Source organism: Adelges cooleyi, unplaced genomic scaffold (assembly GCF_023614345.1).
Source record: "Adelges cooleyi isolate 19-005CV unplaced genomic scaffold, UGA_ACOO_1.1 ACOO_flye_CR_arks_rails_tigmint_CR_PRNA_446, whole genome shotgun sequence".
In the NCBI taxonomy this organism is placed as follows: Eukaryota; Metazoa; Arthropoda; class Insecta; order Hemiptera; family Adelgidae; genus Adelges; species Adelges cooleyi.
This window is the reverse complement of record NW_026096129.1, coordinates 399,633-517,895: the sequence shown is the minus strand read 5'-3', so window position 1 is coordinate 517,895 and position 118,263 is coordinate 399,633. Positions and strand designations below refer to the sequence as shown.

The 118,263-nt window shown below is 28.2% G+C and overlaps 8 protein-coding genes, 2 long non-coding RNA genes and 1 pseudogene across 18 annotated transcripts; 4 read left to right on the top strand and 7 right to left on the bottom strand.

Moving 5' to 3' along the window:
• Positions 1-2,912: 2,912 nt before the first annotated feature.
• Positions 2,913-6,076, bottom strand: LOC126842088 (uncharacterized). The gene is made up of 9 exons (XM_050578960.1): positions 6,049-6,076; positions 5,707-5,766; positions 5,314-5,343; positions 5,044-5,073; positions 4,939-4,971; positions 4,758-4,808; positions 3,926-3,958; positions 3,620-3,709; positions 2,913-3,307 (listed from the first exon to the last, which is right to left on the bottom strand). The coding sequence occupies exons 1-9, from the start codon at positions 6,062-6,064 to the stop codon at positions 3,195-3,197; spliced, it is 456 nt and encodes a 151-aa protein (XP_050434917.1). The 5' UTR covers positions 6,065-6,076; the 3' UTR covers positions 2,913-3,194.
• A 2,295-nt stretch (positions 6,077-8,371) lies between these two features.
• Positions 8,372-81,752, bottom strand: LOC126842087 (uncharacterized). Its single transcript, XM_050578959.1, has 12 exons — positions 81,712-81,752; positions 80,930-80,996; positions 80,815-80,844; positions 80,695-80,721; positions 80,500-80,559; positions 79,909-79,938; positions 79,707-79,736; positions 10,938-10,970; positions 10,730-10,780; positions 9,418-9,450; positions 9,074-9,163; positions 8,372-8,776 (listed from the first exon to the last, which is right to left on the bottom strand). Exons 2-12 carry the CDS (start codon positions 80,988-80,990, stop codon positions 8,535-8,537), a joined length of 687 nt encoding a protein of 228 aa, XP_050434916.1. The 5' UTR covers positions 80,991-80,996; positions 81,712-81,752; the 3' UTR covers positions 8,372-8,534.
• Positions 15,674-17,325, bottom strand: LOC126842092 (uncharacterized). The gene is made up of 4 exons (XM_050578975.1): positions 17,225-17,325; positions 16,600-16,632; positions 16,262-16,351; positions 15,674-15,923 (listed from the first exon to the last, which is right to left on the bottom strand). Exons 1-4 carry the CDS (start codon positions 17,250-17,252, stop codon positions 15,679-15,681), a joined length of 396 nt encoding a protein of 131 aa, XP_050434932.1. The 5' UTR covers positions 17,253-17,325; the 3' UTR covers positions 15,674-15,678.
• LOC126842094 (uncharacterized) lies at positions 18,189-18,853 on the bottom strand. Its single transcript, XR_007686269.1, has 4 exons — positions 18,787-18,853; positions 18,670-18,699; positions 18,550-18,576; positions 18,189-18,249 (listed from the first exon to the last, which is right to left on the bottom strand). It is a non-coding gene; the product is annotated as an uncharacterized LOC126842094 (long non-coding RNA).
• Positions 24,413-30,322, bottom strand: LOC126842084 (probable peroxisomal acyl-coenzyme A oxidase 1; annotated as a pseudogene).
• LOC126842078 (probable peroxisomal acyl-coenzyme A oxidase 1) lies at positions 35,037-40,293 on the top strand. Of its 6 annotated transcripts, none has more exons than XM_050578943.1 (15): positions 35,037-35,363; positions 35,430-35,534; positions 35,662-35,822; positions 35,928-36,096; positions 36,161-36,320; positions 37,436-37,559; positions 37,857-37,976; positions 38,047-38,171; positions 38,293-38,456; positions 38,539-38,701; positions 38,928-39,118; positions 39,196-39,345; positions 39,424-39,529; positions 39,603-39,749; positions 39,823-40,293. In XM_050578943.1, the coding sequence occupies exons 3-15, from the start codon at positions 35,702-35,704 to the stop codon at positions 40,081-40,083; spliced, it is 2,001 nt and encodes a 666-aa protein (XP_050434900.1). In that variant the 5' UTR covers positions 35,037-35,363; positions 35,430-35,534; positions 35,662-35,701; the 3' UTR covers positions 40,084-40,293. The 6 variants fall into 6 exon arrangements, with proteins under 6 accessions (XP_050434900.1, XP_050434898.1, XP_050434897.1 ...); XM_050578941.1 differs by having other exon boundaries at positions 35,657-35,822; XM_050578940.1 differs by having other exon boundaries at positions 35,592-35,822.
• LOC126842080 (clavesin-1-like) lies at positions 44,054-48,172 on the top strand. Of its 2 annotated transcripts, none has more exons than XM_050578949.1 (6): positions 44,054-44,332; positions 45,302-45,479; positions 45,934-46,186; positions 46,947-47,057; positions 47,120-47,225; positions 47,951-48,172. In XM_050578949.1, exons 1-6 carry the CDS (start codon positions 44,185-44,187, stop codon positions 48,043-48,045), a joined length of 891 nt encoding a protein of 296 aa, XP_050434906.1. In that variant the 5' UTR covers positions 44,054-44,184; the 3' UTR covers positions 48,046-48,172. The 2 variants fall into 2 exon arrangements, with proteins under 2 accessions (XP_050434906.1, XP_050434905.1); XM_050578948.1 differs by having other exon boundaries at positions 44,055-44,332; positions 47,885-48,172.
• LOC126842093 (uncharacterized) lies at positions 52,679-53,601 on the top strand. The gene is made up of 3 exons (XR_007686268.1): positions 52,679-53,007; positions 53,080-53,112; positions 53,239-53,601. It is a non-coding gene; the product is annotated as an uncharacterized LOC126842093 (long non-coding RNA).
• On the top strand, positions 56,090-60,068 carry LOC126842081 (clavesin-1-like). The gene is made up of 6 exons (XM_050578950.1): positions 56,090-56,332; positions 57,293-57,470; positions 57,923-58,175; positions 58,928-59,038; positions 59,101-59,206; positions 59,869-60,068. Exons 1-6 carry the CDS (start codon positions 56,185-56,187, stop codon positions 60,027-60,029), a joined length of 957 nt encoding a protein of 318 aa, XP_050434907.1. The 5' UTR covers positions 56,090-56,184; the 3' UTR covers positions 60,030-60,068.
• LOC126842079 (probable peroxisomal acyl-coenzyme A oxidase 1) lies at positions 61,555-66,647 on the bottom strand. Of its 2 annotated transcripts, none has more exons than XM_050578946.1 (14): positions 66,209-66,647; positions 65,921-66,151; positions 65,647-65,815; positions 65,423-65,582; positions 64,181-64,304; positions 63,765-63,884; positions 63,570-63,694; positions 63,286-63,449; positions 63,040-63,202; positions 62,623-62,813; positions 62,394-62,543; positions 62,210-62,315; positions 61,991-62,137; positions 61,555-61,917 (listed from the first exon to the last, which is right to left on the bottom strand). In XM_050578946.1, the coding sequence occupies exons 2-14, from the start codon at positions 66,039-66,041 to the stop codon at positions 61,657-61,659; spliced, it is 2,001 nt and encodes a 666-aa protein (XP_050434903.1). In that variant the 5' UTR covers positions 66,042-66,151; positions 66,209-66,647; the 3' UTR covers positions 61,555-61,656. The 2 variants fall into 2 exon arrangements, with proteins under 2 accessions (XP_050434903.1, XP_050434904.1); XM_050578947.1 differs by having other exon boundaries at positions 65,921-66,086.
• Positions 81,753-86,185: 4,433 nt separating the features above from the next.
• LOC126842082 (clavesin-1-like) lies at positions 86,186-90,228 on the bottom strand. 2 transcript variants are annotated; one of them, XM_050578951.1, is made up of 6 exons: positions 89,987-90,228; positions 88,849-89,026; positions 88,179-88,431; positions 87,304-87,414; positions 87,136-87,241; positions 86,186-86,473 (listed from the first exon to the last, which is right to left on the bottom strand). In XM_050578951.1, the coding sequence occupies exons 1-6, from the start codon at positions 90,132-90,134 to the stop codon at positions 86,313-86,315; spliced, it is 957 nt and encodes a 318-aa protein (XP_050434908.1). In that variant the 5' UTR covers positions 90,135-90,228; the 3' UTR covers positions 86,186-86,312. The 2 variants fall into 2 exon arrangements, with proteins under 2 accessions (XP_050434908.1, XP_050434909.1); XM_050578952.1 differs by having other exon boundaries at positions 86,186-86,407.
• Positions 90,229-118,263: the final 28,035 nt, after the last annotated feature.

Genomic DNA, 118,263 nt, shown 5'->3' with positions numbered 1-118,263 from the left:
ATTCATTCAATTTACTTTTTTACACTTAATCCAAAAGTTAACATTTTTTTTTTCTATTTTGTGTTTTATAATTTTATTTACTTTACTACTTATAAAAACTTGATCGTAAACCACTAGAAAGTTGTCAATAAATTCTGTAATAGCTAATGCCAAAACTATGCCATCATGAAAATAATTTCAAGATTTGGATTAAGACAATAACATATTTTAGAAATATTAACATTCTCAGCAGCATTTTAGATTAAATTAATATTAAATAAAGAATTCATCATTAATAATTAATAAATAATGTATAATAATTATAGATATGTTAAGTATATGTGTGTTTAAATACTTAGAGTTTAAAAACTTTATGTCACTTTCAAAATGATAAAGTACTTTTAAATTATTTTATTGAATTACATTTTTAGCTGAATAACTAAATATATATAGTTGTCTAATATTTGATTTGAACTTGTGAATCCATCTTATTCTTCTTACTGACTTAATGGAAAACCGTTATCTGCAATAGTGTGCCACAGTAACTAAAAAAATAATAATAATAATAAATTGTTAGTGATGAATTCATAGAAATTAACTAAATTATTGCAAACTGATGATCTTATATATTTTACCTTAAAATAAAACACCTATAAATTTACTGAAAATTGAATACCACAACATTCGAAAATGTATTGATGGAATTGGTTTAGACTGATTGACTACAATAATATAGTACACCAAATTTGACGTTGGTAGTAGTGTAGTTGTAGACAACAACAAATATCAATTTAAGTTGAGATAGTCCATATTAATATTGAACATACTGAAACATATAATTTAAAAAATTAAATAAGTTTCTTAGGTACTTAAATAATTATATGGTTAAGCAACAAATATCAGTATTTACACATATTTTTTTATAATTATACAAGTATGATAATTTTTAAGTTAAACGTTAATTTTTAAGTAACGCATTTTAATAAAACATATTAAGTATGATAAACATAAGTAATCCAAAAAAACTTATTATTTAAAAACATTTTATATGTTCATGAATAATAAAAAATGATTAATTATATTTTTCTAATAAAAAAATGTACTTATACAATACACCTATATCAATAAATACATTATCTTACCTATTATTGATTCAGTAAATGATGATTGAAGATTCAATTTTTTCATAAAAAATTTTATAATTTTTCTTTGAATTCAGATACCAATATGTTAAAACACAAAACTACACATTTATAAGTTTCTCAGAACAGACATAATACTGTAAAAATAAAAGTTTTATTTAAAATATCATCAAGCATAATTCAAATTACTCTATTTATTTGAAATAACATATTATTATTATAAGTACCTTTAATTTTGATATTTGATGTGCATACATTTTATAAGTAAGGTTTTCTAGACTTGTCACTTGAGCAAAACTCCATCTCGGTATTCACATTGATTATGGATATTTAATATCAATGTTATTATTTAAAACACAATAAATGTTGACAAGTTCATAGATCTAGTAAGTTATGATACTATATTATTATAATATACTATGAAATTAAGACGTACAAATCGCATGAATAAACAAAATGTGTCAAATTAACCAAAACAAATAATTTCTAAATGCTGGAAAAATATACACAAGGTATTGATAACAAATTAAACATACCTACTATTTTACAAAATAAATGTAAAAGTGTGTAGTGGTGGTATATTTGTCAGTCGATATAGCGGTTATCATTATTATTTACTATCGGTGAATTATTTACCTAAAGTAAATAGTGTTTGGTACGGTAATAATTTTTAAACGCTACTATAGCTATTGTCAAAGTTAATTGTCAATAAATAATAACAGAGAGCAGTCAAGTTTCACCTTAATATGTTAGCGTCTCCAAGATATTTAATTTATTTTTTATACTCCCTTTAATTTTAAAACTGTGTAGCTCGTTAACTACTCAATCAATTTACCTAGTTTTTACGCCTAAAATTAAATTTAAAAAAAATAAACACGATCATCAAAAAAAAATTGGGGGTTGCCATTTAAAAATCTAAAGTTGATATGGTTTTAACGCATAAGGGATGGTGTTAAAATTTTGAAAAATACATTAAATTTGTCCCACCTAATAACTATAATAGTACAAAAAAAAAATAATTAAAAAAGTCTAATATCTTCTAAGATATTGAGTGGTCCATAGTTAACCAATCACCCGGTACAGTCCAACCCAAGCACAGTATAAATCAGCAAAGTTAGAAAGTATTAAATTGAAGTGCTGTATTTATAAATAAGCATCAAAGCGTTTATTTGAAAGTGATTTTATTCAATTTTATCATTTTTATTTATAATAATTCCTTTAGACCTGTGACCTCTTCGTCCCCTCGTTGCTTTAATTCCATTATGCCTATACTCTACTGCACTAGTCCTCTCGGATAAAATCACTTTAAAATTAACGCTTTAATGCTTGTTTGTAAATACAGCACCTCAATTTAATGCTTTCTAACTTTGCTGGATTATACTGTGCTTGGTTTAGACTGTACTGGCTTGAAAATACTAACTACCGATTTGCAACGAAACGTTTTTTCTAAAGTGATTTTATCACTGTCTTATTATATTATTTGACTTTATGATTTTATTTAAGTCAATCAGTTACATCTGAGTAGAAAAATTAGTAAGACGGGACCCAAGAAATCCAAAGATAGAAAGAAGACAACGTTAAAGCCCCTCAAAAATATAGATGGAGGTGTGCGGAATGACCTAAAACTTTATAGGAATAAATAATGACAAAGAAATTACTACTGATGGAGACGGATACAAAGGATAAGTACAATTTTATTTTTGAAAATGTTTCAGAATAGATTCTTTATAGTATGGTAAAAAGCATGAAATGTCTGTTTAGAACTACACAATATATGCAACAAATGTGAGTAAAATTGTTTATTGTGGAATACGTTAAATTATTATTTGACAATTATTAGTGCAATATTAAATAGGATATTAGTGCTTATTGAAAATATTATGTCAATACAACAATAATGGTGTTATATAATTTTAGATGAGTTATACCATTGATTTTGTTTTAAATTATACCAACTGGTCCTTTAGTCGTTGTAGTACTGTACCGTTTTCGCTAATTTGTCCCCAAACGCCATTTTTTCTGTATATTTTGTCTGTATATCCGTTCGATAGGGTACAAGTAAGATTAGTTAAGTCAATCTGAATTTTTGTTATATATGATGCTGAAAATTGTGCACTCATGTAATCCTATCAAATTACACACCCTTTTCAAAGCGATATCATCCGGTATACCCTGAACAGGTTCATCTAAAAAATAAAATAATTTTTTTTTTTAATTTCTCAAATTAGTTTATTAGTTTCTTCTTTTTTTTTTGGTGTAGGACGCCACAGTCATATTTGTTAAAATAGAGTCATAAAAATATTTTGGTATCAGTACTGAACAGTTACACTGTTTGTATTACAAGAAAGTGTGTATCATCATTTATTTGGTTATTTTTAAAATTAAAATTAGTTATAAATTGTGTTTTTTTAGTGATTTATTCCTATTAATAAACTTAATATATAAATATATGTATAATTGACTCAAAATCCAAACATCTCCATATTAAAATTATTTACCTAATATCCGAATGATTATATTCTTTAAAGCTGGTCCAGTATGATCTCTTCTATCTTGTGCAAGGGCTGTCAAATCTAAGCTTTTAAAATCTACAAAAAATATTTTTTTTAAAAAGAAAGAATAAAAAAAAAAAATATGTTGGTTAAATTAAAATTAAATTTCATGTTAAGGTTGCTAACTGTGCTATCTATATATATAGTTATAATTTGTTTTTCGTTTACATAAAACATTAAATAAATAAAATTAAGCAAATTTCAACTATCAAACAAGCAATGCTATTTACTAGCCGAAAAAATCGTATTTACCTTGGTTGTTATCAATATTAGGATATTTCATTCCTGTATCAAATCATTGTGCATTAAAAAGAAAATCAATGAAGTAGAAGATGGCCAGATTTGCAAACGGGGTAAATTTTGAATAATTCCGATGGATACTGTTTTCACTGTGATGAACTGTATGTTCATCGCGAGATAAAAATATATTAAATAGTCACCCTGTTTGAAGTATTGGTTTTTGTCATCAGCGGATACTGATTTCTGACTGTTTATGTGATAAATAAAAATAAGCTGTAGATTTGAGTATCCTACCCTATAGAATTATTATAATTTTTTTATTTGTTTTAAATACAGAAAAATAGTGTCATTTTTGCCCTGTCTTTAAAACAATCACTCTTTAAACTGAGATTAATAAGAGTGACTACTGAATTAAGGGGTATGTATACAATCTGTTGTTTGGCGTTTAAGACTAAAAAGCCAGACAAAATTTTGACTACTTTACAAGATTAAAAATACAAATTATATAAATTAAAAATAATACATTGAAGCATATAAAATAAATTGGATTATTAATTGTCATAGTCGAAGTTGATTAAAACCAAGTATTCTTAAATATTGCCTTTACAAAACTCCTTGAAACTAGACTGCATGCAATTCCTTTATGCAAAATATTATTACATAATTGGTAAATTATGTCTAATAGCAACGTACTAATAAACCTTTTATATTATAATTCGAATGATCATTAGAGGCTTAAACATAAAACATAATGTATAGCTTTATGACCTTAAGCTTTAGGTCGATGTTTTTCTTTATAACTTCAAACTAGTATAATTATAAATGTTTCAAATTTAATATTTACTTAATGTACGTCTTATTTTCCATCCCATAAAGTCCTGGTAATCAAGCAGTTCTAAAATTAAAAACAAAATATTATTGAATGTATGTACCTACATTAAATATTACATCTTTACATCTAGTATTTATATATAATGAATATACGTTAAATATAATAAATATATGATATATAAAAATGTGGTTACTGTCCATAATTGGAATGGGTCTTAAATCTGAATCTAAAACAAAAATGTTGTGTGCATAAAGAATATCAAACTTCTGTGTGGAACCAAACAAATAAAAACTATTACCCGGTATACAGATGGAAAAATCCAGTTTGTCTGAAATTAACATTACATAAATTAATGATATTGCATTTAATGTTCTTTTATATTATAAACAGAAAGATGAAGATCAAGGTTGAAAAAAACATGTGTTACATTAGTAACTTGGAAGAAATGTGCTCCACTGTTTAATCCGACAGGAATTTCTTTGGAAAATTAAATAGGAATGAAATATTGGCAATATTGGCAATATTGGCAATATTTTCATACAATTTTAATACTACTAATTACAATTACCTGGTACAGCGATCATAAAATTAAGTTTGCCTGAAATTGACATTACATAAATTAATAATATTGGATTTAATTAACTTATATAAATTATTACGTTGTATGAATTAAAAGTTAAAGGTCAAAGTAGAAAAAAAACCCATTTTAATAGACTGGGTAGAATCTTTATGAGAATACAATGGCTGAATTGAAACAGTTGTGGGAATGAGAAAAAAACATAATAATCGACACAGCCAACAATATCAGTTTTTTCCCATAAAGATTTCATTTGGATTTCTGAGAAAAATTTAATAATTACATCACTTATCGATTGCATAATGATAAAATTGAGTTGCAATTTTCAAAATATTATTCTATACTTTCTTCTTTTTTTATTATTATTATTTTAATTAAGACTACCGAAAATGTCGCAATGATTGACTTCATTAACCATTTCTTCAATTATTCGCTGCAATATATCTAAAATAAACAAAAAAGATTTGGGCTATACTAACAAATTGAATTAAGTACTTAATAGTTATATCAAATTACGCTTTAAGCTGTAGCCATTTAACTCAACACTACTTCTTTGATTAGGTTATTAGAAATCGTTACCTACTTTAAAAATTACAATGTTCTGTACACTGGTGCACTTTTTACTATTGATAAAAACTATGCTTTAAAATTTGCAAAAAACTTGACAATTAGGTACACATAAAAAAACATTTATATCTTAACATTTAAATTTTAAATACATCTCACCTGTACCAGCTTCCATGTTTGATACATCTGTAATATGTACACAATTGAAAAATATATTCGAAAACACTGAGTTTTAAAAACTTAGAAAACTGTGTTTGATAAAATAAAAATGTTACTGACTTGTAATTAGAAGCTGTTTCTTATATTCTGCTGTAAACAAAATTGAAATATTGTTCTTTGTTCCAATTTTTATGAACTACCTTAATTTAATAATTGTGAAGATATTATAAATACCTATATAATGTGCCGAATCATTTACAATATAGACAAATAAAATAAAAAACCAGATAGGTTTCATTTTTTTCTGCAAATAAAACACATAAAATGAATTCATATTCATATTATAGATATCTCTCATCCACACGCCATGAAGTACCAACAAACATTGGTTGGCTTCTTTATCCAAGCTTGTGGTCACAATATTTAATATATTTGTTATTATATAAATTCTATCACCTGCGCTTATTGTAAATGTATATATACTACAGATAGTGCAGCGCTAATAATAAAAAAATAATTCACTCCAAAATGTGGATTTTGTAAAACGCTATATTTGTATCTGTTTTGGTAAAAATAAATATTACAAACCCGTTTGCTCAAAAAGGTCGTTAAAGGGCGATGTTAAGACCCGATAAAAAAAATAACTAGACATAAAAAGTATTTATTTCTATTTTTTTTTTACACTAAAACTTTTGGCTTGTTAGCTCATGCTATTTAAGTTTTAACGTAATTAGACGTTCTTAGACGTTCTTAGACAACAATCTACTGATCGACTGAATTGGTTTTTGCAGTGTAACTATTTTTATTTATATAGACAGCTGGTTCTTTTTTTTATGATTAGGTTGAACATACATTACTTCCACGCCGTGTTTAGACTATAGGTCTTATTCTTAGAACAAGGTTCTAAAATAACCCATATCATATCTAATATTTACATTAGAGGGTTGCAGTGGAAATTAATTTTACATTTTGGCCTAACTATTTACTATGTTAATTGTCTAAATTGAAAACACTTAATGAGTAAATTAACAATTAAAAATAATTTAATTATTATATATTTACTCTTGGATAAATATCGTGTGTCCCAATTATTAAAAAAAAAAAAATGGTAGTCAATTCTTATTTTGATGAAAAATATGTAAAATAAACGTTGAAATCTCGTTGGCTTAATTTAAAAATCTTTAATTTTTTACGGTTCTATGATTATTCTATTTTATAATTTAAGCTGAAACAACATTTATTTTTATTATTTATTCTTTTATTTACAATCAATACAGACTAATTTGTATAATATGTAAGTCTGATGACAATGACAAAGTGACATCATTAATGTTAGAATAGGAAGGCCCTCAGCAGTGCCACCTGACAAGAATAGTTAAGATTTTATGCGTTAAGCAGGTCCCTGGGCTATTGTCTTTTTAATCTTCTTAGAATAAGAGTGACAGGGTATAATTTTTTAATTAGCGGATTGGAATAAGAGTGTAATTTTGAATAAAATTTGTTACAGTGTGATCTGACAAGTTCGTTGAAGATTAGTAGTTTTAAGTCTTTCTGGAGGTTTATGTTGGTAAAAAAAATCAATAGTCTATTAAACTCAGTGAGATATTGACTGGCCTGCGATAAAAAAATCACCCTGTATTATATTTACTAACTAATTTTTTGTGTTTTTTTTTTCGGTTGTACTGGTAAAGTGAACGGACGACATTTTATAATTACTAAAAAGGGCAAAAGCTATAAAAGTCAGATAAAAAAAAACTTATCCTCAAAAATATTACTCTAATAAATGTACACAACTTTTTGTCGGTTTATTGTGAAAACTTGATTATACATTTTTATAAAAACAAATAATTGAGTGAAAAAATGTATAAATCGAGTTATGCCTAATTAATGTTTCATAAAGTTGTCGAATTGATCCAACCGTTTTTGCGAATGTAATATTATAATAATGTTGAGGTTACTTATTTGTACATTTTTTTTTGCCAGATTTTCATAGCATTTGCCCTAACTCAATAATGATGAAAAACCGGCCATCCAGCTTTTCCAGTACAACCAAAATCTTAAAAATGAAATTTGTAAAAATATTAACTGATTTGATTTTAAAATAGAAAGAAGACAACGTTGAAGCCCCTCAAAAATATAGATGGTGGTGCGCGGAATGACCTAAAACTTTATAGGAATAAATAATGACATAGAAATTACTACTGATGGAGACGGATACAAAGGATAAGTACAATTTTACTTTTAAAAATGTTTCAGAATAGATTCTTTACAGTATGGTAAAAAGTATGAAGTGTCTGTTTAAAATCTACACATAAACAACAAATGTGAGTAAAACTGTTTATTGTGGAATACATTAAATTATTTGACAATTATTAGTGCAATACAAAGTATTATAAGTGCTTTATAAAAATACTATTTCAATACAACAACAATGGTATTATGTTATAATTTTAGAGGAGTTTTACCATTGCTTCCTGTTCTAATTATTATAACTGGTCCTGTAGTCGTTGTAGTACTGTCCCGTTTTCGCTAATTTGTCCCCATACGCCACGATTTATTTTGTATATTTTGTTGATTCTTCCATCCGAAATGGTACAAGTATGGTTAGTTTCGTTAGTCTCCATAGTTTTTATAAATGATGTTGGCAATTTTGCACTCATGTATATTCCTATCAAAGTACACATCCCTTTTAAAGCGGCATTATTCGGTATATTCTCAACAGGTCCATCTAAGAAATTGAAACAATTTTTTTTATTATTAATTTGCTCAAATCAGTTTATTGATTACTACTTAATTTTATCGTGCAAGACTCAAATATCTTGTTTGTTAAAATAAAATCATAAAAACAGAATGGGCACGGTGTCCGTATTGTTTAGCCATGCTGTGTGTATTACAAGAAAGTATGTATCATCACTTTATTTGGTTCATTGTTAAAAATTAAAATTAGTCGTACACTATTATTTTTTAGTGGTTTATATATATAAATGTTTCAAAGTCCATACAACTCCATATAAATATTATTTACCTAATACGCGATTGATTATATTTTTTAAAGCTGGTCGGGTAAGATTTCTTCTATCTTGTGCAAGGTTCTTCAAGTCTATCCTTCTAAAATCTACAAAAATTAATATTTTTAAGAAGAAATAATAAAACGAAAAATATTGTAGTTAAATTAAATGTCTATGTTGCTAACTGTGTATATTTATATATGAATATATATAATATAAAGTTATAATTTGTTTAGTGGTAAAAATTAAATTACAAACATAACGTTCATAATGACATAAAACATTATATAAATAAAATGAAGAAAATTTCAACTCTAAAACATTCAAGGCTATTTATGACTACCGAAAAAATCGTATTTACTTAGGTTTTTATTGATAGTAGGATATTTAATTTCTGTAACAAAAACATTAATATATCATTTTGCAGTTAATTAAATATAATTTAGAGAAAGATGGGTTAGAATTGCAAACGGGGTAAATTTGAATAAAAAAAAATAATGATATGATTTTCATTATGCCTAACTCTACTGTACTAGTCCTCTCGGATAAAATCACTTTCAAACTAACCCTTTGATGATTAGTTAAAAGTAACAGTGTTGTACAGGCAAAAAAAAAAGCCCTAATCATGGTAGAACCAATACCTTTGTTTTGCATCGAAGCTAAAAACTGACATATTTAAATGAAAATCGGCTTTCTACGTAGCACAGTCAAGTATCCAAAGAACACAAATAACTTGACAAAATATTAATTGTAGTAAAAAAATCTAATTTGGATCCACTAAAATTGATATGAAATAATCTAAAATGACACTTTTACTCATAGAAAAAAATTATACAAATCAAGAATAATACAATGAAGCTTATAAAAATCAATTGGAATATTAGTTGTCATAGTCGAAGTTGATTATAGCCGCTTTTTTCCTAAATATTGCCTTTACAAAACTCCTTAAAACCAGACCGCGTGCAATTCCTTTGTGCAAAATATTATTACATATGATAAAAATAATTTAATTAATCTTAAGTACAAAATAGTGTATTTAAATCTAAAATTTTGTTTTTGTTATAATGTAATACTAATTAATAACAATTATAAAGTGCTGTAAATTTGAGTATCCTACCCTATAGAATTTTTATAATTTTTTTATTTGTTTTAAATACAGAAAAATAGTGTCATTTTTGCCCTGTCATTAAAACAATCGCTCTTTAAACTAAGATTAATAAGAAAGACTACTTAATTAAGGGGTATGTATGAAATCTGTTTTTTGGCGCTTAAGACTAAAAAGCCAGACAACATTTTGACTACATTACAAGATTAAAAATACAAATTAAATAAATTAAAAATAATACATTGAAGCATATAAAAATCAATTGGGATATTAATTGTCATAGTCGAAGTTGATTAAAACCAAGTATTCTTAAATATTGCCTTTACAAAACTCCTTGAAACTAGGCTGCATGCAATTCCTTTATGCAAAATATTATTACATAATTGGTATTTTATGTCTAATAGCAACGTACTAATAAACCTTTTATATTATAATTCGAATGATCATTAGAGGCTTAAACATAAAACATATTGTTTTATTGTTTTATGTTTAAACCGATTTTTTTATAGTTTTTAAAACAAGTACTTCAAACTAGTATAATTATGATTGTTTGAAATGTTATATTTACTAAATGCACGTCTTATTTTCCATCCAATATAGTCCTGGTAATCAAGCAATTCTAAAATTTAAAAACAAAATAAATATTAATATACCTACCTACATATTATATGATTGCAATCAAAATGTCATATTGGTATTTGTAAATAGGAAGTATTTATATATATAAGAAATATGCGTTATATATAATAATTATATGATATATAAAATGTGTTTACTCTCCGTATCTGAGATGGATCTCAAGTCCGAGCCTAAAACAAAAATGTTGTATGCATAATGAATATCAAACGTTACTGTGTGGAAACATTTAAATGAAAATTATTACCCGGTATACAGATGGTAACATCTAAGCAGTCTGAAATTAACATTACATAAATTAATAATATTGCATTTAATTTTCTATTATTTTACAAACAGGAAAATGAAGATAAAGGTAGAAAAGAAAAACAAGTGTATTAGAAACTCTTAAGAAATGTGCACCATTGTATATTAATACGTTTAGGAATTCATTTGGAAAATTAAATAGAAATGAAATATTGGAATTATTTTCATAAAATTCTATAAAAACTATTACCCGGTACAGCAAGCATACAATTAAGTTTGCCTGAAATTTACACAAATTAATAGTATTGGATTTGGTTTAATTTTATAAATTATTACAAAAAATAAATATAAATTAGACGTTAAAGATCGAAGTAGAAGAAAAACCCATATTAATTAGACTAGATAAATATTATGAAAATACAATGGCTGAATTGAAACAGTTGTGGGAATGAGAAAAAAATATATTAATCACCCTAAGTTGACACAGCCAACAATATCAGTTTTTTTCCATAAAGATTCATTTAGATTTTGGATAATAATTTAATACTTGCATCACTTATCGATTGCATTAAGATACATTTTAGTTGCAACTTTTATAGTATTATTTTTAAATATTTTTCTCTATTTTTTTTTTTTTAATACTATTATTTTAATTGTGACTACCGAAAATGTAGTGATGTTCGACTTCATAAACCAGTTCTTCAATTACTCGTTCCAATCTGACTAGAATAAACAAAAATATATTTGGTCTATACTAAATGCATATAACTATATTTTTAAATTGGCAAATAACGTGAAAATTAGGTACACATAATAAAACATTTACGTATTGACATTTAAATGTTAAATATATCTCACTTGTACCAGCTTCCAGCATGGATTCATCTGTAATATGTACATAATTAAAAATTATCTATCAAAACAGTGAATTCTAAAATATTAAAAAACTATTTTTTATAAAACAAAAATGTTACTGACTTGTAGCTAAAACATGTTTCTTATATTTCGCTGTAAAATAAAAGTGAAATCTTTTATTTTGTTCCAATTTTTATTACATATCTTAAGTTGGTAATTGTGTAAAAAACATAAATACCGTCATAATCTGCCGACACATTTAATAAGATAAATGATATAAAAATACAGATAAGTTTCATTTTTTTCTGCAAATAATAAACTTATTAGGAATTTATATTAGTCACAGTTGCCTCAAGTGCAGAGATTAGAAGGTTTTGGTTTGGCACGAAAGCTTAATATTTTTTTAGAAAAATTAAGAAATTTTACATAAAATATATGAATTTTAAATTAGGATCAGAAAAAATAAAAAAGGGGTAAAATTTCTTGGTTAAAATAATTGTGAAAATAAAATACAATTTCCGTTTTTTCGACTTTGCTATTCATTTTTACCCCATTTTTTTTTCTAAGCATTTTTATAAAGATTCCAATTAGAAATTTACACATTTTATGTTAAATTCCATCAGCTTTTTGAAAAAAATATTAGACAATTACTTAAATTTCGGCAACAAAAATAACTTTGACGACTTTGTTACGTGAAATAAAAATCAATATTTTTAATAGAGAGCTGAATTTATTTTACAAAAGAATCTGATTTTTTATCTTTTTTTTTGACGACCGAAGATACTATAAAAAAAATTATAAAAAAGATGTGACATTACACATCAATAAATACATTTTTTTAATAGATCCACAAAAATTCCTAGACCGCTAAGCTGATTTTTTTGTATTGCAAGGTAGAAATCGAACTTGAATGATATTTCATCTGGCCAAAACAAATATAACAAAACCGTTCGTTCAAAAAAAATGTTAAAGAACAGTGTTAAGACCCGATAAAAAACTAGAAATTTAAAATACTTATTAATGTTTTTTTCACACTAAAACAATTAACTCATGCTCATGTATTTTTTTTAAGACATATTACAATTATTTTTACGCCAAAACATATGGAAATACTTACTGAAATGGTTAAGCTGGTTGAATTTCTTAGAAAATATTCTACTTGATCGTCTTTTGTAACTAAATGCGATTTATACGGACAGACTTATATTTCGACCGACAATTCAATTGTTTTTTGTAGTGTAACTTTTTCGTTTTTTTACACAGCTGGTTCATTTTTTTGTTTATTTTATGATTTATGATTTACATACATTACTTTGGCTATAGGTATTATTTTTAGCTCTAGATTTTACAATCTACCATATAATATCTAATGTTTACACAAGAGAGTAGTAGTTGAATTTTTTTTTATATTTTGGTCTTACTATTGACTACGGCAAACTTTCTAAACGAAAAAAACCCTAAAGGTAAAATACATTGTTGCACGGAATAGTATTATTATTTTTTTTTTTTGAAACTTATATTACATCCATCCCTTAACTTGTTGTTTTTGTTGAAAAACTTGTAGGGACATCGCACAACGAACACATCAAACCTAGCTTCTCGTTTTTCTTGATAAGACTTGTAGGTCAACCTTCTATAAAATGACTAATGGTGTTTTCAAGGTGTTAATAAGCTACTAGTGGTTGTCATGTTCTTTTTCCACATAAAAATGTCATATTGTGTACATTGTATTGTTTTAAAATATTTTGAATTGAGTTGGCTAAGCTACGAATACAAGGAGACTCAAAACAACTATAATAGACAAATTCATTTTCTGTTTATATATTTATCTTATTAATAGTTTTGAACTATTTGTTGACCCGTGTACCATTTGGGTGCCTGCAATTCATTTAGTTATTTAAACATGGAAAGTGGCAATCGCTACTTATAAACACCCGGGGCCTGGTAGCCCAAGTAGCCTTATGGGCCCTACAAGCCCATTCGTGAGAGAGATACGCTTCGTGTCCAGTTTAACAAAGGGCAATATCGGTCAAGATAAGTGGTGAAGATTGCAAAAAAAAAATAAAGGCTTGAGAAATTTGAGAAATGCTCCATATATGTAGAATAATAATTACTCGGAATCCGAAAATCCGAAAAGTTTAAGCCACTCAAACGTTTATTAAATATATTATCACAGTATAAAGCTGTGTGCCTAAATAAAATGTTCTGCTAGAAGGTTAGGTTAGGTTAGGTTAAAAAAGTTTTTTTTATAATAAGTTAGTGTTTTATACACAAACAAATTATTAAACATTCTGTTTTTAAAAATCTAAGTAGTTTTTGAGTAAACTAGTGTAGATCGTTGAAATAATCACCCAGCATATTGTTTTATGAACACTGAAATAATTTAGCAGTCGAAAAAACAGTTGCTAAACAATCTGTGTACACAAATGCTTAGATAGTATGGCGGCTTCGAGAATACTGTCAACTTATGATTATTTTTTAAGTTTTAATAGTAAGTGCACACAAAAAGAAAAAATTTGTAGGCGCTGATTTTCGTACATTGCTAATTTGAGAAAAGAAAATTTATTTCAAATGAGTAACGAAAATTCGTACATTATGTATTTTAAATTGGATTTAGCATAGGCTTGACGAGGATGGGTTAATAAAAGCACAAACATTTTGGAATAACATTTTTGTGTAAATTATTATAATCATTTGATGATTTATCAAACCGAATGTTTATTTTTTAATCACACAAATGTTTCTAGTGGAAAAAAATTTAGGGAATTTTCAGGATGTAGATGTTGATAGTGGTACTCTGGGAATTAATTAGATTCAGAATAATCTACTTAACGTTTTGACTCATCGATCGGAAAATAATTGTAAAAGTCCTAAAGAAATTTTAAAATCTAACAAAAATACTTATTGTACTATCATTTAAAAAAAAAACTAAGTGTTTTATACTACATTAATCGCCCGACAAGCAACTAAATTTTCATATAATTGCGGCTCAATTGAAACTAAGAAGAAATGTATATAATTTTTTATATTCATATATCACTTTTTAAGTACCTAGGATTTAAAAATAATCTTTTCCAGATGTATTTTTAAAATTTGGGTCCCTTAAACCGCTGAACCGATTTTTTCATGTAGACATTTTATAGATCGAAAATCGTACCTGAAAAGTACTTTATTAAGCCAAAAATTAAAAAAGACTCGAGCCTTTGCTTCCGAATTACTTCCAAGTTTGTACGGTATATTCCCTAGACGTAGTACTATGGCTAAACGTTGTAATAATCAATGACAATGGTCAAGCTTTTCTCTGTCTCTAAAATCTAGTTAGGGACATCCGTATTTTGTGTGCAGACACACAAATAGGAGAAAAAATAAATTATTGTAAAAACATTACTGTTTTAGCTTTTATTTTATTACACCTTGCAAAATATATAAATACAAGTACTAGTACAGATTTTTTTGCCTGTTTTAAAGATATTGTTATAGGATTTCTATTCAATTCTATTCGATGAAATCGACATCGCAAATAGTGTTTACAGACAACAAACAAAGCAGAAATTATACTGTACTAAAAATATGCAGCTCAGGTTGTCAAAAAGATATGCATACATTTATAATGAAATAGTGAATGTTGTATAAATGTTTATTATGGAAAGTACATTATTTAAAAATTATTATTAGTGCAAAATGAATAAACATATTAGTGCTTTATAAAAATATTAAATTAATAAAACATCAATGGTATTGATAATTTTAGCAGATTTATACCATTGATTCCTGTTCTAATTATACTAACTGGTCCTTAAGTAATTGTGTTACTGTACCATTTTCGTTAATTTGTCTCCAACTGCCACCATTTTTTGTGTATATTTTGTCTGAATATGCGTTCGATAGGGTACACGTATGACTAATTGCGTCAATCTGAATTTTTCTTGTATATGACGTTGGAAATTTTGTACTCATGTATAATCCAATTAAATAGCACATCATTGGTAAGTCATCATCATCCGGAATATCCTGAACAGGTTCATCTAAGAGATTATAACATTTTTATTTTATTAATTTGCTAAAACTAGCTAACCAGTTTCTTATTTTTTTTGGCGCAGGACACTACTGTCATATTTGTTAAAATAAACACGTAAAAAAAAGAATGTTCTTGGTGTTCATATTGTACAACCATTCTGTTTGTATTACAAGGGGGTATGTATCATCACTCATTTGTTTAATTTTTAAAATGAAAATTAGTTGTATACTGTTATTTTTTAGTGATTTATTCCTATTAATTACCTATATATATATATATATATATATATATATAATATAGGTAAATGATTAAAAATCCATACAACTCCATATTTATATTATTTACCTAATACACGATTGATTATATTTTTTAAAGCTGGTCCAGTAAGATTTCTTCTATCTTGTGCAAGGGCTCTCAAATCTAAGCTTCTATAATCTAGGAAAATGAATATTTTTGAAAGAAAACAATAAAAATGAAAAACATTTTAGTTAAACTAAATGTCTAGGTTGCTAACTGTGTATATCTATATATATTATCATTGAGTATATACAATATATACTCAACGATATTATATATAGTTATAATTTGTTTTTCTTTTGCGAAGTGTAAATAAAAAAAATTAGGCAAATTTCCACTCTAAAACAAACTAGGCTGTTTACGACTATCGAAAAATTCGTATTTACCTTGGTTTCTATTAATGTTAGGATATCTCATTCCTGTAACAAATACATTGATTAATCCTATTGCAGTTAATAAAACCCAATGTACGGAAAGATGGGATAGAATTGCATGACGGGTACATTTGGATAATGCCATAAAAGATAGGAGATAAGAGATTAGAGATAATAAAAGTACCAAAAAGATCCAGGGTCTTATACTTGAATATAAAGACACATATACATGTGCCTATGTATCTGCTTGTACTGTGAATACTTGTTTTTAAATGAAAATCGGTTTTCTTCATAACACAGTTAAGTATCCAAAGAACACGAATCTCTTGACAAAATTTTAATTTTACTAAAATAATCTAATTTGGATCCACTAAAATTGATTACCTAACATTAAATAACATGGTCGAAATTGATAAAAACCACTTTTTTCTTAAATATTGCCTTTACAAAACTCCTTAAAAACAGACCGCATGTAAGAGATTTCTTAATGTAAAATATTATTGTATAGATGTTAAATTATTTCTAGTAGCAACGTACTAATAATCAGTTTATATCAAATTAAGGGCCTAATTATAAAAGTATTTCTTAAGAACTTCAAAACTAGTGTAAATATAAATGTTTAAAATTTAATATTTACCTAATGCGCGTCTTATTTTCCATCCCATAAAGTCCTGGTAATCCAACAATTCTAAAATTATAAACAAATATATTTTAATGTACCTACCTACAAATTATGTTTTATGATTGAAACCAAATGTCAATAGTTTTTGTGAATAGGTGATTGTTGTCAAAGCATATATATATATATATAAATATGTTATATAAAAATGTGGTTACTGTCCATATTTGAAATGGGTCTCAAATCTGAAACTAAAACAAAAATTGTATGTGCATAAAAAATACTGTCTGGAAACATGTAAATGAAAATGATTACCCGGTATACAGATGGGATTATACAATTTGTCTGAAATTAACATTACATAAATTAAAGATATTGCATTTAATTTTCAATTATTTTATAAAGAGGAAGTTATCTCCATCTTCCTATTTAAAACATATGGTGGAAAAAAATGTGTGTATTAGCGACTCGAAAATAATATGCTTCACTGTATATTAAATACAATAGGAATCTCTTTGGAAAATTAAATAGGAATGAAATATTGGAAGTATTTTCATAAAATTCTACGAAAACTTTTACCTGGTACAGCGATCATTAAATTAAGTTTGCCTGAAATTGACGTTACATAAATTAATAGTATTGAATTCGTTTTGCTTTTATAAAATATTACATTATATAATTATAAATTAGAAGTTGAAGGTCAAAGTAGAAAAAATCATATTAAATAGACAAGGGAATCTTAATACATTAGCTGAATTGAAACAATCGTGGGAATGAGAATAAAATTTAATGAGCAGGTAAGTTTAACAGAGCTAAAACTATCAGTTTTTTTCCATAAATATTTCATTTAGATTTCGGAGGAAAATTTAATATTTGCATCACTTATCGATTGCATAAAAATACATTTTAGCTGCAATTTTTTTCAAACATTTTTTTCTACACTTATTTTTTAAAATTATTATTAATATTTTATTTATGACTACCGAAAATGTTGCAATGATTGGCCTCATTAACCATTTCTTCAATTATTCCCTCCAATCTATCTAGAATAAACAAAAAAAGATTTTGGCTATACTAAACAATTAAAATTAAATTTAATGACCATATAAATCTTCAGAATAAAATTATACCATGCTTTTAGCTACAGCCATTTACCTCAACACTACTCTTTTGATTAGGTTATTAGAAATCGTTACCTACTTTAAAAATTACAATGTTCTGTACACTGGTGCACTTTTTACTATTGATAAAAACTATACTTTAAAATTTGCAAAAAACTTGACAATTAGGTACGCATAACAAACCATTTATATATTAACAATTTAATTTTAAACATATCTCACTCGTTCCAGCTTCCATGATGGATAAATCTGTAATATGTACATAATTAAAAAATATGTATGAAAATATTGAGTTCAAAAAACTTAAAATAATATTTTCGGTAAAACAAAAATGTTACTGACTTGTAACTAAAACAAGTTTCTTGTATTCCGCTGTAAAACAAAGTGAAATATTGTTTATTTTTTCAAATTTTTATTACCTACCTTATGCTTTTAATTGTGAAAAAAATATATAAATACCTTCAAAATCTGCCGAAACGTTTACCAAGATATATGATATAAAAAAACAGATAAGTTTCATTTTTTTTTTCTGCAAATATTAAACGTAAAAAGAATTCATATTAGTCACAGTTGCCTCTTAAGTGCATAGAAGTCAAACCAAAACCTTCTGGTTTGGTGAGGCTGCAGACGCAGATCCAGAACTTATTTACTGTTGGGGGGGGGGAGGGGCATCTTAGTCAAAACACTACTTTAATCCTAATGAAAACAATTCGTAATTTTTGCATATTTTACCAATTTGAACCAATACTGTTTGGGAGTAGTTAATTTTAGTTTATACACACCCTATAAGTTGTCAACGTTTTTTTATCGGTTATATAATTCATCAATTCTTAGGTACATTAATGGTTATCAGTAGACAGCCGATTCATATACAATTGCCTGTATTTTATAGACACTACTTGTTAGTGCATATTTTGCATATTATATGCAATATGCATAAAATATGTTTTTGCATATGCAACTGCATATTGCATATTTTTTGTGAATTTATAATAAAATAATAATTTTTTAATTATTTAATTGTTGCCTATCAAATAATATTAATAATTCAATAATATATTATGCAATAAAAGATATTAAACGTCATATTTTGAAAATTTTTTTTCAATATTTATTAATTTTTTATGTTATAATTTATAAAAATGTAACAATGTTCAAAGCTTAAAATTGAATAATGAATTAAGTGGCCTTAAATTCTTGAAGAGTAAATGTACCAATATTAACGAATAACGCCAAGTCATTGTTTACATTTTGGCAATTCCCTTTGATACGAAATAGTAGACTAGCAACGATACAAGTCTGAACTTGTACCCACGAGAATACAAGTAAGAAAATTGAGAAATAAAAAAATTAAGAAAAATACAGAAACAGTATCGAGTTTATATATTATATTGTCAATAAAATAAAATAATGTTATAAGTTATGTTATAATAATTACGATTATTTCGTAGGTATTTTTATTTTACTTTAAATAAATTAAGAAAATTTCACGCAATAGCCTTTGTCTACATTTCACAATATATATTTTGAAATTCTAATTTGTATTCACGTCCATTTAAAAAAAAACATTTAATTTCTCTGCAAATAATATAATAATAATTACAGCAAAAAATTAGAACTTGTCCTTGAAATTAATTTTTCAAGGTCAACGATGTCTTCAGGATTTTTTAAAAAAAAATTTCCACATTCAGCACACAAATTAACATAGAAAACCACTCTCTAATGTTGTTTTTTTTGAAAACGACATGCTATTCATTTATAAGATCCTTATTTATTGTTTAGATCATTTATTTTCATATCCTGTAAACGTAATTATATCTCTTTTTCGAAATATGCAAACTGCATATGCAATTTGCATATTAAGTGCATAAAATATGCAAGTTCGATGTGCAGGAATATTATAATAATTGAAATACATCAAAGTGCATACATAAATATTTATTTATGAACACACGGTATTAGTAAATAATTAGTAGAAAATTAATTACAGAACAAAATCGTCTCGTCTATTTAATTTTGAAAAATTTGTCTGTTACTAAACATTAATTTGGAAGTTGTCACCCAACCGTCGTTCGTCGATTTTTTTATAGAACACAACTTCTGATGCTGTTATTGTTATATTTTGGGTGGCCGACCTCCGAGTGCTGACTGTCTTGTGATAAGGTCTATTGAGAGGGTGGGAAGAGGAGTTGTCGTTGTCCTAATATTTTTCTTTAACCAGCGATACAGTATACACTACTATTGTAAAGCTGAGTATAAATAAATACAAACAATTATGCTTAATTAATACCGGAAAAAATGTCAACGATAAAAAAAAGATTGCTGTAGCCTGTGTACGTATATACCAATAATATTATACACCATATATATAAATCAATAACAAAGCAAACTAATGGCAGATGTTATTGAAATACTTTAAAAATAAAACGAAATTTTTTTTTTGTATGTTATATTGTTAAGAATTGAAGGGTTTGTCTTGCCATGAAAATTTATCGAATTAATCGTATATTTTACTAATCGTCAGCGGCCACTCACCCCTTGCTCCCCCCCCCTTGGATCCACGCCATTGTGTAAAATATCTCACAAAAGTAAGACATCAAGCCAAATAATGAAAACATTTAAAATCTATTATAGAATTCTCTCCAAAGTGTGGATTGTGTAAAACGCAATATTTTTATCTGTTTGGTAAAAATCAATATTATAACAAAATCGTTTGCTCGAAAACGTTTTTAAAGGACGCAGTTAAGACCCAAAAATAAAACTACTTGCAAATAAAATTTACTTATTACTGTCTTTTTCACACTAAAACTATCGGCTCATTAGCTCATGCGTTTATTTAGTTTTAACGTAATTACAATTTTTAGGGTTTAATGGAAATACTTACTGAAATCGTTGAGCTGATTGAATTTCTTAGACAGTCATCGACTTGATATATTTATTTGTTGGCTGTTGAAACTAAGCTTTCTTCTTGCGACTTTTGGATGGGCTTATATTCCGACCGAACAACCAGAATCTAGTAGGTTTTTGCATTGTATGTAGTTGTTTTCGTTAATTTACACAGCTGGTTGGTTTTTTTAAAGTTTAGGTGAACAGGTAACACTACATTACTACAGACCTTTCATTCTCACACTACACATTGTGTCAATTCATATAGTGTGAACATTTATTTTTCGTGTGAGATTGTATATTTTAGAACATTGTTAGAACATGTTAAACAACAGTATTAATTTATCAAAGGAGACCGTCGCTTGGCAATCAGAATATTAATATTATATTACATACAAAATATATGAATCATAACCAAAATCGGGTTTTTTTTTATTTTATAAGGTTAGAATTTTTCAAACATTATTTTCTAGTAAAAAAATATATCTACATATTTTCAATATGAACCATGAATGGTAGTGATGGAAAAAAAATCTACGATTAACTAATCATCATAGTGTGTAAACATTATAACGTCTCAATCTTATTAAAGATCACTTGGTTTGTTTTGTGAAAATCCAATAGAAATAGTACATTTTGACATAATTCAATGAAAACTATATATTATGTTATAGGCCTATTGTAGATCTAGTTCCGGTATAATTTTCAGACCTAAATCTCTAACACTTAACTGGCTACTCACCTACCTGCCTTTAGATAATGACAAACAAGCAGTTCTTATCTATCTACATCAAACACGGTTCTGCCGGATATTAGTCTTAGCAATAACGAAAGAACATTGACAACAATATAGAAAAAAATAACGTCCACGTAGGTTGATAATAAAATATATTATTATTATATTCTTAATTAAATCATATATCTTTTATTTGAAATTGGTGTGTAAACTACGTAATGAATATTTTTTAATTAAAGGCGACAACCTGAAAAATAACATCTAAGACTGCACTAAATTATAATGAGTTTTTTGTTATTAATTATACGTATTATTTACTTATACTTATGGATAGTAATAATACATATAATATGGTTGCTTTTAACATTTATACAATAACTAAAAATTACATTTAATATTATGACTGATTTTGACATTTATATAGAAACTACTGGCAAAAGTTTCATTTTTAGACTGCACATTTTGTCAATTATATTATGGTGTGACCATTCATTTTCATGTATTCACCTGAGATTGTATATTATACAACATTGTCAAACAACTGCAGTATTAATTTATCAATGGAGACCGTCGCTTGACAATCAAAATATATTACATACAAAATAAATGAATCATAACCAAAATCGGGTTTTATTTATTAATAAGTTTCAAAACATTATTTTCTAGTAAAAAAATATATTTACATTTGTAAATATTATACACTATTTTAAAAACATCCAAAAGATATGATGTTTTGTTTGTGAGCACTGTTCGTTTCAATATGAACTATGAATGTTAGTGTTAGAAAAAACAATCTATTACTAGCAGATAATCAAAGTGTGTAAACATGACTTCACTTCACCTGGTTCCACCACTACACGCCATAAATCTATAAAAACACCGTTGTTAGTTCTAACGTTCATATTTGAGTTAATTTTTTAAAAAAATTTTCACATATTTGTGAAATAACTTAATAACATATGTTCCCATTGAAAAAAAAACCTAAGCATATTTGTTTTGTTTAAAATGGTCGTAGTTAAACATTTAAAAAAAAATTTTAAAATGTAGTAATAAATGTACCTACATCTAAAGGAAAAAAAAATTCATAAAATATTCATTTTTTTTTCCAGAAAAATACTGTCTTACACCGGTTGGATCAACCTGTATACTTGCGTTTGAAATTACATACACACATAAAGGCAAATATGGGTTATTAAAATAAATATAAGTAATACATAAGTTCAACAATGTTTTGTTAGCTATTATAATTCAAGTTACAATAGAATAGCATAAAATTAAGTTTAACAATGTAATAAATACAGTATAGTACATGTGTGAAGTTTTTTTCTAATTATATATTAGAAAATTATAGGTAAATAAAACATTTTAAAATATAAAATAGGATATAGTTTACTAAAAACTAGATACACACATAAAATCATTTAGTATGTATGTGAAATAATACAAAAATATAATCGCTTTGTATATTATGCCATTTGGTAAAAATAATAAAGATATAATTATAATTTATAAATTAATTAAGTATTAAAAAAAACAAACTCCATGAAGTATAATATATTAGTACCAAACCACTTTCAAATATCCAACATATAACAATAATATTTAACACAATTAACTACTGTTCAAATCCTTATACCTATTATGATTTACAAATTTGATTGTAAGAACGGTTTTAAATATTTATGAAATGATTCATTGACAGGTTCTTTATTCAACGGACTTTTATTGGCTTCTTCAATAAGTCGTTCGTAAACATTGCCATCATAAGCTCCCAACGGCGAACTCAAAATTTCATCTCTCATATCGAAACTATCTACCAAGCCAACTGCATTCGGCCTGAGACGTTTTAAACTGTCTTCTAATAACGTTTGTACTGAACGTACGTCACTTGGTTTTAAATTTGAAAACTAAACAATGAATAATATTTTTTCTAATATAACTGTATACAAAAAACAACGTTCAAAGAAAATTGAAAAGTACCTGCAAAAAATCGCCCAATTTCAATAAAATCCAATGCACACAAATCAGTTCTGCCAGTTGTGTTATTACCAACTTCAATTTGGAGAGAGTTGAACTTTGTGAAGAGTAGCTATAAATACATTAATCACAAAAGCTCGACAGTGTGCCTGTAAAATTAAATCATATTATTTTTTTTTTTTGCAAATAGGTAATACGTTAGGTACGTCTAAAATAACTAACGTCAGAAGCTCTTGTAAGTTGAATAGATGTCTGATTCCAAGCATCTTCACGAGGAACTCCCGACTTTACTAATGAATTGATTGATAAATAACATTTTTCTATTAATCAAAAAAACAATTACTTCTTCTACATATTTTCTAAGTCAAAATTGTTCATTAAAATATAGTGAAATTACCTTCCAGCTACTTGCGTGAAAGCGTCTGCCATACATTTCAAATCTGTTGTCCAATTTAAACGTTTGAGGTTTTTAAAATTATTTAAATACTTCACCGTCTCGGTTAATTCCACACCAGACTTGGCATCTCGAAAAGCTTTCATCAAATATGATTGATTGAGTTCATTCCAAGTTTGCTTCCGATTTCGCCAATTTTTATTCCTAAGGTAAATAATACAGAAAACATATCTTAATCCCATTGATAGATGACAAACTATTATATTTGTAATACCAGGCAGTGGCATCCATGTTTCTTTGTCACTGAGCTGAACAACAAAAGGGTGTATACCATGACATTTTCCTTGAGTATATAACTGAGCTACAACTACTGCACAGTTACAGGTATGTCCGACTAAAAATATAATATACATATTTTCTTAGTTTCTATGAGAATGTAAGGAGTTTTAGATTTTAAGTTTAACAATATTACTTTTAAATCTATACAAATATACTTAATTATAAACATAGGCGCAAATTGGGGAAAACTTTAGGGAGCTTAGCACCCATAGTTTTAAACATCCCCCCCGCAAAAAAAAATGTTTTGTGTCATAATATAGGGAGGAGAGAAGATTTTCTAATTTTTTTAAGGGTCTTCGACACCGGCCGCTTTTTTTTAGCAAAATTGCTCTCCTGATTATAAAATGATAAACTTACGTCCACCAGGCCACCATTTATACGAGGTTAATGTGGGACTGTTCAACACAAACTCTTCAGTTGATGGATCGTAAATACAGGTGGTTTCTAAACCTCGAATGAAATTTCCGTGGCCCAGTTCGGTCTATCGTACAAAATACAAATATTAACATGTTTGTTGTTTATATTTATCTTTAACTAATATAGAATCATTACAGGGGATATAATCTATGCAGAAAATACCATAATCTGTCTATAGATAATTTATCTATAATATCTATTAGATATAATGAGAGAGAGAGAGAGAGACAACCGTTTATCAAAATTTTAGCTTGACAACATCCAGCAATAGGTTTTTCAAACCAGTAATTACCGCGTTATCTTGTCCACATATAAGGGATTTTGTCTCTAAAGTTTTAAACAAGTAAACGATATTTCATAATTTTCAGTATTATGCGTACTTTAAAAAAAAAATTAATACATTTCAAGTTCTAAATGAAGGCACAGTGTGGCCGTGTAGAGTGCACCACAATTCGTTTAAAAAATGTTAAGCTACGCTGACCACACTTTATCTTTTACATAACCATCTCGCCATACATAATTGGTGTGATATAAATAGCATCAAATTCTAAATCTCTATAGCTATAACCTTTTTTAAATATTTATTTATTTCTTACGAAAATTGTATAGCTAGTCTTTTAGCTTCGATGCAAAGCGAGAAGGTATTGGTTTTACTCTGATGTGTGTTTTTTTTTTATCTGTATACACTGTAACTTTTTTAATACTGGACCAATTCCTTCGAATAGCTACTCTATAAATCGCAAATTTCATCTAGTTGGTACTTTGGGGGGGGGGGGGGGGTACAAGTTTTTTTGTTTTTCGGGGTTTTTAGCCGTAATTTTAAAACTTTTGGGTTGAAAATTTTCCATTAGTTGGAACTCATATGTATCCATAACATATTAAACGGGAAAAAAATTCGGCACTACAGTTTTTTTTTAATTGCCGGGAAACTGTGTTTTCGCAGATTTTGTATATTTTAACAAAAACACCTAAAATCTTTAAAAAAAAATTGATCAAATCATTAAAACAATTTTATGTATATCTATGCAGAATGATACTATTAGTTTTGTGCTCAAGTACCACTTTTGACTTTAAGTTTACACAAATTCAATTTTTCTTTTTTTTTACTAAAAACCCGGTGTACCAGATGTGAGAAACGAACAGACACTAAAAACTATCAGTTGGTAACGTCTATCCGTGTTGGGTTAGGTTAGGGCCCTTTGGTCGTTATCATAATATTGTGTTTATTACATGATATCACAGACGACTAAATCGTGTAGCTGATTATAGTAGACACACGATTTATTGGGAAAAAAACCTATCCGTGTACTTATTAAGACACTTAATGATTCTGATACAACAAAACCACTGTCGTTATCTCGTTTTTTTATCGCCTGCGTTATATTACCTTACCGAAGGTCAACTATGAGTATATAAGTTCCAACTACCAGCAAATTATGAAGAAGACTGTTGTTTTTTGGATTCAGATTAAGTGTTGGTTTTTATGCAGTTTACCGCCCCAAAATGTATTTTTATTACACAATTTTTTTAAAGGAAAACTATTGTTTTGCATATTGTTATACTGTTATTCATTTGAAGAGATTCTCGCTAGATTGTTTAAATTATTTTATATAAGATATATAATCTGCTTCATGCTAGTTTTAATTTTTTAGTTTATAATTTTTTAGCTCTAATTTTGTATAAAATATTTCATTATTTTATTAGTGTGTTCAAGTTAAGATATATTTTAATAGTATTTAAAAGTCATGAATGATAGTACTTTATTTTATGACTAGATCAAATCTCGTGAACATTTAACATCATGATACTGCTCCTATACTATTATTAAAATATCCATAAAAGGTTATTGTTAAATAACAGCCAACAGCCGACCGCTAGTGGCTATACACGTTAGTAATATTTAACTAATAAGTAATATATGTAGGTAAAATTTATTGTTTTCTCGATCACAGTACCAGTATACGATTTATTTTAATTTAAATGTAAGAAAATCAATTTTTCTTTAGAAAATAACAAGAAATTAATATACAGGATGAGGCAGTAAAACGGTGATTTTCTAATGTATTTAAATGGTAAAACTCGTATCACTATCCCACCCTTTATATTTTAAGGATCTATGAAAAGGATTTTTTAGTTGCTTTTTGTTTTGTACATTGTCAATCTAGTAAAATAGATAATAATAGAGCTTTGAAATAATATAATCTATGAAGTATAAATAGTTTGTGTGAGATTGCTCTAATGGAAGTATATAAAATATAAATATTAATTTTATTGAGAATAAACAATTATAATTTAAACTATGGAATACAAACGATTTAAACATGAATCGTCCACCATTCTAACTAAATTTAACAAGACATTGTATATGTGTTATTTGGTCCACTACGTTCTTGCAAAAAAAAACAGTACAGTGGGGTCGGGGCATAGTGGGGACGGAGCATAGTTGTGTCGGGGTATAGTAGGGACGGGTAGGTCACAGGTTTACAGGAATTTTTAAATCTGAAAGTGATAAAATCACTTTCGAAAAAACGCTTCGATGCAAATCGGTAGTTAGTATTTTCAAGCCAGTACAGTCCAAACCAAGCACAGTATAACCAGCAAAGTAAGAACGTTTTAAATTAAGGTTCTGTATTTACAAATGAGCATCAAGCGATAATTTGGAAGTGATTTTATCCGAGAGGACTAGTACAGTAGAGTATTGACATAATGTAATCAAAGCAATGAGGAAACGGAGAGGTCACAGGTCTACAAGAATTGTTATAAATAAAAGTGATAAAATTGAATAAAATCGCTTTCAAATAAACGCTTTGATGCTCATTTGTAAATACAGAACCTTCATTTAAAACGTTCTTACTTTGCTGGTTATACTGTGCTTGGTTTGGACTGTACTGGCTTGAAAATACTAACTACCGATTTGCATCGAAGCGTTTTTTCGAAAGTGATTTTATCAAATTCAGATTTAAAAATTCCTGTAAACCTGTGACCTCCTCGTCCCTACTATGCCCCGACCCAACTATGCTTCGTCCCCACTATGTCCCGACCCCACTGTACTGGTTTTTTTAAACTAACACCTACACTAATGTACAAATTAAAATTTCACGTTGAACTGAAACGTGTGATTGATTTTCTTTTAACAAACACGTACGATATATTTAGTAATATTTAACATTAAAAAAAACTCAATAACACATTTTCTTTTCAAGTGCAATTAATAACATCTCAAAATACTCTTAAATGCACATTAACTGCAGTTACACAATTAGTTTTACTACTAAAACTTTAAGATTACTTTAAAAAAACTAAGTTAAACGTTATTTTCTCTTTTAAAGAATTGTTTAATAACTTTCATTAACAGTATAGAAATTAAAAAATAATAATTATTAATCTTATGAAAATATATTCATTTATAACAATAAAATATGAGAAAGATATCAATAGTAGAAAAATTAACTTCGCAAAAACAATGGAAACCGCCTTGAGGCTTTTTCGTTTAATTGACAATGTGTATTTTACAATACCAAATTATTCTAACAAAAATATTGCCATACATGGTATTCGGTTGAAATTTTAAAATTAGTATTTTTATTATTTTCTACCTTTATGATTATTTTTTTATTATTGTTCTTTGAGACTGACAGTTTTAATTATGCTAAGTTTTTTAAACTATTTGGTATTGATCTGTGAATTAAACTTTTTTGTTTTTTATTGTGATTTTCAAAGAAGTGTTTTTAATTATTGTTATATTTCATACTATATCTGGAAAATATGCTATGTTTTTCTTAATAATTAATGGATTTTAAGTCTGAGTTTATATTTTGGATTAATGTTTTTAAACAATTATTTATAATGTTGACAAATGACGAAGGTTTATTTTTATATTAGTGAATTTAAATGTTTTATTTTATAATTTAATTTGTAAATAAGTATTCATACGTTTTATTAGTTTTTTTATAGTACCAATAAATATTTTTTTATCAACATTCAATAAAACTGTGATGACGAGTATTATTATTAAGACTTAAACTATTAGGATATAAAAATAAAAACGACTGTAATTCATAAATCATACTGTACAGCTGTTAAAATTTAGACCAATTAAAAGTTCTCAACTATTTAAATTTTCATAAGGTATTTAAATTAAAATTTACTTTTAACAACATATAAATAGATGATAACACCCACAGCCTCGAAAAAATTGGGATCGTGGGTAGCTTCAAGCAAGTATCTGGAAATCATATATCATAAACCCTTTTCCCTAGAAGGGATAGAATTGTTTTTTTTATTTCACTTTTTTAAGGAAAGTTTTAGAGATTTAGTTCTTAAATTTAGACCGAAGGCAGATCTAAAATGGAACTATAACATATTCAATTTTCTCAAAAATCTGTTGTCAATTTTTTTTTTATAAAGGAAAAGCCCCCACTTTGGCCGTAGTCAGTTTCTAGGTTGGTATGTGTGAGTGAATCAACAGTCAACAGGTAATGAAAATGTTTTCACTATATTGTTAATTACGATACATAGGTAACTATGACAGTACATTTTTCTAGACAGACGATCAACCCTAATCGTATCCACCCTGCACAATCCATATAATATTTCCATATTAGTTTTTATATTACCTAAGCATATGTTCCTACTATCTGACTGCTGAACATTCGACCGACCCAAACGTCTTGTTGTTCCATTGTGTCTTGTCCCATAATTGTAGAAATGAACATAAGCAAATGTACAGCAAAAGGTGAACCATCCTTTATGATAGCATTAGCAAGAAACCATATATGAGTTCTCTACAACAAACAAAATATCAAATTTAACTAATTCTAAAATTCCTATAATTTTTTAAAATATACCAATCCGTAAAGATCCGTGGACCCGCCACTGCCGTCATTTTGTTGTTGCCAGTCCGTAATTTTTTTAAACAAAACAACACTCTTCCTTACAGCGTGTTCATAACGTTCTTTGTGACTTAAATATGCCATTGGAACTTTGTCTTTAAAACGGGGATCGGGTAAAAAAAAAACGATTCTGAAAATACAACACTTAGTATAGTTATTTAATGTGTATGTGTTGGCAAGGCGGTACAACAAAAGCGCTAAAGAGGAATAGGAGAAAAAAAACATTCAATTACCAATTTTCCTTCTAGCTTCTGTACTTTGAATATCACCATCTAAAAAATTCGTAAGTTCTTCGACGTTGAAAGTACAATTTTGGCGTTCTCTTTTCAAATCCTCGTTAATTGTAATTTTCATTTTTATTAAATAAAAATACTAACGAACAATAGTGAAGTATCTATGCTAAACAATAATTGAACCATTAAGTAGGTGAGTAGTATAGTGAGTAGGTGTATCAAGGACAATAACTAAACTATTTTAATAACATTCAAACACACTTCTATACTTAATTAAAGCAAAATAATAAAAAATCCGCTGGTCTTATTTAGTAAAATAAAAACATGGTTTGGAATTTTCGTGTGAATTTTTTATTGCTGCGTAGGTTAAGTTCAATATCTGTTGACCTGTTGACCTGTTTAACCTGTTGACTGTTGATTTACTCACACATAGCAACCTAGAAACTGACTACGGCCAAAGTGTAAATTTACCCTATTTTGCGGGTTTTTCCTTAATAAAAAAAATTTGACAACAGATTTTTGAGAAAATTGTATATGTTATAGTTTCATTTTAGATCTACCTTCGGTCTAATTTTCACATCTAAACCTCTAAAACTTTGCTTGAAAAAGAGAAATAAAGAAAAAAATTCTATCCCTTCTAGAGGAAAGGGTTTATAATATTTTTGCTTGTTTGTTAATGTCTATCGATAGTACTATGTTTGAAGAATAATTCACATAAATTTGGAACATTTTCGACTATTTTTAAAAAAATTTTAGAGCATTGTAATTTTAAGTTGAAAAATTTGTAAATTTTTGGGTGTTTTCTTTGATACAAATAAAATAAAAACACATCATTGTAAAAACAATACCATCTCAGCTCCGCACCGAATCTAAAATTACAAATTTATTCGCATGCGGCATTCTTTACTTGGCCTAAGTCGCTGTCAAAAGCCAGTCGTCAGTTTCAATGTACCAGTGGCGTGAGATACCATTATTGTGAATCAATTTATTTGACGTCATAAGGTATTTATGTGTCCAAATTACTAACGTAGGTTAAGTTCACAATATCTAAGCGTTATTGTTATATGTTATAATAGTAGCTATCCTATTTATTATTCCGGCTTCATTTATTTGATTTTACATTTACACCTTAATATTATTCCTGTTTGGTTATCTCCTATAAAACAATTGTTAAGATTACTAAATGAAACAATAATATAGTTACCAATGGATTACATGTGAATTCATCAAATCAATTACAATTATTTTTTATAAATGCACTGTGCAATAATATCGTTATTTCTCGATTTTGAAATCTAAAAAATAATGAATATTCTTAAAGGGATAATACTTGAAATTGTAATCAATGTGTTGCAGTCATTAGTATTAAACATAATAATTAATAATATATAGATATTATTATAATATATATTTCCACTTTTTGTTCCGAAAAAAAGGTTAATAGTATATATTTATTTTTAACCGTACTTGGATATGAATATTTACTTTGGGAGAATCAAACAAATATCTATATATACTTTCATTGATCTATAATAAAATCAGCTAATTTTTGGATTAATAAAAATGTTTTAAACATAACTGTACTGATCGATGGCTTGCATACATATTACTAATTTGGCTACAGACATTTCCATCATATAATAGCCTAAAGCAGAATTTAATACTTCATCGTCGAACAAATCTACAAAATCAACTGTACATGTGGTCTTGTGAGTTTCAAGCGTATTTCCGTCAAACTATTGAAATCAAAGGAACGTCGCTGGCATTTAAGTTTGAATACAGCCGCGGTCGTAAATTTAAGTAGTTTAATCTATCTTTATGATTATTGTAAAAGATTTACGCTTGTCGTAGTCAAAAGTTATAGCAACTTGAACTTTTAACTTTTCCACGTATATATCAGGAGCTAGCGGTCGGCTACCCGATTAAAAATAATTGGCAATAATAATACATTTAATAATTTGAATGATTTTAACATTTATATCGAATCTACTGGCATGAACACATAAGGGACAGTCTAGGAGTTGCATCAACTGTGGAGAAAATGAGAGAGAGTGGGTTGAGATGGCTCGGTCATGTTATGAGAAGTGATGAGACAGAGGCAGTGAGAGGTGTTATGAAGATGAATATAGAGGGAAAAAGAGGAATAGGAAGACCAAATAAAAGATGGATGGACGGAATACAGAGTGTAATGATGATAGTGGGGGTGATTGAACGAGATGTAGAAGACCGAGCTCTATGGAGGTGTAGGACTAGGGTGGCCGACCCAATGTAGTTGGGAGCGGAAGGCGATAAAGAAGATATACAATCCACTGGCAACATTTTCATTTTTAGACTACACATTGTGTCAACTATATAGTGTGAACATTAATTTTCCTATATTCTTGTGAGATTGTATATTATAGAACATTGTTAAACAACAGTATTAGTTCATCAATTGAGACCGTCGTTGATGGGTATTGGCAATCAGATTATATCAAAAACAAAATATTGTCCTTACACCTATTAGTATCTATTTAGAGTGTCCCATAAAAGTATGACAAATTAAATAATTTTTGTTCTAGTATATATTTTTAAGATTAAAAAAAAAATTAATTTATACTCATCTGCACTATAATTACCTCGTTTTTTTTTAATATAATTGACTTTCTATATGCATTAAATTTTGTCAAAATGTAATATTTTTGTGAAGATACTTAATACGTTATGGAAAACGTTAAGGAAACACCGTTTTTGCAGCTTCGTGAGCGGCTATTTCAAAATCGATATGCATTTTTTTATACTTAGTATTTCAGATGAATTTTTTGAGCATAATTTAATTAAATATGTCCACATTTGGATATGCTTTTTTGCGTTTATCACTTAAAAAAAAGCCAAAACAAAATAATAACGGTTTTTTAATCCGCGTATCGTATAAAGCTGAATAAAGTATTTGGGTGCGTATTCAAATGTGCCATCTACAAATATGGCTTCACACTGTACCAATATATTAATATTTTTCTTCATTGTATTGAAAATAAAATGTAAATAGTACATTTTGCCCATTTTCATCATGTTTAATAGTTTGACGGAAATATGCTTGAAACTCAAAAGACCTTGTAGTAAAGACATGTAGTTTATTTTGTAGACTTCTTCGACGATGAAGTATTAAATTCTGCTTTAGGCTCATATATGATGGAAATGTCTGTAACCGGCTGTTACAAGAACCTATCAAAGTCTTTAAATAAAAATCTTGTCGACAAATCATTCCAGTTGTATTTGATATAATTTTTAAAATACAACGTGTGAATTTATTAAAAACTATAGTCAATAATTCGTATTAGAAATATCGAAACTCTGCAATTATTTTAAATGTTGATAATATATACAATAATAACTGCAATTGGATACTGTGTCATCTTGTACGTTGTATACAAATATATAAATATTATTATTGATGTACGATTTAAATAGACGAACACTATTTAAAACCAATTACTGGGCTAATGAGAAGTATTAAAATAAATTTAAAAAAAATAGTTATAAATAAAATATAATGTTAAGTGGGCGTCGCACCGCCCATTTTTAAGAAGTAAAGTATAGGCAATTTTTTACAAAATCTTAATTTAAAGGTTAAACTGTGATGTGTAATTATTAGTTCAATAACTAAGACTCTATTTTGGTTGTTAATTTATTTTTTCGACTATCACAGCATCCTTAAGAGCGATTTAAAAATGTTTTTTCATCTCTACATGTTTAAGCAGACTGAAAATAACTCGCTTAATTTTGGTTTTAGAGTAAAAGTGCCCATTATAAAATTAAATGAAAACAATATTCCGGAGGGCAAGACGGTGCGTTTTTTCATTATTCTAAGTATAACGCTCAATACATAGTTTAGAAATAACGACTATTTTAACATTTTTAAATGACTGTAACTTTCCAAAAAATTATTTTTTTTTAAAAAACCCACCGTCTTGCCCTCCGGAATATTGTTTTCTTTTAATTTTATAATGAATGTTTTTACTCTAAAACCAAAATCAAGTGAGTTATTTTCAGTCTGCTTAAATATGTTTTTACCACTGAAAATCACTGGTGCGACGCCCTCTTAATACGTTTTCAATAAATATAATATTTTTATTTTTAGTCTAATATAAATCAATATAAATGAAGAACCCTAAGTAGTAATTTGTATGCAAGCTATCGATCAGTACAGTTTATGTTTAAAACATTTTTATTAATCCAAAAATTAGCTGATTTTATTATAGATCAATGAAAGTATGTATAGATATTTTTTCGATTCTCACAAAGTATGTATTCATATCCAAATACCGTTAAAAATAAAAATATTAGTAATTATATTATTCATACATATTTTATTATGTTATTAAAAAGACATTTTTATTTAAAAACGTGGTCTTAGGCTTCTTGTACTAATATCTGATATTCCGACTACTAGTAGTTGAAAGTATTATTTCAACGCGATAAACGTTTCAAAGAGTCCAACACCAAATGCGCCATTGTGGATTTAATTACATTATAATACCACAGATAAGATAAAACAGTGATAATATTATGTTTACAACAACAAATACAAGTTAGATTTTAAATAGTGATGATAAGTAATAAAAAAAAAAGATATAAATTCTGCAGATTTACATATAATGAGACCAGACATTATCGCTATTTTATTTGTTATATATATATATATATATATATATATACGATTACGATTACAGTGTAATTTCCATAAACAATGTCTAATGTATAATTTATAAATTAGTAGCAGCACTGAGTATTGTGGTTTAATTGAAAGTGAATAAATTAAATCCTTCAATTATTTGTCTATACAGTGTACTGTGTGCATTCGCCTCTAGTACAATATTTTTAATTAATGAATTCATAAAGTCCTGTCATTTGTTGTGTGTTGGCGTCATGTAGAATATTAACGTGCAACGTTTTTCTATACTTCGTAAAAATACTTCTTCGCATATAAGCAACATCACGCAATTTAAATTTTAGCAATTTTTGACTAGTTTTTAATTATTTCATAATTAAAATGTCTATAAAAATTATTGCATAATATTATAATTCCCATCACTCAATTTCACATAGTACTAACTCCTACTCACCTAATCAAACGTTAGTCTGGCCGTTGTTCTCAACCTTTCGCCACGTATTCCATAATTGTATTGTTAAGAATATCAGAATAGAAACTTATATTATTTTTTTTCATTAAGTTGACAAATTTTTAGGACTGCGAATTTCATTGTTATCGTGAACGCATTTTTCAATCATTGATATTTTATTTTGGCTACAAAGGGAGTCAATAATAAAAACTATATTTATTTATTAATTTGGTAATTTTTTTTGTATTAAGTGTAGAGCTCTGTTTGAATGTTGTTATAATATTTTAGTTATTGTCCGTGATACACCGACTCACTATACTACTCACCTACTTACTGGTTCAATTATTGTTTAGCATAGATACTTCACGCTTGTTCGGTAGTATTTTTATTTAATAAAAATGAAAATTACAATTAACGAGGATTTGAAAAGAGAACGCCAAAATTGTACATTCAACGTCGAAGAACTCACGAACTTCTTAGATGGCGGTATTCAAAGTACAGTAGCTAGAAAGAAAATGGGTATGTGTATTTTTTTCTTCTATTCCACTTAAATGCTTTTGTTGTACCGCTCTGCCAACATATCTCATATACATTGAATAATCATACCGAGTGTTGTATTTTCAGAATCGTTTTTTTTATCCGATCCCCGTTTTAAAGACGAAGTTCCAATGGAATATTTAAGTCACAAAGAACGTTATGAACACGCTGTAAGGAAGAGCTGTGTTTTATTAAAAAAAATTGCGGAATGGCAACAACGAGATGACGGCAGTGGCGGGTCCACGGATCCTTACCTGTAAGTATATGGAAAATTATAGGAATTTTGTAATCAGTGACATTTGAAATTGTGTTTCTTGCAGAGAACTCCTGAGTGGTTTAATCGCTAACGCTATCATTAAGGATGGTTCACCTTTTACATTACATTTTATTATGTTCGTTCCCACAATTATGGGACAAGGCACTATGGAACAACAAGACATGTGGCTCGGTGGCAATCAGATAGTTGGAACATATGCTCAGGTAATAAAATATGTAATAATATGGTAATATCATACCTCATAATACTTCAAAAAGATCAAGACATATTATAAATTAAATATTTTTTTTCTGTAACATTTGGATGTATTGTTTACACTGTACCTATACAATATCTATTGAAATACTAGTATTCGATTCGATTGCGATACCAATTAAGAAATTTATATTACTTTTGAATTTTAGTTGGACGGTATATAGTTATGTACTTAATATATGACATATTGTAATGAATTTATTTGCATAAGACTATTAATTATGAGTTTCTTTACTGTTAATGAAGGTTATTATATTATTATTATATTATTCTTTCAACGTAGTAAATAACTGATTAAAATCCGGTATATTCTCATTTAATTTTAATAGAACAACATGTATTTAAGAAAAAAACATTAAGGTTTTTTTTTAATGTAAATTTGGTAAAACTCATTATTAACTGTAGTTGATGTGCATGTAAGAGTAAAGAGTGTTTCGAACAAATTTTCAATGCACTTAAAAAGCATAAATAATATAAAGTATCTTTTTGATGTTAAATATCCCTAATTATATCGTACTTGTTTGTTAAAAGAAAAAAATCACTTTTCGGTTCTACATCAAATTTTAATTTGTACGTTAATGTAGGTGTTATTTTAAAGTTGATTAGCTATACAGTTTTCGTAAGAATTAAATAATACAAGCTTAATTATAAGCCTAACATTTTTAAAAATAATTGTGGTGCACTTTACTCTGCCACACTGTGCCCCCGTTTAGAACTTTTAGTTTATTAGTTTTTTTTTATGTGAGGGTTATACTAAAATTTATAAAAAATTGTTGACTAGTTTAAAACTTTAGAGGCAAAATCCACTATGTGTGGACAAGATAATGCAAACATTAACGAAATGTGACAAACCGTTTGTTTCTCTCTCTTTCATTAGATCTAATAGATATAGATTATCTATATACAGTCTACGGTATTTTCTGCATAGATTTTATCCCCTGTAAAATGTGGCTATATATAAATAATATAATATAATTGTTTTATGTAATGCAAACATTAACACCATTATACCATTTTATGGTATGAACAACAACCATATTCATTTTTATATCTTGTTCTTTAGACCGAAATGGGCCACGGAACTTTCATTCGAGGTTTAGAAACCACCTGTATTTACGATCCATTAACTGAAGAATTTGTGTTAAATAGTCCCACATTAACGTCGTATAAATGGTGGCCTGGTGGACGTAAGTTTATCATTCTATAATCAGGACAGCAATTTTGCTAAAAAAAGCGGCGGGGGTCGTAAACCCTGAAAAAATTAGAAAATCCTCTCTAAATTATGAAAAAACATTTTTTTTTGCGGGGGGGGGGGAGGTGCTTAAAACTATGGGTGCTAAGCTTCCAAAAGTTTTCCCCAATTTTCGCCCATGTTTATAATTAAGTATATTTGTATAGATTTAAAAGTAATATTGTTTAACTTAAAATCTAAAACTCCTTACATTCTCAAAGAAACTAAGAAAATATGTATATTTTATTTTTAGTCGGACATACCTGTAACTTTGCAGTAGTTGTAGCTCAGTTATATACTCAAGGAAAATGTCATGGTATACACCCTTTTGTTGTTCAGCTCAGAGACAAAGAAACATGGATGCCACTGCCTGGTATTACAAATATAATAGTTTGTCATTTATCAATGGGATAAAGATATGTTTTCTGTATTATTTACCTTAGGAATAAAAATTGGCGAAATCGGAAGCAAACTTGGAATGAGCTCAATCAATAATGGATACTTGGCATTTGATAATGTCAGAATACCAAGAATGAATATGCTTATGAAAAATGCTAAAGTCCTAAAGGTACGTTTATATTTTTATTAAAAAATAATAAAATTGCACTATTATTATCATTAAAAAAAAACTGTTATTAAAAATCTTATACCAACAATTTTAACACATCTATTTTTTTTTTTTATCGTAGGATGGTACTTATCAAAAGTCTTTAAGTGACAAGCTGACTTATGGCACAATGATATTTGTACGTGTAGCTATTGTAAAAAGCTTTGTAGTAAACTATTTAGCACAAGCTGCTACTATAGCCACTAGATACAGTGCTGTAAGACGACAGTCAGAGCGTAAGGAAGGGTAACTATATGATATTAAGAACTAGATATATTTGATTTCATGGCATTTATTAGGTTACACCAAGATTGTTTTTTTTTTTTAGTGAAGGTGAATGTCAAATATTAGATTATCAGACACAACAGTATAAATTATTTCCAGTCATAGCTACTAGCATAGCATTTCGATTTGCGGCCACGTGGCTACGGAATGTTTATGACGAGGTCACTTCTCGGCTAGAACAAGGTGACACGAAACGATTACCCGAGGTAAAGTTGAGCGCTTAAAAAATATGTATTGTCAGTACTCCACTGTATTGGCTTTTTAATGTTGCTCAGCCAAAAAGAACTAATAAATAGGATGACTTAAAATAGATATCCATAATAATATTGTCGTGAATTGATAATATATTTTTAAAATTTAACGTGTTCCGCATCGAAGCTAAAATGTAATTAATTAATTTCTTACATTGATTAAATTGGCAATTTTTTTTAGTTGCACGCAATGGCTTGCTGTTTAAAAGCTGTTGGTTCAGCCGAAGCAGCTGTTGGTGTCACTTCTTGTCGTTTAGCGTGCGGTGGTCATGGCTATATGAACAGTAGTAACTTTCCAAATATTTATGCTTTGGCTACTGCCTCAGAAACCTACGAAGGAGAGAATACGGTTTTACTGTTACAAACTGCAAGGTGAATATTACAGATGTAATAAATTGTTTGGAAAATGTAACAAATAAGTCGTATATATATATTTTTTATTTCAAAAGATATTTGATGAAAGCTTTTCGAGATGCCAAGTCTGGCGTGGAAATAACCGAAACGGTGAAGTATTTAAATAATTTTAAAAACCTCAAACGTTTAAATTGGACAACCGATTTGAAATGTATGGCAGACGCTTTCACGCAAGTAGCTGGAAGGTAATTTCACTATATTTTAATGAACAATTTTGACCTATAAAATATGTATACCTAATAAGCAAATGTTTCTTTTATTAGTTTAATAGAAAAATGTTATTTATCAATCAATTCATTAGTAAAGTCGGGAGTTCCTCGTGAAGATGCTTGGAATCAGACATCTATTCAACTTACAAGAGCTTCTGACGTTAGTTATTTTAGACGTACCTAACGTATTACCTATTTGCAAAAAAAAAAAATAATATGATTTAATTTTACAGGCACACTGTCGAGCTTTTGTGATTAATGTATTTATAGCTACTCTTCACAAAGTTCAACTCTCTCCAGAATTGAAGTTGGTAATAACACAACTGGCAGAACTGATTTGTGTGCATTGGATTTTATTGAAATTGGGCGATTTTTTGCAGGTACTTTTCAATTTTCTTTGAACGTTGTTTTTTGTATACAGTTATATTAGAAAAAATATTATTCATTGTTTAGTTTTCAAATTTAAAACCAAGTGACGTACGTTCAGTACAAACGTTATTAGAAGACAGTTTAAAACGTCTCAGGCCGAATGCAGTTGGCTTGGTAGATAGTTTCGATATGAGAGATGAAATTTTGAGTTCGCCGTTGGGAGCTTATGATGGCAATGTTTACGAACGACTTATTGAAGAAGCCAATAAAAGTCCGTTGAATAAAGAACCTGTCAATGAATCATTTCATAAATATTTAAAACCGTTATTACAATCAAATTTGTAAATCATAATAGGTTTAAGGACTTGAATAGTAGTTAATTGTGTTAAATATTATTGTTATATGTTGGATATTTGAAAGTGGTTTGGTACTAATATATTATACTTCATGGAGTTTGTTTTTTTTAATACTTAATTAATTTATAAATTATAATTATATCTTTATTATTTTTACCAAATGGCTTAATATATAAAGCGATTATATTTTTGTATTATTTCACATACATACTAAATGATTTTATGTGTGTATCTAGTTTTTAGTAAACTATATCTTATTTTTTATTTAAAATTTTTTTTCCTATAATTTTATAACATATAATTAGAAGAAACAATTGCACACAGGTACTGTATTACTGTGTATTTATTACATTTTTAAATCTAGCTTTTAGCTATTATATTTTATCTTGAATTGTAATAGCTGATAACCATGTTGAACTTATGTAGTAGGAAAAACTACATTTTATGTTTAATTTACCCATATTTACCATAATATGTATATTATTTAAATTTAAACGCCATTATACAGGTTGACCCAACTGATGTAAGACAGTAATTTTCATTAAAAACATGAATATTTTGTGAATTATTTATTTCCCATTCTTTTGGTACTTTTTTTACTACATTTTTGAATATTTCGGAAATTGTTAACTTTAACCCTTATACGTAAGACGGATATGAAATTTGGTTTTTTTTTTAAACGGGAGTGTTTTTTTTTTTAATTTCTGAAATAGTTAAACAAATTTTTTTTAAATAAATGTTAGCATTTCAATATTTAATTTTCATCAATCTATTTGTTTTGCTAAGAATTAAAGATGATGATCATTTTTTTCTACACTGTTGTCAATAAAAAAATATTTAAAACACCCTTAACCATTAAATAATAATACTCTCTGCGTATACATATTTCGGCAACCATGTTGTCATCTTCAGTATACTTGTCTATGATCTTTAGCGCTAACGACGGTCTGAGACCAATTACGGGCGGACGTTTTTTTTATAATTCTTTAGGTACAACTGGAGATAACAAGCAATTTTGGAATTGCTGCATTATATTCTAAGTTTTAGTAGTATACTTTATGTATACATGAAAACGATTTTAGAAATAAAATATTTTAAAACGTGTAGACGCAAAAAAATATTATAAAATATTTAAATAAACCATTAACCGCAATATTTTATGGTTAATGGTTTAAAACTAGGTTATTATCTATTAAATATCTATACATTTTTTTAGGGATTCTTAACCAGACTAGAATAAACCTAACCTAACACCTTTAAAAACCAGTTTGGAAACCAGAATAAAAATGAAAAAACTATTCGGTTGCAAAGCCTTGATTATTAGTGCGTTTAAAAATCCTTCATAAAACAATAGGACAATAGGAGACTTGTAGCAATATTTGTAAGAACCTAAAAAGGTCACAAACTATACTTTTGTATGCTTCCACCATTTGTTATACTACAAACATCTACAATTTTTTTAAAAATTTGGAATACAACATGGATAAATAACTTATAAAACGATCACCAATTATTCTATTAGCTAACTAAATAATTTCCGTGTAACCATAGTAGAAATAATAATAATATGTACTATAAACTAATTTATATTGACTAAAACTGAATCACCACTAGTTACTAATCGACTGCTAATTTCCTAAATGAACCTCCAATAATTGTTTTTTCCAAATTATCCAAGTTATTAGTGGAATTCTTTGGGCGTTTACTGTTATCTGCAACAATTGATGTTTGAATAAGAAACCATTCTCGGTGTTTCATCACTTCGTGATTCCAGTCAACTGCAATTCAAATATTCTTTTATAACACAAATCAGATTTATAAGCCTAGAACGACGTTGGTTTATGTCGAATAATAATAATTTGTACAGCATGTATAATTATTATTCGATAACTTTGTAATAAGAATGCTATATCGTTACGAGATTAAGATATGTTTAAATGCAAAAAAAAACATGATTTTTACCCTTAACTTGGCGATGTATCTATATAAAGATACCCAAAATTGAAATAAATATGCCAGTTTAAACATACATGGAATATTTTTTTGGAGAGACCATTACGGTTATTGATATCATATATTATATTTGTAATATCTTTTCTAAAACCATGTTATCAGCTATCATTTCAATTTTTTTTTTTTTTTTGGACGGACTTTTAACACATTTTTTTACATTTTAAAACCTAAATATATTTAATTCCGCTCTTAGAATCAGATCACATACGTCTAAATATTTAATTAATATTAAAATAAAGCCAATCACTTATTTGGTTATTTATGTATAAAATTTCATGTATCCTATAAGATACTATGCTTCGTAGGTACACCAGAATTATTAATTGTATCCAAAAAGTTACGATGTCCTAATAGTCAAATACTTAAAGTTTTATAAAAATAATAAAAAATTGGATATATTTTAATTATTTTGTTCTAATAGATATTTATTTTTTTATTACAGTAAATAAAATATCCATTTTTTAAATTCGGGTTCATTTTTATCTTATTTTATTATTAAGAAATTTCCTAAAATCAATTTTTCTTGATTAATACAAAATGTAAACAAACTTATACATACAGTTTAAAGAATAATAAACAGACAAATAATATTTTACCACATTATAGAGAATATAATTCGAAAAATTTTTAAAACAAATATATATACTGATGCTTTCCCCATCAATAGCTAATTCTTCAATTTTTATTTTTATAAGATTAAGGTTATTTTGCACTCCATCCATGTATATCTGTGTGGGGCGACAAAGTGGTCTTCTTTCGTTTCTTGGATCAATTATTGTTCTTGAGTCCTGGCTTTCAGATACAATATCCGGTTTATAATGTTGCTACACGAAGAAGTGGTTCGGCTGTTTATTGAATATCCAAACACATCATTGTAAAAATTATTTATTATTACTATATAATTAGAAATAATTATAATTTATATAATACTTACTATTATCAGAGAAAGCAAAACATTTTTAAAAAACGTAAAATACATTTGCACCTACCTACTACAAAAAAGAACTAATAGACATTACTCGATTTTATACTATTTACCTCGGTTGGAGAATTTGGGTAACATGTAGTAAGAAACTGACCAACTCTTACTAAAACGTTTAAAGACGGCAACAAAAGTATAATTTTCCAAACCATTTTTTCGTTTATCTAATATGAAATGTAACATTAAGAAACGACTAGAAAAGTGAAGTCATGCAAATCACAATGCGTGTGAAATTTTCATTAAATAGTACCTATGTTAATACTAAAAAATATACTTTGCTCAATTGCGTATAAGATGCTTATGTTTTAATACACACGCTGTAAATACTGTTTAATAAAAAATAAAGTCTAGTTGAGGGGCAAATAAGCTTATACGGTACAGTATAACTACTCGAAGAATAGTTTAAATAGTTTACAATGGTATAACTCTTCTAAAATTATAAAACACCATTGTGTTTGTATATTATATTAAGTCAACGGTTTTTATATTTAAAAAAAAAAGTTTTATTATGGTTTTTACTCGTATACTATAACAGCAGTCGAATAAGTGGAATTTTTGATGAATTTTATTTTATGAATATAAATGAGAATAAAATTAAATATTCATGACTGTAATGGATTTAATGGAAATCGTTAAAGCAGCATTATTTAAAAAAAACAGCCGTGAAATAAGTCAATATGCATAATATAATATAAATATAAAAATTATTGTCTGTTTTTTTTTTTGTTTGTTTATCCTTTATGCATTAGTACACCATTCATATAATATAAATGAGAACAAAATTAATATTCCAAGACTGTAATTTTTTCCCACGAGGTGTACGTGTAAGCACACAATTCAAAAACAGATATAATGGCGATAATTTTTTTAAAAAAAAATATATATAAATTTATATAACAACCTTGTGCGTTTTTCGCTTATTGCATAAAACCGCTTAAAACTAATTGCCGTTGAATACATAGATATTATTCAATTCTTCGTCTAGTGTTGATATGCACAGAACGTTCTTTTATTATTGGCATTGTAAGCTAACCAATAATTATTGTTACACTTAAGGATCGCGTGTAATATTAACATATTATCGCTTCAATAGAAATGGAATCTAAAGCGTTGATATTACCAACTCCGGACGCGATCAATGAAATGTACAGTGAGTTGGACACGTCCGAGACAAAATTGGACCTCGACGTAGAAATTCTAAAGGAATGGATGCGAAAACAACCTCACCTTCCTAACCCGGACGGTAAAATTGAATTTTTTTTAAAACGTTATCCCTATACTTGGCAGAAATTTAAAAAAAAAATCCAAGCCATGGTTTTTCTACTAACTAAGACCACTAGAATTGTTTTTACTAAATCGTGTATTTGAAGTATTCAATAATCGTATCATTTAAAATACACTACCTATTAGAACTAATAAAATAAAAAAACAATAAAAATATTTAAAATATTTAAAATAGTATTTTATAATAAATTTACGTAGAGTAGGTATTATTCTTTAAACTGTATATATAAGTTTGTTTACATTTTGTATTAATCAAGAAAAATTGTTTTTAGGAAATTTCTTAATAATAAAATAAGATAAAAATGAACCCGAATTTAAAAAATGGATATTTTATTTACTGTACTAAAAAAATTAATATTTATTAGAACAAAATAATTTAAATATATCCAATTTTTTATTATTTTTATAAAACTTTAATTATTTGACTATTAGGACATCGTAACTTTTTGCATACAATTAATAATTCTGGTGTACCTACGAAGCATAGTATCTTTTAGGATACATGAAATTTTATACATAAATAACCAAATAAGTGATTGGCTTTATTTTAATATTAATTAAATATTTAGACGTATGTGATCTGATTCTAAGAGCTGAATCAAATATATTTAGGTTTTAAAATGTAAAAAAATGTGTTAAAAGTCAGTCCAAAAAAAAAAAATTGAAATGATAGCTGATAACATGGTTTTAGAAACAATATTACAAATATAATATATGATATCAATAACCGTAATGGTCTCTCCAAAGAAATATTTCATGTATATTTTTACTGGAATATTTATTTCAAATTTTGGTATCTTTATATAGATACATCGCCAAGTTAAGGGTAAAAATCATGTTTTTTTTTGCATTTAAACATATCTTAATCTCGTAACGATATAGCATTCTTATTACAAAGTTATCGAATAATAATAATATTATTGTTTAGACGGTGAAAAAAAAGTGGATGAATATCGAATCAAAAATATTTTGTTGATGTGCAAGAATAGTTTGGAGAAAACCAAAACAGCACTGGACCAACACTACACTATTAAACGTTTAGTACCCGAGTATTTCTCCAATTGGGATCCCGCTAATCCAGAGTTAACTTCATCAATGGAACAATCGTTAGTATCTAAATGATATGTATGTATTATATTATATTTGCGTCAATTTAAATGGTAATGTTTGTCGTTTTTAATAAACAAAACGGTGATTCTTCACATACGAAATAGGTTAAATCATTGACTTTTAGTTTTGTGACATTTTCATGTCTTAGCTCTGGCACATAACCGAAAAAACTGTTACCAAAAACTTGTCACCAAAAATGGGGCTGGGGGTGGGAATAGGGATGTGGTTGGGGATGGGGTTTGTGATGGGGATGGGGATGTTTAGTTTTTTAAAAAAATTATTCGGTACTTCAACGAGACATGAAAATGCTCTTTCGTGGTTGCAGACTCGTCTGAAATGCTTTTTTTTAAGAACGATCTATAAATTTTAGATAAAACGTCCTTAGGTGTTATGAGTAATTTACTAATATTTGATTAATAAACGTTAACTAATAGATAAATTGTCTTTCAGATGTGTCTTTCCATTTCCAAAACCTACACACGAGGGCTACAGAGTAAGCCTGTATTGTGTAAGGGATGGATATGCCGATTGTAAATATGTATTTAATGATATTGTTAAATTCAGTTTTATGACACTCGATCTCAGAATCGGTAAGTTAGACATGTGTAAAAAAAATATTATCATTGTGGATTATAAAAATTTGACAATGAATCACGTAGCTGCCATGTTACCGAGTATTAAGAAAGTCGTTGCAAGTTATCATGTAAGTACATTTTTTATTCGATCTCTAAGTATTATTTTACACACTAAGGAAACTACAGTGGGGTTTACAAAATATTATGAATAATAAATCTAAAAACAAAGTTACACCTGTACATTTTTTTTTTGAAAACCTGACCATTTTGATAGGTTTTTAGAGAATGTTGACTACTTCTAGAATAAAAACCCCTAACATTAAACCTGGAGGATATATATATATATATATACATATTTGTAAAATTTAGAGGTGTGTATTTGCGAAATTTCAAAATTATATTTAGTAGTTCTACGTTGGGATCTAGATTAGAATAATGTTATAACGGCCACTGTGGTAATCGAAGAAGATGTTTAAATACCAATCAAGTATTAAGTGATAGGTAATCATAAGTGATTTTATCAGTGCTGTATTAGCACACTTTTAAGTTCACCACTTCTCTTACAAAATTTAAAACAGCCCCTAAAAATGTATATACATTTAGTCTGGTTTATTCTTCTTATGATCTCCCTAGTACTACGGCAATCTTCGGTTATCTTACTTCTCAAATATGTGTATTCAATATGCTCCATTCTTTTAAACACAATACGGGTAAGGGTTTTTGACGCAATGCGATATTTAACTTAGCGTTCTGTGTAGTTCACATGTTTTTGCCGTTATTTTCTTTGGAATTGGTACAATTATGCACTTTGTAAAATCTCTTGGTACTTGTCTAGTTTCATGCATTTTTTTGGATCAGTTCATAAATTAGTTTGTTTTAACATTTTAGGCAGGATTTCCATCTCGGGTACATTCAATTCACATAGTTAATACAAACAGTTTCGTACAGCCATTACTAAATATGGTTTTGAGTGCTCTAAAAAAGAAAACTTACGAAAGGGTAAATTATTTGGGTTTTAAAAGTTATTAGGATGCATTTCAATGAAATAATATGTTTTATAGGTGTTTATTCACAAATCGGCCGAAGAACTGAAAACTTACATAGATCCCAGTGTACTTCCACTAAACTACGGAGGAACTTATCCAAAGACGTCTGATGAAATGATAGGTTAGTAGCAATAATTATTATAACAAAAATTAACATTTACTTTAATTTGATTACTCATTAGAAATGGAAGTGTTTACGCACCTAATATTAGCTATTTAATAATATTTTACGGAATGGACAATCCCAAAAAGTTCAAGAAATAAAATAAAAAAGTTGCAATAAATTCGTCTTGGAGAATCCGTTTGTAGTTAGATGAACTAATATTACTATTATTGAAGTTTTTATAAAGAGCCAGTGAGCTTTTGATTTTACAACGGTGTGTTTTCTTGCAACTGAATCTACTTGTTTTTACTACTAGTCTGATTGTTTAATGTAAATACAATTTAAAAATTAGCAACCGTATTAATTTTTGGTGTTTTTAATATATTTTGTTCTGTTAGTATTATATTCAATTTATTGCAAAAAAATTAGTTTTTATAATCTAACTTATATTTATAACAATATTACAAACAACGGTGTTCTATAAATTTGTATACACTACTTTATATTTCTATCTACTATTATTTTATTTTTATATGGTCTTATTGAAAATTGAATACTTTAAATAATTAAAAAAACAAATTATACATGCTGTACAAATTATTATTATTCGACATAAACCAACGTCGCTCTAGGCTTATAAATCTGATTTGTGTTATAAAAGAATATTTGAATTGCAGTTGACTGGAATCACGAAGTGATGAAACACCGAGAATGGTTTCTTATTCAAACATCAATTGTTGCAGATAACAGTAAACGCCCAAAGAATTCCACTAATAACTTGGATAATTTGGAAAAAACAATTATTGGAGGTTCATTTAGGAAATTAGCAGTCGATTAGTAACTAGTGGTGATTCAGTTTTAGTCAATATAAATTAGTTTATAGTACATATTATTATTATTTCTACTATGGTTACACGGAAATTATTTAGTTAGCTAATAGAATAATTGGTGATCGTTTTATAAGTTATTTATCCATGTTGTATTCCAAATTTTTTTAAAAAATGTAGATGTTTGTAATATAACAAATGTTTTATGAAACATACAAAAGTATAGTTTGTGACCTTTTTAGGTTCTTACAAATATTGGTACAAGTCTCCTATTGTCCTGTTGTTTTATAAAGGATTTTTAAACGCACTAATAATCAAGGTTTTGCAACCGAATAGTTTTTTTATTTTTATTCTGGTTTCCAAACTGGTTTTTAAAGGTTAAAGGTACTCATTTGAATTAAATTTTCTTTTTTCAAATTAGTAATGTACGAAAATCAGCGCATGCAATTTTTTTCTTTTTGTGCGCACTTACTATTAAAACTTAAAAAATAAATCATAAGTTGGCAATATTCTTGAAACCACCATACTATCCAAGCATTTGTGTACACAGATTGTTTAGCTATTGTTTTTTCGACTGCTAAATTATTTCAGTGTTTACAAAACAATATGCTGGGTGATTATTTCAACGATCTTTACTAGTATACTCAAAAATTACTTAGATTTTTAAAAACAGAATGTTTAATAGTTTGTTAGTGTATAAAATACTAACTTATTATAAACGACTTTTTTAACTTGACCTAATCTAACCTAACCTTCTAGTAGAACATTTTACTTAGGCACACAGCTTTATACTGTGATAATATTTAATAAACGTTTGAGTGGCTTAAATTTTTCGGATTTTCGCATTCCGAGTAATAATTATTATACATATATGGAGCATTTCTCAATTTTCTCAAGCCTTTATTTTTTTTTGCTATCTTCACCGCTTATCTTGACCTGATCGTGGCCATTATAACATTATTCTAATCTACATCCCAACGCAGGGTTACTAAATATAATTTTGAAATTCCGCTAATGGACATCTCTAAATTTTACATTTATGTATATAAGTATATTTATATATATATATATATATATATATATCCTCCAGGTTTAATCTTAGGTGTTTTTATTCTAGAAGTAGTCAACATTCTCTAAAAACCTATCATAATGGCCATGTTTTCTAAAAAAATTTACAGGTGTAGCGTTGTCTTTAGATTTATTAATCATAGTATTTTGTAAACCCCACTGTAGTTTCCTTAGTGTGTAAAATAATACTTAGAGATCGAATAAAAAATGTACTTACATGATAATTTGCAACGACTTTCTTAATACTCGGTAATACCTCGTGATTCATTGTCAAATTTTTATAATCCAAAATGATAATATTTTTTTTACACATGTTTAACTTACCGATTCTGAGATCGAGTGTCATAAAACTGAATTTAACAATATCATTAAATACATATTTACAATCGGCATATCCATCCCTTACACAATACAAGCTTACTCTGTAGCTCTCGTGTGTAGGTTCTGGAAATGGAAAGACACAACTGAAAGACAATTTATCTATTAGTTAACGTTTATTAATCAAATATTAGTAAATTACTCATAACACCTAAGGACGTTTTACCTAAAGTTTATAGATCGTTCTTAAAAACAAAATCTTTTTCAGACGAAAGAGCATTTTCATGTCTCGTTAAAGTACAAAACAATTTTTTTAAAAAACTAAACCTCCCCATCCCCATCACAACTCCCATAACTAACCCCAACCACATCCCCATCCCACCCCCAACCCCGTTCTTGGTGACAAGTTTTTGAATACAGTTTTTTCGGTTATGTGCCAGAGCTAAGACATGAAAATGTCAAAAACTAAAGTCAATGATTTAACTTATTCCGTATGTGAAGAATCACCGTTTTGTTTATTAAAAACGACAAACATTACCATTTAAATTGACGCAAATATAATATAATACATACATATCATTTAGATACTAACGATTGTTCCATTGATGGAGTTAACTCTGGATTAGTGGGATCCCAATTGGAGAAATACTCGGGTACTAAACGTTTAATAGTGTAGTGTTGGTCCAATGCTGTTTTGGTTTTCTCCAAACTATTCTTGCACATCAACAAAATATTTTTGATTCGATATTCATCCACTTTTTTTTCACCGTCTAAACAATAATATTATTATTATTCGATAAGTTTGTAATAAGAATGCTATATCGTTACGAGATTAATTATGTTTAAATGCAAAAAAAAACATGATTTTTACCCTTAACTTGGCGATGTATCTATATAAAGATACCAAAATTTGAAATAAATATTCCAGTAAAATATACATGAAATATTTCTTTGGAGAGACCATTACGGTTATTGATATCATATATTATACTTGTAATATTGTTTCCAAAACCATGTTATCAGCTATCATTTCAATTTTTTTTTTTTTTTGGACTGACTTTTAACACATTTTTTTACATTTTAAAACCTAAATATAATTCAGCTCTTAGAATCAGATCACATACGTCTAAATATTTAATTAATTTTAAAATAAAGCCAATCACTTATTTAGTTATTTATGTATAAAATTGTATGTATCTTAAAAGATACTATGCTTCGTAAGTACACCAGAATTATTGATTGTATCCAAAAAGTTACGATGTCCTAATAGTCAAATACTTAAAGTTTTATAAATATAATAAAAAATTGGATATATTTTAATTATTTTGTTCTAATAGATATTTATTTTTTTATTACAGTAAATAAAATATCCATTTTTTAAATTCGGGTTCATTTTTATCTTATTTTATTATTAAGAAATTTCCTAAAATCAATTTTTCTTGATTAATACAAAATGTAAACAAACTTATACATATAGTTTAAAGAATAATACCTACTCTACGTAAATTTATTATAAAATACTATTTTAAATATTTTTATTGTTTTTTTATCTTATTAGTTCTAATAGGTAGTGTATTTTAAATGATACGATTATTGAATACGTCAAATACACGATTTAATAAAAATTAATTCTAGTGGTCTTAGTTAGTAGAAAAACCATGGCTTGGATTTTTTTTTTAAATTTCTGCCAAGTATAGGGATAACGTTTTAAAAAAAATTCAATTTTACCGTCCGGGTTAGGAAGGTGAGGTTGTTTTCGCATCCATTCCTTTAGAATTTCTACGTCAAGGTCTAATTTTGTCTCGGACGTGTCCAACTCACTGTACATTTCATTGATCACGTCCGGAGTTGGTAATATCAACGCTTTAGTTTTCATTTATATCGAAGCGATCATATGATAATATTACACGCGATCCTTAAGTGTAACAATAAACACCCAGGCCCCGGGTGTTTATAAGTAGCGATTGGCACTTTCCATGTTTAAATAACTAAATGAATTGCAGGCACCCAAATGGTACATGGATCAAACGGGTTTGTAATATTTATTTTTACCAAAACAGATACAAATATAGCGTTTCACAAAATCCACATTTTGGATTTTGGATACAATCTGTAAAAAATATTTATTTACAATAAGCGCAAGTGATGAATTTGTAAAATAACAAATATATTAAATATCGAGACCGCAGACTTGGACGAAGGAGCTAACATCATTGCGTGTGGATGAGAGATATCTATAATATGAATATTAATTAATTTTATGCGTTTCATTTGCAGAAAAAAATGAAACCTATCTGGTTTTTTATTTTATTTATCTATATTGTAAATGTTTCGGCACATTATCTAGGTATTTATAATGTCTTCACAATTATTAAATTAAGATAGTTAATAAAAATTGGAACAAAGAACAATATTTCAATTTTGTTTACAGCGGAATATAAGAAACAGCTTCTAATTACAAGTCAGTAACATTTTTATTTTATCAAACACAGTTTTCTAAGTTTTTAGAATTCAGTGTTTTCGAACATATTTTTCAATTGTGTACATATTACAGACGTATCCATCATGGAAGCTGGTACAGGTGAGATGTATTTAAAATTTTAATGTTAAGATATAAATGTTTTTTTATGTGTACCTAATTGTCAAGATTTTTGCAAATTTAAAAGTATAGTTTTTATCAATAGTAAAAAGTGCACCAGTGTACAGAAAACTATAATTTTTAAAGTAGGAAGCAATTTCTAATAACCTAATCAAAGGAGTAATGTTGAGTTAAATGGCTACAGCTTAAAACATAATTTGATATAACTATTAAGTACTTAATTCAATTTGTTAGTATAGCCCAAATCATTTTTGTTTTTTTTAGATATATTGCATCGAATAATTGAAGAAATTTTTAATGAAGTCAATCATTGCGACATTTTCGGTAGTCTTAGTTAAAATAATAATAATAAAAAAAGAAGAAAGTATAGAATAATATTTTGAAAATTGCAACTAAATTTTATTATTATGCAATCGATAAGTGATGTAATTATTAAATTCTTCTCAGAAATCTAAATGGATCTTTATGGAAAAAAAACTGATATTGTTGGCTGTGTCAACCTTGGGCGATTATTATGTTTTTTTCTAATTCCCACAACTGTTTCAATTCAGCCATTGTATTCTCATAAAGATTTTATCTAGTCTATTAAAATGGGTTTTTTTCTACTTTGACCTTTAACTTTTAATTTATTATCATACAATGTAATAATTTATATAAGTTAATTAAATCCAATACTATTAATTTGTGTAATGTCAATTTCAGGCAAACTTAATTTTATGATCGCTGTACCAAGTAATTGTAATTAGTAGTAGTAGAATTGTATGAAAATATTGCCAATATTTCATTCCTATTTAATTTTCCAAAGAAATTCCTGTCGGATTGAATATACAGTGGAGCACATTTCTTCCAAGTTACTAATGTAACACACGTTTTTTTCAACCTTGATCTTCATCATTCTGTTTATAATATAAAAGAACATTAAATGCAATATCATTAATTTATGTAATGTTAATTTTAGACAAACTAGATTTTTCCATCTGTATACCGGGTAATAGTTTTTATTTATTTGGTTCCACACAGAAGTTTGATATTCTTTATGCACACAAAATTTTTGTTTTAGATTCAGATTTAAGACCCATTCCAGTTATGGACAGTAACCACATTTTTATATATCATATATTTATTATATTTAACGCATATTTATTATATATAAATACTAGATGTAAAGATGTAATATTTAATGTATGTACATTAAATAATATTTTGTAATACATTTTAGAACTGCTTGATTACCAGGATATTATGGGATGGAAAATAAGACGACATTAAGTAAATATTACATTTTAAACATTTATAATTATACTAGTTTGAGGTTATAAAGAAAAACTATAAAAAAAAATCGATTTAAAGCTTAAAGTCGTAAAGCTATACAATATGATTTATGTTTAAGCCTCTGATAATCATTAGAATTAAAATATAAAAGGGTTTATTAGTACGTTGCTATTAGATATAATTTAACAATTATGGAATAATATTTTGCATAAAGGAATTGCATGCGGTCTGGTTTTAAGGAGTTTTATAAAGGCAAAATTTAAGAAAACTTGGTTTTAATAAACTTTGACAATGACGATTAATATTCCAATTGATTTTTATGTGCTTCAATGTATTATTTTTAATTTTTATAATTTGTATTTTTAATCTTGTAAAGCATTCAAAATATTGTCTGGCTTTTAAGTCTAAAACGCCAAAAAACAGATCGCATACATACCCCTTAATTAGATAGTCTCTCTTATTAATCTCATTTTTAAGAGTGATTGTTTTAAATGTTGAGTATATGTACTGTTAACGGCTGGTCAACAATGTCAGTAAAAACAGCTGATATCATGGCATTATAATTCAAGAGGTTTAATACATATCATTAAAGACAGGGCAAAAAAAAAACTATGTTTCGGTATTTAATGCAAATAAAAAAAAACCAGTACAGTGGGATCGGGGCATAGTTGGGACGGAGCAATTTTTAAATATGAAAGTGATAAAATCACTTTCGAAAAAACGCTTCGATGCAAATCGGTAGTTAGTATTTTCAAGCCAGTACAGTCCAAACCAAGCACAGTATAAACCAGCAAAGTTAGAAAGTTTTAAATGAAGGTTCTGTATTTACAAATGAGCATCAAAGCGTTAATTTGAAAGTGATTTTATCTGAGAGGACTAGTACAGTAGAGTATTGGCATAATGTAATCAAAGCAATGAGGAAACGGAGAGGTCACAGGTCTACAAGAATTATTATAAATAAAAGTGATAAAATTGAATAAAATCGCTTTCAAATAAACGCTTTGATGCTCATTTGTAAATACAGAACCTTCATTTAAAACTTTCTAACTTTGCTGGTTTATACTGTCCTTGGTTTGGACTGTACTGGCTTGAAAATACTAAGTACCGATTTGCATTGAAGCGTCTTTTCGAAAGTGATTTTATCACTTTCAGATTTAAAAATTCCTGTAAACCTGTGGCCTCCCCGTCACCACTATGCCCCGACCCAACTATGCTCCATCCCCACTGTGCCCCGACCCCACTGTACTGGTTTTTTTTTTTTTTGCAAAAACGTAGTGGACCAAATAACACGTGTACAATGTCTTGTTATATTTTGTTGAAATGGTCGACGATTCATGTTTCAATCGTTTGTACTCCATAGTTTAAATTATAATCGCTTATTCTCAATCAAATTAATATTTATGTATTATATACTTCCTTTAGAGCAATCTCACACAAACTATTTATACGTCATAGATTACATTATTTTAAAGCTATATTATACTTCTATTTTACTAGAATGACAATGTACAAAATAAAATTCAACTAAAAAAACCTTTTCATAAATCCTTAAAATGTAAAGGGTGGGATAGTGAAACGGGTTCTTCCATTAAATACATTAGAAAACCGTCGTTTACTGCTTTATCCTGTATATTAATTTCTTGTTATTTTCTAAAAAAAAATCGATTTTCTTACATTTAAATTAAAATAAATCGTATACTGGTACTATAATGAAGAAAACAATACATTTTACCTACATATATTACTTATTAGTTAAATATTACTAACGTGTATAGCCACTAGCGGTCGGCTGTTGCCTGTTATTTAACAATAACCTTTTATGGAGATTTTAAAAATTGTGTTTTTTTAATAATAGCATAGGAGCAGTATCATGATGCTAAATGTTCACGAGATTTGATCTAGTCATAATATAAAGTACTATCATTCATGACTTTTAAATACTATTCAAATATATCTCAATATGAATCTGAATCCAAAAAACAACAGTCCTCTTCATAATTTGCAGGTAGTTGGATCTTATATACTCATAGTTGACCTTCGGTAAGGTTATATAACGCAGGTACTCGTACGGTTTTTTTTTGGTTTTTTCAAATTTCTTCTGTGAAGAATTAAACTTTTTCGACTTTTACCCCCCCCCCCCAGCTAAAAAAAAAACCCGCATCAGAGTAAAACCAATACCTTCTCGCTTTGCATCGAAGCTAAAATGTCTTTAAACACAAGTTTTAGTATATATTTATGATAATAAAAAAGCTATATTGATAGTCAATATCAGTCCAAAACGTAAAAACATTGTTAGGAATCAAACTAAATATGCTCTACTATAATTATTTAGTACCATTGTCAAAGTTTTTATTTTTTTTTTAATTTTATATTACACTAATAGCTGTTAATTAATATAATGTATATCATAATAAAAAGTTTTATTCAAAATTATACTCACATCTGTTGCTTATGTGTAGATTTAAATAGACAATTAATATTTTAATATATACTATTTACCTCGGTTGGAGAATTTGGGTAACATGTAGTAAGAAAATGACCAACTCTTACTAATACGTTAAAAGACGGCAACGAAAGTATAATTTTCCAAATCATTTTTTCGTTTATCTAATATGAAATGTAACATTAAGAAACGACTAGAAAAGTGAAGTCAGGCAAATCACAAAAACCAAAAACAAAAAATTTATAAATAAAACAACTTTGTGCGTTGTTCTCTTATTGCATAAAACCGCTTAAAACTAATTGCCGTTGAATACATAGATATTATTCAATTCTTCGTCTAGTGTTGATATGCACAGAACGTTCTTTTATTATTGGCATTATAAGCTAACCAATAATTATTGTTACACTTAAGGATCGCGTGTAATATTATCATATTATCGCTTCGATAGAAATGGAATCTAAAGCGTTAATATTACCAACTCCGGACGCGATCAATGAAATGTACAGTGAGTTGGACACGTCCGAGACAAAATTGGACCTCGACGTAGAAATTCTAAAGGAATGGATGCGAAAACAACCTCACCTTCCTAACCCGGACGGTAAAATTGAATTTTTTTAAAACGTTATCCCTATACTTGGCAGAAATTTAAAAAAAAAATCCAAGCCATGGTTTTTCTACTAACTAAGACCACTAGAATTGTTTTTACTAAATCGTGTATTTGAAGTATTCAATAATCGTATGATTTAAAATACACTACCTATTAGAACTAATAAAATAAAAAAACAATAAAAATATTTAAAATAGTATTTTATAATAAATTTACGTAGAGTAGGTATTATTCTTTAAACTGTATATATAAGTTTGTTTACATTTTGTATTAATCAAGAAAAATTGTTTTTAGGAAATTTCTTAATAATAAAATAAGATAGAAATGAACCCGAATTTAAAAAATGGATATTTTGCTTACTGTAATAAAAAAATAAATATCTATTTGAACAAAATAATTAAAATATATCCAATTTTTTATTATTTTTATAAAACTTTAAGTATTTGACTATAAGGACATCGTAACTTTTTGGATACAATCAATAATTCTGGTGTACCTACGAAGCATAGTATCTTTTAAGATACATACAATTTTATACATAAATAACTAAATAAGTGATTGTCTTTATTTTAATATTAATTAAATATTTAGACGTATGTGATCTGATTCTAAGAGCTGAATTAAATATATTTAGGTTTTAAAATGTAAAAAAATGTGTTAAAAGTCAGTCCAAAAAAAAAAAATTGAAATGATAGCTGATAACATGGTTTTAGAAACAATATTACAAATATAATATATGATATCAATAACCGTAATGGTCTCTCCAAAGAATTATTTCATGTATATTTTTACTGGAATATTTATTTCAAATTTTGGTATCTTTATATAGATACATCGCCAAGTTAAGGGTAAAAATCATGTTTTTTTTTTTGCATTTAAACATAATTAATCTCGTAACGATATAGCATTCTTATTACAAAGTTATCGAATAATAATAATATTATTGTTTAGACGGTGAAAAAAAAGTGGATGAATATCGAATCAAAAATATTTTGTTGATGTGCAAGAATAGTTTGGAGAAAACCAAAACAGCACTGGACCAACACTACACTATTAAACGTTTAGTACCCGAGTATTTCTCCAATTGGGATCCCACTAATCCAGAGTTAACTCCATCAATGGAACAATCGTTAGTATCTAAATGATATGTATGTATTATATTATACTTGCGTCAGTTTAAATGGTAATGTTTGTCGTTTTTAATAAACAAAAAGGTGATTCTTCACATACGCAATAGGTTAAATCATTGACTTTAGTTTTTGACATTTTCATGTCTTAGCTCTGGCACATAACCGAAAAAACTGTAATCAAAAACTTGTCACTAAGAATGGGGTTGGGGTAGGATGGGGATGTGGTTGGGGGTGGGGTTGGTTATGGGGGTTGTGATGGGGATGGGGAGGTTTAGTTTTTTAAAAAACTTGTTTTGTACTTTAACGAGACATGAAAATGCTCATTCGTCTGAAAAATGATTTTGTTTTTAAGAACGATCTATAAATTTTAGATAAAACGTCCTTAAGTGTTATGAGTAATTTACTAATATTTGATTAATAAACGTTAACTTATAGATAAATTGTCTTTCAGATGTGTCTTTCCATTTCCAAAACCTACACACGAGGGCTACAGAGTAAGCCTGTATTGTGTAAGGGATGGATATGCCGATTGTAAATATGTATTTAATGATATTGTTAAATTAAGTTTTATGACGCTCGACCTCAGAATCGGTAAGTTAGACATGTGTAAAAAAAGTATTATCATTTTGGATTATAAAAATTTGACAATGAGTCACGTAGCTGCCATGTTACCGAGTGTTAAGAAAGTCGCTGCAAGTTATCATGTAAGTGCATTTTTTATTCGATCTCTAAGTATTATTTTACACACCAAGGAAACTACAGTGGGGTTTACAAAATATTATAAATAATAAATCTAAAAACAAAGTTACACCTGTACATTTTTTTTTAAAACATGACCATTTTGATAGGTTTTTAGAGAATGTTGTCTACTTCTAGAATAAAAACCCCTAACATTAAACCTGGAGGATATATATATATATATATATACATATTTGTAAAATTTTGAGGTGTGTATTTGCGAAATTTCAAAATTATATTAAGTAATTCTGCGTTGGGATGTAGACTAGAATAATGTTATAATGGCCATTGTGGTAATCGAATAAGATGTTTAAATACCAATAAAGTATTAAGTGATAGGTAATCATAAGTGATTTTATCAGTGCTGTATTAGCACACTTTTAAAACAGCTCCTAAAAATGTATATACATTTAGTCTGGTTTATTCTTCTTATGATCTCCCTAGTACTACGGCAATCTTCGGTTATCTTACTTCTCAAATGTGTGTATTCAATATGTTCCTTTCTTTTTAACACAATATGGGTAAGGGTTTTTGACGCAATGCGATATTTAACTTAGCATTATGTGTTGTTCACAGAACAACACAGAACTGTGTTGTTTTTGCCGTTATTTTCTTTGGAATTGGTACAACTATGCACTTTGTAAAATCTCTTGGTACTTGTCTAGTTTCATGCATTTTTTTGGATCAGTTCATAAATTAGTTTGTTTTAACATTTTAGGCAGGATTTCCATCTCGGGTACATTCAATTCACATAGTTAATACAAACAGTTTCGTACAGCCATTACTAAATATGGTTTTGAGTGCTCTAAAAAAGAAAACTTACGAAAGGGTAAATTATTTGGGTTTTAAAAGTTATTAGGGTGCATTTCAATGAAATAATATGTTTTATAGGTGTTTATTCACAAATCGGCCGAAGAACTGAAAACTTACATAGATCCCAGTGTACTTCCACTAAACTACGGAGGAACTTATCCAAAGACGTCTGATGAAATGATAGGTTAGTAGCAATAATTATTATAACAAAAATTAACATTTACTTTAATTTGATTACTCATTAGAAATGGAAGTGTTTACGCACCTAATATTAGCTATTTAATAATATTTTACGGAATGGACAATCCGAAAAAGTTCAAGAAATAAAATAAAACAGTTGCAATAAATTCGTCTTGGAGTATCCGTTTGTAGCTAGATGAACTAATATTACTATTATTGAAGTTTTTATAAAGAGCCAGTGAGCTTTTGATTTTACAACGGTGTGTTTTCTTGCAACTGAATCTACTTGTTTTTACTGCTAGTCTGATTGTTTAATGTAAATACAATTTATAAATTAGCAACCGTATTAATTTTTGGTGTTTTTAATATATTTTGTTCTGTTAGTATTATATTCAATTTATTGCAAAAAAATTAGTTTTTATAATCTAACTTATATTTATAACAATATTACAAACAACGGTGTTCTATAAATTTGTATACACTACTTTATATTTTCTATCTACTATATATTTTATTTTTTATATGGTCTTATTGAAAATTGAATACTTTAAATAATTAAAAAAACAAATTATACATGCTGTACAAATTATTATTATTCGACATAAACCAACGTCGCTCTAGGCTTATAAATCTGATTTGTGTTATAAAAGAATATTTGAATTGCAGTTGACTGGAATCACGAAGTGATGAAACACCGAGAATGGTTTCTTATTCAAACATCAATTGTTGCAGATAACAGTAAACGCCCAAAGAATTCCACTAATAACTTGGATAATTTGGAAAAAACAATTATTGGAGGTTCATTTAGGAAATTAGCAGTCGATTAGTAACTAGTGGTGATTCAGTTTTAGTCAATATAAATTAGTTTATAGTACAAATTATTATTATTTCTACTATGGTTACACGGAAATTATTTAGTTAGCTAATAGAATAATTGGTGATAGTTTTATAAGTTATTTAAATATGTTGTATTCCAAATTTTTAAAAAAATTGTAGATGTTTGTAGTATAAACAAATGGTGGAAGCATACAAAAGTATAGTTTGTGACCTTTTTAGGTTCTTACAAATATTGCTACAAGTCTCCTATTGTCCTATTGTTTTATGAAGGATTTTTAAACGCACTAATAATCAAGGCTTTGCAACCGAATAGTTTTTTCATTTTTATTCTGGTTTCCAAACTGGTTTTTAAAGGTGTTAGGTTAGGTTTATTCTAGTCTGGTTAAGAATCCCTAAAAAAATGTATAGATATTTAATGGATAATAACCTAGTTTTAAACCATTAACCATAAAATATTGCGGTTAATGGTTTATTTAAATATTTTATAATATTTTTTTGCGTCTACACGTTTTAAAATATTTTATTTCTAAAATCGTTTTCATGTATACATAAAATATACTACTAAAACTTAGAATATAATGCAGCAATTCCAAAATTGCTTTTTATCTCCAGTTGTACCTAAAGAATTATAAAAAAAACGTCCGCCCGTAATTGGTCTCAGACCGTCGTTAGCGCTAAAGATCATAGACAAGTATACTGAAGATGACAACATGGTTGACGAAATATGTATACGCAGAGAGTATTATTATTTAATGGTTAAGGGTGTTTTAAATATTTTTTTATTGACAACAGTGTAGAAAAAAATGATCATCATCATTAATTCTTAGCAAAACAAATAGATTGATGAAAATTAAATATTGAAATGCTAACATTTATTTAAAAAAAATTTGTTTAACTATTTCAGAAATTAAAAAAAAAAACACTCCCGTTTAAAAAAAAAACCAAATTTCATATCCGTCTTACGTATAAGGGTTAAAGTTAACAATTTCCGAAATATTCAAAAATGTAGTAAAAAAAGTACCGAAAGAATGGGAAATAAATAATTCACAAAATATTCATGTTTTTAATGAAAATTACTGTCTTACATCAGTTGGGTCAACCTGTATAATGGCGTTTAAATTTAAATAATATACATATTATGGTAAATATGGGTAAATTAAACATAAAATGTAGTTTTCCTACTACATAAGTTCAACATGGTTATCAGCTATTACAATTCAAGATAAAATATAATAGCTAAAAGCTAGATTTAAAAATGTAATAAATACACAGTAATACAGTACCTGTGTGCAATTGTTTCTTCTAATTATATGTTATAAAATTATAGGAAAAAAAATTTTAAATAAAAAATAAGATATAGTTTACTATAAACTAGATACACACATAAAATCATTTAGTATGTATGTGAAATAATACAAAAATATAATCGCTTTATATATTAAGCCATTTGGTAAAAATAATAAAGATATAATTATAATTTATAGATTAATTAAGTATTAAAAAAAAAAACTCCATGAAGTATAATATATTAGTACCAAACCACTTTCAAATATCCAACATATAACAATAATATTTAACATAATTAACTACTATTCAAGTCCTTAAACCTATTATGATTTACAAATTTGATTGTAAAAACGGTTTTAAATATTTATGAAATGATTCATTGACAGGTTCTTTATTCAACGGACTTTTATTGGCTTCTTCAATAAGTCGTTCGTAAACATTGCCATCATAAGCTCCCAACGGCGAACTCAAAATTTCATCTCTTATATCGAAACTATCTACCAAGCCAACTGCATTCGGCCTGAGACGTTTTAAACTGTCTTCTAATAACGTTTGTACTGAACGTACGTCACTTGGTTTTAAATTTGAAAACTAAACAATGAATAATATTTTTTCTAATATAACTGTATACAAAAAACAACGTTCAAAGAAAATTGAAAAGTACCTGCAAAAAATCGCCCAATTTCAATAAAATCCAATGCACACAAATTAGTTCTGCGAGTTGTGTTATTACCAACTTTAATTCTGGAGAGAGTTGAACTTTGTGAAGAGTAGCTATAAATACATTAATCACAAAAGCTCGACAGTGTGCCTGTAAAATTAAATCATATTATTTTTTTTTTTGCAAATAGGTAATATGTTAGGTACGTCTAAAATAACTAACGTCAGAAGCTCTTGTAAGTTGAATAGAAGTCTGATTCCAAGCATCTTCATGAGGAACTCCTGACTTTATTAATAAATTGATTGAAAAATAACATTTTTCTATTAAACTAATAAAAGAAACATTTGCTTATTAGGTATACATATTTTATAGGTCAAAATTGTTTATTAAAATATAGTGAAATTACCTTCCAGCTACTTGCGTGAAAGCGTCTGCCATACATTTCAAATCTGTTGTCCAATTTAAACGTTTGAGGGTTTTAAAGTTACTTAAATATTTCACCGTCTCGGTTAATTCGAAGCCAGACTTTGCAACCTGGAAAGCCTTCATCAAATATCTTATGAAATAAAAATATATATATATACGACTTATATGTTACATTTTTCCAAACAACTTATTGCATCTATAATATTTACCTCGCAGTTTGTAACAATAAAACCGTATTCTCTCCTTCGTAGGTTTCTGAGGCAGTAGCCAAAGCATAAATATTTGGAAAGTTACTACTGTTCATATAGCCATGACCACCGCACGCTAAACGACAAGAAGTGACACCAACAGCTGCTTCGGCTGTACCAACAGCTTTTAAACAGCAAGCCATTGCGTGCAACTAAAAAAAATTGCCAATTTAATTAATGTAAGAAATTAATTAATTACATTTTAGCTTCGATGCGGAACACGTTAAATTTTAAAAATATATTATCAATTCACGACAATATTATTATGGATATCTATTTTAAGTCATCCTATTTATTAGTTCTTTTTGGCTGAGCAACATTAAAAAGCCAATACAGTGGAGTACTGACAATACATATTTTTTAAGCGCTCAACTTTACCTCGGGTAATCGTTTTATGTCACCTTGTTCTAGCCGAGAAGTGACCTCGTCATAAACATTCCGTAGCCACGTGGCCGCAAATCGAAATGCTATGCTAGTAGCTATGACTGGAAATAATTTATACTGTTGTGTCTGATAATCTAATATTTGACATTCACCTTCACTAAAAAAAAAAAAACAATCTTGGTGTAAACTAATAAATGCCATGAAATCAAATATATCTAGTTCTTAATATCATATAGTTACCCTTCCTTACGCTCTGACTGTCGTCTTACAGCACTGTATCTAGTCGCTATAGTAGCAGCTTGATCTAAATAGTTTACTACACAGCCTCTTACAATACCTACACGTACAAATATCATTGTGCCATAAGTCAGCTTGTCACTTAAAGACTTTTGATAAGTACCATCCTACGATAAAATAAAAAAATAGACGTGTTAAAATTGTTAGTATATAATTTTTAATAACAGTTATTTTTTAATGATAATAATTATGCAATATTATTATTTTTAAGAAAAATATAAACGTACCTTTAAGACTTTAGCATTTTTCATGAGCATATTCATTCTTGGTATTCTGACATTATCAAATGCCAAGTATCCATTATTGATCGAGTTCAATCCAAGTTTGCTTCCGATTTCGCCAAGTTTTATTCCTAAGGTAAATAATACAGAAAACATATCTTAATCCCATTGATAGATGACAAACTATTATATTTGTAATACCAGGCAGTGGCATCCATGTTTCTTTGTCTCTGAGCTGAACAACAAAAGGGTGTATACCATGACATTTTCCTTGAGTATATAACTGAGCTACAACTACTGCATAGTTACAGGTATGTCCGACTAAAAATAAAATATACATATTTTCTTAGTTTCTTTGAGAATGTAAGGAGTTTTAAATTTTAAGTTAAACAATATTACTTTTAAATCTATACAAATATACTTAATTATAAACATAGGTGAAAATTGGGGAAAACATTAGGGAGCTTAGCACCCATAGTTTTAAGCACCTCCCCCCCCCCGCAGAAAAAAATGTTTTTTCATAATATAGAGAGGATTTTTTAATTTTTTCAGGGTCTACGACCCCCGCCGCTTTTTTTAGCAAAATTGCTGTCCTGATTATAGAATGATAAACTTACGTCCACCAGGCCACCATTTATACGACGTTAATGTGGGACTATTTAACACAAATTCTTCAGTTAATGGATCGTAAATACAGGTGGTTTCTAAACCTCGAATGAAAGTTCCGTGGCCCATTTCGGTCTAAAGAACAAGATATAAAAATGAATATGGTTGTTGTTCATACCATAAAATGGTATAATGGTGTTAATGTTTGCATTACATAAAACAAATATATTATATTATTTATATATAGCCACATTTTACAGGGGATAAAATCTATGCAGAAAATACCGTAGACTGTATATAGATAATCTATATCTATTAGATCTAATGAAAGAGAGAGAAACAAACGGTTTGTCACATTTCGTTAATGTTTGCATTATCTTGTCCACACATAGTGGATTTTGCCTCTAAAGTTTTAAGCTAGTCAACAATTTTTTATAAATTTTAGTATAACCCTCACTTAAAAAATGAAACTAATAAACTAAAAGTTCTAAACGGGGGCACAGTGTGGCAGAGTAAAGTGCACCACAACTATTTTTAAAAATGTTAGGCTTATAATTAAGCTTGTATTATTTAATTCTTACGAAAACTGTATAGCTAATCAACTTTAAAATAACACCTACATTAACGTACAAATTAAAATTTGATGTAGAACCGAAAAGTGATTTTTTTCTTTTAACAAACAAGTACGATATAATTAGTAATATTTAACATCAAAAAGATACTTTATATTATTTATGCTTTTTAAGTGTATTGAAAATTTGTTAGAAACACTCTTTACCCTTACATGCACATCAACTACAGTAAATAATGAGTTTTACCAAATTTACATTAAAAAAAAACCTTAATGTTTTTTCCTTAAATACGTGTTGTTCTATTAAAATTAAATGAAAATATACCAGATCTTAATCAGTTGTTTACTACGTTGAAAAAATAATATAATAATAATATAATAACCTTCATTAACAGTAAAGAAACTCATAATTAATAGTCTTATGCAAATAAATTCATTACAATATGTACAATATATAAAGTACCTAACTATATACCGTCCAACTAAAATTCAAAAGTAATATAAATTTTTTAATTGGTATCGCAATCGAATCAAATACTAGTATTTCAATAGATATTGTATAGGTACAGTGTAAACAATACATCCAAATGTTACAGAAAAAAAAATTTAATTTATAATATGTCTTGATCTTTTAGAAGTATTATGTGATATGATATTACCATATTATTACATATTTTATTACCTGAGCATATGTTCCAACTATCTGATTGCCACCGAGCCACATGTCTTGTTGTTCCATAGTGCCTTGTCCCATAATTGTGGGAACGAACATAATAAAATGTACAGTAAAAGGTAAACCATCCTTAATGATAGCGTTAGCGATTAAACCACTCAGGAGTTCTCTGCAAGAAACACAATTTCAAATGTCACTGATTATAAAATTCCTATAATTTTCCATATACCTACAGGTAAGGATGCGTGGACCCGCCACTGCCGTCATCTCGTTGTTGCCATTCCGCAATTTTTTTTAATAAAACACAGCTCTTCCTTACAGCGTGTTCATAACGTTCTTTGTGACTTAAATATTCCATTGGAACTTCGTCTTTAAAACGGGGATCGGATAAAAAAAACGATTCTGAAAATACAACACTCGGTATGATTATTCAATGTATATGAGATATGTTGGCAGAGCGGTACAACAAAAGCATTTAAGTGGAATAGAAGAAAAAAATACACATACCCATTTTCTTTCTAGCTACTGTACTTTGAATACCGCCATCTAAGAAGTTCGTGAGTTCTTCGACGTTGAATGTACAATTTTGGCGTTCTCTTTTCAAATCCTCGTTAATTGTAATTTTCATTTTTATTAAATAAAAATACTACCGAACAAGCGTGAAGTATCTATGCTAAACAATAATTGAACCAGTAAGTAGGTGAGTAGTATAGTGAGTTGGTGTATCACGGACAATAACTAAAATATTATAACAACATTCAAACAGAGCTCTACACTTAATACAAAAAAAATTACCAAATTAATAAATAAATATAGTTTTTATTATTGACTCCCTTTGTAGCCAAAATAAAATATCAATGATTGAAAAATGCGTTCACGATAACAATGAAATTCGCAGTCCTAAAAATTTGTCAACTTAATAAAAAAAAATAATATAAGTTTCTATTCTGATATTCTTAACAATACAATTATGGAATACGTGGCGAAAGGTTGAGAACAGCGGCCAGACTAACGTTTGATTAGGTGAGTAGGAGTTAGCACTATGTGAAATTGAGTGATGGGATTTAATTTATTCACTTTCAATTAAACCACAATACTCAGAGCTGCTACTAATTTATAAATTATACATTAGACATTGTTTATGGAAATTACACTGTAATCGTAATCGTATATATATATATATATAATATAACAAATAAAATAGCGATAACGTCTGGTCTCATTATATGTAAATCTGCAAAATTTATATATTTTTTATTTTATTACTTATCGTCACTCTTCGTAAGAACGCTTGATGTTGACGCTCTATGTAATTCACTATTTAAAGTCTAACTTGAATTTGTTGTTGTAAACATAATATTATCACAGTTTTGTCTTATCTGTGGTATTATAATGCAATTAAATCCACAATGGCGCATTTGGTGTTGGACTCTTTGAAACGTTTATCTCGTTGAAATAATACTTTCAACTACTAGTAGTCGGAATATCAGATATTAGTACAAGAAGCCTAAAACCACGTTTTTAAATGAAAATGTCTTTTTAATAACATAATAAAATATGTATGAATAATATAATTACTAATATTTTTATTTTTAACGGTATTTGGATATGAATACATACTTTGTGAGAATCGAAAAAATATCTATACATAACTCATTGATCTATAATAAAATCAGCTAATTTTTGGATTAATAAAAATGTTTTAAACATAAACTGTACTGGTCGATAGCTTGCATACAAATTACTACTTAGGGTTCTTCATTTATACTGATTTACATTAGACTAAAAATAAAAATATTATATTTATTGAAAACGTATTAAGAGGGCGTCGCATCAGTGATTTTCAGTGGTAAAAACATATTTAAGCAGACTGAAAATAACTCACTTGATTTTGGTTTTAGAGTAAAAACATTCATTATAAAATTAAAAGAAAACAATATTCCGGAGGGCAAGACGGTGGGTTTTTTTAAAAAAAATAATTTTTTGGAAAGTTACAGTCATTTAAAAATGTTAAAATAGTCGTTATTTCTAAACTATGTATTGAGCGTTATGCTTAGAATAATGAAAAAACGCACCGTCTTGCCCTCCGGAATATTGTTTTCATTTAATTTTATAATGGGCACTTTTACTCTAAAACCAAAATTAAGCGAGTTATTTTCAGTCTGCTTAAACATGTAGAGATGAAAAAACATTTTTAAATCGCTTTCAAGGATGCTGTGATAGTCGAAAAAATAAATTAACAACCAAAATAGAGTCTTAGTTATTGAACTAATAATTACACATCACAGTTTAACCTTTAAATTAAGATTTTGTAAAAAATTGCCTATACTTTACTTCTTAAAAATGGGCGGTGCGACGCCCTCTTAACATTATATTTTATTTATAACTATTTTTTTAAAATTTATTGTAATACTGCTCATTAGCCCAGTAATTGGTTTTAAATAGTGTTCGTCTATTTAAATCGTACATCAATAATAATATTTATATATTTGTATACAACGTACAAGATGACACAGTATCCAATTGCAGTTATTATTGTATATATTATCAACATTTAAAATAATTGCAGAGTTTCGATATTTCTAATACGAATTATTGACTATAGATTTTAATTAATTCACACGTTGTATTTTAAAAATTATATCAAATACAACTGGAATGATTTGTCGACAAGATTTTTGTTTAAAAGACTTTGATAGGTTCTTGTAACAGCCGGTTACAGACATTTCCATCATATAAGAGCCTAAAGCAGAATTGAATACTTCATCGTCGAAGAAGTCTACAAAATAAACTGCATGTCTTTACTACAAGGTCTTTTGAGTTTCAAGCATATTTCCGTCAAACTATTTAACATGATGAAAATGGGCAAAATGTACTATTTACATTTTATTTTCAATACAATAAAGAAAAATATTAATATATTGGTACAGTGTGAAGCCATATTTGTAGATGGCACATTTGAATACGCACCCAAATACTTTATTCAGCTTTATACGATACGCGGATTAAAAAACCGTTATTATTTTGTTTTGGCTTTTTTTTAAGTGATAAATGCAAAAAAGCATATTCAAATGTGGACATATTTAATTAAATTATGCTCAAAATATTCATCTGAAATACTAAGTATAAAAAAATGCATATCGATTTTGAAATAGCCGCTCACGAAGCTGCAAAAACGGTGTTTCCTTAACGTTTTCCATAACGTATTATGTATCTTCACAAAAATATTACATTTTGACAAAATTTAATGAATATAAAAAGTCAATTATATTTTAAAAAAACGAGGTAATTATAGTGCAGATGAGTATAAATTAATTTTTTTTTTAATCTTAAAAATATATACTAGAACAAAAATTATTTAATTTGTCATACTTTTATGGGACACTCTAAATAGATACTAATAGGTGTAAGGACAATATTTTGTTTTTGATATAATCTGATTGCCAATACCCATCAACGACGGTCTCAATTGATGAACTAATACTGTTGTTTAACAATGTTCTAAAATATACAATCTCACATGAATACAGGAAAATTAATGTTCACACTAAATAGTTGACACAATGTGTAGTCTAAAAATGAAAATGTTGCCAGTAGATTGTATATCTTCTTTATCGCCTTCCGCTCCCAACTACATTGGGTCGGCCACCCTAGTCCTACACCTCCATAGAGCTCGGTCTTCTACATCTCGTTCAATCACCCCCACTATCATCATTACACTCTGTATTCCGTCCATCCATCTTTTCTTTGGTCTTCCTCTTCCTCTTTTTCCCTCTATATTCATCTTCGTAACACCTCTCACTGCCTCTGTCTCATCACTTCTCATAACATGACCGAGCCATCTCAACCCACTCTCTCTCATTTTCTCCACAATTGATGCAACTCCTAGACTGTCCCTTATGTGTTCATGCCAGTAGATTCTATATAAATGTTAAAATCATTCAAATTATTAAATGTATTATTATTGCCAATTATTTTTAATCGGGTAGCCGACCGCTAGCTCCTGATATATACGTGGAAAAGTTTATAGTTCAAGTTGCTATAACTTTTGACTACGACAAGCGTAAATATTTTCTCCGGGTAAACGATCAGTAGATTGTAATCTTTTACAATAATCATAAAGATAGATTAAACTACTTAAATTTACGACCGCGGCTGTATTCAAACTTAAATGCCAGCGACGTTCCTTTAATTTCAATAGTTTGACGGAAATACGCTTGAAACTCACAAGACCACATGTAGAGTTGATTTTGTAGATTTGTTCGACGATGAAGTATTAAATTCTGCTTTAGGCTATTATATGATGGAAATGTCTGTAGCCAAATTGGTAATATGTATGCAAGCCATCGATCAGTACAGTTATGTTTAAAACATTTTTATTAATCCAAAAATTAGCTGATTTTATTATAGATCAATGAAAGTATATATAGATATTTGTTTGATTCTCCCAAAGTAAATATTCATATCCAAGTACGGTTAAAAATAAATATATACTATTAACCTTTTTTTCGGAACAAAAAGTGGAAATTTATTATTAATTATTATGTTTAATACTAATGACTGCGACAGTTCAAGTATTAATTTCAAGTATTATCCCTTTTAGAATATTCATTATTATTTAGATTTCAAAATCGAGAAATAACGATATTATTGCACAGTGCACTTATAAAAAATAATTGTAATTGATTTGATGAATTCACATGCAATCCATTGGTAGCTATATTATTGTTTCATTTGGTAATCTTAACAATTGTTTTATAGGAGATAATAAATAATAAATAGGATAGCTACTATTATAACATATAACAATGACACTTAGATATTGTAAACTTAACCTACGTTAGTAATTTGGACACATAAATACCTTATGACGTCAAATAAATTGATTCACAATAATGGTATCTCACACCACTGGTACATTGAAACTGACGACTGGCTTTTGACAGCGACTTAGGCCAAGTAAAGAATGCCGCATGCGAATAATGTTGTAATTTTAGATTCGGTGCGGAGCTGAGATGGTATTGTTTTTACAATGATGTGTTTTTATTTTATTTGTATCAAAGAAAACACCCAAAAAATTTACAAATTTTTCAACTTAAAATTACAATGCTCTAAAACTTTTTTAAAAATAGTCGAAAATGTTCCAAATTTATATGAATTATTCTTCAAACATAGTACTATCGATAGACATTAACAAACAAGCAAAAATATTATAAACCCTTTCTTCTAAAAGGGATAGAATTTTTTTTTCTTTATTTCTCTTTTTCAAGCAAAGTTTTAGAGATTTAGATGTGAAAATTAGACCGAAGGTAGATCTAAAATGAAACTATAACATATACAATTTTCTCAAAATTCTGTTTTCAATTTTTTTTATTAAGGAAAAACCCGCAAAATAGGGTAAATTTACACTTTGGCCGTAGTTTAGAACAAGCTGCTACTATAGCGACTAGATACAGTGCTGTAAGACGTCAGTCAGAGCGTAAGCCAGGGTAACTATATGATATTAAGAACTAGATATATTTGATTTCATGGCATTTATTAGTTTACACTAAGATTGTTTTTTTTTTTTAGTGAAGGTGAATGTCAAATATTAGATTATCAGACACAACAGTATAAATTATTTCCAGTCATAGCTACTAGCATAGCATTTCGATTTGCGGCCACGTGGCTACGGAATGTTTATGACGAGGTCACTTCTCGGCTAGAACAAGGTGACACGAAACGATTACCCGAGGTAAACTTTAAGCCTAAAGAAATGTGTTTTCAGTACTGGATTTTATTTTCAAAAGCCAGTACAGTGAGGTCAAGGCATAGTGGGCACAGAGCAAAGTAGGTTCGGGGCATGGTGGGGACGGTGAGATCACAGGTTTACAGAAATTATTCAACCGAAAGTGATAAAATCACTATCAATAGTATTTTAAACCCAGGGAAAATGTAAACCAAGCTTAGTATAAAACAGCCCAGTAAGAAAGTGTTAGTGTTGTACAGTGTTTACAAATTAGCATGAAATTTATTTGAAAGTGATTTTATAACTTTTATGAATATTAACTCCTGTAAACATGTGACCACTTCGTTCCCATTATGCTTTGACCCAATACATGCATTTGATACCATTATGCCCGTTATGATTTTATCACTTTTAGTTGTAATAATTCCTATTAACCTTTAACCTGTGACCTACCCGTCCCTACTATGCCTTGACATCACTGTACCCCGACCTTACTATGCTCCATCATCATCATGTCTCGACACCCATTGTACTGGCTTTCTAATGTTGCTCAGCTAAACTAAACTTAAGTAAAAAAACAAAACAAAACAAGTACTCTAAACTTAATAGGATCACTCTAAATAGATGTCCATACAAATGTTGTCATGATTTGATAACGTGCTCCGCATCAAAGCATAGGCGGACTTAGGGGTTGATTTTTGGGGGGGCTTAAGTCCCAGACAATACTTAGACACTAATGTAGCCTACAATATCTTTATTTTTTGTAAATTTTCCACTTTACGTATATAAAAAGTTATACAACTAGAAAAAAATAATATTTGTACGCCTTAAAATTAGTTGGAATGTTTAATTTGTTTTTAATAGGCTACTAGACCACTTTTTATCAAATATTTGTCTTTTATTTAATAGCCCGTTCCGTTCCCCTTAAGGTCAATGGAAAAGTAAGGCGTGTACTTATATGATATTTTTTTCCACCCACAATTATCGTCCCTTTTTTTTATTTTCTCGTTTTTTCGAAAGTGATTTTATCACTTTCATATTTAAAAATTGCTCCGTCCCAACTATGCCCCGATCCCACTGTACTGGTTTTTTTTTATTTGCATTAAATACAGAAACATAGTTTTATTTTTGTCCTGTCTTTAATGATGTGTATTAAACCTCTTGAACTACATTGCCTGACCAGTTTAAGTACACGAGGAAATGGGATGGACGGGATGAACCTAGTAATCAAGATGCTTTGTTAAATTTAAGAAAGAAAAAACGATATTTATCAATCTAAACGTTCGATAATTTTTTAATCACAATAAAGTATGCACAATATGCTTAAAAGCTAATGTTAGTGTTCTTAATACTAAAAAACAGACAATCGTAGATACGATACGAGCTAATTAAAACTAATACTATTTACAAATGTACAATACCAGCTCACGCAAGAGCCCTTGCATTTGACGAAATCAAGCGACCGATGATGGCTGACGAGACCGAGCTGGCAAAGATGGCTAATGAAACCAAGCGGGCGAAGATGGTTAAAAGCCAGACAATATTTTGAATGCTTTACAAGATTAAAAATACAAATTATTAAAACTAAAAATTGAAGCACATGAGCATCAATTTGAATTTTTATCGTCATTGTCAAAGTTTATTAAAACCAAGTTTTCTTAAATTTTGTCTTTAGAAAACTCCTTAAAACCAGACCGCATGCAATTCCTTTATGCAAAATATTATTCCATAATTGTTAAATTATGTCTAATAGCAACGTACTAATAAACCCTTTTATATTTTAATTCTAATGATTATCAGAGGCTTAAACATAAATCATATTGTATAGCTTTACGACTTTAAGCTTTAAATCGATATTTTTTTATAGTTTTTCTTTATAACCTCAAACTAATATAATTATAAATGTTTAAAATGTAATATTTACTTAATGTACGTCTTATTTTTCCATCCCATAATATCCTGGTAATCAAGCAGTTCTAAAATGTATTACAAAATATTATTTAATATACATTAAATATTACATCTTTACATCTAGTATTTATACATAATGAATATGCGTTAAATATAATAAATATATGATATATAAAAATGTAGTTACTGTCCATAACTGGAATGGGTCTTAAATCTGAATCTAAAACAAAAATGTTGTGTGCATAAAGAGTATCAAACTTCTGTGTGGAACCAAAAAAATAAAAACTATTATCCGGTATACAGATGGAAAAATCTAGTTTGTCTAAAGTTAACATTACATAAATTAATGATATTGCATTTAATGTTCTTTTATATTATAAACAGAATGATGAAGATCAAGGTTGAAAAAAAACATGTGTTACATTAGTAACTCAAAAGAAATGTGCTCCACTGTATATTCAATCCGACAGGAATTTCTTTGGAAAATTTAATAGGAATGAAATATTGGCAATATTTTCATACAATTCTACTACTACTAATTACAATTACTTGGTACAGCGATCATAAAATTAAGTTTGCCTGAAATTGACATTACACAAATTAATAGTATTGGATTTAATAAACTTATATAAATTATTACATTGTATGAATATAAATTAAAAGTTAAAGGTCAAAGTAGAAAAAAACCCATTTTAATAGACTAGATAAAATCTTTATGAGAATACAATGGCTGAATTGAAACAGTTGTGGGAATGAGAAAAAAACATAATAATCGCCCAAGGTTGACACAGCCAACAATATCAGTTTTTTTTCCATAAAGATTCCATTTAGATTTCTGAGAAGAATTTAATAATTACATCACTTATCGATTGCATAATAATAAAATTTAGTTGCAATTTTCAAAATATTATTCTATACTTTCTTCTTTTTTTATTATTATTATTTTAACTAAGACTACCGAAAATGTCGCAATGATTGACTTCATTAAACATTTCTTCAATTATTCGATGCAATATATCTAAAATAAACAAAAATGATTTGGGCTATACTAACAAATTGAATTAAGTACTTAATAGTTATATCAAATTATGTTTTAAGCTGTAGCCATTTAACTCAACATTACTCCTTTGATTAGGTTATTAGAAATCGCTTCCTACTTTAAAAATTACAGTGTTCTGTACACTGGTGCACTTTTTACTATTGATAAAAACTATACTATTAAATTTGCAAAAATCTTGACAATTAGGTACACATAAAAAAACATTTAAATTTTAAATATATCTCACTTGTACCAGCTTCCATGATGGATACATCTGTAATATGTACACATTTGAAAAATATGTTCGAAAACAGTGAATTCTAAAAACTTAAAAAACTGTGTTTGATAAAATGAAAATGTTACTGACTTGTAATTAGAATCTGTTTCTTATTTTCCGCTGTAAACAAAATTGAAATATTGTTCTTTGTTCCAATTTTTATTAACTATCTTAATTTAATAATTGTGAAGACATTATAAATACCTAGATAATGTGCCGAAACATTTACAATATAGATAAATAAAATAAAAAACCAGATAGGTTTCATTTTTTTCTGCAAATAAAACGCATAAAATGAATTAATATTCATATTATAGATATCTCTCATCCACACGCCATGAAGTACCAACATTGATTAGCTCCTTCGTCCAAGTCTGCGGTCTCGATATTTAATATATTTGTTATTTTACAAATTCATCACTTGCGCTTATTGTAAATAAATATTTTTTACAGATTGTATCTAAATTCCAAAATGTGGATTTTGTGAAACGCTATATTTGTATCTGTTTTGGTAAAAATAAATATTACAAACCCGTTTGCTCAAAAAGGTCGTTAAAGGGCGATGTTAAGACCCGATAAAAAAAATAACTAGACATAAAAAGTACTTATTTCTATTTTTTTTTAAACTAAAACTTTTGGCTTGTTAGCTCATGCCTTTTTAGTTAGAAATACTTACTGATTGAATTTCTTAGAACAAGGTTCTAAAATAACCCATATCACATCTAATATTTACATTAGAGGGTTGCAGTTGAAATTAATTTTACATTTTGGCCTAACTATTTACTATGTTAATTTGTCTAAATTGAAAACACTTAAAGAGTAAATCAACAACTAAAAATAATATAATTAATATATATCTACTCTTGGATAAATATCATGTGCCCAATTATTAAAAAAAAAAAAAAAAATGGTAGTCAATACTTATTTTAATGAAAAATATGTAAAATAAACGTTGAAATCTCGTTGGCTTAATTTAAAAATCTTTAATTTTTTACGGTTCTATGATAATTCTATTTTATAATTTAAGCTGAAACAACATTTATTTTTATTATTTATTCTTTTTTTTACAATCTATGCAGAATAATAATGTATAATATGTAAGTCTGATGACAATGACAAAGTGTCATTATTAATGTTAGAATAGGAAGGCCCTCAGCAGTGCCACCTGACAAGAATAGTGAAGCAGGTCCCTGGGCAATTGCTTTTTAATCTTCTTGGAATAAGAGTGAGACAGTATAATTTTTTAGTTAGCGGATTTGAATAAAAGTGTAATTTTGAATAAAATTTGCTATAGTGTGATCTGAAATTTCGTTGAAGGTTAGTAGTCTTTCTGGAGGTTTATGTTGGTTATACACCAAGAGGCAAAGCTAATATTATGTGTAGGCAAATTGACTGAAACGCTTGAAGGGTTTGGGGTTGAATGGTTTAGCAGTCCCCCAAAGTTGGATGCCGTAGAGCCAGACTGGATAAATTATTGACTTGTATATTATAGTAAGCTTATTTTTTTAAGGATAATTTTGATTTTAAAAGTGGTCTTCGGAGCTGCAATCTGGAGTTGACAGATTTGCGTTTTTGTTTTAGACATGAGCTTCATGTGAGACGTTTATCAAACGTTAGCCCATGGCACTTGGACTTAATTCGCTGAAGGTATATACTTTCCTCCTGCCCTGAACTTGAAACTTCAAAAATAGTTATCCAAAACTGGTTGTCGGCCAGTCAAAATGTTTAGTAGAATATTCTTAATTTAAAAATATAAATATGTTACCGTTCAAGTTTCAAAAGTTGCTTTAAAAAAAAAACTAGTTTGAGAAGGGGGTAGAAATATAATTATTTGTGAAAAATTGAGATCACATTATATAAAAACACTATGAAAAAAAAAATTCAATAGTCTATTAAACTCAGTGAGATATTGACTGGCCTATGATAAAAAATAACCTTGTATTATATTTACTAACTAATTTTTTGTGTTTTTTTTTTCGGTTGTACTGGTAAAGTGAATGGGCGATATTTTATCATCACTAAAAAGGGCAAAAGCTATAAAAGTCAGATAAAAAAAAACTTATCCTCAAAAATATTATTCTAATAAATGTACACAACTTTTTGTCGATTTATTGTGAAAACTTGATTAAGAATTTTTATAAAAACAAATTGAGTGAGGTAATGTATCAATCGAGTTATACCTAATTAATGTTTTATAAAGTTGTCGAATCGATCCAACCGTTTTTCGCGTATATAATGTTATAATATTATTGAGAATACTTATTTGTAATTTTTTTTGTTTGCCAGGTTATCATAGCATTTGCCCTAACTCAATAATGATGAAAAACCGACCATCCAGCTTTCCCAGTACAACAAAAATCTTAAAAATGAAATTTGTAAAAATATTAACTGATTTGGTTTTTTAGTTGACATTAAATGAATAAATGTAGATTATAACGGTTCTAACACAAAACGAGACCACTAAACGTTTAATTGTGATGAAAGTCCTAATATACTCTGCATTGATTGTTTTATTTAAGTCGATCGGTTATATCTGAGCACAAAAAAAGAAGTAAAACAGAACCCAAAAAAATCAAAAAACAGAAAGAAGACAACGTTGTAGCACCTCAAAAATACGGATGGAGGAATGACTTAAAACTTTATAGGAATAAATAATGACAAAGAAATTACTACTGATGGAGCCGGATACAAAGGATAAGTTTTAAAAATGTTTCAGAATAGATTCTTTACAGTATGGTAAAAAGTATGAAGTGTCTGTTTAAATCTACACATAAGCAACAAATGTGAGTAAAACTGTTTATTGTGGAATACATTAAATTATTTGACAATTATAAGTGCAATACAAAGTATTATAAGTGCTTTATAAAAATATTATTTCAATACAACAACAATGGTATTATGTTATAATTTTAGAGGAGTTTTACCATTGCTTCCTGTTCTAACTATTATAACTGGTCCTGTAGTCGTTGTAGTACTGTCCCGTTTTCGCTAATTTGTCCCCATACGCCACCATTTATTTTGTATATTTTGTTGATTCTTCCATCCGATATGGTACAAGTATGATTAGTTGTGTTAGTCGCAATAGTTTTTATAAATGATGTTGGCAATTTTGCACTCATGTATATTCCTATCAAAGTACACATCCCTTTTAAAGCGGCATTATTCGGTATATCCTCAACAGGTCCATCTAAGAAATTGAAACAATTTTTTTTATTATTAATTTGCTCAAATCAGTTTATTGATTACTACTTATTTTTATCGTGCAACACTCAAATATCTTGTTTGTTAAAATAAAATCATAAAAACAGAATCGGCACGGTGTCCGTATTGTTTAGCCATGCTGTGTGTATTACAAGAAAGTATGTATCGTCACTTTATTTGGTTCATTGTTAAAAATTAAAATTAGTTGTATACTGTTATTTTTTAGTGGTTTATATATATATAAATGTTTCAAAGTCCATACAGCTCCATATAAATATTATTTACCTAATACGCGATTGATTATATTTTTTAAAGCTGGTCGGGTAAGATTTCTTCTATCTTGTGCAAGGTCCTTCAAGTCTATGCTTCTAAAATCTACAAAAATTAATATTTTTAAGAAGAAATAATAAAAACGAAAAATATTTTAGTTAAATTAAATGTCTAGGTTGCTAATTGCGTATATCTATCTTTATATATATATATATGTATATATAATATAAAGTTATATTTTGTTTTTCTTTTGTTTAGTGGTAAAAATTAAATTACAAACTTAACGTTCATAATGACATAAAACAAGAAATAAATAAAATGAAGAAAATTTCAACTCTAAAATAATCAAGGCTATTTACGACTACCGAAAAAATCGTATTTACCTAGGTCTTCATCAATATTAGGATATTTCATTTCTGTAACAAAAACAATAATTAATCATTTTGCAGTTAATTAAGCCCAATTTAGAAAAAAATGGGTTAGAATTGCAAACGGGGTAAATTTGAATAATGTCGATAGACACTGTTTTCACTGTGATAAACGTACAGCGAGATAAAAATATATTAAATAGACACGCTATTTGAAGTATTGGTTTGTGTCATCAGCGGATTCTGATTTCCGATCCATTTAATACAAAATAATGTATTGAAATCAAAAAAACTTATTTTCAAAAGGCATATCTGCCCCCCTTAGATTAAAATTAACACCATAACCGGGGGAAAAAAAATAAGATATATTTAAACATTTATAGATAACCTACTACTTGATTGGTGAAGTGGCGAAGAGTATTATAATTTGTATATAACTTTTTAACTATTAGTTGGAACTTTTAAACATTACATTTTTCATAAAAAAAAAAATTGATTTATTTGCATTATGCCTTACTCTACTGTACTAGTCCTCTCGGATAAAATCTCTTTTAAACTAACGTTTTGATGATTAGTTAAAAGTAACAGTGTTGTACAGGCAAAAAAAAAAGCCCACATCATGGTAGAACCAATACCTTCGTTTTGCATCGAAGCTAAAAACTGACATATTTAAATGAAAATCGGCTTTCTACATAGCACAGTCAAGTATCCAAAGAACACAAATAACTTGACAAAATATTAATTGTAGTAAAAAAATCTAATTTGGATCCTTTAAAATTGGTATGAAATAATCAAAACTGACACTTTTACTCATAGAAAAAAATTATACAAATCAAGAATAATACAATGTAGCTTATAAAAATCAATTGGAATATTAATTGTCATAGTCGAAGTTGATTAAAGCCGCTTTTTTTCCTAAATATTGCCTTTACAAAACTCCTTAAAACCAGACCGCGTGCAATTCCTTTGTGCAAAATAGTATTACATAATTGGAAAATTATGTCTAATAGCAACGTACTAATAAACTTTTTATATTATAATTCGAATGATCATCAGAGGCTTAAACATAAAACATATTGTATAGCTTTACGACTTAAAGCTTCAAATCGATTTTTTTTTATAGTTTTTCTTTATAACTTCAAACTAGTATAATTATAAATGTTTGAAATGTAATATTTACTAAATGCACGTCTTATTTTCCATCCAATCCAGTCCTGGTAATCAAGTAATTCTAAAATTTAAAAAAAAAATATATATTAATATACCTACCTACATATTATATGATTGCAATCAAAATGTCATATTGGTATTTGTAAATAGGAAGTATTTATATATATATATAAGAAATGTGCGTTATATATAATAATTATATGATATATAAAATGTGTTTACTCTCCGTATCTGAGATGGATCTCAAGTCCGAGCCTAAAACAAAAATGTTGTGTGCATAAAGAATACCAAACGTTACTGTGTGGAAACATTTAAATGAAAATGATTACCCGGTATACAGATGGTAACATCTAAGCAGTCTGAAATTAACATTACATAAATTAATAATATTGCATTTAATTTTCCATTATTTTACAAACAGGAAAATGAAAATAAAGGTAGAAAAAAACGAGTGTATAGGAATTTATTTGGAAAATTAAATAGGAATGAAATATTGGAATTATTTTCATAAAATTCTATAAAAACTATTACCCGGTACAGCAAGCATACAATTAAGTTTGCCTGAAATATACACAAATTAATAGTATTGGATTTGGTTTAATTTTATAAATTATTACATTAAATAAATATAAATTAGACGTTAAAGATCGAAGTAGAAGAAAAACCCATACTAATTAGACTAGATAAATCATTATGAAAATACTATGGCTGAATTGAAACAGTTGTGGGAATGAGAAAAAAATATATTAATCACCCAAGGTTGACACAGCCAAAAATATCAGTTTTTTCCCATAAAGATTCCATTTAGATTTCTGAGAAAAATGTAATAATTACATCACTTATCGATTGCATAATGATAAAATTGAATCTTTATGAGATTACAATGGCTGAATTGAAATAGTTGTGGGAATGAGGAAAAAACATAATAATCGCCCAAGGTTGACACAGCCAACAATATCAGTTTTTCCCATAAAGATTTCATTTAGATTTCGGAGAATAATTTAATATTTGCATCACTTATCGATTGCATTAAGGTACATTTTAGATGCAACTTTTATAATATTTTTTTCAAATATTTTTCTCTATTTTCTTTTTTAATACTATTATTTTAATTATGACTACCGAAAATATTGTGACGTTCGACTTCATAAACCACTTCTTCAATTACTCGTTCCAATCCCACTAGAATAAACAAAAATATATTTGGTCTATACTAAATGCATATAACTATATTTTTAAATTTGTAAATAACGTGAAAATTAGGTACACATAATAAAACATTTACGTATTGACATTTAAATGTTAAATATATCTCACTTGTATCAGCTTCCAGCATGGATTCATCTGTAATATGTACATAATTAAAAATTATCTATCAAAACAGTGAATTCTAAAATATTAAAAAACTATTTTTTATAAAACAAAAATGTTACTGACTTGTAGCTAAAACATGTTTCTTATATTTCGCTGTAAAATAAAAGTGAAATCTTGTATTTTGTTCCAATTTTTATTACATATCTTAAGTTGGTAATTGTGTAAAAAACATAAATACCGTCATAATCTGCCGACACATTTAATAAGATAAATGATATAAAAATACAGATAAGTTTCATTTTTTTCTGCAAATAATAAACTTATTAGGAATTTATATTAGTCACAGTTGCCTCAAGTGCAGAGTTTAGAAGGTTTTGGTTTGGCACGAAAGCCTAATATTTTTTTAGAAAAATTAAGAAATTTTACATAATATATATAAATTTTAAATTAGGATCAGAAAAAATAAAAAAGGGATAAAATTTCTTTGTTAAAATAATTATGTGTAAAAATAAAATACAATTTCCGTTTTTTTGACTTTGCTATTCATTTTTACCCCACTTTTTTTTCTAAGCGTTTTTATAAAGATTCCAATTAGAAATTTACACATTTTATGTTAAATTTCATCAGTTTTTTGAAAAAAATATTAGACAATTACTCAAATTTCGGCAACAAAAATAACTTTGACGACTTTGTTACGCGAAATAAAAATCAATATTTTTAATAGAGAACTGCATTTATTTTTCAAAAGAATCTGATTTTTAATCATTTTTTTTTTTTGACGACCGAAGATACTAAAAAAAAATGATAAAAAAGATGTGACATTACACATCAATATATATATTTTTTTAATGACATAACCGTTCGTTCAAAAAAATTGTTAAAGAACAGTGTTAAGACCCCATAATTTAAAATACTTATTAATGTTTTTTTCACACTAAAACAATTAACTCATGCACATGTATTTTTTTTAAGACATATTATGACTATTATTTTTACGCTAAATCATATGGAAATACTTACTGAAATGGTTAAGCTGGTTGAATTTTTTAGAAAATATTCGACTTGATCGTCTTTTGTAACTAAATGCGATTTATACGGACAGACTTATATTTCGACCGACAATTCAATTGTTTTTTGTAGTGTAACTTTTTCGTTTTTTTTACACAGCTGGTTCATTTTTTCTTTTGTTTTATGATTTATGATTTACATACATTACTTTGGCTATAGGTATTCTTTTCAGGTCTAGATTTTACAATTTACCAAATAATATCTAATGTTTACATAAGAGAGTAGTAGTTGAATTTTTTTTTATATTTTGGTCTTACTATTGTCTATGGCGAACTTTCTAAACGAAAAAAACTCTATAGGTAATACATGGTTGCACGGAATAATTTTTTTTTTTTTTTGAAAATTATATTACCGTTTTACAGTAACTACTGGCCCTTAAATGTTACGCTTATAATAATATCTTAAGCCATTTACCTTTTCCAATTAGAATTTTGCCGAATTGTAGGTACTTTAAAACACCTAATTATTAGATTTGTTTACATTGTCAGACTTTTCTGTCCAGTCTTAACAAGTATTTGAAAATATTTTCATTATATTGTTAATTACAATCTACCTGGATCCTAAAGCGTTACCTGTAGTTAACCCAGGTAATGGCGGAGTGGAACGGACACACGAAATAATTAGTAATGGCTTGAGAATAATTAGGTCGCGGTCCAAAGATGGTGGTATGAAAACTAACTGGGCATCGGTGGCCCTGACAATGTCCCTTGTGTCTGTTGTCTCTCCTACCTATAATGGCTTTGACGCTAATCGGGGTAAACTCAGAGCCAGAGTTAGGGGAGGGTGTGGGGGGGTTTGACACCCCCCCCACTCGGAAAACTCAAGTATACACAGTCGGCACATTTAGATCGAACAAAAAGTCGGTAAATATTATGACCCTCATAACATTATACAAATAACATATTTATTATTTTTGTTTTATAAAAGTAGGTAGGTACATATTTTTTATCGCAATCTGGTGACTGAATAATGAAAGTCGGCATACGGACGACCATACGAAACTATAATTTTTGTTTTTAGTATAAAAAAAAAACAGTGCATTTTCGGTTATCTCCGATTTTAGCAGAAGTATTATTATTGTTTGTTTATAATAAATGTGGTGTATATATCAAACGATGTTCGGCCATGGGTCCTGTTGGTCTATTGTAAACATTCTATCCCTCTATAAGTATAAATCCCTCATGAGTATAAATTTTTATTTTAGTTTTAAATATCTAAAAGATTCCCTACTACCTACTTCTCTGTTTTAGATATAACCCATAGTCATAAGTCTGCGGGCAAAGAGTTACCGGGTTTATTTTTGCTTGTGCCGTGTGCGCGTGTAAAATAATAAGTATTGGTTATAAATGTGTGTACTCGAATATATGAATATACCTATATATATATTTTTTTTACCTCATTTCTCAATATGAGTGATATAAAACGTAAGCGAAAACGTATTAAACTCGAATGTTTAGCATGTGATAGCACATTTAATGATGATTATCGCCGTAAATACGAACAACAGTTGCATAATGGTCACATAATGAAGTTGAAACACCAAGGAGCTGCTTACAATCCTTTTGACTCTGCCCCAGTAAATGTTGACAAAAGGTATGAGATGGATAAGTATTAAGAATAAATCATAAATCCAGGTTTTTAAGGCTTATAAGGTTCCTTGGTACTACATCACCACGTCTTATTTCTCCTTTAAAGGAAGACATAAGCATTTTTTTTTAAATATTGTACCTAACTAAAATAAAAATAAAATTGTATTTAGATAATAACTTATAAAAAATACATTTTTGTTTTTATTTCAAAGATTTGAATAACTATTTTAAATACATTAATTTTTATAAAATTATTTAAAATAATAGGCTATTTGGAAAAATAAAAAATATATATATTTAAAATAATACATTTTTAAATTAAATACAAATTGGCCAGGTGTATGTAGACCGAAGAAAAAAATAAAAAAATATTTTAGCATTTCAATTTTTAGTTTTCATCAATCCGATCGACTTTGTAAAAATATTACATTTCCTCCTATTTCTTAGTTGCCCAAAAAAAAAATATCCGTCGTTATATCGGTTAAATTGCAGTTTTAACTGCAATACGTTATAATTATGTTAAATCAATTCAAACGATTTTAAAATAATGCTTTTAAATCCCTTCTTCCAGTAGGGCTCAAAAGGTTTTAGTTATGGTGACTAAGATCTGAAAATTTAGTAATACCTAGATAAATTTGTTAGATGCCTAAAAAATTTCTTTTATTGGTTTTTTTACTTGTACTAGGTATATAAATTTGTTTGTATTAATCAATAAAGTTAAAAAAATAATAACCAAACAATATTAATTACTCCTATTGTTTTTTTTTCAACAATTATTAATTCCCATTAATTTTAGTAAAAAAGTTGTGACTTGTGTTGTAAAATATCATAAAATATTTACGAAAGTACCCAAATATTTTAGTCAGCAATTACAAAGTCGGCATCTTCATTTTGACACTCCCCTTGCATATTTCTTAGAGCCGGCCCTGGGCCCGTAAACTGCTAATAATGCATATTTAGAGGCGAGTGGTAACAGGCGGCTAAATTTGACCGTTACAGCTACTTCTCCCTTAATGAGTTCCGACTTCAGACCTAAGTTATACAAATGAAAAGGGGTGCTAAGAAAAACAAATAAGATATATACAAATACCCTGAAAATAAAGGTTGTTAGGTTGGTTTTAATTAATTATGATTTAAAGGAGGACCCACTGTACTCTTATTCCGACCTTTGGTAATTTTCGACGATAGTCCATCCCTTAACTTGTTTTTTTTGTTGAAAAACTTGTAGGGAAATCGCACAACAAACACATCAAACCTAGCTTCTCGTTTTTCTTGATAAGACTTGTAGGTCAACCTTCTATAACATGACTAATGGTGTTAATAAGCTACTAGTGGTTGTCATATTCTTTTTCCACATAAAAATGTTTTATGGTGTACAGTGTATTGTTTTAAAATATTTTGAATTGAGTTGGCTAAGCTACGAATACAAAAAGACTCAAAACAACTATAATAGACAAATTCATTTTCTGTTTATATATTTATCTTATTAATAGTTTTGAACTATTTGTTGATCCATGTACCATTTGGGTGCCAGCAAATCATTTAGTTATTTAAACATGGAAAGTGGCAATCGCTACTTATAAACATCCGGGGCCTGGGTGTTTATAAGTAACCTTATGGGTCCTACAAGCCCATTTGTGAGAGAGGTACGCTTCGTGTCCAGTTTAACAAAGGGCAATATCGGTCAAGATAAGTGGTGAAGATTGCAAAAAAAAAAAATAAAGGCTTGAGAAATTTGAAAAATGCTCCATATATGTATAATAATTATTACTCGGAATCCGAAAATCCGAAAAATTTAAGCCACTCAAACGTTTATTAAATATTATCACAGTATAAAGTTGTGTGCCTAAATAAAATGTTCTACTGGAAGGTTAGGTTAGGTTAGGTTAAGTTAAAAAAGTCGTTTATAATAAGTTAGTATTTTATACACAAACAAATTATTAAACATTTTGTTTTAAAAATCTAAGTAGTTTTTGAGTAAACCAGTGTAGATCGTTGAAATAATCACCCAGCGTTTTGTTTTATGAACACTGAAATAATTTAGCAGTCGAAAAAACAATAGCTAAACAATCTGTGTACACAAATGCTTGGATAGTATGGTGGTTTCAAGAATATTGCCAACTTATGATTTATTTTTTAAGTTTTAATAGTAAGTGCGCACAAAAAGAAAAAAATTGCATGCGCTGATTTTCGTACATTACTAATTTGAGAAAAAAAAATTTATTTCAAATGAGTAACTAAAATTCGTACATTATGTACTTAAAATCGGATTTAGCATTTTGTACAAAGGCTTACGGCCGGACGTTTTTTTTATAGTTCTTTAGGTACAACTAAAGATAAAAAGAAATTTTGGAATTGCTGCATTATATTCTAAGTTTTAGTAGTATATTTTATGTACACATAAAAAAGATTTTAGAAATAAAATATTTTAAAACGTGTAGACGCAAAAAAATATTATAAAATAATAAAATATTTAAATAAACCATTAACCGCAATATTGTTATGGGTAATGGTTTAAAACTAGGTTATTATCTGTTAAAGATCTATACATTTTTTTTAGGGATTCTTAACCAGACTAGAATAAACCTAACCCAACACCTTTAAAAACCAGTTTGGAAACCAGAATAAAAATAAAAAAACTATTCGGTTGCAAAGCCTTGATTATTAGTGCGTTTAAAAATCCTTCATAAAACAATAGGACAATAGGAGACTTGTACCAATATTTGTAAGAAACTAAAAAGGTTACAAACTATACTTTTGTATGTTTCATAAAACATTTGTTATATTACAAACATCTACATTTTTTAAAAAAATTTGGAATACAACATGGATAAATAACTTATAAAACGATCACCAATTATTCTATTAGCTAACTAAATAATTTCCGTGTAACCATAGTAGAAATAATAATAATATGTACTATAAACTAATTTATATTGACTAAAACTGAATCACCACTAGTTACTAATCGACTGCTAATTTCCTAAATGAACCTCCAATAATTGTTTTTTCCAAATTATCCAAGTTATTAGTGGAATTCTTTGGGCGTTTACTGTTATCTGCAACAATTGATGTTTGAATAAGAAACCATTCTCGGTGTTTCATCACTTCGTGATTCCAGTCAACTGCAATTCAAATATTCTTTTATAACACAAATCAGATTTATAAGCCTAGAGCGACGTTGGTTTATGTCGAATAATAATAATTTGTACAGCATGTATAATTTGTTTTTTTAATTATTTAAAGTATTCAATTTTCAATAAGACCATATAAAAAATAAAATATATAGTAGATAGAAAATATAAAGTAGTGTATACAAATTTATAGAACACCGTTGTTTGTAATATTGTTATAAATATAAGTTAGATTATAAAAACTAATTTTTTTGCAATAAATTGATTATAATACTAACAGAACAAAATATATTAAAAACACCAAAAATTAATACGGTTGCTAATTTATAAATTGTATTTACATTAAACAATCAGACTAGTAGTAAAAATAAGTAGATTCAGTTGCAAGAAAACACACCGTTGTAAAATCAAAAGCTCACTGGCTCTTTATAAAAATTTCAATAATAGTTATATTAGTTCATCTAGCTACAAACGGATACTCCAAGACGAATTTATTGCAACTGTTTTATTTTATTTCTTGAACTTTTTGGGATTGTCCATTCCGTAAAATATTATTAAATAGCTAATATTAGGTGCATAAACACTTCCATTCCTAATGAGTAATCAAATTAAAGTAAATGTTAATTTTTGTTATAATAATTATTGCTACTAACCTATCATTTCATCAGACGTCTTTGGATAAGTTCCTCCGTAGTTTAGTGGAAGTACACTGGGATCTATGTAAGTTTTCAGTTCTTCGGCCGATTTGTGAATAAACACCTATAAAACATATTATTTCATTGAAATGCATCCTAATAACTTTTAAAACCCAAATAATTTACCCTTTCGTAAGTTTTCTTTTTTAGAGCACTCAAAACCATATTTAGTAATGGCTGTACGAAACTGTTTGTATTAACTATGTGAATTGAATGTACCCGAGATGGAAATCCTGCCTAAAAGTTTAAAACAAACTAATTTATGAACTGATCCAAAAAAATGCATGAAACTAGACAAGTACTAAGAGATTTTACAAAGTGCATAATTGTACCAACTCCAAAGAAAATAACGGCAAAAACATGTGAACTACACAGAACGCTAAGTTAAATATCGCATTGCGTCAAAAACCCTTACCCGTATTGTGTTTAAAAGAATGGAGCATATTGAATACACATATTTGAGAAGTAAGATAACCGAAGATTGCCGTAGTACTAGGGAGATCATAAGAAGAATAAACCAGACTAAATGTATATACATTTTTAGGGGCTGTTTTAAATTTTGTAAGAGAAGTGGTGAACTTAAAAGTGTGCTAATACAGCACTGATAAAGTCACTTATGATTACCTATCACTTAATACTTGATTGGTATTTAAACATCTTCTTCGATTACCACAGTGGCCGTTATAACATTATTCTAATCTAGATCCCAACGTAGAACTACTAAATATAATTTTGAAATTTCGCAAATACACACCTCTAAATTTTACAAATATGTATATATATATATATATATATATCCTCCAGGTTTAATGTTAGGGGTTTTTATTCTAGAAGTAGTCAACATTCTCTAAAAACCTATCAAAATGGTCAGGTTTTCAAAAAAAAAATGTACAGGTGTAACTTTGTTTTTAGATTTATTATTCATAATATTTTGTAAACCCCACTGTAGTTTCCTTAGTGTGTAAAATAATACTTAGAGATCGAATAAAAAATGTACTTACATGATAACTTGCAACGACTTTCTTAATACTCGGTAACATGGCAGCTACGTGATTCATTGTCAAATTTTTATAATCCACAATGATAATATTTTTTTTACACATGTCTAACTTACCGATTCTGAGATCGAGTGTCATAAAACTGAATTTAACAATATCATTAAATACATATTTACAATCGGCATATCCATCCCTTACACAATACAAGCTTACTCTGTAGCCCTCGTGTGTAGGTTTTGGAAATGGAAAGACACATCTGAAAGACAATTTATCTATTAGTTAACGTTTATTAATCAAATATTAGTAAATTACTCATAACACCTAAGGACGTTTTATTTAAAATTTATAGATCGTTCTTAAAAAAAAGCATTTCAGACGAGTCTGCAACCACGAAAGAGCATCTTCATGTCTCGTTGAAGTACCGAATAATTTTTTTAAAAAACTAAACATCCCCATCCCCATTTTTGGACAAATTTTTGGTGACAAGTTTTTGGTAACAGTTTTTTCTGTTATGTGCCAGAGCTAAGACATGAAAATGTCAAAAACTAAAGTCAATGATTTAACCTATTGCGTATGTGAAGGATCACCTTTTTGTTTATTAAAAACGACAAAACATTACCATTTAAATTGACGCAAGTATAATATAATACATACATATCATTTAGATACTAACGATTGTTCCATTGATGAAGTTAACTCTGGATTAGCGGGATCCCAATTGGAGAAATACTCGGGTACTAAACGTTTAATAGTGTAGTGTTGGTCCAGTGCTGTTTTGGTTTTCTCCAAACTATTCTTGCACATCAACAAAATATTTTTGATTCGATATTCATCCACTTTTTTTTCACCGTCTAAACAATAATATTATTATTATTCGATAACTTTGTAATAAGAATGCTATATCGTTACGAGATTAAGATATGTTTAAATGCAAAAAAAAACATGATTTTTACCCTTAACTTGGCGATGTATCTATATAAAGATACCAAAATTTGAAATAAATATTCCAGTAAAAATATACATGAAATATTTCTTTGGAGAGACCATTACGGTTATTGATATCATATATTATATTTGTAATATTGTTTCTAAAACCATGTTATCAGCTATCATTTCAATTTTTTTTTTTTGGACTGACTTTTAACACATTTTTTTACATTTTAAAACCTAAATATATTTGATTCAGCTCTTAGAATCAGATCACATACGTCTAAATATTTAATTAAGTTTAAAATAAAGCCAATCACTTATTTGGTTATTTATGTATAAAATTTCATGTATCCTAAAAGATACAATGCTTCGTAGGTACACCAGAATTATTGATTGTATCCAAAAAGTTACGATGTCCTAATAGTCAAATACCTAAAGTTTTATAAAAATAATAAAAAATTGGATATATTTTAATTATTTTGTTCTAATAGATTTTTATTTTTTTAGTACAGTAAATAAAATATCCATTTTTTAAATTCGGGTTCATTTTTATCTTATTTTATTATGAAGAAATTTCCTAAAAACAATTTTTCTTGATTAATACAAAATGTAAACAAACTTATATATACAGTTTAAAGAATAATACCTACTCTACGTAAATTTATTATAAAATACTATTTTAAATATTTTTATTGTTTTTTTATTTTATTAGTTCTAATAGGTAGTGTATTTTAAATGATACGATTATTGAATACATCAAATACACGATTTAGTAAAAACAATTCTAGTGGTCTTAGTTAGTAGAAAAACCATGGCTTGGATTTTTTTTTTAAATTTCTGCCAAGTATAGGGATAACGTTTTAAAAAAAATTCAATTTTACCGTCCGGGTTAGGAAGGTGAGGTTGTTTTCGCATCCATTCCTTTAGAATTTTTACATCGAGGTCCAATTTTGTCTCGGACGTGTCCAACTCACTGTACATCTCATTGATCGCGTCCGGAGTTGGTAATATCAACGCTTTAGATTCCATTTCTATTGATGCGATAATATGTTAATATTACACGCGATCCTTAAGTGTAACAATAATTATTGGTTAGCTTACAATGCCAATAATAAAAGAACGTTCTGTGCATACCAACATTAGACGAAGAATTGAATAATATCTATGTATTCAACGGCAATTAGTTTTAAGCGGTTTTATGCAATAAGTGAAAAACGCACAAGGTTGTTATATAAATTTATATATATAATTTTTTTTTTTTTTTTTTTAAATTATCGCCATTATATCTGTTTTGAATTGTGTGCTTACACGTACACCTCGTGGGAAAAAATTACAGTCTTGGAATATTAATTTTGTTCTCATTTATATTATATGAATGGTGTACTAATGCATAAAGGATAAACAAACAAAAATAAAACAGACAATAATTTTTATATTTATATTATATTATGCATATTGACTTATTTCACGGCTGTTTTTTTAAATAATGCTGTTTTAACGATTTCCATTAAATCCATTACAGTCATGAATATTTAATTTTATTCTCATTTATATTCATAAAATAAAATTCATCAAAAATTCCACTTATTCGACTGCTGTTATAGTATACGAGTAAAAACCATAATAAAACTTTTTTTTTTAAATATAAAAACCGTTGACTTAATTAATATACAAACACAATGGTGTTTTATAATTTTAGAAGAGTTATACCATTGTAAACTATTTAAACTATTCTTCGAGTAGTTATACTGTACCGTATAAGCTTATTTGCCCCTCAACTAGACTTTATTTTTATTAAACAGTATTTACAGCGTGTGTATTAAAACATAAGCATCTTATACGCAATTGAGCAAAGTATATTTTTTAGTAATAACATAGGTACTATTTAATGAAAATTTCACACGCATTGTGATTTGCATGACTTCACTTTTCTAGTCGTTTCTTAATGTTACATTTCATATTAGATAAACGAAAAAATGATTTGGAAAATTATACTTGTGAGTATAATTTTGAATAAAACTTTTTAATATGATATACATTATATTAATTAACAGCTATAAGTGTAATATAAAATTAAAAAATAAAATGAAAACTTTGACAATGATACTAAATAATTGTAGAAGAGCATATTTAATTTGATTACTAACAATTTTTTTACATATTGGACTGATATTGATTATCAATATAGCTTTTTTATTATAATAAATATATACTAAAACTTGTGTTTAAAGACATTTTTGATAATGATAGTACGTTGTTAACATTTAATTCGATTTATAAAGTTAAATCCTCGACCGAGGATGTCAGGGACAAACGGGTTAACTGGTCCTTAAGTAGTTCCACCAATGAGCCGTCTTCCCTAATTTGCTCCCATTTGGATCCGTTTTTTCTGTATATTTTCTGTGTAGTTCCATCCGATATGGTACAATCGCCATGTATTGAAGGAGACTCAATATTTTTAATGTAATTTTCTGGATCTTGTGTACTCATGTATACTCCTAACAAACGACACATCCGAAGTTTAGCGTCAGCATTCGATACATTCTGTTCTGGTGCATCTAAGAAATTTGTTTTCATTAATTAGCTAAAATTAGACTACTGGTTACTAATATTTTTACGGTTATACTTTTATGGATACGACTATAAAATGTGTTAAGATAAAGTCATCAAAAATAATATAATATGCATGGTGTCCGTTTCTTACAGCTATGCTGTGTGTATTACAAGAAAGTATGTGTCATTACTTATTTGGTTGTTAAAAACTCAAATTAGTTGTACGCTTTTATTATTAACGATTCAAAATCCAAACAATTCTATATTTACCTAATATACGTTCGATCATATTTTTTAAAGCTGGTCCAGTATGTTTTCTTCTTTCTGTTCCAAGATCATCTAAATCTAAGAGTGCAAAATCTACGAAAATAATAATTATACACTGACTTTGCTGAAAGGAAATAATAAAAATACATATTGTTTTTTGACCTAAAATAATTAAAATGAAGCAGTTTTCAACACTGAAGCAAGAAAGGCTAATTACGACTATCGAAAAAACTGGTAATTACCTTGGTTTTTATCAATATTAGGAAATTGAATGCTTTCTGTAACAAATACATCAATTCATCATTAGGCATTTAATAAAACTATGTAGGGTGTATATCGGAAGATGGGATAGATTTGAATAATGCTGATAGAACTATTTGCACTAAGAAAAAACTATAAACTACAGGTTAGAACATACAAACTTTAAACTTTCCAAAAAATAAAATTAAGAAAAAAATAATTATATGGTTTTCATTTAAATCTACCCCGATATATTTTATGTATAACAGTCACTCTGAAACTGAGATAATTTAGTCCAATTAATTAATGTAAACCATTATTGTATACATTTAAAATTTTTCCAAATAGCAACATTCTAATAATCAGTTTATATTAAATTTCGAATGACTAGTGTTTAAATTGAATATTTTATAGGTTTTCTCTAAAACTACGAACTAGTATAATATTATAATTTTTTAAATTTATATTTATATTACGATATCTGAATCTTATTTTCCATCCCATTATTTCCTGGAAATACGCCGCCTCTAAAACGTAAAACAAAATATATTTTAATGTACCTACATAGTTTTTTATGATGAAAACCAAAATGTCATAGGGGTATTTGTCAATAGGTACATAATATGAACGTTTTCAAAGTTATTTTAAACAATTAATTGTCGTTAAGTATATTGAATATCTATATCTATATATATATATATATAATAGCATGTCCTGACCGACTGATTCATCATCGCCTAACCACTGAAGCTATGAGTATGAAATTTGGTATTTAGTTTCTTTTTATGATGTAGAGACCCACTAAGAAAAAATGTTCTGAAATTCAACTCCTGTGGGGGTAAAAATGGAAAATATTTCTTGGTCGGATTTTTCTACGTCAGTGCATTCACTATAGCAACAATGATGATAATAATATTGTATATTTCAAACACCGGGTGAAGCCGGGTAACACAGCTAGTGTAATATAAAAATGTGGTTACTGTATAATAGGTTGTAGTCCAAATCCACAGCTTCTGAAACTAAAACAAAAAACTTGTATGCATAATGAATATCAAATTACAGTGTGGAAACACTTCTATAATGCGCAATGCAAATTATTACCCGGAAGCGATTCGCAAAGCTCTGATTTTTCTGAAATTAACATTACATAAATGAATGATATTGCATTTAGTTTAGACATTTTACTATAAACAGGGATTTAAAGGTCAAGGTAGAAAAAATCGTGTGTATTAGTAACTCGGAAGACATGTGCCCCACAAGGTGAACTACTCGATATCGCATAGGGTTTATGAAGATAATATATTTTTTTTATTCGTATTCCTGTTAAATAATGTGATATCAATTTGTTTTGTTTTACCCTTCTCCCAACTTTCTTTTTATTTTATAGTAACTTTTGAAACTCAAATGGAAATGCATACATTTCATTAGCTTTTAAAATTAAGATAAATTTACTAAAAATGTTGACTGTTTGATAACTACTTTTGGACAATGCGCGCATATAAAAATAAACACAACACTCCCATTTCCTCCTGCATTAAACTTGAAACTTCAAAAACTTCAAAAATAGTTATCCAAAATTGTATATTGACCGTTCAACATTTTTAGTACATTTTTATAAATTTAAAAACTGAATGAAATGTATGTGCGACCGTTCAGGTTAGGTGTCAATAGTTGCTATAAAATGCTCAAATTGTATGAAAATATTATGAAAAAAAAAAATTTTAATTCTTATTAAACCGCATGATATGAAATTGAGTGATTCACGAAAAAATGTTCAACATGTATTCATCACCACGGGATTTTCTTTGGAAAATTCAATAGGAATAAAATAGTGGAATTATTTTCATAAAATTCAACGAAAACTATTACCCGGCATGGCGATTATAAAATTAATTCTGCCTGAAATTGACATTACATAAATTAATAATATTGACATTGGTTTGATATTATAAGTTATTGCATTTTATAATATTGTAAATTAAAAGACTAAGGGCAAAGTAGAAAAAAACTATATTAAATTGACTAGGGTATCTTTATGATAATACAATGGTTGAATTGAAGCAGTTGTGGGAATGAGAATAAATCATAATATCCAGACAAGGTTGACAGAGCTAACAGTATTGATGTATTGGTAATTAACAATTTATTGTTGCCTAATTGTACTTATGGGATAGTTGGGTTGGCTATCTACTATACAAGTATGGACGTTTTTTTTTAATTTTGTGAACAATTTGGATTATGTTGAATTAGAAATAGGCAATGTTGATAATGACATTAATAATAATGTTCAAAGAAGGTATCATCGACATAACGGATGATCCCTTTGAGTTTTATAGTAACAACACATTTTTTAAGCGCTATATCGTTTTCCTAAAAGAATTGTTCTTGAAGTTTTGATAGAATTAGTTAATATTAACCATAGGAATAAACGTGGATTAACTATTCCTATTGTTCTGCAGTTATTAACTGCACTTCGTTTTTATGCTACGTCAAATTTCCAGCTAGTTTATTTTAGAAACAACTATAGGCTATATACAGGGTGATTCTTTTAACATGGGCCACTCAATATCTAATAAGGTTTAATAAGAAATTTCATTTTTTTTTTCATACTGTTTTTATTAATGTGTTCTAACCACCCGCCCCCAACTTAAATTGTTCATAGCCACTTCTGAAACTTATGGTAACGCACATATTTCATTAACTTAGAATAGAAAACTTTAAATTGGGAATAATTTACTCAACATTTTAACTGGTTGCTAACCAATTATGGCCAACTATTTTTAAAGTTACAAGAGTTTAAAAGTTCGGATGGGAGTGGAAGTGCGGTTGGAAACTGCGCAAAGACGAAAATAATAATAACTTCACCTTCTCTCCTGCTCTAAATTGAAACTTCAAAAATATTTATCCGAAACTGGTTATCGACCAGTCAAAACGTTTAGTACATTATTCTCAATTTAAAAAGTTATTGAAATATATGCATTACCATTTAAAATTCACTAGTTGCTACATAAAAAACTAAGTTGAGACAAGGGAAATAAAATTAAATGTAATTTCTTATTAGACCCTACGAGATTTTGGGTGGCCCATGACAAAAGAAACGGCCTGTATATGTACAGAATATGTATTCTCCCATAAAGCTATAATGAAATCAATTAATATTATTCTATTTTATCACTCACAACGTCCCAACACATGACAGATCAAATTCATAATTATAATTACAAAGTTGTATGTGTTGTCTGGACTGATAGGAATTAGGATTTTTTTATAATTTATTTATTTTTAACTTAAATATTTTAGTTATAACGATTTAAATTTAAGTTAAATAAAAAATTACCATCACTTATTATCTCAACTTTTTTCACTGATATGAACATAGTAAAATTGATGAAAACGGTAAAAATCCCATAAACTATTACATAGCTATGAAATACATAGATATTGTCTGTGAAAAACATACTTTATGTGCTGCCATAAAATTGGTTATGGGCTACATAATTCAGTTATGGGCCCCTTAGCTATAGGATATTTAAGCAATGATATGTAACACATAGCATTAGGAATGTGCATATGGGCATAAGGGCAAAGTAGAAAATCTATATTAAATATACAGTGGCTGAATTGAAGCAGTTGTGGTGATGAAAATAAAATATAATAATCAGACGAGGTCGACAGAGCTAACAATATCAGTATTCATTCATAAAGATTCCATTTAGATTTCGGAGAAAAATGTAATATTGTAATCACTCATCAATTGCATAAAAATAAATTTGAATGGCAATTTTTTATTATTTTAAAATATTTTTTTCTACTTTTATATTTTTTATATTATTATGGTTATTTTAATTATGATTACCGAAATGCTTGTAATATGTTTTATCATTAATTATATCTTCAATTACTCGCTCCAATCTATCTACAATAAATAAAAAAATATTTGGGCTTTACTATATGATTGAAATAAAACCCAACTAGTTACCATAGTATGATTACTCAGAATAATATTTAACCATGCTTTAATCAGTAGCCATTTAACTTAACACTACTCCCTCGATTAGATTATTTGTGATTATTATAAATCTTTACTTTAAATATTACAGTGTTCCATGTCCTGGAGCTACACATCTAGTGCACTTTTCACTAATGATACAAACTACACTTTTCCATTTCCAAATGGCTTAATAATTTGGTACACATAACGAAACATTTATGTAACATTAACATATTAATTTAAAATACATCTCAACTGTACCAACTTTCTTGATAGATTCATCTGTATTACATAATTTAAAAAATATCTATAAAAACAGTAAATATAATAAACTATTTTTTATAAAACAAAAATGTTACTGACTAGCAATTAAAACATCTTTCTTATAATCCGCTGTAAAAAAAAAAGTGAAATGTTGTATTTTTTTTAAAATGTTATTACCTATCCTAAGTTTAAAATAGATAAAAAAAATAATTACCCAAGTCAGCAGAAACATTTACCAAGATAAAAGACATAATAAACAGAGAAGTTTCATTTTTTACCTACAAAAAAAAAACAAAATTAATTTATATTTGTCACATTTGTCTCCAGTGCCAAAATTAGAAGGTTTTAGTTTTGCGAGGCGGTTATTTATTTGATAAATATACAGGGTGTAATGTAAAGTTCTACTAAGCTTCAAATGAGACATTTAGGATGATTTATGGGTACAAATAATGGTATTGATTTTTTCTAAAAAAAATTATTTAAAATAAAATTTGTACTTTATTAAATAATGGTCTTTCTAAAAAAAATAATTACAGATTAAAAATCGGGAGAAAAAATCTTGTTGAATTGATATGTAACTGAGTGGCCGGCATTTGACTGAAACCAACATATGGCATGCGAAACAATATCGTTTTGGGTTAGAATCATTTTAATTTGTTTTAAATTTCAAATTTGAGATGTATTTATGTAACATTAACATATTAATTTAAAATACATCTCAACTGTACCAACTTTCTTGATAGATTCATCTGTATTACATAATTTAAAAAATATCTATAAAAACAGTAAATATAATAAACTATTTTTTATAAAACAAAAATGTTACTGACTAGCAATTAAAACATCTTTCTTATAATCCGCTGTAAAAAAAAAAGTGAAATGTTGTATTTTTTTTAAAATGTTATTACCTATCCTAAGTTTGAAATAGATAAAAAAAATAATTACCCAAGTCAGCAGAAACATTTACCAAGATAAAAGACATAATAAAACAGAGAAGTTTCATTTTTTACCTACAAAAAAAAAACAAAATTAATTTATATTTGTCACATTTGTCTCCAGTGCCAAAATTAGAAGGTTTTAGTTTTGCGAGGCGGTTATTTATTTGATAAATATACAGGGTGTAATGTAAAGTTCTACTAAGCTTCAAATGAGACATTTAGGATGATTTATGGGTACAAATAATGGTATTGATTTTTTCTAAAAAAAATTATTTAAAATAAAATTTGTACTTTATTAAATAATGGTCTTTCTAAAAAAAATAATTACAGATTAAAAATCGGGAGAAAAAATCTTGTTGAATTGATATGTAACTGAGTGGCCGGCATTTGACTGAAACCAACATATGGCATGCGAAACAATATCGTTTTGGGTTAGAATCATTTTAATTTGTTTTAAATTTCAAATTTGAGATGTCTCGAACATTAAAAAAAAAAAATAATTCTGGATACTAGGGAATAGTATTAAAAACAAACTCATTTCACAAAATTAAAGATAAAATTCTAACCCAATATGATGTGTCAAATGCCATATTATGTAGGTTTTGGTCACAAGCCGGCCACTAAGTGACCATTCGGTAGCCACTCTGTGGACGCACGTGTGGCCAGATACCAAAAAATCATGTTTCATATCAATTCGACAAGAACTTTTCTCTCAATTACAAATCTGGAATTATTTTTTTTCGTAGGACCATTTTTGAATAAGATAAGAGTTCTATTTGAAATAATTGAAAAATTGAAAAAAAATGATTATCATCATTTATTGTACCCATTAATTATCCTAAATATGTTATTTGAAGCTCGGTAGAATTTCACATTACATTCTGTATATATATATATAGTTATATACGCTTTAAAAAATACAATAACTTTTTTTAAACTAAGTAATTGTTTGCATTTATTTAACTAGACCCTAATGTACTATTTGTTTTTGTCTAATTGCATGAGGGTGAACTATCTACAATTTTGGCCACAAAAGTCATCATTCATGTTCCATTTCTACCTTGTTTTAAAAAATAAAAAACAGTTTAGCGGTCTAGACACTAGGATCGGGGCATAGTGAAGTTAGGGCACAGTGAGGTCAGGGCATAGTGGTGACGGTGCAGGTTACAGGTTTCCTGTAATTATTACAACTGAAAGTGATAAAACCACTTTCAAATATACGCTTCGATGCGAATCAGTAAAATATGATCATACCAGTACAGTCCAAAAGAAGCACAGTACAAACCAGAACACTAAGAAATCGTTAAAGTAAGGTGCAGTGTTTACAAGTAGCATCAAAGGGTTTTTTTTTTAAGTGATTTCATCCGAGTTAGCTAGTTCAGTGGGATAAACCCAAATATTTTTTGTGATTATAAAAAAAATAAAAATTGTACAGGGTTGTCCATAAAAATAATACAAATGAAATAACTTTGGTTCTAGTGAATATTTTTTAGATTTTTTTTTATAAATTAATTTATACTCAATTGCGCTATAAGTACCAGGTTTTTTATTGCACTTAACTATTTTACTTTTTTTTTTTTTTATATTACATTAATTTCATTAAGAATAATTTTCTGAACATTTTGACTGGTCGATAACAAGATTTGGATGATTACATTTTAAGTTACTAAAGGGTTAGGTCTAAATGTATTATTCATACAAGTTGCTATAAGATGTTGCAAAATCACCTCTCTCTAAAATCATCTTACCGAGGGGAGGAAAATTACAATGACCTTAAAATAACATTGCATTACAAAAAATAACCAAAAACAATTCACGTAAATTGTTTTTTTTTATTATTCTAGAAAATCGTCAATAAGTCGGGTTGGCCATGAATTTCTTGAGACCTTGAATTTGTCGATTCGTATATTTCAATTTATGTAAACAGTGGAAATGGGAACGCATATCGAACAACCCAAGTGTTTTTCTATAGTAAAAAAAATTGTGTTTTTTTGCATTATGCTTAGGCGAGAATTCGATAAATAATACTTGCATAGAAAATCGTACATATAAATCTTTATTTACTTTTGAACTAGGTGTAACTTTTGTAACACATGATTCAATTTGCGAAATTATACAAAATCCTCACTCTCTAACATATATTAAAATAATTTATACACCTATGCAATGGTCTTATCATTAATGACTTATTGGTTCGTATTGGCCTAAAACGGAACCCCTAATTTGTTGAAAATTGTCCACCATCTTTTATGGTCTCTGCCGTTTTTAATATTTTCAAATTGAGCGGAACACGAAGCAGCAATGGGTATTTTTAAAATTGATAAAAAAAATTTGCTTGATCTCAAACCGAATGTTTTTGTCATGGTTTGAAGGTAGAATGAGTAGGTACACTTTAAAATAATTGCAATTTTGTAGTATTTCTTTTTTGAAAACATTTTTGGTTATCATATTTTACAATATTATAAGAATACTAAACATTAATCTTTTTTCTTATTAAAAATGTATCAAATTCTTTTTTATCTGTATACACTGTAACTTTTTTAATACTTGACCAATTCCAAACACGGTATACCAGATGTGAGGAACGAACAGACGCTAAAACTGTTATATTAACGTACCGAAGGTCAACTATGAGTACATAAAGTCCAACTACCTGCAAATTATGAAGAGGACTGTTGTTTTTTGGATCCAGGTTTAACATTATGATACTGCTCCTATTAGTCCAGTCGTCAGAGGATCAAATCGAGGGAAATACCTTCGAAAAAATCCGACTTTAATGAAACTTTGGGAAGTTGTTTATGGGTGTCCAGTAGTCCTTCACTCAATTTATCTAACAAAAAAAGCACTGGAATTTTTGGGAAGTGGTTTTGGTTTTGGACTTTTTTGGTTTTTCAATATATTTCGAAAACGGTTAATTTTAGCTGATAATATTGAACTAGTACAATTTAGAAGACTACATTTCTTAAAATTTGTGTTTATTAAATTTTTTTTGACCGCATAGGTACTGAATTACAGGGTTTTGAAAAGTACAAAATTTCTCAAAATCGTAAAAAACTGCTAAAAAGACTGATTTTTATATTTGTTTTTGCAACATATTTAATGAACTTGTGGTTACTACTTCCATTGGCATACGTTTAATTCCCCCCTTCTTCCATAACCGAATCGATTCCTCCTCTCACTTCTTCCTCTGTTAGGTGTTCAAACTATATATAGGCGGACTTTAGAGCATTAGCCCCCCAAAACCAAATTAGCTATTTTCTTTCAGTAAAATTTTTATTTTTATATTTATTTGTCATTTTAAACAAGACAATTATGTTTTATTATATTTGCGGCAGACCACTAACCGTCTGGTGGCAAGACCTATTGAGAGGGTGTGGATGTTATTGTCAACGATAAACAAGAGATTGCTGTAGGTATATAATATTTATTGCAGATAAAAAAAACTATTGTAAAAATAGCTTTTTACTTTTTTTTATTATAACATAAAATTATAAACATTTCAAATAAAATTATTAAAACCAAAATTAAAAATCGGCCTTTTAGCCACCACAGATAAGATAGTAAACAAACAACAAATTTCGTAATTGGTTCGGTCAATAAAAGTAAAAAAGTGAAAGTTTTACATAATTTAAAAATTCCTGTAAACCTGTGACCTCCCCGTCCCCACTATGCTCCGACACCACCGTACTGGTTTTTTTTATTTAGGTTTAGATAAACCTAGACGCCACTTCTGTAAGATATTATGAAAACGGTTTCAAAAATTATTCACTACACCCTATAGTATACATCAAGTAAATGATGAAAAAATGAAAATTCTTTTATAGAATTTTCTCTAAAAAGTGAAAAATGCAATATTTTAATCTGGTTTGGTAAAAAAAATATATAAGAAAACCGTTCGCTCAAAAACGTTGTTTGAGAACGCTGTCAAGACCCGATATTTTTTACAACTGTTTTTTTTTAACTATCAATGAAAAATATTTAATACTGTTTTTTTCACTATAAAACTTTTGGCTCATTAGCTAATATGCCTTTTTAGTTTTAAAAGTAATTACAACTTTTAGAGTTTGATAGAAATACTTACTGAAATTGTTGAGCTGCTAGAATTTCTTAGACAATAATCGACTTGATCAGCTTACGAAACTTTATGTTCTTCTTGCAACTTATGGACGGGCTTGTATTTAGACCGAAAAATCAAAAAAATTGGGTTTTTCATAGTGTAACTATGTTCGTTTATTTCCACAGGTGGTTCATTTTTTTTTTATGATTCATGGTGAACCTACATACATTAAATTTCGATTCGGAGTTAAGGCTATGTTTTTCTCAGGTTTTACAATCACCCATGTACCTAATGTTTACATTGTTTTCAGTTGAAATTTATTTTACAATGCCGAAATTTCGAAATGAAAAACACTAAAATATATTATTGGACGAAATAGTATTTTTTTTTTTATATTATATCATGCTGTTATGAAATATGTTTCAACGGTTACAAATATTCAAATGAATATTGAAACCACTTTAACCATATTGAAGTAGTAAAATTTGAATAACGTACATTTTATGATGAATATTAATACTAAAAAATGACTTATTATTTTCAGCAAAAGCTATAATTGAGATAAGAGATTTGATATTACCGGCCACACCTTTGAATTATTAAATGGTCCTGAATTATTTAATTGACGGCATATCGGATGGGTTTGGATCATGTTAGCGTAATTTTAAGTAAATTACAGTCTCTTTTTGAACAGCTTTTATTAGAATAAAATATAAAGCTCAACGAAAAACATACATTGTGGGTTTATGAAAAACATAATATAACAAAATTAAAATCATTGACCGGCGCTCAGAAGGAAGGGGAAATAGAGTATGAATAACGGAAATATAACGGTAGTTGAGGACAGTTTCGGGAGAAGGGTAAACTCATCAGGTTATCGTGGGAAGTTTGGAAGTTGAAAAAAACGGTTCTGTTGCAAGACAGAGCAGGCCAATCAAGATGATAGTGAGAGAAGTCCCCGGTGACTTAATGTATTTATAGTAAAAACAAAAAATGTACTACCAACCCTGTTAAGCAACTAATAATAATATATTTAATAAACAACTACTCTTGGACATATATCGTGTGTACCAGCTATTTAAAAAAATGGTAATCAATACTTATATTTATAAAAAAACATGTAAACTAAAATATAAATAATCATACAAAAGCTATAATTTAATTTATAATCATTAAATTATAGTATTTAATTTTTATCTATATTGTTGCAATTGGTTTTGAGGTGCCTAAAAAATTCGTACATGTGGTCATGAATAAAATTGTGCTATTTTTTTTTTATATATTCATTTAAAGCCCTTTAAAAATATTCAATGGATTTATCGTTTTGTAACTTTTCTAAATAATTTTATATTTACTTTCTAAACGGAAATGTATTGAAAACTCGTTTGAAGTTGTGTTATTTATTGAAATAAGAATAACATATATTTTGTGCTTATTTTATTTATTTTCATGTTTATTGTACGCTTGTTCAAACCGTTACCCGTTAGTCAAAAACACTCATGCACTAAATAATAAATATACTCAAAACAAAAACAACATTGACCTAGTTACATTATTTTAAGTGTCTAAAATTTAAAAAAGTAAAAATTTATAATTTCTATTCAATAGTTTTATAGTTTTTCTTCCATCCTATTTCTCAAAATGCTAATAACTCTTGATGCCGATCGGTCTTTTTTTCTGGGTATTCTTAACACACCTAATAAATATTTTAAAAATATACCTAAAATATTTTATTTTATTTTTCTAAGTACAACTATGTTTTCTATTAGTTATAGAACAATTTTAACGAGTGGAACGATATTTTTCAAAACAGGTACAGAAATCTTTAAACAGGGGTGAAATTAATATAAACAGCACATCGCTGTACGGTTATTGACTATTAAGATTTAAGTATTTCATTAGAATGGCAATTTTTAGGTTACATTATAATAACAGTAACAAAATGTACATTGTACAATCTACTCACTACTGTTACTAAACGATTTACTTCCTGGACATAACGCAAGCCTTCGACAAGGTATGGCACCATGGACTCGAACAAAAATTGAGTTCACTAGTTCTTCCCAAATATCTACTAAAACCATAATATTTTTCTTATCGGACCGAACGTCCCAAGAAAAGAATTGGAGCCAACTTCTCTCAACCTCACAATATACAAGCTGGAGTTCTCCAAGACTCGGTTCTAGATCCTACCTTGTTCAACATTTACTGCCACGACATACCAATCCCTCCAAACTCCCAGCTGGCAATGTTTGCGGATGACCCAACAGTAATAACCCAAAGCAACTCCCTAGAATCTTCAATCCAAAATCGTCAAACAGCTCTTAACACAGTGACCAACTGGTTCAAAATGTGGAAACTAAACCTTAATCCAACAAAAAGCGCAACAAAAATATTTTCCCTAAAACGATACAAAGATCCCCATCCCATTCACATTGATAACCAACCAATACAATGGAACAATAAAGATGACTCTGTCAAGTACCTTGGAGTGTTTTTAGACGAAAAACTGACATGGAAATTTCATATAACCAAAAAACTCACCCAAGGCTATGCAATAATGAACAAAATGATAAATGATAAGAAAAAAAACAGTCATGGCTCGGTGTGTACTGTGTTGCAGATTCCGACTAAATGTAATGGGCAAACTATATGCTACCGTATTTTATATAATATATTAATCATATTATTAATATATTACCGCCGATATGGCCGACCCGCCATATTGGCCAGCAATTCTTACTCCTATTATTTTATTCGGAACAGAAAATAGTTTTTATAACAATCAACTGTTTGATGCCAACATAAATAACAACAATAATATAAAATAATACACAGTTGTATTGTTGTAAATGATCTAAGGTGTGTACAGACCGAATGGTACCCAAATAAAACTTCAGGTTGTATCCGTCAAAGCAGAGTAGGTACACTACACTATGGCGTATAGTTTACACAACTCAACAAAACATATAGGTCGACGGGTGGTGTCAAAAAAAAAAAAAAAAACAATAAGAATAACAAGTCAAGACATTCATACCGGTATACCTACTGTGCAAAAGTGCGTTTATCGTGTCCAGTACAACAGCTAATGCACTATGTTTACGTTTAAATCGTGCAAGTTGATAGCCACTATGATAATAATATTGAATTGTAAGATTGAAAACGTTTGCGGTTATCCCGGAGCCGATCTGGCCAGAATCGTAGCCTACAATACCGGTTACCCTGTGAGAACCATTTACGAAAAAGAAACCCTATTGACTATGCCGGCCGGTCTGGCGAATCACGCGAGAACGGTCAAGCTGAACGAACTCAAATGTGGATTACTTTTCCTGGTCCAAACGCATATGCACATGAGCCGAAATTTATACGAGGTGGACTACAACGTGATACCAGAAAATTTCGCTCCACTCGAAGTGGTGTTGTTCGACGAGGAAATCGTCCGGACGATAAACGTGATGCTCAATGAAAACTATTGGCAAATTAACGAACTCTGGTTGGTCCACTTTTACGCCCACGTGTCAAAAGCCTACTGTGACGAGCGGCAAGTCGAAGACGGTAGCACAAATGGTCGGTTTATTCCCAAAGGTGTAGTCTTGGAGATGCACGATTTTGTCTTTTCGACAATAACGACGTATTTAAAGTGCAACTGCGACCGAACGAATGCGTTTAATTTCAACTTTTCGGGCAATCAGCTGGCCGCAAAATATCCCGCCGTCCTAATGGAAAACGCAAACGAAAAAGAAATCGTCGAGGTGTTTGCAGTGAAAAAAAACAAAAAATTGCTACACGACTTATTGGAAAACATTATGGCCACACGCAAGTACACCCGCAAAGACAACAGCTCCAAGTTTTTCCACAGAGTACTGTATTTTTCCCGTACAGACAAGGAAAATTCTGTCGCGTGGTTTTGTGACAATTTCCTACACGATTACTTTGCACCTGGCAATCGCGACATTGCCTGCACGAAGATGACCGTCTTGACTAAAGAGGCGAACGAGCCGGACTTGAGCGGATTGACGGCCCTGGGTAGCCTTCAACGTGCGGTTTTCGACATACTAAAAATCATTATTTTGCAATCACAATGGAGATTCGTGTTGATCGTTAATCGATCGCTGAAGGACAAGACCATTGCCGGCGAAGAAGATTTAAAGCACCATGCTGACCGATTTGTTAGTACATTAACACAAGTAATGCCGGCGATAGGCATGGGCGACGACCTCGTTTCGGTGAATTATGTGAGTTCTATTGAATTTGATGTTAACGAACACAGTAATAGCATTATAAACGGTATTAAACACGAAATCGGTTCACTGTCTAAAGCGTATGGATACACATTTCCAGACGAATCGTTGGACAACACCAAATCAAAGCATGGTCAATGTCCGTTGCAATTGTCGTGTGATTTTTTAACAAATTTAGCAGCAAAAGTAACGCTTAGTTTTGGAGATCAATTCAAAATGCAGTGTGTTCAATCGTTTGCGAAAATGGTAAATGCCTATACTAAAAATATCGTTTTGAAAACAGTCAGAGAACATCGTTGGGTGTATACTACAAAACTACGTTTTTAGCTGTTATTTAAAAAATCTATTTCAATTATTATGTCGTTTATTCTAACCATAAGATATACCAATTTAATGTTAGTTAATATTATATACAGTGTTATTGTCAAGTTATGGACTAAATTAATTATTTGCATAGAAATTCAAGATAAATATTTCTGTTTGAACAACTCAGCTACCTACCTACAGATGTTGTACCCAATTATGTACCATATAATAATAGCTGTATTGATGTGTTAAATATTGTCTAAATAAAACATATTGTACAAAAGATAATATTATTTTTATTCACAATTCGAAAGTACCTACTTACAAGCTAAATAATGATGTTCATAAACGATTATTGTACTCCAAACTTTCGTTGGGAGTTCTTAGGACTATCGATAATATCGAGGGTATTGATTACTACACGCATACATATTGCACTATGTAACATTGACCTATGTAATATATAATAAACAGCAATTATTATTATTATTATTATTATTGTATATATAGTAAATATGTGTACATCTAATTGTTCTTATTTGTATTGTTCACCGACTTATTATTTTGCAATTATTATTTTTTTTATGAATGTGTTTTTCCTTTATGTACAGGTAAAACGCGTTTTTATTGTCTGACTATTGACGATGAGCATTAAAAATATGAACAGTAAACACAAAGATACCTATACAATACAGGGTGATCTTTTTATTGTAAACCACTCAATATGTTATAGGGTGTAATAAGAAATTACATTTTTTTTTTCATACTGTTTTTTTTAAACGTGATCTCAATTTTTCACAAATTTATATATTCCTACCGACTTTTGATACCTTTAATGGTAACGTAAACATTTCATTAACATTTTTAATTGACAACAGTGTACTAACGGTTTTTACTAGTCGATCACCAGTTTTGGATAACCATTTTTGAAGTGATTAAAGTTTAAACTATGATATCTTTCGGCGTAGGTCATTTTCCTGATGAAGAAAATTGGTGTGCTTCAAATGAAAACTGCCATTTCTACACTGGAATCTAACTTAACCTTACCACCGTAGAAATAGTAGTTTTCATTTGAAGCATCCATATACGTTCCGACACAGTTGATCGAGTCCACGCTTGAGGTAATACAAGGATGACGACTGCAACAAACGTCAGGCAAAAAGTGTCTGGATTACATTTTTCTAGGTGTTGAGAGTATTGCTGCAGTTTTAAGCACAAACAATTGAAAGGAACTGCAATAATTGTATCTAAAACAAATTTATATTTCATAACAATTAATAAGTTACCAATGTAACAATGTAATTCGATTAGTTTTTCTTCTTTTGTTAAGTTCTACCTGCAGGGGTTACATATTTACCAATCCTCCTTAATTTTTCTGCTTACTAAGAGTGCAAATGGATAAAGCTGCGTGATTCATTTGATCACCCGTGTTTAAGTATTTTATTTTGTGCAGATTGCCGTGTAATACTGAATTTATTTCTGAAATATCTGGATTAAAAGTCGTCTAACAGTGATTGATAAATGTGTTTGGCCTTAAGAACGCTTTACAAACCCTTTAATTTATACATTAAAATAGGCCAATTAGTATTTATCTAAAATTGTATTTCATAAATGTAGTTTTTTTCCAGTTGCTCTCGGCTCATTGTTTGAACCCGGGAGACCCCAAAATTTAGCATTAATTTTAGAGAAGAAATTAATGAAAGTCCCCCAAAAAAAAGCATAATTTCATAACAAAAAAGGTAATTTTTAGGAGAGCGGTGGCAAATAGTCATATCATATGAAAATATAATATGATGCCGGACGATAAGTAGGAGTATCGCGTTACTTGGCGTTATACAGCGGATAATGATGGAAAAATACCACAACATAACAGTGAACTTTTCGATAGTCAATGTGTTGCCTGGAAGTATCACGAAATCTCTTATTACTTGTGGTAAAATAAACCCAAACACACTAACGAAGGTTTGACCGTTGTCCGTGTTTAAAGAATGGGCCACTCAATATCTCACTGGGTTTAATTAATAATTCAATTTATTTTTTCTTAAGATAACTGTGTATGGTATTTATAGATTTAGAAAAGACATATGATATAGCTCCCAGAGAGGTTTTGACGTCAAGGAATAAGGGAGTACCGAGGGTGTATGTAAAAGTAAAAGAGGAAATGTATGAACGGGCAAGTACAGGAGTGAAGAGTGTGTGTGGAAAAACAGAAGGTTTTAGTGCAAGAGTAGGGTGCATCAAGGTTCAGCGTTGAGTCCTTATTTGTTATCTTTAGTAAGGTTTAGTATTGTTTAAGGTAGGAGACAAGGGTGCCCACTTTCACCTGCATTGTTCAATGTATTTATTGAAAAAGCAATAAATGTCATAAAGCTTTGGTTAGAACAAAAAGGAATTGGAGTAAAAATAGGAGGGGTACTAATAACAATGCTTCGCTTCGCTGATGATATAGTCGTTCTTGCAACATCTGAGGAAGACTTACAAGCAGCGTTAAATGTAATGAATATTACGTTCAAAGAATATAGTCTGAAAATAAATGCAGCCAAGACCAAAGCCCTAGTATGCTACAAGAAAAACATACCATCTATAAATATAACATTAGAAAACAAAGAAATTATCCAAGTAGACTATTTCAAATACTTAGGCAGCATTATAACAGACGACGGGAAATCAACCAAGGAAATTAGAAGCAGGATAGGTCAAGCAAAGAATACATTCCTTAAAAAGAAAAAAATACTAACATCAAAAAATATGAACATAGTAACGAAGAAACGGCTCATAAAAACATACGTCTGGAGTGTGGCATTATACGGAAGTGAGACCTGGACAATTAATAAGAAAGAAAAAGATATGTTAGAAGCTCTGGAGATGTGGTGTTGGAGAAAGATGCAGAGAATAAGCTGGACTGATAGAAGATCAAATGAAGACATCCTGAGGACAATAGATGAAAAACGAACATTTATAGACATTATAAAGAGAAGGAGATGGCAGATGATAGGACACACGTTGAGACATGGAGATGAATTGCATAGTTTAATAATTGAAGGAATGATAGAGGGTACAAGATCAAGAGGAAGACCTAGGACGAGATACATTAGCCAAATAATGCAGGATGGAGGAGTCACTTCCTACAGGGAACTTAAGAATATGGCAAATGATAGAGAAAAATGGAGAAGCCATTTATTGTAAAACATTTGTTAAAAACCAATCTTCGGATTGAAAAACAAAAAAAAAAAAAAAAAAAGGTAGGAGAAAAGGTGGAGTGTAGTATTATTTTTATTCGCGTACGTCCCAAACCATCCAGTAAAACGTTTATAAATCAAAATTGATATCCCTCTTTTAAAAAAAACCTTTTATAGCGTTTGCTGGAATAAATCAGGCGCTATAATATTTGGGCCAAACCGTCGAAACAATTTTATTTTTAACCAAATAGAACCTAAATAAACAATAAAAAACAACGATACACTTGTAAACAAGTGATTATACTTTATAAATACGATACGGTTGAAGCATCAAGCTACCAATATGGCACTCTAATATTATAATATAACTAAACGCTAATATAAGTCGAAGCAGAGGATATTACGATATGGTACAGTTTACACAGCTCAACAAACATAGTTTAACATATGTTATTCATTACAAATTTCAAAAAACAGCAAAAATGTTTTAAGCATAAGTACTCATACTAGTGTACGGAATAATACTATGCAAAAGTGCGTTTATCGTGTCTAATATGGATAAACATTTTTGACATTAGTAAGAAGGTACAAACATTTGGAATTAAAGCTCTTAATATTAATACAATATGTTTATGCTTAAATCGTGGAAGTTGATGGTGTGCTTTATTATACAAGGAATTGACATATTCAATTGCAAGATTCAAAATGTTAGCAACAATTCTATGGCTGATCTAAACACAGTTGAATCCTACGATACTGGTTACCCTACTAAAAGCATTTACGACAAAGACACTCTGTTCGCTATGCCGGTTGGTTTGGTGAATCGCGCAAGAACGGCCAAGCTTCATGAACTTAAATGTTGTTTCCTTTTTTTCATCCAAATGTACATGCGCCTCAGCCGAAATATATATTTTACAAACGACAAACGAGAAGAACAACTCGCACCACTCGAACTCATTTTAATCAACAGGGAAGTTGTACAGATGATAAACATAATGCTTAATGAAAATTATTGGCAGATTAAGGAACTTTGGTTGGTCAACTTTTACGCCCACGCGTCACAAGTCTTCTATGATGACAAAAATAAATATTGGTCTGAAACGTCTAAAATTGACATTTTACGTGTGCACGATTTTGTCTTCGACGAAATAACAACATCTTTGAAATACAGCTGCGAACGAAACAATGCGTTTAATTACAAATACGAAAGAAATCTGGTAGCGAAAACATATCCCGCGGTTTTAATGGAAAACGCACACGAAAAAGCTCTAATCGAAGCATTCGCACTAAAACGAATTAAAACAATGATACGCGAATTGATAAACAAAATTAACACATCACGCGAGAAGATTAAAAAAGACATCTCCATGAAGTTTTTTAATAACGTACTATATTTTCCAGAAATTCACAGAGATAAAGAAAATTCGGAAAAATGGTTTTGTAGCGACCCTGTTCTAAATGAACCTAACTGGCCGTCAATCAATCGGGAAATTGCCTGCAACAAGGTAACCGACCTAACTCGTCGGGTGAAGGTGTACCAGAAAGACTTGAACGGAATAATGAGCCTAGGAAATCTTCATCGTGCGATTTTTGATATATTAAAAATTATAATTTTGAGAATACAATGGAGGTTTTTGATGACTGTAAATCGACTATTCGAGAAAGGGCCCATTCCCAGTACTTCTTTAAGAGGTTTATTAAAACCCCATACTGAAAGATTTGTTCGCAAATTTACAGAAGTAATGAACTCGATAGGTTTGAATGACGACCTTCTTACGATGAATTACATAAGTTCTATTGAATGTGATGATTTTTTTAACAGTGACAAACGTAATAAACAAAGTAATAATATTATAAATAGTATTAAACATGAAATCAAAATACTGTCACAAGTGTATGGATACAAATGTGAAGACGAATTGGTGGGCGGTGACGAGTTTTTTAAAAAAGACGAAAATCTAATAAAAAAGATGGGTTTTTATTTAGAAGATTTCAGGGGAAATGCAACAAAACTTGGAGATGGATTCAAAATGCAATGTGTTCAATCATTTGCGAAAATGGTAGACTACTATACCAAAAATATGGAATTGAAAAAAATGCAAATCACACTTCGTCCTACGTATATTATAAAACTAGATTTTAGTTAATTAATCATCTATTTTCAGTTATGTTGTATTACTTTTAGATTCTAATAAATATTAATACTTACCGTAGAAGTATTCAAATAACTAAAAAGATAAAATTGAATGTAATATTTAATGTTAGATAATATATCCATTGTCGTTATGAAATTATTGAATAAATAAATAAATTACATAGAAATAAAAAAAAAATATTTTTTTTAACACCCTAGTTATAGATTTTGCACCCAAAAATAATAACTGTGTTCGTGATTTAAAAATTAGTGATTGTGTAATACAGTATAGCACAAAACTGAAAATTTTAAATTCTCCATTTTGAAAAAACTTATTATTAAGGGCTCAACTTTTTACAGTGTCCTAAGCTACTCGAGTTTAATCTATGTTTCAAAATTCAAAATCCTATCCTAAGAGGAAACAGAGATATGTGAGTTAGCTACAGCAAGTTTCATCGAGTTTTTTTATAACGCTATAGTGTTTTAAATTAAAAAAAAATGCACAATATTTACAACAGCCCACGTATGTATGTTTTGCTTAAGTATTCTACTTGAGTGTTAGAAACAAATAACAAAACAGAAAAACATGGTAAAACGTATACACTACCAACAAATGCTATGCATGTAAGCTACAAGAAAAAATATGATTTAAAAATGTATTTTACATTTGAATTTATTTTAAAAAAAAATACTATATGGTGTTGGAATTGCAAATAAAATTCTTTAAAAATTCTTGTGTTGTAAAAAATACAATATAAAAGTATTTAAGATTGAAATCTAGGGGTAATTTAAAACGGGGAACTAATTCAATTAGTGTTTTAGGTATCTATTCCTAAAATTGTTCACATGAAAAAGACATTATTGTGATGTGTAAATGTTTAAAGGCTATAATTATAGATTTGTATACTACTTTTTTGCTATTTTAATAAAAAAATGTTATTCTCTTATTTAAAACAATAAGGTATCAAAAATGTAGGCCAATACTAAAGTTTATTAATTTCCTTACTAATTACTTATTTTTATGAAATATATAGAAAGAATTTTGAAGGAAAATCCAATTATCATGTTAGTTTTTAAACATATATTCCTTACAAAATTATGTTATTACGGTTTATAAAAGTAAGAGATATAATATTTTTTCAACATAACATAGCAATTCAAGAAAAATTTGGTTAGTTTACAATCCTACTTAAATGTGTTTATCGTGTGGTATTTTTTGGCAATATTATAATATTATATTGACTCATAAAAAATATGTTCTGTTTTCAGCATAAATACGGAGCGCAGGTGGTTATAGGTTTTAAAATGGTGTACACTATTTTGCTTATTTGATTTGTATCAGTACCCACGATCAACTACCAACTTAGTATTTCAAAGTAGCATTTTTTACCAATGTTAAAAAAAAAGAAAAGAAATTTCGTAGCCAAATCAATCACCATATAGTATTCTTTTAATTGAATTCAATTGTAAAATACATTTTAAAAACATATTATGTTTTCTTATAGGCAACAGCTAAGATGGTTCTAAGTCAGTTGGATCAAACTATTAATGAGATATCTTATCTTTAAAACATGTAATTAACACAATTTCTGTGTTGTACAACGATGTACGTTTATAAGTTATTTAACACTAAATACAACATTGTTTACATTAAATATTAAAATGTAAATAAATGACAATATATCCGATAATATCATAAAGGTTTTAGTATTATCATTATAAGAATATGTAATATTCTACAAAAAAAACATTTTTAATACTTTATTATTTTATACAAAACAAGTATTCAATGTGTGTATGTAAAAATAACTTATTGTCGTGTAAGAAAATAGTTCAAACATTTAATAACACAATATACGGTTAAAAAAAAAATCCTGTTTCGATTAAAAAACTTATATGCTTTACAAAAATATATATAGGGTGATCATTTTATATTGAACATAGGGTTTAATAAGAAATTCAATTTTTTTCATATTGTTTTTATACAATGCTACACAGATAGTATTTTTCATTTTTTGTTTTACCCTATCCTCAACTTAGATTTTTTTTTATAGCAACTTTTGCAACTTAAATGGTAACGCATACATTTCGTTTACTTTTTAAATTTAGAAATATGTGCTAAACATTTTGACAGGTAGATAACTAGTTTTGATTAAGAAACTAAAGTTCTGGTTTATTTGTAAAAAAACCATTACAGTTAGGTCGAGGCAGTGTTGTAATCAATTACAACAATGTAATCATTAATCTAATATCATCTAATATATGATTACATTAGCATTAAAATATTCAATTGTAACCATGAAATTATATATAAACATAATATTATATAGAGTGTTCCATGATGATTTGACCTTTGTAATATCTCTTGGAAAAATTAATTTTTTTAACTCTGCTTTTTCTAAATATTTCGTTAGCCAACAAGTAGGTAGTTTATTTTTTGGAATATAAAAAATCTAAAATCATCACTATTAATTTTTAAATTTGTGTACTTAATATTATTACTTGAAAAAACATTTCGAGTTTTAATAACGTTTATTAACTTTTCAGATCCCCTTTCGAAAAAGTCGGCCAATTTTAAATAACGACTTATTTACATTGTAATATTTATTGTAAAAAACTATATTTAATGTTGAACAACTTATAATCGTACATCATTGTACAACACAGAAATTTTATTCATAACATTTTTTGAACTGATTTAAACCATCGTAGCTACAAGAAAACATAATATGTTTTAAAAATATATTTGATTATTGAATTTAACAAAGTACATAATTGATTACATTATATTTTTTTCATCCTTTAAGCCGGCTTTATTTTTAAATGTGTTTTAAAGTTATTATTTTATTATTCCTTGTAACTTAACTAGGGTGTTTTCCCCGAACTCTTTTAAATAAAAACCTATCTTTTTTATTAGATTTTCGTCTTTCTTAAAAAATTCGTTACCCACCAATTCGTCTTCACATTTATATCCATATAAACGTTATACTATTGATATTTATTGTAGTATTTTCTAGAGCTTAATCAACTTTGAAACTTATATAGTAACGTCTGTATTGTAATACATTTTTATATTAAGAACAATTTGCCAAACATTTTTTACTAGTCAAAAACTAGTTTTCGAAAAGTCTGTTATTTTTATCTGCACTTATCTTAAGTTAATAGGCTAATTTTTTTATTTGTTTTTTTTTTATTTGAATAATATTTACAAACTCTGCTTGCTTAGAGCATAATAAGCATATAGTAACAATATAATACACGGAAGGATTGTAAGGCACAAAGTTGGGATGGATTTGCATAGGTGTTCATACCAGAATACATAATAATACTATATAAAAGCATATATTTTCTGTGTCAAACATGCATAGATTTTGTAGGTAGTATATGTGTAAGACCATTTTTTTTTGTTTCGTTAGTTGTTCTTAACAGCTGCGAAATCTACTATAATAAAACATACATACTAAAAAGCGTTAACAAAACCACTAAAAACGAATATGTACAAGTTATTATACCTTTTTTTTTTTTCAGGACATAAAATACATTTTATAACAAACAACTTTAAAACCAACGTACATATTTTTACACTGTAACTAACACTGTGGTTTTAAGAAAAATAAAAAAAGAAACAATCGGGTAATAACTCTTTTGATCCAAACCGTCGAAAACAATTTTGTACCAAAGAAACAATAAAAATTAACTGTAAACCAATGATTATATTTTGTATACCATACAGTTTAAGCATCAAGCTACCCATATCACACTCTAATATTATAACTTAACGATAATATATTAGGTCAAAGCAGAGTATACTAGGTTATGGTGCAGTCTACACAGCTCAATAAACATAGTTCAACATATGTTATTTTTTAAAAAATCTAAAAAAACAGTATTAGTGTTTCAATAAGTATTCATACTAGTATTATACTAAATAAATACTATGCAAAAGTGCGTTTACCGTTTCTAATATAACTCACAATTTTTGACATCAGTAAGTAAGTATAAAACTTAGGATTTAAAGCTCATAGTACTCATTCAATATGTTTATGTTTAAATCTTGGAAATTGGTAGTTTGCTTCATTATACAAGGAGTTAACATATTGAATATTGTGAGCTTGAAATTTTCAGTGTTAATCCTTCAGACGAACTAATCAGAGTTGAAACCTACGATACTGGTTACCATTATAAAACCATTTACGATAAAGACACTCTATTCGTTATGCCGGTTGGTTTCATGAGTCACGCAAGAACGGTTAAGCTCAATGAACTCAAGTGTGCATTCCTTTATATCGTCAAACTGCATATGCATATGAAACTTAATTATTTCAATGAAATCAATTACGACAGTCACACCACTTGATGAATTTTTATTCATAGAGGAAATCACTAAGATGATAAACATAATGCTTAATGAAAATGTTGGGCAAATTAAAGAATTTTGGTTAGCCAACTTCTACGCCCACGCGTCAAAAGTATAATTTGATGCCAAACGTAAAAGTTTTTATGGTACGCCTAAAAAAAGCATTTTAGAGATGCATGATTTTGTCTTCGATGAAATTACAAAATATTTAAGATGCAGCTGCCACCGAGAAAACTCGTTTAGTTTCAATTACGAAGAAAATCTGCTAGCGAAAAAATATCCCGCAGTTTTAATCAAAAACGCACACAAAGAAGTTGTACTTGAAGTATTTGCAATAAGACGAAATAAAAAATTGCTAGACGATTTAATAAAAAAAACATTAACACGTCACGCTTGGGAACTAATAAAGACATCAGCATGAAATTTAATAATGATACACTGAATTTATCCAAAAATAATAAAACAGATTCTTCATCAGGTTTTGTAGTAATATGGTTCTGGGTTATAGGTAGCCAGTGGACGAAGAAGAAAAACCATTAACGATAACCTAAAAGCCCCAGGAATACTAGCGATATTCCTATACAGTAATGATAAATTCCTTAACGATCCCTTGTACAGAGATCCAATGATCGCCCTGAAGTTATCTAATCCAGAAGTCTCCTATAGAGAAGCACAATATAGGTGTTACCTTCTTGCCTCTTTTCTCCTATTTAGTCATCTCGCGGGAGGACTGCTAATCCCAATGACCTAAACAAAAATTGTAATTAATCCAATGGAATAGTTCAGGTTAATCTGTATCCAGTGGTGAAAGGGATGGCTGTAGACGACAGGCTAATTACGCCTCTATACACGAGTGAGACAACATTAAACAACGACGGTAGAAAGCTACAGAAAGTTGTTACTCTGGAAGCTGGTAATCAATCGTGCACATCATATTATGAAAAAAATAAAACCACTGGACAGTGGCCTTTAACAGACCGTCACCGTAAGAATCTAGATAAAAGTCAAGTTGAAAAATTTGAGGCAATGTTTGATCAAATGTTTTCGGATTAAAATTCATCGGTATATGAAAAATTTACTAAAATAATAAAATTTCTTGTAATTTTACAATTTGTTTAGAGTTGGAGTATAATAAATTGTTTAAAAAAAAAACCATATGTTTTCGGTAAATTATTGTGGCGCGTGGTGACAAAAATTAACCGAAATCATGTAAATAATAAAAACATCCTGCCATAGGCCCATTTGGCATTTTTATTAGTCTTTTAATTTTTATTCCTTTCAACTGTATAATATGCAATAGCTTCAAAAAATACAGAAACGTACCCTTCGGTCATCGAGTCCCCTCTACAATGAGTTTACAGTGCATAAAGCTTTAACGTCCTTGGGAATTCGCTAAAAGTGGAATTATTTCCGTTAAAAAAACCCTAGTAATGTTGAGAACCGTCTTTCCTCGAAGAAATGACTCCCTAATACGTCTTATGTCATCAGGTAAGTTATTATGTAAAGTTAAATCCTGTGGCCCAACTACACCGTACCATATTTTCCTATTTCATTTTGTTTTAACTTCGATGCGGAGTAGCGATGCTATTTCATCTTGCATTTACCTAACACAATATATTCACTTAAAATTACAATATACATATTAAATTTAAATGAGACCTCCTTTTAATAAAGTTGCTGTTCCATACCCATCAGTGTGGGCCCACGCCACAGATTCAGCCTAGAAGTTTACTGATCCTAAATACCTGATTCTGGTTATACCTTGAATAGTTCTTAATAGTTTAGTATACTATAACAGAAGGTCGTCAAAACGAGGCTATATGGTTCTACTTTGTGGCTCATAATAGTAAGATTTTAGTAAATTTCCAAAATAGCTATGGGAAGACTACAGCTTGATATAATAAACCCAAAGTAATAAATATAGACAAAATAAAAAAACCAACAGCACAAAAATAAACGTGACCAGGAGGTGCCAAGTTCCGATTTTTTCGTTAATGCTCGTATATTCTTAAATATAAATTATTTGAACTATTTTTAGAATTAAGAGAAAAAGTTGACAAATTTACACCAGAAACTTTACTTTGTCATCAAATTGCGAATTTGAGAAATATATCTGCATTTAAATATGTATAAGTATATTGTATAATTCATAACGCTTAGCAGTTTATAGTCAATACAAGTAATATTGTGAAAACTGAATATTTTTCATTTTTAATTATTACTTTTAATATTATTCTGATTTATATTATAAGAAAACTATTAACCCTTTTAAAAATTGATTCAAATTTTATTCGTTTTTATTTTACTATATTAGTACTACCACATTATGGACTAGTAATGGACTTCAGTAAAACAAACATTTAAAAAAAAAAAATTATATTGTTATTCGTTTGTCCTCTGTGAAGAAAATCGCTTGCTTTTGGAGTTAATATTTAAAATTTAATAAAAAATAATATACAAATTTATCTATGTTTTTAATTTTATTTTTACTTCACATTTAAACAACAAATAATTTTAAACCAATAGCATATATGTATAAAATATTAACTTGTATGAAAACAACAAATTACAAATTTGCAAAACAACAGTACCTAATGAATAAATTGTTATTATAATTCAAATTTAAAAATT

Coding starts and splice junctions, on each gene's coding strand:
- LOC126842078 (XM_050578944.1), top strand. CDS start 35,702: ATGAAAATTACAATTAACGAGGATTTGAAAAGAGAACGCCAAAATTGT. Junction 37,977..38,046: donor AACATGGATGCCACTGCCTG/GTATTACAAATA, acceptor TATTTACCTTAG/GAATAAAAATTGGCGAAATC. Junction 39,119..39,195: donor TTACTGTTACAAACTGCAAG/GTGAATATTACA, acceptor TTATTTCAAAAG/ATATTTGATGAAAGCTTTTC.
- LOC126842088 (XM_050578960.1), bottom strand. Junction 5,344..5,706: donor CAATCATTGCGACATTTTCG/GTAGTCTTAATT, acceptor TGTCAATTTCAG/GCAAACTTAATTTTATGATC. Junction 5,074..5,313: donor TTTTATGATCGCTGTACCAG/GTAATTGTAATT, acceptor TGTTAATTTCAG/ACAAACTGGATTTTTCCATC.
- LOC126842092 (XM_050578975.1), bottom strand. CDS start 17,252: ATGGGATGGAAAATAAGACGCGCATTAG. Junction 16,633..17,224: donor GAAAATAAGACGCGCATTAG/GTAAATATTAAA, acceptor TATTTGTTACAG/GAATGAGATATCCTAACATT. Junction 15,924..16,261: donor TATAATCAATCGTGTATTAG/GTAAATAATATA, acceptor ATAATCTCTTAG/ATGAACCTGTTCAGGATATT.
- LOC126842080 (XM_050578948.1), top strand. CDS start 44,185: ATGGAATCTAAAGCGTTGATATTACCAACTCCGGACGCGATCAATGAA. Junction 45,480..45,933: donor ACTTCATCAATGGAACAATC/GTTAGTATCTAA, acceptor ATTGTCTTTCAG/ATGTGTCTTTCCATTTCCAA. Junction 47,058..47,119: donor AAAAGAAAACTTACGAAAGG/GTAAATTATTTG, acceptor TATGTTTTATAG/GTGTTTATTCACAAATCGGC.
- LOC126842082 (XM_050578951.1), bottom strand. CDS start 90,134: ATGGAATCTAAAGCGTTGATATTACCAACTCCGGACGCGATCAATGAG. Junction 88,432..88,848: donor ACTTCATCAATGGAACAATC/GTTAGTATCTAA, acceptor ATTGTCTTTCAG/ATGTGTCTTTCCATTTCCAA. Junction 87,415..88,178: donor AAGTCGTTGCAAGTTATCAT/GTAAGTACATTT, acceptor TTAAACTTTTAG/GCAGGATTTCCATCTCGGGT.
- LOC126842087 (XM_050578959.1), bottom strand. CDS start 80,990: ATGAAACTTATCTGTATTTTTATATCATTTATCTTATTAAATGTGTCG. Junction 79,939..80,499: donor CGAACGTCACAATATTTTCG/GTAGTCATAATT, acceptor TGTATATTTCAG/GCAAACTTAATTGTATGCTT. Junction 79,737..79,908: donor TTGTATGCTTGCTGTACCGG/GTAATAGTTTTT, acceptor TGTTAATTTCAG/ACTGCTTAGATGTTACCATC.
- LOC126842079 (XM_050578946.1), bottom strand. CDS start 66,041: ATGAAAATTACAATTAACGAGGATTTGAAAAGAGAACGCCAAAATTGT. Junction 63,885..64,180: donor TAAATGGTGGCCTGGTGGAC/GTAAGTTTATCA, acceptor TTTTATTTTTAG/TCGGACATACCTGTAACTAT. Junction 62,138..62,209: donor AACTTACAAGAGCTTCTGAC/GTTAGTTATTTT, acceptor TTAATTTTACAG/GCACACTGTCGAGCTTTTGT.
- LOC126842081 (XM_050578950.1), top strand. CDS start 56,185: ATGGAATCTAAAGCGTTAATATTACCAACTCCGGACGCGATCAATGAA. Junction 57,471..57,922: donor ACTCCATCAATGGAACAATC/GTTAGTATCTAA, acceptor ATTGTCTTTCAG/ATGTGTCTTTCCATTTCCAA. Junction 58,176..58,927: donor AAGTCGCTGCAAGTTATCAT/GTAAGTGCATTT, acceptor TTAACATTTTAG/GCAGGATTTCCATCTCGGGT.